The sequence below is a fragment of the Bubalus kerabau genome, chromosome 4 (genome assembly GCF_029407905.1).
Source record: "Bubalus kerabau isolate K-KA32 ecotype Philippines breed swamp buffalo chromosome 4, PCC_UOA_SB_1v2, whole genome shotgun sequence".
In the NCBI taxonomy this organism is placed as follows: domain Eukaryota; kingdom Metazoa; phylum Chordata; class Mammalia; order Artiodactyla; family Bovidae; genus Bubalus; species Bubalus kerabau.
The window spans coordinates 174,010,319-174,154,497 of NC_073627.1; the positions used below are offsets into that span (position 1 = coordinate 174,010,319).

Genomic DNA, 144,179 nt, shown 5'->3' on the forward strand with positions numbered 1-144,179 from the left:
GCAAAGAGAAGACCAAACACCCTGGAAATGTGTTTTTGATGGAGAGCTACAGAGTGCATCATGGGAGTGGAAGCGGGCTTGCACCTTGGGAGGGGAATAGGATTTCACAAGACCTTTCAAGATGGAGGTGGGTGCTTGAACAAAGCCACCAAGCCAGTCACTGAAAGATGTGTTTAAAAAATACTGAACTCACATTTCGGACCAGTACTTGTGGAATGCAGAGACCCACTGTGGAGGTTTTGAATGCCATGGTCTCAGGCCTTCTGCCCAGCTAGTCCCCGTGTGGACACAACTGCAATCTTCTGAAGGCCCTTTGAATAAGGACTTTTGTTTGATGTGGCCTTTTCACCAAGAGACTTTGACTCTTGTGTAGCTTCTGGGGAACACCTTACCAGCTCACTGTATCCGTCTTTCTTGGGAGGGGTAGGCTGAGGCTCAGGGGCTCCCGAGTCGGCAGTCAGTAGAGGGTTAAGCCCCCCACGTAAGGCCTGGTTGTTCCAGGGAGCCGGTTTATTTGGGTTTACACAGCAAGGCTAGTGTTGCTATGGCTGGCTTGCAGGCAACAAGTCTTATGATCTGGAAGAGCAAACTGTGTATATAACATGACGGCATTTATTAAAGCAAGATAAACTCAGCAGCAAAGGATCTGGCTGGAGCCATAAATTCCTCTGATTCTCCTTTCTGAGCCATCACATTCCATTTGAGTGAGGCCTATCAGCCCAAACATTTCCATTAAATAAAGTCGATTTGTTGAAAATCCCTAAGAGAATGAACTGAGAGTCGCCCCCTCCCTCCACCCCCAATCCCTGTTTGAAAAGACAAATGTGTAATGTGTGGTTCTGACTCACACTGTCTGAGTACAAACAGGTCTGCTGTTCTGGGCAGCGAGTCCCCTCCATCACTAGAGGTATTCAGACCAAGCAGGGCTCTCTTCCTTTTAGGGGGCGTCGAGTGGGGGAGAAGGGGACATTCCTAGGAGACATTGTCCCTAAGACGTCAGGTCACATGAGCCTAATGACGGATCCTGGTGACTTCCCAACACCCCTCATTCTGCACCGCGGCACATGTATCCCAGGGAAGGACGGAGTGTCATCAGGGACTTGGGGGAGAGCAAGGACATGGGGACCAGAAAACCTGAGTTTGAATCCTAGTTCTGCTATTACTGGGACGGTAGCCACTGAAATCAACCCTGAATATTCACAGGAAGGATTGATGCTGAAGCTGAAGCTCCAATACTTTAGCCACCTGATGCAAAGAGCTCACCTGACCCAAAGACTCATTGGAAAAGACCCTGATGTGCAAAAGATCATGATGCTGGAAAAGACTGAAGGCAGGAGGAGAAGGGGATGACAGAGGGTGAGATGGTTGGATGGCATCACTGACTCAATGGACATGAGTTTGAGCAAACTCTGGGAGATGGTGAGGGATAGGGAAGCCTGGCGTGCTGCCGTCCGTGGGGTCACAAAGAGTCTGACACAATTGAGAGTTGAACAGTAACAACAGAGTCGCCACGCACAGGTCATTCCATCCTATGACCCCCCCGCCCAGTCCACCATGTACTGAGTGATAGTAGCCATCACCCATACTTATGCTGGGCACCTTGCAAAGGGCCTCATGGGATGATGTCTTTTATTTTCCACAGAAATGCTATGAAATTAACAAGTCCGTGTATCCCCACTTTAATGATCAGAAAACTGAGGCCTGGAGAGGTTAAGGAACTAAGGAATGGTGGAGGCAAGGTCAGAGCTTAGGCCTCTGGGGACTTTCACCCTCGCTCGATCACAGTTCTTACCTCGTCTGTGGCATTTAGGAGATTACTTTAGAAAATGGGTATAAAGGTGTCTTTTAAAATAATAAACTGCTAGTCTTGGAAGTGTTGAGCATGAAGCTGAATCTTTTTTTTTTTTAGATATTAATTTATTTGGCTGCTCCAGGTCTTAGTTTCAGCTCATGGGGTTTTTAATTGAGGCATGGGGGTTCTGGTTCCCTGTGCAGAAACTGAACCCAGGTTCCCTGCACTGGACCACCAGGGAAGTCCCCGAATCTTAAGTTACAAGCATTTTCCAAACTTGTTCAAATTAAAAAATATTTTCCTCTCTCCCAGCCCTCAGTCTCCCTTTCCTTCTTCCACTCCCTCTTGGCCACCACCCCTCCTTACCTCTCCCTTCCCTCCTCTCCCACTTTGTTCAGATAGATTGTCTTTGGTAGAATTCAGGCTTGACAATCAATGAAAGGAAAACCAACAGTCAAATTTAAAAGTACTTGTGCTTTTATTAAAAAAAAAAAAAAATACAATCAGGCACTGTCCAGATGTGTTTTGGAGAGGAAGCTCTCTTTAAAAATCCTTAGTTTACATCACCATCATCATCATCATTATTATATTAATAATATTAATCGTATCCTTAAAATTGAAACAGCATTGCTTTTCTGAACGTAAAAAAAGGGACGGCTTCAAGACACACATTGAATCACTGCTAACAAAAATAATGATAATTAATTATACAGCTTTGTGTAAAATCCAGCTGGTTCTAAGACAAACTACCACTGTACAGGCCACCCCGCTCCCACCCCCAGAGCCACCCAAGAGAAGGAAAACCATCGTGATGCTGTCGCTGAAAGACTTTTGCCGAATCAAACAACAGAATGGAAACCTGCCGGACACTGTGGTCTTTGGTGTGAAGGAAGTCATCGCGGAGTGGCTGAGGCCAGCTGCCGCAGGCCCCGACGATCCATGATCAACTTTAGCTCCTGCCAGACGCCCAGGTGTGGCTTAATAGTCGGACTGCTCGCATTGATGCTTTGGTAAAATTATCTTCGATCTCTGGGCCCTTCTCCTCTCCCCCAGTTGTCCCCGGAAACTTATGCCCTTTTACGCCTGCCTTCGAGGTTTCGGAAGTTGCTGGGTCTCAGCTTCATCTCAGCAAACTGGATTGAATGCTCGTGGCCCTTCCAGTGGAACCAGTTAACACCCTGTGAAGGAGAGAAGCCCTTCAGATTGGTTTCCATCAGACAAAGTATTCACTGACCATTGCTATTTAGTTAGGGGGACAAAATGAGCCCTATTTCAAACATATGGATCCCAAGGGGGAAGGAGAGGATGAATTGGGAGACTGGGATTGTCATATATACACTATTGACAACTATGTATATATAGGTAACTATTTATCTAGTTAATAGTAGGTGCTATTAACTAGAACCTACTGTAGAGAACAGGGAACTCCTCTCAGTGTCCTGTGATGATGTCAATGGGGAGGAAATCCAAAAATGAGTGGAGATATATGTATATATGTATATGTATATATGTGTGTATATATATATGTATGTATATATATATATATATATATATACACATGTATATATATATATATGTGGGGCTTCCCTGGTGGCTCAACAGTGAAGAATCCACCTGCCAGTGCAGGAGATGTGGGTTTGATCCCTGGGTCAGAAAGATCCCCTGGAGAAAGATATGGCAACCCACTCCAGAATTCTTGCCTGGGAAATCCCATGGACAGAGGAGGCTGGCTGGCTACAGTTTGTGGGGTGGCAAAGAGTCAGATATGACTTATCAACTAAATAACAACAGCAACATATGTGTGTGTATGTGTGTGTGTGTGTGCATGTGTGTGTCTGTGCACATGTAGCTGATTCACTTTGTTGTACAGTAGAAACTAACACAACATTCTAAAACAACTATACTCCAATAAAAATCAATTTAAAGGAAGAAGAGCTCTGTTTCAGTTTGACCACTTGGAAGCTCACAGTTGTATCCTGCTGATCTGTTTATTGATTTGTATAATCGAAACTTTCAAGAGACCTGGCTGAATCAGTTGTTTTTGTTTTTAACTTTAGTCAGAAGTCACCTGAGTTTGCATTGGACTTTGATCTGCCACCTTGAGATAAAGTGGTGGCTGATGAAACTGGCCCTCATTAGGGTTACATGCTGCAGGCATGTGGGTCATGATCAGAGCTTACGGAATCGAGTGGCTATATGCGGTGGGCGGTGGAGGGGGTCTATACTTCACAGGATTCCTATGACATGTTTTACAAAGAAAATGGGTGGACACAAGTTTTGCAACCTGACACATAAAGTTGAATCTTTGTGTTCTTACTTGAGAGATAAACGTCTTGAACAAGTTATCAAAAGGTTCTGGGCCTCAGTTTTACTATTTTTCTTCTTTAGGGTTAATAATGCTAACCTTGGAAGAATACTGTGAAGATTAAATGAGTCTGTAAAGGACCTGCCACCATGCTGGGCCCATCATAGGCGCTCAGTAAATATTACCCCCCCCCATCTCAAGTATGGAGGCATAGCCTCAGAACTCTGGCCAAAGATGTTTCTCAAGAAAAGACTGTACTTGTCTCAGGGCCTCCTGGTTCTGGGTTTGGCTCTTCAGCAAAGTTGACAGGTGGTCGACTCTGCCTTCTGAGTCCCACAGACCCTTTGTCCTCTTAGGGTGGGGGTCAGCTTCAGAGAGTCCTCCTATGGGGTCTCCCCTACCCCCCTCCCACCCCGCTCCATGCACTGAGCCCTCTTCTTTTCAGGTTTCGTAGGGCTGGGATGCAACATGTCCACAGAGAAGACAGTGGCTGGTGAAATGGAGGAAAATACGGATGCTTTGTTTAATGTTAATTTTTGGCATTGATTGATATTGGACAGCCTTTGAACCTGACAGGCGGATGGGATCTGAGAATCTCCGACTCAATTTAGGGGCAGATGTGTTTGCAATGAACTCAGCTTGGTCCTGTGCTCCCTTCCTCTCTGCCCTCTCCTCCGACTGAGGTTCAGAGCTGGAAGTGAGTCCTCCTAATGCTGCGGTGGAGACTGAAGCCAGGGAGGGAAAGTGGCTTCACGGAGGCCACACAACAGCCAGGGCAGGGCCAGCGCTGGGACTGAGTTCCCGTGAACTCTGTGGCCTTCTATGTCAGCGCCTTCTTCCAGAGTTGGATGGAAGGATGGAAGAAGAAGTTTCCTTCTGGCATGTAGTTTTTTTTTCCCCCTCCCAAAGGACCTTGTGTTATACTGATGTTAGGGAACCAGGAGATAAAGGAGTGCAGTAGTTCTCAGAGTGGGTGTATTATTGAGGCCACATATAGGGTGGAGAAAATACAAGACTGGTGTTCACATGTGTCCTTCAAGTCTTTCCTCCTCTGTAAAATAGACACAAAAAGCCATGTCCTGGTCCCCTCACAGAGCAAAGGTGATGCACACGGGAGAGAGAAGATGATAATGCTTTGAAAAGTGTCAGAAATTGTCAAGATAAGGTGTACATTTAAGGTCACAGAAATCATTTCCAGGTAGTTAACTCAACATAAACACATCTATCAAAACTGTTAATAACAGAGCTGTTGTTCTTGTTTAGTCATTAAGTCATGTCCGACTCTTTTGCAACCCCATGGACTGTAGCCCGCCGGGCTCCTTTGTCCATGCAGCTGGTAAAAACAAAACAAAAAACCCCCCAAACCCAACAACCCAAAAGCTGCCAAAAAAAAGCCCAAGAACAAAAGTATAAGTAAGCAAGATGATGAGATGCTACATCTTGCCTAGGACCCCCGATCAGAATCCCTGGGGCCATTTGGTGTGATTCGGACCTTTGCCTTCTTACAAAGGGATCCCAGATTGCTGGGAGAAATATCAACAACCTCAGATATGCAGATGATTCGACTCTACTGGCAGAAAGTGAAGAGGAACTAAAGAGTCTCTTGATGAGAGTGAAAGAGGAGAGTGAAAAAACTGGCTTAAAACAACATTAAAAGCTAAGATCATAGCATCAGGTCCCATCACTTCATGGCAAATAGAAGGGGGAATAGTGGAAACAATGGCAGATTTTATCTTCTGGGTCTCTAAAATCACTGCTGACGGTGACTGCAGCCATGAAATTAAGACACTTGTTCCTTGGAAGGAAAGATATAACAAATCTAGACAGTGGATTAAAAAGCAGAGACATCACTTTGCCAACAAAGGTCAAAGCTATGGTTTTTCCAGTAGTCAGGACCATGTGAGAGCTGGACCATAAGAAGGCTGAGTGCTGAAGATTGATACTTTCAAACTGTGGTACTGGAGAAGACTCTTGAGAGTCCCTTGGACTGCAAGGAGATCAAACCAGTCAATCCTAAAGGAAATCAACCCTGCATCTACATTGGAAGGATTATTGCTACAGTTGAAACTCCTGTACTTTGGCCACCTGGTGCAAAGAGCTGACTCATTGGAAAAGACCCTAATGCTGGGAAAGATTGAAGATGAAAGAAGGGCACAGCAGGGGATGAGATGGTTAGTTAGCATCAGCAGTTCAGTGGACATGAACTTGAGCAAACTCCAGGAGAGAGTGGAGGACAGAGGACCCTGGCATGCTGCAGTCCAGGGAGTCAAAGAGTCGGACATGACTTAGTGACTGAACAACCACCACCACCCGGGTTGCAGGCTGGGTAAGGCTCCCTGAGACCCAGCCCAGGGATCAGTCTGGATGGCTCTGTGCGAATACTGTTCTCTCCTGTGTGGTGCAGATGGCTGCTGAGAAGCGGCCATCATGGTTAAGTAGCTGGGCCCACTTGACTTCATCTGCTTTTCAGGCACCTGCTCATGTAGGCAGGGCTCAGTGTGAGAAAATAGTTGAATTTGGTTTTGTTTACCCATTTCCACAGAAACTGTAAAAAATAAATCTGTTTCTATGATTGCAGAAATCGTGTCACAGCATCCTGTATGGTGCAGGGAAATTTGGGGGCAGGGTGTGGCCTGGAGGATTTCTGTCTGTCCCCAGCTTTGGTCCATGACCTCAGGAAAGTCACCTTTTTCTGGACCTCGGTCTTATGATTCATAAGAGGAAGGAACTTAACATCTGGGCTCTTCATTCTAAGATGTTCTTGGGGCTCTGGAGGTGCCTCCAGGCCAGGGCCTGCATCACCCCTGCTCTACCCAAACAGCCTCCACCGCCGTCTGTTTCCTTGTGGGGTTCAGACACAGATAATCCGGGGAAAGCTTTGTATGCCTGGCATCCCTTTGACCAGTGGTTCTCCTCGGGATCTTCATGGGCTAATACACGCTGTCTCTGTGGTTTACCTGGCCTGGGGTGCCATGGACTTCTCCCTGATGTGAAGACACCTGAGGTCCTGCCCCTGAGGTCCCTGCCTCCCCGTCTCAGCCCTGCTCGGGCCCTTGCAGGCACTCACCTGACTGTGGCTGTTGTCCCCGTATCTCCCCATCAGGTTGACACGGTGGCAGTTCTTGTACCAGAAAGCCCCCTTGTAGGACAGGGCACAGTTGGTGATGGCCGAGTCTGTGTCCTTGTCGAAGGTAGAGAAGGATCTGCCATTGTGGTAGGCCATGGAGTCACCTGGGAGAGAGAACGTACCGACTCAGGGCTGGAGCTCCTGGTGGGCTGTGGAAGCACCAGGGCGACAACCCAAGGGCCTTGGGATGGGCCGGTCTCGAACGATAGGCCCAGAGGTAGGATCCAACATGGGCCTGGATAGAACATGAGTGCTGCCAGGAGCCTCATTTCTGATAGAAGCAGCACAAGGTGGTAGAAAGAGGGCTGCAGGTATGTTTGGAGGGTCTCGCTCCAATCCCATCTTTTTCATACCCTGGTTGTGTCCTTGCACAAATCAAGACGCTTGTGGAACCTCAGTTTTCCCATCTGTGGAATGGAACTGGCATACCACATTGATTTGATTCACCTCGGGGCTGTTGGAACAACTGATATGGGAAGTGTATGCTGAACAGGTGGTATGGTGCGAAATCAGCTATGATGGTTGTTACTTTCATGACTGTTTCTACATTCACTTGATGCAAAGGAACTCAGAGAGTAAGGTGGGAAATCTGTATTTAATAATGATGTGCTTTTCCCCCAACTGCAAGTATTTAGACTTCAGTTTTTTTTTTCATGTATTTATTTATGCTTAGTTGCTCAGTCGTGTCCGACTCTTGGAGACCCCATGGACTGCAGCCCACCAGGCTCCTCTGTCCATGGGATTCTCCAGGCAAGAATACTGGAGTGGGTTGCCATGTCCTCCTCCAGGGATGTATTTATTTATTACCCATTTATTCCTAGGTAGCGCTAGTGGTAAAGGACTGGACTGCCAATGCAGGAGACATCGGAGATACAGGTTCAGTCCCTGGGTCGGGAAGATCTGCTGAAGGAGGAAATGGCAAGCCATGTGGAGAATCCCATGGACAGAGGAGGCTGGTGGGCTACAGTTGGACACGACTGAAGTGACTTAGCACACACACACTTATTCATTAACTCACACTCACTTGCTCATTCATTTACACATCTAATATTTAGCAAGTTCTAATGAGTTTAGTTTACCACTCTGCCATGCTGCTTTTCCAGAGCTATCCTGAGCCAGTCTGCCTTAGGTCTCAGCCTACAGAGCTATACTTACAATCAAACCTTTCAGGTTTTAGATGTCACCAAATAGCTAGTATATTGTACATTTATTTTTCAGTGTTGATGGGACCAATTTCCCCTGATTCTTAGACAAAAAGCCTGTTTACATGTAGTGCTACATGGGAATCTAGCTTGTAATTTAATATATTGAATTTTAGGAGTATTTACGCGCCATTTCTGTGTTCCCTCACTTCCAACCCTGGCCAATGCTGGGCAGAAAAGTTGCAAGACATTGAGGCATTCTATCTGATATATGGGAGCAAGTTATCATAGGGACTTGATAGGGGATGTTCCCAACCTAGGGATTGGACCCGGGTCTCCTGCATTGCAGGCAGATTCTTTATCCATCGGGACTTGAGTGCCTTGTTAACTGATGAAGCTCCCAAGAGCTAGAATATGATGAAAGCTAGATATGATGAAGTATATGAAGCTAGATATGATGAAACAAGATGCTCTCCTGGGGAGGGGCTGGCTGCCCTCAGAACACACAGGAGGAGGCAGTTCCAAGGTGAGCTTCTGAAATGAAGGGGTAGATTATGGCTCCTTTTCTGTTGGAAATACAGAGAGCGATGGGTGGAGGCCACATTCCTGCTGCCTTCTTGTCCAAAGTGCCTTTGCTTGCCCTGTAACAAGACCTTCCTTGCCTGAAGCCATCTCAACAAAAGAGGTATTTGTTGCTAGGTAAGAAAATGTGAGAATTCCTTGACGATGCAAGAATGAAAACAATGTTTGCTCCGGGTCGCTCTCTTCATTACCACCAGTCTGATCTCTAAAGAGCTCCGACTCTCCTTAGGTTCAGACCTGCTTCTGGCAAATCATGTCTGGAGACTTTTCCCATTATGGGTGTGTTCTTTCAGGGCCCAGAGGTTGGGAACGTGCTATAGCATCTGTCTCCTCTGTTCTCATAAATGTAATGGGGAGCCACCCCAAAGCAGGCAGGGCTTGGCATGGGGTGGTCACGCTCTATACCTGATCTCCCTTGTTACCAAACCACCTGTGAGCAGCCAGGCTTGTCCCCCGGGACCACCTTCCTCAAGCTGTTACATCTTGGGCAAATCGCCAAACTTCTCTGAGCCTCAGTTTCCTCACCTGTAGAATAGCAATATCTCCCTGGATATATATATATATATGATCTGTATCATATATGTATCATTTATTATATAACGTATAATGCAAATGAAATGAGGTTTCCCTAGTGGCTCAAATGGTAAAGAATCTGCCTGCAATGCAGGAGACCCAGGTTTCATCCCTGGGTTGGGAAGATCCCCTGAGAAGGAAATAGCACCCCATTCCAGTGTTCTTGCCTGGAGAATTCCATGGACAGAGGAGCCTGGCAGGCTACAGTCCATGGTGTCACAAAGGGTTGGACACGACTGAGCGATGAACACTTTCACTTTCACAATGCATATGAAACATCAGCAAAAAGAGGCTGCCACCTCATTTGCCTGAATGCATATGGTTTCCTTGTTTGTTTCTCTTGTAACGTGGCGCCAGAAAACCACACAAAGGTCATTTCAAGTCAAAGACATCTTCGAAACCTGAGCTAGGTTCTGTACTGGTCAAAGAGTGATGGACTGCCAGAGAGGTAGGGAGCTTCTCTGGTCATGGGGATGTGCCAGCTGAGGCTGGAGGGCCATGTGGCAGGAAGGCCTTAGAAAAGATTCATCCGGGTGGGTAATGGAGTGGACTGTCTGCTACTCAAAGTGCAGGCCGCGGACCAGCAGTGCCCCCAACACGGGTATCATGAGGGCCCTTGTCAGCAATGGCGTGTCTCCGTTTCACTCCAGACACACTGTGTCAGCTCACCAACAGGATCCCCCAGGGGTCATATGTGTGTAATAAACAGAGAGGCACGGGAGTGCATGAATATTAAGGCTCCCAAGACACTGCTTGCCTCTCTGTCTAAAACGGGTATCTAAACACGGAGTAGGGCTTCCCTGGTGGCTCAGAGGTTAAAGCGTCTCACTGCAATGCGGGAGACCTGGGTTTGATCCCTGGGTCGGGAAGATCCCCTGGAGAAGGAAATGGCAACCCACTCCAGTATTCTTGCCTGGAGAATCCCATGGATGGAGGAGCCTGGTGGGCTACAGTCCACGGGGTAGCAAAGAGTCGGAGACGACTGAGCGACTTCACTTTCACTTTCAGGTAGCTACAAATACATCTTAAATGTCCTATTTCCCAACCTACCCTAGGTTTTGGTGACCAAGTATCTACCTGCTGCTGTTGCTGCTGTTAAGTCGCTTCAGTTGTGTCTGACCCAGTGCGACCCCATAGATGGCAGCCCACCAGGCCCCCCCTCGTCCCTGGGAATCTCCAGGTAAGAACACTGGAGTGGGTTGCCATTTCCTTCTCCAATGCATGAGAGTGAAAAGTGAAAGTGAAGTCGCTTAGTCATATCCGACTCTTCCTGACCCCGTGGACTGTCGCCTACCAGGCTCCTCCGTCCATGGGAGTTTCCAGGCAAGAGTACTGGAGTGGGGTGCCATTTCCTTCTCCCAAGTATCTACCTAGCCTTGTTAAATTGTAGTTCTGCCAGATTAGCACCTATCAAATGTTTGTGGATAAGTGGATGGGCCGATGCAGGAAGGACTGCTGAGTGGGGGAACTAGCTGAAAGCCCGAGGCGTGTACGAGGTCCTGTGGGCTCCGCGAGTGGCTGTGCGTACCTGCCATGCCGCTGTACCCACCTGCCGTGCCGCTGTACCCCTCCACCTTCAGCCGGTAGCGCGTCCGGGCGTCTCCCACGCTGAACTTGTCGTAAACGGCGTAGGCCGACTGCCCGTGGTCCCGCAGGTCCACCCGGAGCTCGTACTGCCCCTGGGCTGTGATTTTGCTCAAAGTGTCCAGCCCTGTGGACGACAGGCGAGGGTTACCGAAGAAGCACAGTGACCGAGGCGTTCGTTCATTCCTCCTCACCGCGTGAGAGCAGCGGCTCCATGTGTACTAAAGAGCTTTGCGTGACGCACCTGCTCGGCTCCTTGCTGTTGCAACACCAGGTGGCACATATGCAGTGTCCGAGCCTCAGCTAAGATTGGGTTGACCTCTTTGCCCTGCCCATCTCCTAGTGTGTTGTGAATATCAAAGGAAATAAGGTGGAGAGTGTACCTTTTCCACTCTAAGCTCGTTACCTGTGAAAGGCAATGGGGCAGATATTCCCAGGCTCAGATGCTGGAATGTATGACGGTGCCCTGTGCCAGGGGCAGGTTATGGCGAAGTGTGAGTCACAGTGGGGGATGGGCGATGCCACTGTAGTGCTGGCTGAGAGAATTCGAGTGCCACTCACGTCTTTATTGGCTAGATCCCTATGGTCAGCAGTTTAACCTCTTTGGGGCTATTTTCCCAGGTGCAAGATGAGAGCTTTGTACACTGTGGGGCTGCTGGGAGGCTTGGAGGGTGTGGCTCTGAGGGACCCGGTCAGCATAGGTGAAGGACATCAGTGAGGATAATGCTCCAAGTGGCCCAGGGGTTGACTGAAGGCTAGGCTTATTCTTAGGGTCGGGCTATTGGCTCTCCTCCAATCAGATTTTTATTTTTAATGACCCAGAGAATCTCAAGTTTTTTCCATTGAGAATCTGATATTCTGTGTCGACCACCAGAGCTATCGTTTCCTCCTAATCCGTTTCTCTCCCACTTTTCGCTGTGGGTTAGGACAGACGACAGGGTTGCTGAATGGGCATTTGGGGCATGAACGCGCAGGTTGTATTACCAAGCCAGAACTCTTCTTTTAAGTCCCCAAATCCAGCAGCATAGGCCTTCCAGTTTCGATAGAAGTCCTCACGTCCATTTTTGCGTCTCAGGAACACCTATAAACACAAGCAATGAATCTGGGTGAGCTTAAGCCATTGAAGGAACGAGAAGGCGTCTTTCTGAGAGGAGGAAATGCTCACTGAGGGAAAGGCACCAGACCCCACCTCTGTCCTCACTAATCTGGCATGCAGGTCAGTGCACACACGCCACCTCCCCTCTCAGAGTCTCAGCGTTCTCCCCTGAGAAACAGGGATGAGTAAGACCACCACCCAGCTTTGGGTGATTGTGATGTGTCCGGGTAGGCCATACATGTGGGGACTCAGTGAACCTCCTGCTCAATTCTGCTGCCAATCTAAAACTGCTCTAAAAAATAAAATTTAATAATTAAATATTCATTGGAAGGACTGATGCTGAAGCTGAAGCTCCAATACTTTGGGCACATGATGTGAAGAGCCGACTCATTGGAAAAGAGCCTGCTGCTGGGAAAGACTAAAGGCAGGAGGGGAAATGGGCAACAGAGGATGAAATGGTTGGATGGCATCACTGACTCAGTGGACATGAGTTTATGCAAACTCTGGAAGATGGTGAAGGACAGGGAAGCCTGGCATGCTATGGTCCATGGGGTCGCGAAGAGAGCGACCGAATAACAGCAATAATTTTAAAAATTACTACTTAGCTCATATGGTAATGGCACTGAAATCATTCATGGAAAACTCTTAGCACGCTAGTGCCTGGTAGATGGCCAGTGTTAATCAGTAAACTTAATGGGCTCGAGGACCACTGCCATGTATACATCACAGAGCTGTTTGAGGATCAAATAAGATAAATGATGAGAAAATGAGGAACTGCTCTTTATCCTCAGCTTCTTTCCCATTGCTTTAAGAGAGAATTCCTGAGTGTTTCCATGTGACAGGCCCTGTCTTGCAAACCCTCAGGCACATTAGGGTCAGAAGGCATGGAGGGGACATCCCTGCCTCTCCTCTCCCCCACCCCTCCTGTCTGAGAGGCCTGGACATGATACTCACGATCCATCCACCCCCGTCAGAGGTCATGTCACAGAAGACTTCCTGCTTCTGGGTCTTGTCGTTGTTCAGATAAATGGTGTAGACGCCAGAGGTCGTGTCTCCATTCAGCATTGCCTGGGAGCAGTCCCTAGGGAATCGGTACAGGACTCCAACTGCAGGATGAGAAGGAGGAGTGATTCTTGGAGCAGGAGCTTTGAAGTCACAGGCTAAGTGCTTGTTGGCTAGGTGCCTAAGGACAAGCAGCTTCACCTCTCTGAGACTCTTTTCTCTTGTGTGCAAGGGGGAGGATTAAAACTATTTTGTGGGAGTACAGCGAGATGCATAGGTTATGGATAAAAGGGACCCATTTCAGCCTTTTGTACTGATGGGAGCCACCATGATATCAGTGGGAGGAGCGCTGATCTGCTTGAGGGCTGTGTCAGGTTGACTGTGATCAATCAGGAGCATGCAGGCAGCGCCCCACGAACACCTGATGGACACCCAGGTGTTGGCCAGGATGACTGGGTCTCTAGCACCCAGGGCATAGCTCACTGTGGGTCAGGACACTCTGGCAGGCTGCATGCATCTCAGACTCTTCAAAGGATTCTGAAGCCAAAGACAAGGAAGGGTTCTAGTCCTGAACTTGCTGCTTCCTTGCCTTCGGACACTGGAGAAGTCATATAACTGCTCTGAGCCTGGGAATCTTAGAAGGCTAACATAGGAATGTCTGGGGAATTTCTATTTGTGGTAACGTGGTGCAAAAAATTCAACACTGGATAGAAACGGATGATCTTGGGACTATGCTTATTAGCAGGTAGACTTGAGAAGTGATGGTCATAGCAGCTCTTTTTTGTTGTTGTTCTGACCTCCTCAATGTATGTTACCTTCCCCTGAGGTTGTCTCATTAGGTATTTTCTTGTCTGTTTCACAACCTGGTCTGAGAGCATCTTTAGGGCACATTCGCACCTGGCATTAGATCTGGAAGACAGGTGCTTTAGCATCCGCCCCTCCTTCAGCAGGTGTGTGCGGAGTGACCAGAGTGAAGTGTGAAGGGCAGGACGCAGTGCTGGGATACAGTCCGTATACCCAGTTCAAGGCTCTCCAAAGCCCCCCTCCTCCCTTCCTCTTCTCCATTGGCTGGGTTTGGGTGTGGTTCCCTGCTCCTGCAACACCGGAGCCCAGACCAGACTCTAACTCATGGTATAACCCTGAGCGGGTCATTTAGTTTCTGGGGGCCTCTGCTTCCCACCAGAAAACTGGGCAGGATAATCCTGGCCTACATGGGAGGCCTGTTTGTGATTTTAGAGGATAAGCAGGCTTTATAAATGCCCACATGCTGAAGGAGAACACTAAGCTTATAAGGAGCCCCAACAATGGCTACCCACTGGGCTAGGAGTTCAGTACAGAGATTCTCCCAAGATCCTTATGAAGAAGGGCTCATTATTAATCCCATCATATGGATAAAGAAACTGAGACTTGCAGAATGGCAGTAACTTTCCTCCATCACACAGAGCAGGTGGAGATGGGGAGTGAATCCAGCTGTTCCCACTGCTGGGCCTCCTTCCCTCCCACCAGGAGTCCTGTAACCTGCTACATCCACATTCCTCCAGCTTTTCAGGTAATTGCAGGTAATTGATTTTTATCAAAATGTGATAGAAGCATTTAAAGTAGCAGTCAGAAGAGAAGTGGAGGGTTGGTTCAGTCTCACAGAGTGTGATCTCAAGGCCTGGCTGGCCCCCGCCAGCCCCCCGCCCCCACCCAGAGCCCCTTACTCGTGGTGAAGATGGTCTTGACTGTCTTGCTCCTTAGGGTCCCGTTCAGTGCCTGAATCCTGGCTGTGTAGTAGGTGGATGGGCTCAGATCCGTCAGGCTGTAAGAGGTGGTGTCTGGATCCAGAACGACTTCCTAAGGGCAGAAGAAAGATAAAATAGCCTTTGGCCACATAAATCCTTAAGGTATAGATGATGTATTCCTTTATTCACCCATCCATTCATTTCTACATTCAGCAAGAATCCACTGAGCCCCACTCTGTGCCAGGCTCCATGCTCATGTCAGGGACTTAGACATGAGGAGAGTACCCTGTGAGCAAAGCTCCTGGGCCCAGAAGGGGCAGAGCAAATTCAAGTCATAGGAGGAGGCAATGAGCTGCCTCAACCATACTTCACTGAGGGGAGCAGCAGAAGAGGTGGGCAGACACCAGATTATAAAAGACCTTCAGTGTCAACCTATGGACTTTGAATTTTATCATGATAAGGAATGAAGGTTCCTAGAAAGTTCTTTGAAAAAGTGAATGCCATGATCTCAGCTTAATCTGGTAGGAAGATGAATCACACAAAGGGCAAAGGTTTAGACATGGAACAACAGACTGGTTCCAAATAGGAAAAGGAGTACGTCAAGGCTGTATATTGTCACCCTGCTTATTTAACTTATATGCAGAGTACATCATGAGAAACGCTGGGCTGGAAGAAGCACAACCTGGAATCAAGATTGCCAGAAGAAGTATCAATAACCTCAGATATGCAGATGACACCACCCTTATGGCAGAAAGTGAAGAGGAACTCAAAAGCCTCTTGATGAAAGTGAAAGTGGAGAGTGAAAAAGTTGGCTTAAAGCTCAACATTCAGAAAACGAAGATCATGGCATCTGGTCCCATCACTTCATGGGAAATAGATGGGGAAACAGTGGAAACAGTGTCAGACTTTATCTTTTTGGGGTCCAAAATCACTGCAGATGGTGACTGCAGCCATGAAATTAAAAGATGCTTACTCCTTGGGAGGAAAGTTATGACCAACCTAGATAGCATATTCAAAAGCAGAGACATTACTTTGCCAACAAAGATAGGTTTAGTCAAGGCTTTGGTTTTTCCAGTGGTCATGTATGGATGCGAGAGTTGGACTGCGAAGAAAGCTGAGTGCCGAAGAATTGATGCTTTTGAACTGTGGTGTTGGAGAAGACTCTTGAGAGTCCCTTGGACTGCAAGGAGATCCAACCAGTCCATTCTGAAGGAGATCAGCCCTGGGATTTCTTTGGAAGGAATGATGCTAAAGCTGAAACTCCAGTACTTTGGCCACATCATGCGAAGAGTTGACTCATTGGAATAGACTCTGATGCTGGGAGGGATTGGGGAACAGGAGAAGAAGGGGACGACAGAGGATGAGATGGCTAGATGGCATCACTGAGTCGATGGCCGTGAGTCTGAGCGAACTCCGGGAATTGGTGATGGACAGGGAGGCCTGGCGTGCTGCGATTCATGGGGTTGCAAAGAGTCGGACACAAGTGAGCGACTGAACTGAACTGAACTGAAGTCAGTCGTCCCTAACATGGCTCTTTTTCACAGCCCTCTGGGAAGCTTTAAAATAAAACAGTGCCTGCGCCCCGTCCTAGAGTGACCGAATCGTCAGAGCCTGATTGGGGCGTGATGATGGCGTGAGCTGCCCCAGCAGGTCTCTTGTCTAGAGTGGACGTATCCAGGAGGGGCAGAGGTGCACAGCTGCTGTAGGTCCATTCTAACTCCACTTGCAGTTTGTGACACATCACTGTGCGGATGTCCAGAGGAGGGGATCGCTTTCAGTTTTGCAGGAGATCCTTGTTCTTTTCAGATCCTCTTTCAAAACGTCTAGTGCCTGTGAAATCACCTTTTAGGAGACGACCCTGGTGTTAGGGATTGGAATTCCACCTGAATTCCTAGCAAACCAAATACAACAATGCTCTCTACAACCTGCAAACATAGCTGCTTGGATTTAGGCAGTAAGGAGTCAGTGCGGAGGCCCCTGGAAGGTTCACTGGCATCCTCACCACCAGTAATACGACATTATTCTGATTTTTTCCAATATGGGAGTGGGTGGATGGGTTTGGAGGGGTGAGTAGTTTCAGAGAAGCTAAGAGACCTGCACTCCATAATTTGTCAGTGACGGGGTGGTCTTGCATCTGTCTCCTAACTCCCTGTCCAGGACTCTTTCCTCCTCTACCAGGCTGATTTTCTTGAGTGAAACAGATAAAGTTGGGGATTGGACATGCAGGGAGATAGACCCAGGTGAGAGCCCGTATGATGCCAGTGACCCAGTAACTTTTGTGTAGCTCCAGGTCTGGTCCCTGCGGAAGGATAAGGTACCAAGCTGCCTTCCTTAAGTTACCTGGAGATGCAATTACCTATCAGCTTTCTAAACTGCTGCACAAAGTCTGTTTCTAAGCAATTAGGGTAGATCAAAATGAGACTCATGGCTTCAGGCAAACAGGATGCCTGACCAGGAAGGGCCCTCACAGGCTGGGGCGTCCAATGTGCTCGTTTTACAGATGTGAACACTGAGAGCCAGAGAAGGCAAGGGAATTGTCTCTGCTCACACACTGAGCTAGTTTACCGTTACGCTGATGCCTAGAAGGGCCATGACGATAACTAGAGATGTGCGTCCACTTCTGGCTAACCATAGCATATTGAACATGCCAGTTTATTTCTACTTGCTTCTGATACCCACTGAAATGAGAGGGAGAGATATAAAGTATAAACCCACAGGAAGAGGGGAGTGGCAGAGGAGACAGCAACAGGCATGCGATGTCACCAGAATCTTGATCGGTGAGAAGTGTGGGGTGGTGGAATGACAGCGGAGGTGACAGAACAGTGGAAGCCTCAGTGGATGGAGTCTCTCGGAGGCTGGTTGATGAATGCTGCAGAGCCCAGCAAGCTCAGAAATGGAATGCACGCAAAAGCAAAGATGCCTTTGAAGGCCAGTATGGGGTGTGGTTGAACAAAGATTTGTTTAAAACTTTGTACAATAAACAGATTCCCAGTTCTCTCCATCCCCCAGCAGTCTGGATGACTGTCCTTCCCAGCCCAGGTGAAAGGCTGAGGTTTCCTCTCTGGGCAGGCTGATCTAGAGAGGAGACTCTGGATTCAAATCTGTCATGCCCAGCTGCAGGGGAGCCTCAGGTGCTGCACTGGCTAGAGAACTGAAGGTGTGTACACAGTGGGAGCCCAGGCCTCTTCTCCAGCGAGGCTTCTGGCAGCCTGGTGTGAAGGAGTTTTGTGGAGGATCCTCCAAGGAGAGTGATGAGCTTGAGAAATAGAGCTTACAGTCCTGATGCTTGGGAATCCTCCTAAGAAAATTGCTGTGTATGTGCCGAAGAATTGATGTTTTTGCCCTGTGGTATTGGAGGAGACTCTTGAGAGTCCCTTGGACTGCAAGGAGATCCAACCAGTCAATCCTAAAGGAAATCAGTCCTGAATGTTTGTTGGAAGGACTGATGCTGAAGCTGAAACTCCAATACTTTGGCTACCTGATGCGAAGAGCCGACTCATTTGAAAAGACCCTGATGCTAGGACAGATTGAGGGCAGGAGGAGAAGGGGATGGCAGAGGATGAGATGGTTGAATGGCATCACCTATGCAATGGACATGAGTTTGAGTAGGCTCCAGGAGTTGGTGATGGACAGGGAGGCCTGGCGTGCTTCAGTCCAAGGGGTCACAAAGAGTCAGACACGACTGAACGACTGAACTGAACTGACTGTGCCCAATTGCTCTATAGCGAGCTCCAAAGTTGACAAGCCCTTTCTGTGCTCTTGGACCTCCCAATCAGCTATTTCATTCTTGGCTCCAGTACAAAAAGGTCAACTGACATCAGGGGCAAGTCTCCAACATGAAACATGGTGACCCAAATCAAACCAAACAGCAGCAAACCAGAAAAGAGACCTTGGAGGAAACACTCTGCAGGCGGAGGAAGAAAATCCCAAGAACATATATTCTTAGACGTAAAGAGAAGAAGATACAGGATATAGAAACAATATGCCAGAAAAAGGTCAACATGCAGAAAATAAGGAAAAGATCTTGGAAATTTAAAGGATGGTGACCAACATTAAGACATCAATAACATGTTTAGAAGGTAAAGGTTAGAAAACTTCTTTCACTTTCTAAAGTTATTTCAAGTTAAAAAGTAGAAGGAAAAAAATTCATGGGTAGAGAATAGAAATAAAAACTGCTGTAAACAGTTGATGTCATAGGCACATGGTGATATATATATCATTATATAACAGAATGATGCCATCTGGGAGATATATGGCAAAGATGCAGAAGAAGCTTTTGGACTTTGCTCAATACAACACTAAAGGACAGAGTCCAGCTCCTAAAATGTCCTCAAGTCTTGTGAGCAGTAGTTCTTGACCTTGGCTGGTTATCAAAACTGGAGTCTGGTTAAAATGAGACCGGAGGCTACAACTTATGATTCAGAAAGTCTGGCATGGTGTCCAGTTCCTACTAATTTCTTTCCAGCTCCCCAGTCACACTAGCGTAGGAGAAACAGACTTCAGATAATTCTTCCTGACTTTGAGACTCATGTAACTGTTTCATTCAGCCGTGGGGATTTGTTTATATACATCAAGATACCTTGATTGTACCATCCACGGATTCATACACCAATAGGTAACCAGTGACAGATGCCCGGGGAGGTCTCCAGGTGAGGAGGGCAGTTTCCGACTGAACCTCCGTAGCAGTGAAGTCTCTTGGAGAATCGAGGTCTGGAGAAGAGAAGACATTTAATATCAAATAAGTCAGCAGGTATGGGCTTCCCTGGTGGCTCAGACAGTAAAGAATCCGCCTGCAATGTGGGAGACCTGGGTTTGATCCCTGGGTTGGGAAGATTCCCTGGAGGAGAGCATGGCAACCCACTCCAGTATTCTTGCCTGGAGAATTCCCATGGACAAAGGAGCCTGGCAGGCTATAGTCCATCATGGGGTCACAAAGAATTGGACACGACTGAGTGACTGAGCACAGCACAGCACAGGTTATCAGGTGTAGGATAAAGTCCCTGGCTGGGTACCAGGAGGCCTGAGTTCAAGTCCTTTCCCTAGCATTGACCTATATGACCTTGGGTGAAACCTTCCCCATCTGTAAATGAAGAGGTTGAGCCACGTGACCTCTAAAGACACAAGTTCTCTGTGTTTCAGCTCATCCTAAGGGCCATGTTTTCCTGAGCCCAATAGGATCGCAACTGGCTTTGGTTGAATTAGGGGAGAAAGACACAGCCATGAACGTAATTAGAATGCCTCCCTTTGTTTCTAAAGAGGACAGATGAATGCTGGTATGGGCCCTCCCCCCTACTCAGTGGACACCGCTTCCATTCCTTTCCCCATTGCAATCTGAAAAAAAGATCTCAATGTATATAAAAAATCCAGCGGACATCTAGGAAAATCTGCCTTTAAAATCTTTCTCTTAAAAATATTTCCCTGCCTAGAACATGGATCATTAACTACTGGGTTTAGGGCCAGTGGGGACTGGTTTTCCACTTAAAAAGCCCTCCTCTTAAAATCATTTCCTAGTCTGTGGGGAGAGCAAGGTCATTTCAGTTCAAAAGGAAATGGTGTGTTTCTTAAGGTCTTGACTGAGGGGGCACTGGTGGATTGAGTTGCTGCTGATGCCATCACATTGCAGGGAGCTGACTTGAGAAATAAGAGATGGAGAGGGATACTGTTAAAGATAGAGGCAGTGGGTGGGCTTTTTCCAGCTCTTTAGTGTCTTTGTACCTGTGGTGAACTTGGTGGTGATGGTTGAGCTCTTCTGGGGCCCTTTCTCTGCAAAGATCCTCAGCGTGTATTCTGTGGCAGGCTCGAGATTGGTCAGTGCGTACTCCACCGTGTTCCCGGACACCATGCGGGTAATTTCTGGCACTATACAGGAAATATACACACCACAGCAGTTACCTCTCCCTGTCTGGGCCATCAGTGGGCTTGGCCAACAGTGCATGCACCTCCTAACACAGAAGCTTTCAGCAGTCCTACAGAAAAGCAGGTTTGATTTCTGAGATGACTTACACTCCTTTCTCTCTCTTGAGCACAGTGTTGCACAGGATCCAGCTAGAGGAGAGTTGCAGGTAACATCCCCATGCCTCAGGCTACCCAGATTTAATTTGTCCCATTGCTTGCTCTCCCATTTTTTCCCACTTACTCTCACATCCTTTTATAACTTGCTAAGTGTCATATCTTTAGGCTGGGGAAGCAGAAAAATCAGGTGGCATAGACAGACCAAAACCTGATTACTGGCTCTCAATCCCATTGGGTCAGGACCAAGGGCGGACCCCAAGCCATGGCATCCAGGTGTCACCTTCCTTGTCACAGGTGACCAGCTGGCCTGGCTGGCCAAGGCCTGAGAGGTTTCTCAGGGTATGGGATTCAAAAGGCTAAAACTGGGAAAGTTCGGGGCAAACTGGGCTGAGATGCTCACCCTCCTTGTCATCCATGATCCCCCTCCACACATACACATACACACACACACACACACACACACACACACACACACACACACAGGCTTCTGGATGAGGACATGTCTATGCCTGCAGCCACAGTTTCCACAATTCCCATGAACTATACTCTGGTTTATTTTAGGTGAGACAACATCATCTTCCCTGACTTGCAAGGGCTTGCTCACGGGGAATATTTAAAAATAAAAAAAGTAGAAAAAAAGAAACCCAAGAATTCCTCTAGCCCCACTCCCCTGATCCTCCAATCCTCACAAGGAACTCTCTCTTACAAGAGGTCGCCAGGGCTGAGTTAAGATTTTCAGAGACCCCCTGCACAGCTGATGGTGTGCTCTCACGTTGTTACTGAAAGTAAAACAACCATCAGATATGAAACTCACATATACTGTGACATTAAAATAACATATTTTTTCCTAATCTAGTTCCTGAAAAATAGGGACGTGTTCATTGAAAAGGAATCTTTCTTTTCTCTCTTATTTGTATTTAATTTTACGTGCAAGTGGTCGTAACTCACTGGTGCCCCAAACAAGTTATCAGTATTGAATCTGCCGGCTGAGTAAATGAGCACAGATGGTTGAAAAGGCAAGGAGAGATCATTTCTGATTTCTTAGTCAGATCAGCTCTAACTGGCCCCGTCTGCGGCATGCAGGAAGTGCAGTCTCCCCAAAGCTGCCTGAAGTAGTCTATTTAAGATTTCAGATTGTGGACTCCTTTGTAAGAGGTGAGAGCTGTGTCTGTAGAGCTCATGGTGACAGCAGAGACCAGCAGGAGAGGAGGAACAGGCTGCAGATGCACCATCTGCTTTTCTTTAAATGGCCTGTTGGCCTCCTTGATAGAATCGTGGTATTGATGCTCTTCCATTTGACCACAGCGGGAAGATACAGGTTGGGCTGCTCTTGCCACCACTTGCACGGGCCCCTTCACACCCATCCATTCGCCAGCCCCTGTCCCAGCCCACGAGTCTGTTCTCAGGTGGCAACTGAGAACCATAAGGACATTGCTGGACTCACCAACCTACCCTCGCATCTTTGTACATCAATCCTAAAGGAAATCAACACTGAATATTCATTCAAAGAACTGATGCTGAAGCTCCCGTACTTTGGCCACCTGATGCAAAGAGATGACTCCCTGGAAAAGACCCTGAGGCTAGGAAAGATTGAAGGCTGGAGGAGAAGGGGATGACAGAGGATGAGATGGTTAGTTGGCATCACTGACTCAGTGGTCATGAGTTTGAGCAAACTCCGGGAGATGATGAAGGAAGGGAAGCCTGGTGTGTGCAGTCCATGGGGTCGCAAAGAGTCGGCCATGACTGAGTGACTAAACAACAAAAGCAACCAAAAGTGGCACAAAGAAAGAACAGGAAATTTAGAGCTGGACAGACGCTCCTCAGAGAGAGGAGGGTCTTGGACATGACCTTACCTCTCTCCCCTGTGTAGGAGATGACATAATTATCCACAGGGGCGATGGCTGGCTGCCACATGGCCAAGGCTTCTGAGTCAGTGATGTTGGCTGTCACCAAGCTAGATGGGCCATCCAGAGCTGCAAGGAAAGATAGTGATGTGTTGGAGAGATAGTCAGCCATGGGGCAGTGCATCAGACCACAGCTACTCTGCTGTCTACCCTGCTCCTGGACTCCTGGTGTGGGACACAGTGTCAGAAGCATGGAAGAGTTCTGACCTTGGAGCCAGGATGACCTGAGTTTGAGACATGACTCCTTCCCTTGCTGTCTGGGTCATCTTGGGTCTCTGTTTCTCATCTGTAAAATGGGTATAGAAGCTCTGCTTGGCTTTGTCTTCAATTATACTTTGGTTTCCACATGATATAGGTGGAAAGGTGCTCTGTGAACTGCAAAGAGCTGAACACATGACAAGGATTTATATTTATAGTTCACGTTACTTTCTCCAGGGAAAGGCCTTACAAAACCAGGACAGGTACAGAGTGAGGGCTGCCTGTGACGTCTTTGGTTTTGAGTAATAGCCCTGGTTCGGTGGGCTATGGAGAACACAGAGGCGGGCTCCAGGGGCTGATGGTCCCAGGCTCTACCTTGGATTCCCTGTTGTGGGTCTGTGTGTCTTTGGGTCATTTGCCTTCTCCACACCTCACTCTCCTCAGTTGTCACAGAAGGCTGCTGTAAGGATGAGCTAGACGATGTGTGTGAAATGTGCTCGGGGCAGCACTCAATAATTGCAGTTGGTCTTAACATGACTGTTAAAGTTATTTGGAGTTTTCAGAATGATTCCTAAGTGACTTGTGCTGAGAAGGGATGGAGAGTCACAGTTCTTGGCCCTTTGAACTGACCACTGCTACAACCCAACACCCCCTTCTTAGAAACCAACCTACATGTGACTGGTTTCCGATTTCGTTCACATTTATGACTCAGTTACTCCGGGACCACAGCCCTGGGAAGATGGCGGGCAGGCAGCCATCGTCAGCTGACTTCACAGCTGAGGTGCCTGAGCCCCGGAGATGAGACGACTGGCCTGAGGGTCCCAGGAAGGGGTGGGGTAATTTGGGGGCACCCACCCCGTCCACCCGGAGGTCCTTCCTGTCTCATCTTACATGGACAGAATCTCTTTAACAATGAGGACAATGGGGCCTCCAGAGGAAAAAGATCCAGGCTTTGCAATCAGTTGCCATGGAGAAGCCACAAATGAAAGATTTCTAGGCGGGCGATGAGGATCTGTGTGGCAGGGTGGTCAGGACTCTGGGTTCAGACGGGAGGTTTTAATTGCATATTAGCAACCCTTTTAGACTATTAGGATATTTTTTAAATTTCCTGTGAGGCCCATTCTTCAGATCCCTTAATGGATTAGGCTGGATAATTGCTCATATATCAAAGGATAAATTGTTTAGAGACATGGGAGCCTGAAGAGAAATTTTCCACTTGATTCTCCTTCAATGCAATTCATTATTTTTTCCCTCCTTACAATGTGCTGTACAAATCAGGCTATAATAGGAAAATCCTCCTTTATCTAAGAGGGACGCACAGTTTGGAGGCAGCCTGACCTGAGTTCAGGTTTGCTTCCAGCATTTACTAGTTGTGTGGACTTGACCAAGGTGTGTAATTGTCCTGACTTGTTTTTCCCTCTGTAAAATGGGAAGGATATTAGCTATGAGAAGGATGTTAGCTATGTTAGTTTACATGGGAATGGTTGAGTAACAGCCCTGAAATACTGTAGCTGCCAAATCGAGAGTTGTTACTTTATAGCTATAACGATTCACGTGTCTGTGTGAAGCATCTGCTTGGAAGGGAAGGAGGTGGATTAATGCATGCAATGATCTATATTTACAGATGCTTTACATACACAGTTTCCTAAGGTCCTTATAGCATCCTGCAGAGCAAGAAGAACTGCACCCATTTTCCAGAGAAGGAAACTAGATCCTCAGGACATTGACTGACAGCTCTGTGTCTAGAAGGGGCAGAACCTGGGATTCACACCAGGTCAGTATGACTCCCCAGCTTGTGCCCTTTTCCTCACAATTCCCTGGGACATGGCGGCCCAGGGGGGCTGAGGATGAAGCTCAGAAGAGGCTATAACTGCGTCACAAAGGAGGCCTCTGGTGCTCCCGAGCCAGCCCACTTTCCACTAGACTTTCCTAAACAAAAACATTTTTCTTCTAACTGCTGAATCATGAGCAATGATGCTGAAGGTGGGAAAAACACCTGTGGTGAGCGTCCCTGAGACAGGCTCGCTTTCCTCAAAGCCCTTCAGGGCGATGACGCTGACCAGGTAATCTGCTCCAGGTAAGAGTCTCAGCAGCCTGGTCTGGGTCTTGGTCCCATCCACAGTCACCGCTGAGGGCGCACCTGGAACACAGGAAAAGCAGGAGGGAACGGTGAACCTCACTGGAACTTAAACACACCTGTCCCAAGAATGGGCGTAATCGGTTTGGCAGTGACACTGCATTTATCCAGCATTTTCTTCACTTCTTCTCATTGGCTCCTACCCTCTGGCATAAGAGAAGTTTTACTCTTTGTATAATGTTTTTTTCCATCCATGCAGAGGCCAAAAACTAAGCCAGGGGAGGAAAAATTATGAGGTCACAATGTGCTAAAAATGGCAAGTTTCCATTCAGTAGAGAGCTGGCATGCTGTATAAATTTTATTTATCTATTTCTTCCCACAAAGGATACGGGAAGCTCACTGTGTAATGTGTATCTGATATATTTAATCCATTGTATTCACTTAACTCTATATAGACTTATCTCTTCCTAGCAGATATTCTACGATTGAAGAAGATGATCATGGTCTAATTTGTACTCTTATATCTATTAAAAAGTCCAAAATTTTTGTTTTTTAGAATCTGGGGGCTGGTGAGGAGCTTGTGTATCAGTTGACCAAACTCCCTACAGAGATGCTGCAGCGTGTCTCTGAAGAGACAATCATCTTTGTATACACTTTGTATATACTTATCAACTGTCATCTTTGTATACACTTCCACTAACAGGGAGCTCACTACCTCCCAGAATGTCTTTAGATAGATTTGAGTATGTTTCCTCCCCCCACCCCCACTCCGTGGTCTTGTGGTCTCTATTATGGCCCACGTGACTGAACTAGAACTTTCGACTCTGCGAAGTCACAGCTTCCCATCCTTTGCTGAGACAGACAGATTTGGGGACCAAGAGGCAAAGATCAGTTTTGCCAAACAAAAAAGGTCAATGGGTTTAGAGTCTTCTGTCCTTGTGTGAAAACATTATTGGGGATCTATTGCTCATAGAATTTTAGAATTATGAGACTGGAAATGATCTTTTTAACATGATTCCTCATGGTATAGTTTCTTTCAAGGATCTCATAGCACTTTACAAATGAAGTCTATTCAGATGGTCTCAAATATGAAGAAGGAGGATGGAATTATCTGAGTCACAATTCCACCCAAACACTCCAGATCCCTTCCGTCTCCCCACCAAGCACCCTACCTCCTGCAATGGGCACGTAGGTGACCCGGAAGCTCTCCACCTGGGTAGTGGGTGCCATCCAGCTGACACTGGCTGCGTCTTCAGTGATGTCTGAGAAAATGATTTCCTTCGGGGAGCCCATGGCTGTTGAGGAGAAAGCACAGGAGAAACCCAGAAACAGTTAACTCTCTGGCTCATCAGTGATTCTTCCTGAATTCCTTATCCATGAAAGCTCAGTTTACATCTGAGCCAAGTCTTTAGGATGGAGGATGTGGTGCTCTGTGGTCAAGTTATGACTTGATGGAAACAATTGCTCTTTCATTCAGGTACAGGGCCCAGAGCTGCAGAGCTGCCATTTGGTTTCATCCAAAAAGAATGTTAGCATAGCTGACATCTAACAAGTGAGGGTAAGTGGGTAGTTTCATAGTTTGAAATAACCCTCCTTTCATTTTTGATGTTTATCATTTGTTTTCAAATCTTTGCCTTTTAATTCCTTTTATGATTAAAGAAAATTTGATATTAAATGATACCAAGTCTTAATGGGTCTTCCCTGGTGGCTCAGATGGTAGACAATCTGCCTGCAATGTGAGAGACCCGGGTTTGATCCCTGGGTCTGGAATATCCTCCGAAGGAGAGAATACTACCCACTCCAGTATTCTTGCCTGGAGAATTCCATGGTCAGAGGAGCCTGGTGGGCTACAGTCCATGGCATTACAAAGAGTTGGACATGACTGAGCGACTAACATTTTCACTTTCAAGACTTGGTAAGCACTCAGTTCTTTCACTTTATAAGGATTAACCCTCACTCAGAAACCACTGAGAAGAAGGTGTGGTTGTAGCCAATTTACAGGAGACCAAACTGAGGCTCCACTTTCACTTTTCACTTTCATGCATTGGAGAAGGAAATGGCAACCCACTACAATATTCTTGCCTAGAGAATCCCAGGGACGGGAGCCTGGTGGGGTCGCACAGAGTCAGACATGACTGAAGTGACTTAGCAGCAGCAGCAGCAAACTGAGGCTCAGTTCTCCAATGAATATTCTTGCGATGTGATCTAAGTCCCAGGACTGGGCGGCAGAGCTGGGCATAGCCCTGGGATTCTGGAAATAATGTTTACGTGGAAACTGACCTCGACAAACTCATTCTCAGATTGGATGGAGATTCAGAGCCAGAGGAGGGAGCTCAGAACCATCCCCAAGGCAAGCCCCCCTTGGATACTGGGTCTACCTGCGGGGAAAGCCATGCCCTGGGGGACAGTTTTTGCTACGTAAATACCTCCCCCGCAAACCCAGTTTCCTTTGGCTTTTCTCTGTGTATTTTTTGGCTTAGCTTTTTGCCCTCTTCAGCTGACCATGCTTAACCATACAGTCCAGGAAACAATTTTCGGGTCTCCAGGGAGCTCATTTCCTCATCTTTTTCCCTCTGCAGCCCACGTTGACCATTAAGTTCTGAAACCCACAGCCCACTTTGGGGAGTTTTTTTTCCCCTCTCCATTTCTGCTCTTTCTCCCTCCTCCGACGGCGTTCTCCTGTGATCTGCTAGCCACCCCCAGATTCTGTGGCTGCCTGGGGTTTTGTCTTCTCCTTGGAGGGCTTTGGAAGCCACATGGCTCTGGAGTGGGATGATCTTGATTGTCCAAATACCCTGGAGAGGCTGGGCAACTAGGGGCAGTTCCTGTGACTTATAGGAGCCTCCCTTGCTCCATCTCAGTGGGAAAAGTGGTGCCCACTTTCAGGAATGTTTTGAGGATTAGCAGAGATGATTGATGTAAAATCCTAGCACAGAACTTGGCACACAGTGAGAATTCAGTAACATGCTTGTTGTTTTTTTTTTCTTTCCCATGTGACTTTTTTTTCCCCCCCACCATGGGCAACCTGAATTTTGAAGTAGTCACCCAGGAAAGATCTAGATGAGGCAGAATGAGAAAAAAAAAACAAAAAACAAAAAAACAGTGAGGTGTGTAAACTCAGGCACAGGGGCTCTCTTGCGGCAAGCCTGGTCCACTCGGACCTCCACTCTGTGAAACTCATCGGGCCAGGTCCTGGCACACTTTAGAAGGTGCATCTGGCCACAGCTCCCCGATCTAGGTCCCAGTTTTCTCAACTGCACATGGCGATATTATCTGCCCTGTCTTTAAAACAAAACAAAACAAAAACCCATGAGAATTAGTAACCTCATCTGTCACGCACTCCTGAGGGATGCACTGGAAAGCCGCGTGTCGTCTGAAGAACGGCGCAGTGGTGGTGAAATTCCAGGCTCAGTGGTATTTTTAGAACACAGACCTTCCTAGGTGCGGAAGACACTTTGTTATTTTAGCATGCGTCCTGCTGCCGTAAACAGGGCCCACGAGTCTCCAGCACTGAAGTGGAAGAGGTGGCCAACGGGAACCTGAAGGCGGAGCCTCATAGAATAACTAAATTTTGCCTATTGAAAAGCTAAGGGGACCCAGGAAAGGCAATGCCTCTGACTCTCTTTCTGAGTAGACTCTTGGTTTTCAATAAAAGTTCCATTAGGGAAACATTGGAAATTGCTAGCAATTCTCAAGGAGGTTGAAGAGGACTTCTGTTTGTTCTCTGCGTAAAATGTTGCCTCCCCAAATCTGGAGCAAATGTATTTAATAATGTCTCCATTCACAATCATTTAAAAACCTTTTACCTTCAACATATTTTTATAAATACTTAATATATGTGACTCCTGTTAGAAGCTAAGGAGATGGTAGCCAGTATGGTTTAAGAGCAAGGACTTGGGGGTACACTGACCTGGTTTTGAATCCTGTTCTGGCTTTACTAGATAACAGCACCTTAGCCCCTTAGGCCTCTGTGAAACGGGGCTGAATGTGGTGCTCAGCTGGACTGTCTGTGTCACGTGAATCAGTGAGGATAAGTGTGTCAGTTGCACTGCTACGGGTGGCATGAAGTGCAAGCTCTATAATAGGTGGTTATCATCTTTACACTTAATGAGAGTCAGAACCAAAGGCACCAGGCACAGAGAGCTGGCTCCTGTAGAGGAAGGACTGCTGAGCACGTGTCTCTAGACCTGCTGACCCGGGTCCCCAGACACGATGCCGCTGCAGCTCTGTGGTTTGTGGTTTCAAGTGCATCCAAATTGGAACTAACTGGAGGGGCTGGGAGGCTGCCTGGCTGGGAAAAGTGAGATGGGGTGAGAGGGGGTACATTATGGGGCTTGGAGAGGGGTTGCCCCCTTGGCTTCAGGGTGCGGAAGGAGTGTACGATTAGGGTGGTGATGGGGCAGGTTAAGAAACATTTGAAGGTCCTCACTATCCCCAAGGTAGGCAATAGGAACCTCCAGAAGAGAATGACAGAGTCATCTTACTCTGGTTTCGGATTTTGAAGTATTTTCTTTTCTATTCTAGGGACCATCCAGATGGTATCTAGAAGCGTGTTGGCATTTAACTTCCCAGAGACAAGAGAAGCTCCTCTGGGTTTCCCAAAGGGGGACCAAGGCCATTGTGAAGAAGTGGCTCAATCCATGAAGAGGAAGAGCAGCCACTGTAGATGCAGAGATTGGCAGAGGAGAGAACAACCCATAACCTAAGTTCTGGCAGTAGGGGAATAGTTAAATAAACAAGATATGTGGGAATATATCTGAGATCTATTAATAAGCAAGGAACACACACACACACACACACACACCAATGTGTGGAAGAGTGGGTGTGTTAATCACTGTGCCAAAAAAAACCTGGAAAAAAGAGAGAACACAGACTTCGGTCTAATCTTGTCTGTTTGTAAGAGTATTGCTGCAGAGATTCAGAAGAAAGTAGTCATGCTGACTGCTTCTAGATAGAGGAACTTAGCAGAATAGAGACCTCATTGTATATTCTTTTTTTTAACCTTTATATTTTCAACCAAGTGGACCATTAAAAAATGTACATTAAATCACCCAAATATAGTATCAGCTAAAATTGTTACAATGGGCAAGGAAGAATACTCAACATTCCTGATCTGAGGGGAACCTCATAGCTGACCTTTGAGTTAGGGCCTATTGGCCAAGTGAGGGGACAGACACTCAGAGGGGAAAGGAGACTTGCTCAGGAGCAGGGGTCAGACGCCAAGAGATCTGCCCAGAGGCTGCAGGCTTAACCACTTGGCTACACTGCCTCTAGCCACTGTCTCTGTGCGGGGCACTCGGGGCTGCCAGCCTGTGCTCAGGGAGTGAGAGGAGATGCTGCAGCAGCTTTTATAAAGAAAAAGAGGAACAGAAAGAAGGGTTTACAAGGAGAAAGAGTGAAAAGACAAAAGGGAAACTTTCTGAAGCTGATGAGGTGACTGAGATGTCTACTGTGCTCCAGAGTCACCTCTCCCGTCATTCTAAGTACCAGAGCACATGTGTGTACACGCACACACACACACAGACACGTCTCTTCAGCTGTGAAATACAATGCCCCAGAGAAAGAAGTCAAAGAAAGGTCTATCTTACAGAGCCTTTTCCTTTGTTCTTAAAAAAAGAACTCATGATTATTCGTTCTCTTTTTTGCTTTAAAACTGCAGAGCCTTTGGGAAAAAAAAAAAGATCAGCAAAACAAAATCACCGATCAGAAGTAAACTTTGAAAAGCAGTGTTTATAAACCAGGGTCAAAACCAGCCTCTGCCTCTGATCTAGAGTTGTTTTGTGGGAAGCCACAGGGAGGAGGAGACAGGGACTCATGTCCCGGGAGATGGGGCCTCTGTGTTAAAAAGAAACAGGGTATTTCCTCTGGCTGAATTACTGCCTGGATCTCAGCATTTCCTCCACGTCTACAAATACCAGTTTTTATTTCTACAGGTGGCTTCTCAGAGCTCATTTGGTCCTGAAAGTTGGCATCGTAAGATACTCTGGACAAAGGGAAGGTGTTGCCTAGTGTTGTGCTCTTTGCATGTCAGAGGTGGCAAGTGTGTATAGTAATTGGTTATGTTATCTAGCCTGCCTCTATTTAATAGTAGTAAAATAGCTTGGTATTTAGGTTCTACTCCAAATCTGGCTGTGTGACCTTAGGCCAATCACTTCACCCTTCTGGGTTATAGATTCCTCATGCACAAACAGAAGGGTCTGGGATACATCATTCCTCAGGTCCCTTGTATTTCTGCTTGTGGTTTTATGATTGTTTCCTCTGGTTCCTCTGAAGCAGCTGTCTCTAGCAAATGCTCCATTTCTGTACCTCCCTTGGTTTCCTGAAGGAATTCATCCTACCTTACCATTGAAGGTCTGTCCTTTTGTCTTTAAAGAATCATGTTAATCTTAATATTATCATTTTAAACCATCTGGTAATGGCCATCTTTCTTTATTCTTCTGGAAAGAACTCATATTGAATAGAATTTTCATTTCTGCCTCTAGTGCTTTTTAGAGTTGCTGTGAGTATAAAATAAAATGTGTGAGCTGCCAAACCTGCTAACCTCTTCTTTTTTCCTTCTTGATCAAGGTACTGACTATTCACATGTAGAATTTTAGAAGTATTAATCTTTAGAGGTAGAGGTACCACTTCTCCATTATACCCTGCATAGCTTGAACATTTGACCAAAGAACACAGAAGTATATCTCTAGATAAAACATAACAGGCAGAAAGAAGTATCTTTGGAATTTGAAGAAAAAGCAATGATTGTAATGATTATCTTAGTGAAAATGACGAAAATGTTACTCGCTCTCATTAGCTCAGCCCTTGCTATGTGCCAGGCCCTCCCTATGGGCTTTCCATGAATCATCTCATTCAATCCTCACAACACTATTAGGTAAGTGGCATCATGCTCTTTTTGCATAAACACTTAGCCATGATCACAATCACAATCATCCAGTCTATAATCAAGATTCATGATTCAAACCCAAGCTTGTCTGCATGCAAATCTCTAATAATTTCCCAGCCCTGTGAGAAGAGGAACAGAGAACTTTTCTCTAGTCTCTCCCATTTATATATGGTACCTGTTGTTGCTATGGCAGTGACTGGCTGGGATCGCCTTCCACTGCTTATTCCATAGAGTTCAATTTCATATTCAGTGGCCTCTCTGAGACCTGTAATGTCCCTGGTTCGTTCGGGGGCAAGGAGGGTTATCTCCAGTGGCTCGGACTGCTTTTTGGTATCTCTGATTTTGAGAACAAAACTGTCGAAGACTCCTTCATCAGCTGTCCAGGACAGACGGAACCCATCTGGGGTGGCATCTGAAACCAGAAGGTTGTCAACTTCCGGCTCGGCTTCTAGAAGGGAAGAGAATGGTGGAAGGAGGAGAGAGAAGATCACTCAGCAGCCTGTGCCATAGTCTCTCTGGTGGGGGTATTGATATGCAGTCATGTCCCGGCTCTCAGAGTGAGAAGTGTCCTGAGATACCGAAAATAAAATGATTCAACATGGACATGTCCAGTAGGTCGAGGAGAGGAGAAAGAGAGTTGATACATTCAGTACAAGTCAAGTGGGTGCTTACATGTGTGAGTTTTGTCTAAAAGCAATTCTATAAATCCACATCTGGACTCAGCAAAGACCCCTTCCCTGAATTATTAAACAAGTTCAAAGCCAGTAACTTGTTTACATTTGCTCTCTGCCAGTGGCTGAACGCCCATGTCTGCGAGACCTTCTTCTTTTCTTTTTGCAAAGACAAATAAACCAGCATTAACGATCTGTAGAGCTGCCCATGATGATATGGCTGATTATATTTCCCTTGATCTTGAGCATTTGGCTTTTAAAACGTTATAAATGTTATGCTCTTTTTCTTGGAGCTGCTATACTAAAGGAGGCTCCTACTCTTGACTGGCTTGCTTTTTGTTAACCATTCAGTAAGTGTTCAGATGGTAGAACCAAGACTTGGAACCTCTTGTACTACATACTTTAGACCCAAAGTTGAGATCTTGGATTGCCTTAACTAGACAAAACTCAATGTCAAGGTAGATTTAGACCTGAGTTTCCCAAAGTACACTCAGAGCAAACTATGCCTGTTTGATCATCATTCATTGTCAAATAAATGTGGGAAATATTTCCTGGGTAAGCCGCTCTTGGAGAGAAGCATGCACTTTACAATGTTCTCTAGAGCCTTGTGGTCAAGGATCTTTAACTCAGTGTTTCAGAAATTTTTTGAACATGGAACTTCTTTATTAAGTAGGACCTCTGAATATGGAGTTAGTCCCCTCTAGAAAGACTTTGGGAAACACAGATTTTTGACTGTTAAAGTTGTTCATGCTATATTTCTCTAGGAATTATGAGTGTGCAGAAAATTATGGATTTAGTCTGTGTTGAAGAATCTCAATGATATTAGTGTTTAACAGTATAAGTTCACAGTTGGTTTTCCAATGACAAGCCCACCTGGCAAGTTTGGCAAGACCACAGTTGAGGCTTTGAGATGACAAATACAGTAAATAAGTTTTTGAAATATACTCCTTGGTATATTTCTTTTGAGAAGGCTAAAATGTAGCTGGGGACCAGCCGGATGAACACAGAGGAGGGTAACACACAAGAGCTACAGACAAGATGCGGTCAAAGGATTCGGGACACCTAGTGGAGACATTTTGACCTTCTCATTTCTGGAGTGGGAGGAAAGGAGCACTCGTTAGAGACGTGAGACGAGAGACAGTGCTGGGGGTGGGGGTGGGGACACAAAGCCTAGGCCACATCTATGGATTAAGTAGGAAACATGGACAAGAGTGTTAAAACCATGGTGGTCTCATAGATGGAGTACATGGAGGGAACTGGGAAGAGGAGAAAATGGCTCACTTGAGCCAAAATACCTGTAATAATCTCAGCCCTCAAGGGCTTGGTTTGGTGCCCTTGGGTGAAGCCAGAGACCATGACCTCATAGCCAATGCCAGTTATAAGGCCTCTGAGCTCCAGCTTCCTCTGGGTTCCTGAAAGGGTGAATTCCTGGGGGTCCAGCAGCTTCCCAGAATCCACCACCGTGACTAGGAAGCTGTCAAAGGCATTCTCCGATGCCATCCAGGAAACTGTGAACCCGTAGGGATTAATGTCGGAAATGGTTAGGTTTTCCAGAAGGGGCAGGGCCTCTGAAAGAAGGGAGGGGTGAAAAGAACTCAGGTTAGCGGCGCTGACTCTGCCGGGATAGCACAAGTCTCCACAAAAACTGAATGAGATGCACAATCAATCATCAAACGTGTTAATGTGCTCAGAAAATGCATTTTTGGTAAGAGCTTATCAGTTGCCAGGTGCCGTTGCCTTGTGTAGATCTCTTAACAAGTCTCTGAGATGGACGTCATTCCCACGATACAGGGAAGAAAGCCGAGCTTCAGAAGAAGTTGACTGACTTGGCCAAAGTCTCAGGGCTAGTATGTGACAGTGCAAGGCTCTAGCCGGGTCTGACTCCAAAGGCCATGGATTTTCCCAAGAAAACTGAATATCTTGTAATGGGTTTGGACTCCTTTGTCTATTTCCCACTAACTTATGGTCTTGAAGAAAATCAGCTTATTTATTTTTAAAACATACTCCCTTTTCAGTGTATTTTATATGTTTCTATTCCACTTCTAGATCTTATTTAGCATTAAGTTGACCAGGCCAGTTAGTGATGTATATCCTCACCAGCTGAGATAAAGGGATGAGGTAAGATTTTCTTGTGTGTCCAAATTTAACCAATTATGATTATGACGTATACTAAGATTTGCTAATTTTGTTTTCCTGGATAAAGGTAGGATCTTCAGTAAATTCTGTTATTATTTGTTCATTCAGTCACCAAACATGTGTCTCAGGTCCTCTTATTCCATAGGTACCAAAGGGTCTTTTTCCACATTGGAATTCCCCACAGGAGTGAGCTTGTATCAACTGGACTTCTGTTAATAATTCTCAACTGACAAGGCTTCACATCCATTATCCTATTGAACCCTCATAATGACACTGTAAGTAGATATTACTATCCTCTCTTCGCACCTATGACAACAAAGTAAGCAGAGAGGTCAGGGATTTCTCCATGACGCAGTAGTAAAGGGACTTCCCAGGTGGTGCAGTGGTAAAGAACCCGCCTGCCGATGCAGGAGACGTAAAAGTCATGAATTCAATCCCTGGGTCAGGAAGATCCCCTGGAGTAGGGCCTGGCAACACACTCCAGTACTCTTGCCTGGAGAATCCCATGGACAGAGAAGCCTGGAAGGGTACGGTTCATAGGGTCACAAAGAGTTGGACACGACTAGACGACTCAGTGAGTGACATATCCACTAGGTGGCTGAGCTGAGATCCAGCCTAGGTCATCTGACTCCAGGTTCAGTGTTTTTTCCATACCCTAAGCCAAAGTCTAATTAGTCAACTCCATTGGTGCTGGCAAGACCTGAGGCATAAGCATGGGCACTGGAGAAGGTCCAGGGCCTTCCCTCTAGTAAAACAAAACACAGCAAGAGCACATGTGTTTATTTTTATCAGAGCGGGTATGGGGGGTGGGAATTCCATGGCCAAGGCTGCTTTAGCCACATCTAGTTTAGAGCCTGCTATTTCACTGAAGCTAAATGGAAACATTCAAAGAGATAAATGACCTTATACTAATGCCCAGAGTTTAATACGTGGAATGTAAAGGAAAACGTTTAAAATGACATGTTTGGTGACTGAATGAACAAGTGAATGAATGCCCTCACCCCTTAAGCAAAGATTAAATTTTGTCACAGCTTGGATTTCCTGTACTTATTTTGAACTGCGTGGTGTTTGTCTTGAGGCTTTAAAAAAAAAAAACAAATGAAGATCTACTCTAAATCATAACTCTATCAAAGGCAAAGATGAAATCACATATACTGTGCTGACAGGCTCCTTTGTCTGCAAGACAAGGGTCTCAAATTCTGCTGCAGAACTTTGTTTGGATATGTGGCGCCTTTCTCTGATAACTGGCCTCTGCGAACTTCCAGGCCATCAAAGCAGAGAATTCCAATGAACAGGAGGGCATTCAGGCTAATTAGTCCATCAAGGGCTTGCTATTTATAGTCCCTTGTGTTCAGGTTTTTTTTTTTTTTATCTCTTTTAAAAATATGCTTCTTTTAAACTGCAGAGTGTTTTCACATCCAGGATTAGCTGAGACAATACTGTAGCTGGATCCAGGATTCCCTAAACCAGCTCTCCCAGCCCCCTTTTCTTCTCTCTGTTCTGTGGGAGACCCTGCAAGAAGCTACAAGTAAGGGCCTGAGGATCTGCATCCGGGCATACTTTCCCTCCTGGGCAGTGAAGTTCTCAGTCATCTGTCTGTCTGTTCCTTGCCCTGCCCCACTAAGGAATGACCATGTTCTGCATTTTAAGACAGGACAGTTGAATTCACATTAGACAACTGTACAGAAAACATTACCTCTCTTTGATCTTACAGTAAAAAAAAATGTAGTGTTCTCTTAAAAATAATAGGAAAAGTCATGACTACCAGATCTATTGTTTCTATCTAGGCTGTTGCTTTTATTTATTTATTGTATTGTTGTTGCTGCTTATCTTTAAGAACCCTACTTTTCTCATACTGTTGGGAGACAGAGGAAAGGACTCAGCATCTGTAAAATGCCTTCTGGATGCCAGGCAGTTACATTTCACCATATCCATTAAATCCTGAAACTGTCAGAGGTGCCTGTTAGTATTCTGTTTTCATACATGTGAGAGTGGGGTTTCAGAGAAGTTAAGAGCTGGTCAAGGTCATGTAGTTAAAAAGATGTGGGAGAGAATTAGAAACCACATAGGCCTGATCTCAAGATTCTCACTCTTTTAGGAAACCTATGCTGCCTCCAATTAAATACTTAGCTGATCGTATTGATATATCTTATTTATGTCAATAAACAGCAATTTATAGCAATTTGGACCTCAAGAGACGCCTAGTTTCATGTGAAAATCAGCCAGCAAAGTTGGTCTCCTAAAAATGATCATTAGTGGAAAGCAAGAGACTTCTAAATATTTTCTGAGGCTTTGCAGGTTAGAGATTTGGTAAACTGATACCACTTTCAGCCTTTGCCATTGATTTAGGATAATTTCAGGAAAGGGAATAGAAAACCATTTCTTTATGTAATTCAAAGAGAAGAAGTCGAGTTCAATAAATAGATCGGGTTTAATTAAAATTGGGATTTGTCGGCTCTAAGGTTGAAACTTCCTTAATCTGTTGTAGATGTCAATTTTAAAAAGTAACCCCTTTGTGGAAGAAAAAGTAAATCATTTTATTTCTGGGGCAGGTAGTTTATGGGCTGCTTTACCTAGCATGATTTATGGGCAAAATTCCTGCCTTGGGCCATTACCAACTTAAAACTCACTCTTCAGCCAGAATCTCCAAACTGTGAATCAGACAGCCTATAAAACTGGGCACAGAATTCCTTGGAAGCTTTATACGACTGTTGAGTCTACCGTCTTCATTTCCTAAGAGTGGCTGTGAAGGGTCTCTCTTGGAAATAGCACTTGCTCTCTTTTCACGTAGAAGTTCACATATGGAATCAAGACTATACTGGGGCTTGAATTTCCCTTTAGAACGCCTATCCCCTTTCCTCCCTTCCCCAGTTTAGAATTCTGAACAAAACCAGAGCCTTTGAAAGAGTACCTGTCACGACAAAGGCAGTGAGGGGCCTGGTGGAGCCCCCAGCCCAGGTGGTCCCTGCCACACTAACGTCATAGCCAGTGTTCACCACCAAGCCCGTGACGTGGGCGTGCTGTGTGTCTCCTGAGACTGTGAGCTGCTGGGGCTCGTGCAGCGAGTGAGAATCACTGACATTGATAACAATCTTTGCAAAAGGCCCAGCTTGAGTGGTCCATGACATGTTGAAGCTGTCAGGAGTGATATTGCTAAGGACTAGCGTGCCCAACTGTGGCTCGGGCTCTAGGCGGAAAGGAATAGGGGCAGAGAGAAAGAGAGACACATTATTAGAGGGAGCAGACGATTTCTCCAGCATGTAGCCATGGAACATGAAAGTATCAATCGCTCCAAATATTTGCTGAAAGGTAGTGTATCAAGCTTTGTCCACACCCGCATCGGTCATAAAGCTAGGAAATATACCACTTTCTCTACAGGTGTGGATTTGCTTTGTTTTTTTTAAGTAGAGACGTGACCATTTGCTGGTCATGTATAAAGAAAAGTGAAGAAGCCATTATAGCAGTAGATAGAATTATTGTAAAGATGTATTAAGAGTACATTTTCTAAGGTTTGTGATGGGGCACTAGCTCTGTGAGATGTTCCAAGACAAGATAGCTTCACATTATATTGAATAATATATCTCACCCTAGAGATTCTTGAAGTGTACTAGCATTTTAAAGGAATGCCGGTTCTGTAAAGAAACCTACTTAATTTCATTTAGCCCAGCATTTCATAGCGCTACCCTGGTGGCTCAGATGGTAAAGAATCCACCTGAAATGCGAGAGACCTGAGTTTGATCCCTGGGTGGGGAAGATCCCCTGGAGGAGGGCATGGCAGTCCACTCCAGTATTCTTGCCTGGAGAATCCTCATGGACAGAGCCTGGCGGGCTACAGTCCATGGGGTTGCAAAGAGTCAGACACGACTGAGTGACTAAGCATAGCACTTCATGAACTTACTGATGAATGGATACCCTATCTGAGGAATAGTCTCTGAACATCTCAAGTTGCTGGTGTGCCAATGAGCATGCCTTAGAAAACGCTATTTTGGAATTTCCTGATTTAGTCTTTGATCTGTTTGGATTGTAGAAATTAAAGGTTAGTATCCACACAAGAGAAATCCTTTGTAGTATTCAGAAACCCAAATGTATGCACCATGTAGAAAATCTACATCTCCCTCTGAATACTATAAAGGTGAAGCTGTCTTCCACTCAAAAATCCCTGGTATATGTAAAAGTTAAAGGAAAACTTGAAGTTGGAGTTTGTGTTTTCTGATATGAAATTGACTTATTGGTTAATTTGGAAAGATGGATGGTTCCACTGAGGTTAAGTTTCTCTTGTTGCTTAAAATCTAGATGATCTGTGATGAGAGCAGCTTGTCTTTAATGGAGGGGTCTACAGTACTAGTTTCAGCCGAGACGCATGTGGTCTGGCCACCTAAGTGCACATTTATTAAATAACACTAACGTTAAAATAAGGTCAACCCAGACGTATTTTAGAGAGAAGCAACAGTCCAGGATAATTGTGATACTAGGATTAGCATTTAGTGTTGGGAAGAAGCAAACTCTTTCTTCCAAGGACTCAGATATTGTTTTGCTGCAGCTCCAGGATTTGGAGGAAAGAAGGGGCTCATTTGGATAAACTTTAAGTGGACAACTGCAGAGCGTAACTCGAAGCCATGAAGTCTCGAAGGACAAATGGATCTGGCTCAGAGGCAGAGTGTAGCCAGAAGTAATGTCATGGGATTTCCTACTTAGCAATTACATTGAGAAGTTAACGATGCTATAGCTTTCAGCTACAGCATTGGCAAATTACCTCAACCACAGAAAAAGTGAAATCCTCCGATGAATCTCTGTCTGCTTTTTCCTTATATGTTGCTGTGGAAGGAATCTCCTGAATTAAGGATGAATGTTAGGACTCTTCCTATGCTACCAGACGGAAACTGGCAATGCCAACACATTAACAATCATGCAGAATAAGACTTGGGTTTTCAAGGTCAGCTGAACCTCTAACTGTCTCCCAAAGGATGCAACCAAGCTGAAAAGTGAGATGCAAGAAGAAACTCAGAGAATGGTAGTGAGGGTCCAGTCAGCGTTCCATGCAAGCTAGGGATGTTTTTCTGTTACCACGTCTAACCCTTTGAAACAACTTCTTGGCATGCTGTCCCCTTCTGGGAAAAACAAACATTTCCAAAAACCTCATACTCCGAATGTTTACCGCATGCACCAAGATTTGGATAAGATGACAGATGAAAGGAAGACTCTGCCACTCTGTTATAGGTATCAGTGGATGACAAAGCATGCTTGACAGAGTCAGTGTCAAAAAAGAGCAGTCTCTAGGGAACACAAGCAAATAAAAGTTCTCAAGAAGAAGATGAGACCACTGGGTCCTCTCATGTGAGTCTCGGGGTGTGCTTTGGGGTGTTTTTCTCCGCATGCTAGTAACACCACTTTTAAAAGCTTGGTGGAGAGAAAGAGAATGTGGATCTCTGTGACCAAGGAATCAACAAGGGCATGCACACACTCCTTTAAACAAGACATGGGAAAACTGATTAGAAAGACCACAAGCAGACAATCATGTTCAAGAGCAGATCAGAGGATGGGTTAGAAATTCAACCAAGGCACGTCAGGTTAACTCTCTACAGACAATGCCAGATGTGAGCATATATTTAGGAAAAAGAGGTTGACACCAAAGTTCCTTAAATTGGGGTGAGAGATTTTCTTTTAAAGCTCTAGTTGGGGTGGTTCTCTCAAATTTGAGAAGGATTTGGAGGACTAGAAGGGTGAAAAGTGGGTCGAAGGTGATTTCGGGGGGAATCCTCTTCAGAGGAAGTTCACCGGACAGTGAAGAGCCCATCATGGGAAATACCTGTGGTTGCTTGGACCATCAGGGTCTGAGCATGCTGCCTGCCAATCAGCCCGTGGAGGTGGGCGGTATAATCAGAGGCAGCTTTGAGGTTGGTGATGGCAAAGCTGCGAGACGCCGCAGGCAGAGAGTGGACCACCGTCTCCTGGACGGGGTCAGAGTTCCTAACTTCTACAAGGAAGCTATCAAAGGCAGACTCCTGAGCTTTCCATGAGATGGCCACACTGCCCGAAGTCACATGTGAGACAGTGAGGTGGCTAAGGAGAGGCTCAGCTACTGAAGTGAGAAGAAAAAAAAGAAAATACAAACAGCATGTCAATGTAAAACTCTATTAGGTCAAAATCAAAACATGTAAGACTAAATCCATCAAGTTTTAACCTTTACCCTCTGATAAAGGAACTTGTCCTCTTTTGAAAACCAACTTGAGCCATGAGAAAGAAATACATGTGTTTGATTTCTGTGGGTTTTGGTGAACTTTCATCTGGTTGGGATGAGAATGAGGTACTGCTGGCTAGCTCACTGTTTTTCCTTTGGTCCATGCTGATAACAATTTGTAGTCTCATGCAGAATGAGGACAGACCCTCCCTCAGCCTTGGGCAACTTAAAATGAGGGAGTTTGGATACTGCAATGTTAATCCTTTTCTTGAATTCTCCTAGAATATGGGAACATTTTTGTGAGAAGAAGAGAATCTCCTGTTTACTCCACAAATGACTTTTAATTTCAGTCTGTGATGTCTAATTTTATCTGTCAGGAGAAGGCATTGTCCAAAAATGTGCTAAGTATGCTATTTTGAAATGGACAAGGCTCTCCTTGTTGAATTCACGTAAAATTGTCTTTTGCTGCATGCCAGAGAGCGTCTCTGATAATGTGCATGTCACAGATAACACAGACTTGCTGAGGGCAGGTCACTCTTCAGTTAACCAAGTTCCATATATAAACACACCTACTCTGTTTCTGCCATCTGCCATTCACTGTTCTGGGAGCAAGCCAGCATGTTCTGGTCTTTTCTTCTAGAGGTGGCCTTGGAATTGGGGTGGTCTGAATAGCGTGACTTCCTCCTACACTCCTGTGATGAATAACCTTTGCTGACTGTCCTCACTTTCCCAATTCAATTCCCAAGTCCTCATTCAATCATTGGAATATTGGGGTTTGGGGAACTCAAAGGCACTGGGAAGACAAAAGCCATCATATAACACACAATATACTTTTTAAGACCTCTTTGACCAATATAGACATCTTCCCAAGTCAAGAACAGCTCTCATCAGAGGTTTTTAGTTACTGAGGAAGAGAATTCTTTTTTCCAGATTCAGCTTGGCAATCTGGGCCAGACTATATATTATGCTGGAAATGGCTTGGTCAGTGATAAAGTAGGAAAGTCACCATGTGGGCTGCTGCTGGAAGAGAGGCATGGTCAATAGTGCTCCAGGCTAGTGTCAGGGAACAGTTGCTGCCCTGTGACCTGGGCTTCCGTGGGAGTCAAGGAGTGGCTTCATCCTGCAAAAAAGACTCTGGAGAGAGGGCGTTAGGAATGGGCGAGTGTGTGTGTACCTGTGGTGGCCGTGGTACTGATGGTTTTGGTCTTCATGCTGGGAGCGAGTCCAGAGAGGTAGATAATAAAGTCATTACCAGGGCGAAGCCCTGAGATGTGGGCTGTTCGTTCAGCACCAGAGACGTTATATTCCATGGTCTCCAGGAACCTATTGGAATCAATAATTTCAACGGTAAAGGTCTCGAAGGCACCATGAGTAGCGGTCCAGGAGAGATTGAAACTCTCAGAAGTGATGTCGGAAACACTTAAGTTTCCAAGTTCAGGTTCTCCGGCTGAAAAAGGAGGGGTAGGAGAGAAGAAACAAATAAATCTGAATCAGTCACGGGGCTTGGGTTTTAAGACTGCAGTTGTTAATAGCTGAGTAGAAAGATCTGCCAGTGCAGGGTCAGGGCAAAACGAAGCAACGGAGCAATGTTACCAGTCAGTGCCAATAGGAGAGGGAAGGGGGATTTGTTAAAAGGAAAAATGTAAAAAGGAAGGTATAGCAAGTAGATTTGCCTGCTCTGAGCTGCCACCCCTGATCAGGGCCTGCCTGAGATCTGGCCTGAGTGAGGAGACAGGCTCAGTGTCGGCGGCAGGAACTGCTCTGCCGAGGCCCCGGTGCTTCTGGGAGCCATACCTCAGGGATGCTGGCCGTCGGTCAAAAGATACGAGTGCTGGCAGCTTTCAGTCTCTTAACTTGCACTCAGGAGACGACCTGCACTTGCTTCCAGCCAGCAGGCAGATATCCTCTGCTTTGAGGGAGTTCCCATCTATTCAGATGATGACTAAATAATTCTGATGCCATTCCCCTCCCACGGTGGTACCTTGAGGCTTCTGATTTTGTGACTTAAAGGGAATTGGCAATTTGTCAGTGTGATTCTTCGTACTTCTGACAAGGGCCAGCTGTTCTCAGATTCTGTTAAAATAGCTTGTCCTTTCTTAACTGCTTCTCCGGGGGCCAAGAAGGCTAGTATCGCCTTGCCAACGGAGAGAGCTGAGCCAGGATGAGGCCATCAGGCAGCCCTGTCTGGCCAAGAAGTAACATTTTGTCTCAATGCTTTTCTGAGCAACAGGAATAAAACATGCAGAGGGCAGGCAGGAGCAAGGTTTGCAAAGCTAGTATTGTCTCTCTAGCAGGGCAGGAGAAAGCTCTCCCTTCCCAAGAGATCTGATGAAATGCAGACCAGATGGAATTATGGCTCTTCCTCCCCACAGACCGACTCATCAGAAGCAAGCATGTTGTTATCATTATAAAGAAATAAAAAAACAAAAAACAAAACATAAAAATACTAAGAACACCCAAACCACAAGATCTACAGGAAAGATGAAAAGTGGTGGGTGATGTCTCTGCCTTCTGAGAGGGAATGGTTTATGCATGTTAGATAAAAGGGCCCCGGATCCATCCAGGGCAGCCTCAGCCCCAATTCTTAGGCATTTCAGGGTCACCGTTCTTGCATCAGTTGTCTGTGCTGTATGTTTGTATCAGCAAGAGTTACTGAAATGGTGCAGGCTGAAAAGGAGAGCCATGTTTTTAGTAGAATCAACTAGGACATAAAAGTTCACACAAAATTTAAGTTGCAATAATTATCGGAAAATGGGAAAGGCATATTCAAAATCAAACCAACCAGCCTCTGCTCAACTTCAGACCAATGGAGGCACAAACCAGGGCCAGGGAGGGCTGTGCTCTTGAGCAAGGTCCAGGGAAACACTGAATGCTCTGTCGTTGGCACAGACTGATGAGTACACCAAAATGCACCCTCCTGGGTCTGGGCTGAGAGTGCGCCATCCAAAGGCCAATAATCCAGGGAGCAACTCTTCATTAAAAGAACAAAAAGGGCATCGGATCTTTGACATTCATAGCCTGGGACATTCATCACTTCAAATGCTGCTGTGTGTACTTCTGCTAATGAATGGCTTTTTCTTTGGTACAGTCTCCAGTCATAATTATGTGATTTTTTTTTTCTTTTCTGGTCTAGCTATTTGCTAATTTGATGTTCTAACAATGACTCAGTATCTGAGAGAACTGCTTGGAGGAGGGTAATTCAGTTCTCTTATTATACTCAGTTCATTTTAGAGAAACATTTAAATTAAAACATTTCTTTTTAAATGCAAGAACCACGGTGCCCATATCCTTGAGGGATTAGGAATAGTAAAGCACCATTTTCAACTTCCAACAAAAAGACTCTAAAGTAAATAACATGTGCTCCATCAGAACTCACATGTGGGAAGGTTGGCTTCTGGTTTCATCCAACCACGAGGGAAGAGAATGGAGACCATCAAGCTGGCTCATGAAATGGAAAGCTGTCATTCAAAACAGGTGCAGTTACAGGACTAGACAGGTAAGGTCTGGGAGAGGTTAGAGGTCAGAAAAGGCCACATCTGCACGTACATTCCTGAGATGTCAAAGGCATCTGGACCAAGGCACAGCCCACGGGCAGGTCTCTGAGCATGCAAGTTCAGCAGCTAATGGGCACATGGGAAGGATTTAGGTATGGATGCAAGCTGACTCCTCACACGATCTCTTGGAGAGAAATCACCCTGGACAGGAAGAACAAGGTACCTGTGGAGGCCTCAGCAGAGAGCACTGGGGTCCTATAGCCCCGCATCACCCCGTGGATGGTGACTCTGTAAGGGGTGACAGCCTTCAGGCCCGGGATGTCCACAGCCTGCATGTTCCCAGGCACCGTGAGGTTCTGAGCCGCCTCCACCCCGTTGGCCTCCTGCACCTGAATGACAAAGTGCTCAAAGGCCTGGTCAGCGGCGGTCCAGTTGAGTCTGAGGCCATCCCAGCCAGCCTCGGTCACGACTAAGTCTCCCAGCTGGGGGAGCTCCGCTGAAGAAGGACAGAGAGGAATTGGTCAGTCCTGCCAACCAAACACGAGGAAGGAACGTCCCACAGCCCAGCTCTAGGGAAGACAAAAAGGTGCAAAAGGTTTTCTTGTGTGTGTGCTCATTCCTGATCTCAGGAAATTTCAGTTTGAACTGCAGTAACTGGCCACAGCTTTCTTAGGGAGATGAAGGCAGTCACAAAGGGGATCATCTGTGTTGCTTATCCTTGACCTGGTGATGACAATATTTTCCCAAATATTTTCAACCATTGACAACCCACAGGGAGGTCTCTGAGGATCATGCATGAATAGCACCTAAAAGGCCATGGAAAAGGTGGCATTGTGGGTCAGGGTAAGAGAAGTAAGAATTGGTTAAAAGTATAGGGATTTCCCTAATGGCTCAGATGGTAAAGAATCCGCTTGTAATGCAGGAGACCTGGGCTCCATCTCTGGGTCAGAAAGATCCCCTGGAGGAGGAAATGGCAACCCACTCTGGTATTCTTGCCTGGAGAATCCCAGGGACGGGGGAGCCTGGTGGGCTGCTGTCTATGGGGTTGCACAGAGTTGGACACGACTGACGCGACTTAGCAGGGGCAGCAGCACGTGCATCCTCCTGTATACTTTAAAAATCATCTCTAGATTACTTACAATACCTAATGCAATGTAAATGCTATGTATGTAGTTACCAGCACATGGCAAATTCAAGTTTGGCTTTTTGAAGCTCCCCAGAATTCTTTCCCCTAATATTTTTGATATTGGTTAGTTGAATTTGAGAATGTGGAACCCACGGATACACAGATGTTTTGATGTTCCTCCTTGGAACTTCTTGGTCACGTGGGAGAGAATTCCCTGCTTCATCTCATTACTGAGCTCTGGAGAGGCCCGCTCTTCGCTGGCCACAGGCGAGCTGACTGGGTGCACAAACCATGTGCTGAATCAGGTTTGGACAAGTCTGATGTTTTATCTCCAGACTTTCCTCATCTGTCAGGGATCAAAGTTTCCATACTGAGTTCTTGGCTTGGCACGTTCCCTCCTGGCTTCTCCTGACAGCACTTTGTGTCTGAATGAAGAACGCTTGCTTCACAAAGCAAGGCCCTGTGTGTGAAATGAGTGTCCACTCTTAATTAAAAGTGATTATGTTTTACTCTGCAGATGGTGCAGAGCAGCGCCCACCATTCATTTTTCTACAGTGTAGGACAGGAGGCCTGGCGTGCTGCAGTTCATGGGGTCGCAAAGAGTCAGACACGACTGAGCGACTGAACTGAACAATGTGGGAAGGAAATTTAATGTAGTCATTACTGATATAGAAAGTTTGCGTTCCAGATAAGGAAAAACTCACTGCTGCTCAGGATTAAATGTAATCTCCCAGCCTTTTTTTTTTTTTTTTGAGGCTGAAGTGACCATGGATTCAAAGTCAGAAAAGACAATATCTGCAAGATTTCCATCAGAAAAAGTATGAGGTACCGGTTCTCAGGTATTCCAGGATTCAGTGCTCATGGGGCATCTGGGCAAACTGGACCTTTTGGAGGGGCTGCATTTAGACTGTAGAACTGGTCCTTTTATGGAAGAACTGGGTTGGAAACATGGGTGTGGAAGGCCCTCTCCTCCTTCCCAGCTCACCAGGAAGGGCTGTTCTTGGTGGGTCTGCTTGTAAGACTGCCCACGCAAAAGGAATTCTGCTAAAAACACAAAGTTTATAAACTACAGATGTAGATCGCTATACTTTGCTCTGAGATCTCATGTGTCCCAAAGGCCCCTTTTGCTCCTGTTTGGTTTGATAATATTTCAGGAAACACAGGCCATTGATAATCTGGCCAGGTAAGGTGTACTGCCACATAACTTTTCTTATACAGCTTCTAGCAAGGACCAGGTTTATTCAGTATATCTCAGCAAGAAAGACAATTCATTTGATTAGGTTATTTGGGTGGGATTAAAACACAGGGTGTGTAGAGAAGGGCATGGGCTTAGAGCCCAGCATAAAAACACTCCAGGCCAGAATACTGGAGTTGGTAGCCTTTCCCTTCTCCAGGGGATCTTCCCAACCCAGGGATCAAACCCAGGTATCCCTCATTGCAGGCAGATTCTTTACCAGCTGAGCCACAAGGGAAGCCCATAAAAACCCTAATCCCCCAAATCAGACCCATTTCTCCATGATCCTTTTAAAGCTGTTTCTAGCAACCTCATGACCAGCACAGTTTTCTGTAACAGATGGAGTTGCATATTTTCAGGGGACAAATTGAGATGAATTGTTTTTCCTCTCCAAACTGAATCTAAAACACTGAAGTCCAACATGACTGTCCTTTCTTGGAAATAGCCCTGCTTCAAGGATCTGCTAAGGAGAGAGAGACAGACTTGGCTAACTTCTGCAGATGATGATAGATCATTTCAGAGTTTATTCTGCAGTTGTCTGACTACCAGATGGATGGCCATCAGTGACTCTGAGGCCACTAATGCTAAGATTTCTCTAGAAACTTCTGACTGTATTCTGTGTCATAACCCTGCTGTGTATGTTAATTATACTATGATGTGTTGCTATTGGATAAATTTAGCTATTTGCCATTCAAAATTTACTACAGAATGGGTGCCTTGCTAAGAACTCTCATCCATTACTTCATTTACTGCTCATGACAGTCTTCTGAGGTCAGAGTATTATCTCTGATTCAAAGGTGAGAAATGAAGGCTCAGAGGTATAAAATGAGATACCCAAGATTATTCAGCCAGTAAGGTGGAATTCCAACTCAGACCCTCTGGAGTTAGAGCTTGTGTTCATGCTGACTGCAAACAGCTTTGAGAGCAGTCCCTGACTCCTGGGGAATTTTCTCTATTCCAATGACAGGCTGGGGTCCCTGAGGTGGGGAAGAGGGTTGTATACCTGTGATGACCTCCACAGCAAGGGGTTGAGTGCTGTGGTCCCTGACCTCGCCACGCAGGGTGATTGTGTAAGAGGTACCAGCCTTGAGGCCTGGAATCTCCACGGAGTGCTGGCTGCCAGGAACCGTGAGACTGTGAACTTCTTGGGGCTGGTCAGTCTCCCGGATCTTAATGACAAACTGTTCATAGATCCCATCGGGGCTGGTCCAGTGCAGTCTGAGGGCATCCCAGCTAACCTTGGTCACTGTGAGGTTCCCCAGACCTGGAACCTCCTCTGCATAAGGAGACAGAGTTGCCAAGTTACTAAAAAAAGGCAATGGCATTCTGGGATTCAGGTGAGATGGCATTGTGGCTGAGGTCAGGAGAGTTGTCTGGTTGGTGTTGATCACAGATGTGTGATTTACAGCAGGTGTCGAGCACACTCTAGCTATTGGCACTGAAGCCAGGGCGTTTCTAGTCAGCCTTTGTCTTTCATAGACAGTTCTCAGAATTGTTCACAACTTCCATTCTTGACATACAGATGGGGCTTCAGGGAGTCCTTTGGTGCGTTCTTAAAATGAGCTAAGATCATTTTTTTTTTTCCCCACTCGCCAAGTGTGCTTTCCAACTTCTTAGATAATATGGCTGAAACTTGCTTTGAAAGAAAAGTCACCTCTTAATTTATGCAAGAGAAGAGAACATGGAGCTTTCCACGGAATTGGCTCCCATGCGAGGACTAGGACCTGGCCAAGCAAGGGACAGGACCTCTGGGTGAATCATGGCACTCCCTGCTGGGGTAGGAGCAGAGCCCAGTTTAGATGAGGGAAGAGCATGGATCCCTCTTAAGTGGGAGGAAGCAAGTTAGTGAAGCAGCCTAGAGTACCTGTTAAGACTTCAACAGAGTGAGGGGCTGTGCTGAAGTCCCGAGTGACCCCACGGATGGTGATGCTATAGTGAGTGGCTGCCTTGAGCCCAGGCAGGTCCACGGACCTCAGCCCTCCCGGGACAGTGAGGTTCTGGGCTGCTTCCTCCATGCCAGGCTCCTGCACCTGAATGAGAAACTGCTCGTAGACCCCTTCTGGAGCCGTCCAGTTGAGTTTGAGGGCCTCCCAGCCCACCTTGGACACCGTGACCTCTCCCAAGTGGGGAGTGTCTCCTGGAGAAGGACAAAGAACTCGTTTAATGATCAAATCACACACACCTATCCAGGGACTCTGTAATGGAAGAGCAGGCCTGACATTATTTTTTTAAAGGAATGTGACTTTCTTTAGAGAGCCATGCATCACGCAGATTCCTAAATTTGAGAAATAGAGCCGTCGGGGTGAGGTGTAGGAAAACATTCGTGATCTTATTTTATTAAGGAATTGCCCTCTCCTCCAGAAGACAAGAAGATTCTTATGATTATTTTTCCTTTTAGATATAATGCCTTAGCCTCCCTACCCAGGAGGAAGCCTGTGAAGCCAAAGGGCCCTGCCATAGGGGCTCAGCGCATAGTCCCCAGGCTGGGCATTGCAGAGCCCGAAAGGCTGTGGTTCACATGACGGGCACTGTGAAGGGTGCCCCAGGAGCTGTGCAGCCTTATTTCTTCCCATTATCAAGCACCACAGTGCTATATCTTGGGGTATTCAAGTCTGTTCAAAAACGAGCTGCGTCTGATTATCCTTGGGCAGTTTCCTGTTGGGAAAAACAGAAGCTAGAGACAGAAAGGTAAGAGGTACCTGTGGAGGCCTCAGCAGAGAGCACTGGGGTCCTATAGTCCCGCATCACCCCGTGGATGGTGACTCTGTAAGGGGTGGCGGCCTTCAGGCCCGGGATGTCCACAGTCCGCAGGTTCCCAGGCACCGTGAGGTTCTGAGCCGCCTCCACCCCGTTGGCCTCCTGCACCTGAATGACAAAGTGCTCAAAGGCCTGGTCAGCGGCGGTCCAGTTGAGTCTGAGGCCATCCCAGCCAGCCTCGGTCACGGTGAGGTTTCCCAGTTCAGGGGCATAGTCTGAATAATGACAGAGATGGGGTCCGTTAAACCGTGCCTAAAACGCTTTCCATTTGGGAACTTGGAAATGCAAACCCACTTTGGGTGCGGAGGGGCCGTGGGGCCCAGTCTCGTGCTTTACTCACTGCACCCCTGAGCCATGCTGTTGCCATCAAAACACTAGCAGGAAAGTCAATATAATACTTATTTTGCCTTGTTGCGTATTGGGGTTTGTCTTTTGAAAATATTTTTCCATTGATCAGCGTCCTGTGGATTTAGAAAGTGTTACACGTCTGTGTTAGCACTGCTCTAGGCTGCAGTTTCCATTTTAAGAAGCGTCTCTCATCCTAGGGATGAGATCATAAAGAAGAGCCTTCAGCTGCTCCTCTTGGGATCCTTAGTCTGAGCTGGCCAGCCTGCTGTATTTTGAGAAAATTGGCTCCTCTTAGATTCCCTTCCTTTCTGTGCTTCCTCCATCTCCCTGGGAAGGCATGTTTCACAGTCTCTTTATGCTGGGATTTTTGTCAGTTTGTGGGGCTCAAATCAGTTTACATAAACCACTGTGGACAGATCAGAGATAAATTAACATGGGACAAGTAAGGCTGTCCTGAACAAAGAGCTGAGTCTCTGCAAAGCTCTCCCTCATTGGACAGAAAGAAATGCCCTGGGAGAACAGTTATTAAGCTCAATTAAAGCTGAATTTGCTGTCTTTATTCATCTCTGGAATGAGCACAGCACAGAACACTCACATGTCTCACTTCAAGGTGATAATTTTCCCAGGACTGAGCCTAAGTGGTCTTTGCATCACCTGGGAAGAGAGGATTTTTATCTGGAAACATCCTCTAAACAACAGAGTAAGAACTGACTTGAGCTTATATAAGTGAATACATTGTTTCTCTCCATATATACTTTATATTGCTGCTTATTTCAAATCAGCCTCCTGTGTCCATTAAAGCTGACTTCTCATTTGAAAATCTTAGCCTGCTGTTAGATTGAAGATATCAGTTCAGAAGGGAAAACGTTTCTCCTGCAGAATCTATTTGATTCAGACTTTTCTACTTTCTGGGGAATGTTCTTCCTGATTGTTCTAGTTTGGCAAAACCTGACACTACTTCAAATCCTGTTTGATCTACAACAGGGGACTGCTAGCTAGGATCTGAGGGTCAGATCCAGCCTGCTGCCAATTTGGTAATCAGTGAGCTAACAACACTTTTAAATTTTTCAAATGGTTAGAAAAATCTAAAGAAGAACACTTCATGAAGATGAAATGTATGAGATTCAAATTTTGATGTCATAAGTAAAATGTCACTGGGACTCAGCCATGCCTCTGCATCCACGTTCTGCTGATGGCTGCTTATGTGCTGCAGTGTGGTACAACAGAGGAGCTGAGACCCTATGGCCTGAAAAGCCTAAAATACTGACTGTCCTTGCAGAAAGTATATGCCGTACCTGACCTTGACTGTCATTCTTACGGACACTTCCTTTAACCCAAATCTGTGTCCTGGAGCCTTTGTCCGAGACCACATAGCAGTTCTTAACCACACAAATGTGGTCCAGGTGAGGAAGAGAGGGCTCCAAGCTCAAAGGGATGTATCTATCCATACTTCTGGGGAAAGAAAGGAAAAATGGTCAGCCATCTTTTAGCCCGTGGCCTCTGCGCAGCCGGGTGCAGTGCTCCAGGAGCAGTAATTATTCCCTTGAATTTGGACTTTCAGCACAACTAGACTCAGGAGTGTGACCTTTTCAAATATGCCAAGAGCCCTCATCCATAAAGAGACATGGGACAAAAACCAATCTAAGTCAGACTGCAAAGTTAAGGGAATCAATTCTGTGGCTCATAAACTCTCCTTTTTTATCCCACTTTCTTCTTTTTTTTCCTCTGCTGCTGTCAAAACTGCTTGTCAGGGACTTAGCTGACATTGACAGTTGATCCCCTTCAACTGTGTTTCCTCTCAGGTAACTGCTTTTTAAGCTCTCTCTCTAAATTATGACATAAAATATATATATTTTTTCCCCATGGAAGAACTTTCAGATACCAGGTTGCAAGAGATGTGGGGAGAACTACCTAATCGGGGAAGGGAGGGTTACAGATTGTCTATTAAGCTGTTGCAGTAAAGATGATTGGAAAGAGGAGATCCACCTTAGAAAATGTCTCTTTCTCATGAGAACCATCTTTTCTCTTTGCATCAGCTTTTGTACATGCCTCAGATACTATCATACAATGTCCCTCATACTCTGCTTCATCGCTTGGTACAGCTGATAGAGTAATTTTCATATAATGTCATGTTGCTCAGCAAATGATAATAGTCATTTACTATTATAATAGTCCACCAAAATTTTTGGCTATTGGTACCCTACCCAAAACACTTCACTAAACAAGTGCCTGACACATAAGTAAAAGTGTAATTCCAATAAATAATATCAGTAGTTAAAATAAAGGGAGGTGGGAAAGAATTATGAAAAGAGAGGGAATGCTATGAATAAAAATACAGCAAGCAACACTCAAGATGGAGACCAAGAGGCTTCATGTAAATGCGGACTCTGCATTTCAACAGCAAATGACACACTTGTGGGCTTACTGTCCCAGAAGCCCAGTGTTTCCGTTGTATATTCCACACCGAATTTCTTGGCCTTTCTTTATGAAAAGGCTGTTGTCTTTTTCCTTACAGCTGTGCACTGGCATCTACCCTCTGAACAATGTCAGTGGGCCTGGGAAATCAGAATTTCAAAATCCCATTTCTGGGCTCACGGTGAGTTGACCAGCTGGCCTGGAGGAATTTCTGGCTGTGCCAACTTTAAATCTTTAGATTTCCACCATCATGTAGATGGTCATTACCAAGTGCTGACTGATGAGGCTTCCACTTTTAACGCTCACTCATGGGAAACAGTGATTCTCCTACAGCAGCAGAATGGCCAAATTCAAGCCTGAGGACCACCCAAGGGGAGATTAAATTGTTTTGATGTCCTCTTGTAAAGTTAATGGAAATTCAAAGCTTTGCCTGCTCTAACAGTTTTGGGGGACTTAACACTGTCAAAAATGAAACCCAAGCCCCTTAGCATGATCTTCACTGCCCTTTGTAGAAGATACTGATGATGTCTGTGACCTTGAACCCTGTTTTCCAGCTCCATCATACAGCAGACTGTATGGCTGGTGTTGCACTAACAAAGTTTCTCATGTGTTTGAACTTGCCACATGCTATTCCTCTAGCTAGAAATGTCAGCACTCCACTTGCCCAATTCTTGTTTCTTTTTGAGGACTCGGTAAAGTACCAGCTCTCCCAAGAAGCCTTCTCTGATACCCTGCCTTCACTTTGCTCAAGTCTTGGATGGGTATTTGTCTCTGTGCTCCTGTAGCTTCCCACATTTGCCTCTAAACAAACTAGTCACAGTCTTTTAATTTTGGTTTCCATTCTCTCATTCTCATTGCAGTATGCATCATTTCCTGAGGGGAGGGGTTGTGTCCTTCTGTTCTTTATGCCAGTGCTGCCTGACCCATGGCAGGTAAGACATAAATATTTGTTGGATGGATAAATATTTGACTAAATTTCAGTTTGCTCCATGAGAAAAATCAAAGAGGCCAATTAGAGCAGAGTGTTCTCTGTTACTTGCAGATGTTGCTAAAAACAAAATTCCACCTCTCTGCTTCCCCAGACCCTTGAGAATTATGGGGGTATCGCTGTTGAGTCTTACATGGTGTGGAAAGATGCTTTATTGGCCTCGTGTATCTGCATATTCTCCCGGCTTTATGTCCCTTACTGCTCACAGCAAATCATGGCCTCCACTTCAAGCAGGGTTTTGCTAAGTTTACTAGACTACAGATGCTGGGTGTGGGACGGACACTTGGCACACACTAATTTGTGCTAACAGGGATGTGTGCATGCTGAGATGCTCCAGTCACGTCTGACTCTTTGTGACGCTATGGACTGTAGCCCGCCAGGTTCCTCTTTCCACGGGATTCTCCAGGCAAGAATCCTGGAGTGGGTTGCCATGCCCTTCTCCAGGGGATCCTCCCAACCCAGGGATTGGATCTGCATCTCTTAGGTCTCCTTCGTTGGCAGGCAGGTTCTTTACCACTAGTGCCTTTTTTCTTTCCTTCCTTTATTCCCTCTTTCTTTCTCCCTCCCTCCTATCTTTCCTTCTTTCTTTCCTCCCAGTTTTATCCAGAGTAAGATTAATTATGGAGCGGGAAATGGTAGCCCATTCCAGTATTCTTGCCTGGAATATCCTGTAAACAGAGGAGCCTGGTGGGCTGCAGTTCATGGGGTTGCGAAGAGTTGGACACGACTGAGCACAAGCTTAATTAAAGACTCCAGGAGAATGGCTTGCCCTCCCTTAACTCTTAAGGGAGAGAATTTTGGCTGTTGCTGCAGGGGTGAAAGCAAAAGACCAGAAGATTCAGTGGAAATACTGCCTCTGGAGGAGCTGGGGTCCCCAAAGGCTCCTGAAGCCTGTGCCACGTATTCAAGGCGCTGGGGTTGCAGCGCTGACTAAGACATAGAGTCCTTACATTCTGGTCGGAAGAGGAGGCAGGCCATGCAGCAAGCGTGGCAACCCACTCCAGGATTCTTGCCTGGAGAATCCCGTGGACAGAGGAGCCTGGCGGGCTACAGTCCACCATAGGGTCTCAAAGAGCCGGAGATGACTGAAGCGGCTTAGCACACGTGCACACAGGAGGCAGGCCACAGAAAAGTAAACCACATAGCGAGTGCTGTCAGGCCAGGCAAGTGTCCTGAGGAACTCTGGAGCAGTCTGAAGGGGTGAATGAGGACAGGGCACCCTTTTAGACTGGCAGACAGAGATGTATTTTGAGATGACACTTGAGCTGAATGAAATGAGGGAGGTGCTGGGTGAAGACCTGGGAGAGGAGGGGTATATAGGCAGCAGCAGAAGCATGTGCAAAGGCCCTCAGGTAGGAGCCAGCTTGGCATATGTAAGGAACAGCAAAAGGGCCAGGGTGCCCACAGTGAAATGTGCAAGTGGACAAGTGGTGGGAGCGAGCCAAGTCAGGGCGACGGGAGGGACCAAATTATTTAGGGCTGTGTAGCCTGTGGTAGGGTCCCTGCATTATATTTCAGGTATGATGGGCAGTCAGGTAATGCATACTTTTAACTTGATGCTGCATCCAGGAAAAGGCTTGTGCTTTGGCTCAGTGCTATGACTAGAGTCCTGGAATTCTCTGGGGAAGATGCTTTGGGGCAGCCGATTTCTCTGTAAGCTCACAGATAGTGAGCAGTGTTTTTCAGACTTCTGCTATTAAGAATCTAGATGCAGAGCTGGGAAGCCCTTTCTTCTGAGTTTGAACCTACAGCCCTTTGACATTTCAAGGCTCATAGCCACATGGTACATTCCCCTGAGGGCTTCCACTTTTCCTGTTTCATTTTTCTCCCTGTATTTAGCAAGGCCAGGTACCTGGACTTCTACTTCCTTATGTATTCCACAACACAGTCCTGCCTGCCTCCTCTGTGTCTATCCAAAGGCTTTGTCCCGTATTAAGCCTGTCTTGATACTTAGAAGGTATCCTTTGCTCCCACTGCACCCCCACACCCCCAGTTACAGCAATGAAAGTGTCTGTTTACTAGTGAGCTCCCTGGAAACACAGACCTGTCTTCATTGCCCGAGTATCCCCAGAACTTAGCATGGAACATGGCTGTAGTGCATTACCGACTGAGTAAATGTAGGAGATAATTACTGGGAAGATATTGTACGAGATGCTTATTGGGAAGATAGACTTCAGGAGACAGACAGAAACGTCCACCTCACTTTTAATGAAATAAAATAGTTCTATGGAGAAAGTCATAGAGAAAGCCATAGAGAGAAATATTCCAGAGACAGTGGAGGAAGAACCCACACAAGGAACTTTGCACATTTTTTCCTGTAATGAGTGAGGAATGTCTTTAAATATACAACTTGATTTCTTTAAATGGTGTTAAAAAGGCACGGCTGGGAAAATGAAACCACTGAGCCTCTGGGATGCCAAACTGGGCTCTTAGTCAGAGGCAAAGTAATTCCAGCCTGTGATTCACTTGAAAGCTTTCATCTCCCTGAGCTGCTGAAGCCTGGGGATTCCCTGCTGGAGATAAGAGATAAAGTGGTCATGGCCAGAGGGTGAGATGACTGAGAGGAGCCAGGAAATCCTCTATAACTTAGCATTTGTGAAACTGAGGGAAAAGGAAAGAGAGAGGGAGACAGAGAGGGAGGAAGGAAGGAGGAAGAGGAAGAATAGGAAGAAGAGGAGGGAGAAGAAGAGGAGGAGGGAAAGAAGAAGAAATTATTCTCTTGTTTCTCTGATTCATTTGTGGCCCCTTCACATCTTACAACAAGCTCATGTTTTACAAGCTGAACCATTCAAATCTCTACCATTGATTTATTTCTTTCCAATTTATTCTCCCCACCTCATCTATGATTAAGCTACCCCTGCCCCATCCAAGGATCCTTGATGCTCATCTCATAGCTGGCTGGAAGCAGTCCATGCATAGAGTCAATAGAAGTGACCACCTAAGTTCACTTTAGCAAATGGATCTATAGCTCAGCTGGTAAAAAACAGAAACAAAAACAAACAAACAAACAAAAACAACTCTCCTGCCAGTGCAGCAGACACTGAAGACACAGGTTCAGTCCCTGGGTCAGGGAGATCTGCTGGAGGAAGAAACGACAACCTACTCCAATATTCTTGCCTGGGAAATTCGTGAGCAGAGGAGCCTGGCAGGCTGAAGTCCTTTCTGAAGAGGCTATTCTTTGTCTACCAAATACCCACCCCCTCTTCCTTACAAACTATGTGGGCAGCAATGCACACAGCTCAAAGACTACCTTTCCTAGACTGACTGATAGCTAGAAGTGGCCAGTAAAATGTAAGAAGTCATTGGGGAGGATTCCAGACAGACTCGTCTGGGAGGCACTGTCTTTTGTTCCTGTTTCTTCCTCCTTCATGCCGCCTATAACACAGATGCGAAGGCTGCACTGAAGCAGCCCTATTGTGACATGGAGGTGGCTTTGAGAATGCAGGCCAAGGACTAAGACTAGTGGAAGAGAAGGATAGAAGGAGCCCAAATCCCTGATAATCTGGACTTGCTGGGCCAGCACCGAACCACCTAACCTCCGACCTACTTTATCAGAGAGGAAACCACCCTGTGTCTTGCTAGAGTTCTGTAACTTGAGATTTCCGTTATGTGTAGGTGAAAGTATTTATAAATGACTAAGACTTTTCAAGGCATTTTCAAATATGCCCATCACGGTAACCCCTTTTCTGCTTATGGAGATTCAGCCGGAATAGTGTCTCTGTCAAGACACTTTCTCTGGCTTATCCTGATTACCCCAGTTACTTCCTTTCTTTGGGTGAGTTTCATCTAACACTCAGACTATCTGGTCTTCCCCACAGACTAAGAGCAGGAGCACATGAGCCAAAATAACAGTGCTAAGTAAGTACACGATCAATTTGTCTTCAAATATCAGCATGATACCATGTATTCAATGGGTTCTCAATAAATACTAATTAAACTGAAACTAAGCTTTTATCACTTTCTGAAGAATTAACATTTTCCACCTATACCTCTTGACTATTTGGGAGCCAAAATTAAATATGCATATTCATAAAAGAAGAACCGATGTTTTTTTTTTTTTTCCAATTTAGCCATTGAAGAAACATGGGGGCAGGTACAAAGAACAGGATACTTGGGCTAGAAGGGATACTGGAGGTCAGGATTAAGCTGTCATGGATAAACAAAATTCATCACTTAATGAGTAAGAGAAAAAGGAGAAGGGCTCTATGACAGGCTCACAGGACTGTGTGCAGCATTTCAGGTAACCTGAGAGGAGGGCAAAAGACCTGGAATAAAAATATTTAATAGGTCATAACCAAAGAATTACTCTGAACCTCTTGGTCATCTTGAAAAGAAATAAAATGAAAAGTTAATGGACTGTGCTAAAGAGGGGGAAAACAAGAAAAAAAAATATAACATTCATTTCTATGAAAACATGAAATTAAAACAAAAAGAACCAAAGACAAGCACAAACTCTCATGCTTTAAGTTCTCCTAGGAAGAAATATTTAAAAGCCATTATTGATTGCCCAGCGAGGGAACTTCGCTATGGACATGTCAGTGGACAAGAGGAAAAGATCTGTAAGTGACTCAAATGGCATTTAGAGGATTCATGAGTAGAGAAAGTCCCTGTCTTCCCATCTGTTCTTCTCATTTGAAGACAACCTGGCTGATGGGTCTGCCGGCCTCAGGGTCATCAGAGGGTCTGGAGAGAGCTCAGAGCGCATCTACCTCACCTGTGGTCGCCTGCACCCGTGCCGGCTTGCTCTTGTGTCTGCCTTTCTCTGCTGTGAGCAGGATGCTGTATTCCTGCCCAGGTTCCAGGCCTTTCAGGACGTAGGAGGTGGTGTCTCTGGTGAGCTGCACCTCCTTTGGCTGGCCCGAAGGAAGACTGTAGTTGAGGCGGTAACGGTCAAACTTGGCCACCGGCGTCCGCCAGATGAGGGTCAGGCTGGTCTCCGTAGGGTCAGAAACCCGAAGGTCCTTGGGTGTGTCCAGCTCTGGGAGGAAAACAGAGAGTTGAACACCCTTCAGGCTTCAGGGCAGGGCTGATTCTAGGACTGAAGGGTGGCTGTGGGCCACAGTCTGAGGTCTGCTGTAGAGATGTGTGGCTTCAGGCATCTCACCTGAGTCTCAGTTTTCACCTGTGTGAAATGCCATTGTACAGTACCTCATTGTGTTTGGGAAGATTAAAAATATTATAGTGATATATCCATACTGAGATGATACGCAAAAGCATTTAGAAGGAGCTGATTACTGATACAAGGCACGATTTGGATGGATCTCAAGAGAGTTAGTGGGGCTTCCCTGGTGGCTCAGATGATAAAGCATCTGCCTACAATGCGGGAGACCCAGGCTCAATTCCTGGGTTGGGAAGATCTCCTGGAGAAGGAAATGGAAACCCATTCCAGTACTCGTGCCTGGAAAATCCCAAGGACCAATGAGCCTGGTAGGCTACAGTCCATGGGGTTGCAAAGAGTCAGACATGACTGAGTGACTTCACTTTCCTTTCCTCTCTTTCCCTGGTTGCTCAGATGGTAAAGAATCTGCCTCTAATGCAGGAGATCCAGGTTCAATCACTGGGTCGGAAAGATCCCCTAGAGAAGGAAATGGAAACCCACCCCAGTATTCTTGCCTGGAGAATTCCATGGACAGAGGAGGCTAGCCAGTTACAGTTCATGGGATCACAAAGAGTCAGACACAACTGAGGGACCTTCATACTCTCTCACACTCATGCTGAGAATCATGGGGCTTCCCTGGTGGCTAAAGAGAATTATTCTGAGTGAACAAGCCAGTCTCTAAAGTTCGTGTGCTGCATGATTCCTTTTATGTAGCATTCTTGAGACGGGACAAAGACCAGATCAACCCTTGACTGCCAAGGGTTAGGGTGAAGTGGAAGGAGGGTGGTGACCATGGGGATGGGAAAGTGTAGCACGGAGGACTCAGTGTGATGCCACTACTCATTCTTGACTGAAGTGGTGGATTCCAAATCTACAGGTGATAAATCACATCGAACTAAATGTCGTTCAGTCACTAAGTCACATCCGGCCCTTTGAGACCCCATGGACTGCAGCACGCCAAGCCTCCCTGTCCCTTACCATCTCCCGGAATTCACCCAAGTTCATGCTCCAAGTTCATAGAACTAAATATACACATACAAACACACACACAGTGGAGTGAAATCTGAATAAACTTGATAGATTATATCAGTGTCATTTTCATGGTTGTGATAGTGTTCTTAAGATACACAAATGTTACACTGGGAGGAACTAGTCAAAGGGCACAGATCTCTCTGTATTCTTTCTTAGAGTGCATGTGAATCTACAATTACCTCCAAATAAAAAGATAAAAAAAGGATATGTGTAAGTGGTCTGCATTGGATCCTGGGTCCTTATGCTCCTTTTGAATGTGAACATCTGGGCTGGGTGATCCTTGAAGCCTTGTTTTTCTCTGGGCATCTACACTTCTTTCTAGGCAGGTTTCCTGCCTCCTGGCCCCGTCGTGTCTGTTAGTGCCTGTCCCATGGTGGTGGGAAGCCAGGCCGTCTCACCTGTGGCCGCATTGATGGTGGCTGGGTCACTCTCCTTGTCCCCCTTCACAGCAGACACCCCAATTCCATATTCAGTTCCTGGCCTCAGCCCTAGGAGAGAACGAACAGGTTGAGATTCAATCCAAAACTGGACAAACTTTCAGAGGACCATAAAAAGGCCCCTGAGCTAGGCCCTGAAGGCTACAATTTCTCAACGGCTGGCCTGTTCCACGGCCTGACTCACTGACGCCCGAGGGAGAGGGACAATGGGGAACGGGCTATTTTTCTCTCTCTGGAGGGCTGCAAGGTGGGGATGTGCCCCCGGGTCCGGTCGGGTAGGGGTGTGGAGCTCACCTGTGAGCGTGGTTCTGGTTGTGGTGTGTTGGCTCCTGGGGACTTCTACCTCCGCATGGTCGCCTCCAGAGATGGGTGCATACTTAATTCTGTAACTGTCGGCGGCCGCCTTGACGTTCCTCCACTCCAAGGTGATGCTGTTGTCTGTCTGGGAGATGCGGCGGAGATTCCTGGGCGCATCCAGGCCTGTTTGGGAGAGGAAAGGGCACTGGTACTGAGAGCGCCAGGCACAGGAGACTGGGAGTCCTTGATAGTTCATGGTGAGATGCGAAAGGTGTCTGCCATTGGAGAGAAAAGATCCACTCACCCCTCTGGCTCAATAGCTGAAGCACACATCTGGACAAATACTATGCACTGGACACTTCATTATTAAATCACCGTGATACCTCAATCGTTCATGTTTGCCAATGATTTTGTACTTAATAAAAACTATATGAAAGCTTGAAAATTGGCTCTGTGACTGGAAGAATGGGTGTGCTGTCTTCATCACTGGATTTTTAATGATTTACAGAGAGCTTACTGAGCTCTGAAAAAATATTTAGTGAATGAATGATTGACACTCTGGTACCTTGAAAATAGCACCCTAGTCTAAGAGGTTAGAAGGCATCTTTGCCATTCATGCTTTCCGTATACTACATTTTACTCTTATAATATGTATTTGAATTTTATTTTAACCAAAATGTCTGAGAATCTCAGACCAGCATCTTCTGTGCAGGCAGAAAACTTTCTTTATCCTTAGAAGGTTATTGGGGGTAAGTTTTTTCTTTGAAAAATCAATCATTTGCTACAATATTCTAAAATAAAAATCCTCTTTCCATTTTTTTTTCTATTGTAAAAGGCGCCTGGGATACACACTGCCATGGAATGGGGAGGAGTCTGGCGATCCTTCCTTTTCTGGGGCGGTTAGCAGCCGGGAGTGGGCGTATTACCTGTTGTGAAGGTCTCTTTGGCGGGGTTGCTGGACATGTCGGCCCTGCGGGAGATGAGGGCCACCTCGTACTCGGTGTCCGGCTTCAAGTTCCCAATGGAGTACTGGTTCTCCTCGTGTGTGAGATCGATGCTGGTGCGATCTCCTGGCACGTCTTTGATCCCGTACGTGAGCTCGATGCTATCGATCTCGGCCAGGGGCTTGGACCAAGTGATCAGAGTGGTGGTGTCTGTGACATCTTTCACTTCAATCTGGCTGGGGGCGTCCAAGCCTGTGACAGGCAGAGGAGACAGCAGTTTTAGAGACCAGGGCCAGTGCCAAGGGCTGAGCAGAGAGGGGGCTTGCAGTCTTACAAGTGCATGAGTGTACATTTAGCTGTATACTGTCCAGTTGACTTATTTTGTCTTTTGGAATCTCAGTTTCCCATCTGATAAGCTATAAGTATCATTGGAGTCTCGGTGGTGCTAAGTACAGAGGATGACTGCTAACTTGTAGGGTTTTTTTTGTTTGGTTTTTCAAATGTTAATGGAAATAATGCATGCCAAGCATCTAGCACAGAGCCTGCTACATAGTAGTTATACGATAAATAGTCATGATTATTATTATTATTATGACTATCATCATTATCATAAGTTTAAGAAACACACAGTGGGTGTTTCACTTGAAAAACATCAACTCAGTCTCTCTGGTTTTCCAGTGAGACAAAACTCCCTAATTGGTGACTTCTCCATCAGAATAATGGAGCAGAAAACTGAGGCAATGACTATCTTGATAATGTATGGGAAGTTAGCTTTGATGGAAATAGCTCAAGCAAGAAGGTCATGGCTATCTCAAGCCTTGTCAGTTTCCAAGTCCTCATCTCGGTCTTCCTCCTGCCCCAAAGGCCTTGTGCTTCCTGCCCCGACAGCGCACCTCTCCTCCAAGAGTGAGCTGATGCCTCTGAACCTTCAGTTCCCCTGTTTCTTCTTCCTGAGAGTGCTCCTCTCCCTAGAAATCTCCTCTTCATCCTTCAAAATCCCTCTTATCAGTCACTTTCTAACAAAACCCTTCTCTGACCCTGTTGCAAACAGATAAACACACACTTCCTCCCCTATGGGTAAAAGTTTCAGTCTGCAGGATGACTGAGCTCTAGAGATGTGTTGTACACCATTGTACCTCTAGTCGACAATACTGTATTACTCTCTTGAAAGTGTGTTTCCATTGAGTCGGTGATGCCATCTGACCATCTCATCCTCTGTCATCCCCTTCTACTCTTGCCCTCAATTTTTCCCAGCATCAGGATTAAGAGGATAGAGCTCAGGATAAGTGTTCTTACCAAAATAAAAAAGAAGAGCTTTTGAATATTGTACTTTTCTAACTATTCCAAAACAGATTTCTCTACGGTTTATTCAAACTGACTATATAGATAAGTTTATTTAAACTTATCTATATAGTCATTCATTCATTTAGAGAGTGGGTCTTTGACCTTTCTGAATCCACAGCATACCATCAGGCTTTGTCATCTATGTTTTAACTTTTTTCTAATTATGTAAAAATTTTAATGCATTAAAACATACCAAGCATAAAATTAAGACATTAAGGCATCCAGTCAATGTTTCTTTCTTCATTTTTTTAAACATAGTTAGGTTTGTGTTTTCAGCATTCATGAGAAAACAATATTGAATGAAGGGGGACTCGGTTTTATAAAAGGAATGAGAAGGAATAATTCAGAGTCGATTGTGAGAAACCTGCAATGTCTATTTTTTGAACCCTAGACGTTGATGCGTAAGTCTCAGCTCACAGACACGAAAGTATAAAGTGCATAGTGAAACCGATGCCGCAATTCAACAGTGAAGCGCATGTTCTGTGTTCTTTGAGGTGCTGGGAAACACCCAAGCCATACCTACTGTCTTTCTTAACAGCCCTTTCATTAAAGAAATAGAGATTGAATTAAGGACACTGATCTTCTCCTAGCTTGCGATCCCTTCCATCCAGGAGATTAACACGGTCTTGAGTTACTGTGTGCCAATCACAGTGCTTTGTCACTTTAAGTCTTAACTCTCATGACTATGCCATAGGAAGATACTGTGAGCCCAGTTTCCAGATGGTGAGTCTGAGGCTTAAAGAAGTGAATCTGCCTAAAGTGGTGGTGAGTGGTGAAGCTAGAATTCAAACTCAGGACTGTTTGGATCCAAAACCCATGTTCCTTCTCCTTAAATGTCAGTGCCTCTCAAAAACAATTATGCATCAGAAATGGTTGTTATACAATCTCTGTATAGAGCCGAGAGGGAAGGAGCTGAAAATGAAAACATTAAGATCCTTTCTTTAAATTTGGAAAAAGACCAGGTATCAGCAAAATAAACAGGTAAGAATCTGCCTTTCAGTGTTAGTATTAATGTGATTATGAAACTTCAGATGTTGGGGTGTTTGTCCTGCAAAAAGAAGAAAGTAAAGCAACCAGTCCCCAAATTCAGATTAAAAAGAAAAGGGCAGATGAAAGAAACGCCTTTTGTGTTTTCAGTGTACTGTCTCTGTGTTTGATCTTTTCTGTGCCTTTCTGGTGATCTAATGATTTTTTTTCTTGTTGGTACCCGTCTTCTACCTACCACAGTGGGATGTTGTCAAGATGATGGAAAACACTTGCTTATAAAAAAAGACAGTCTTATGAATTGAATTGTTGGATCTGAGTTAAGCAAAATGTGCAAATATTTAAATGCAAGATGTTCTTTCTTGTCATTAGTCAACAGATGTAAATTTTCCAATCACTCCCTGCCAAGAAGAGTCAATTCCTTAAGCAGTTGGCATACGTGTTATCTTGAAGAAGATAAAGAGATTTTCCCAAATGTCAGCACAGAATAATTTTATTTATTTATTTATAAAAATTTGCTTCTCTGTAGAACAATTCCAAATTCAGGATTTTTAGTCCGCCCACCAAATGATATAACAGTGCCACGTCGACCCCCAAGAAGTTCTGACATCTTTAGTACTGAGCTACATTTTATTTAGGTTCCTGTTGCAGAATTAACACTACATAACCCAGAGCCTAGTCAATGTTATTGTTAATGGGGTTAAAGTCATAAAACTAAACCCAGGCTTAAAAATTCTTGCCCTGATAGGATTAACCACATGGTGTTAGTTAAACTGATTCCGCTTCTCTAAGCCTCAGTTTCTACTCTTGAAAAAGAACAGCATTAATATTTGCCCTACCTCTTTCATTAAGACTGGTTACTAATATTGAATCGGATGGTGTGGTGGCTCATTTGCTAGAATCTCAGGTATTTTCCTGTATCAGCGCCCCCTTTGAAATGTCACACTGAAACGTCTCTCATAAAGAGATGGGTCTGTTTCCCCACCCTTTCCATCTGGACTGGCCCTGAGATTTGCTTTGGTAGAAGTGACCCAGTGCTGGTTGTGAACTTGCTCAGCTGCTGTGAGGCCAGGTCCAGGCTAGCCTGTGGGAGGCTGGGGGACTGTGTGGGGCAGAAGGACACCATCCTGGCTGAGGCCATCCCAGGTCAACCAGACCACACAGATGCTTTAAGTGAGTCCAGTGGAGAAGAGGAAGATTGTCCAACCCCTGATCACAAACGTGCAATCATTTTAAGCTACTAAGTTTGGAGTTTGTTTTTTAGGTAGCAAAAGTGAATTGACACTGCTGCTTTGTAAGAGCGGAGAAGGCGATGGCACCCCACTCCAGTACTCTTGCCTGGAAAATCGCATGGATGGAGAAGCCTTGGTGGGCTGCAGTCCATGGGGTCGCTAAGAGTCGGACACGACTGAGCGACTTCACTTTCACTTTTCACTTTCATGCACTGGAGCAGGAAATGGCAACCCACTCCAGTGTTCTTGCCTGGAGAATCCCAGGGACGGGGGAGCCTGGTGGGCTGCTGTCTGTGGGGTCGCACAGAGTCGGACACGACTGAAGTGACTTAGCAGCAGCTCTGTAAGAGAGCATGCTATCAACTAGAGGTGCTTTGCAGTCAACAAGCTTTACAGTGGTATTAAAGGTAATACTCACGGGTAGTTGTCACTCTCTTCAGGCCAGGGCCCCGGGTATTGTTTTTCACGATGTGCAAGGATATCTCATACTCCTGCCCGGGAGCCAGGCCAGTTTGCCGGTACGTGGTCTCTGGCCTCCGCAGGCTCTTGGTGATCTCTTCCTCATCGTCTTTATTCTGAAACATAGAGGCCTCTTTGTAAGACCTAAGGCAATGCCAGACCCTTCGTTTATGTGATTCATTCATTTTGTGTTCCTTCTTTCCTCTTTCACTCTTCCATCTGTTCACTAGGCACTTACTAAGCATCTGATCAGTATGGTGGGTGCTGAGGATAGAGAGACGATAAAGACGCCCTCCCATAGACCTCTCTACTCACCCCTTTGACACCCAAGAAAACTGAGAGGTGTGAGAAGCACAGGCACTCTGGAGCCACAAAATCAGTCCTTCCTTTCACAGATGAAGAAACTGGCATCCTAAAAGTCGGGTGATTGTCCCATCGTCACATAGTTGTAAGTGGCAGAGCCTGGCTTTGAACTCAGGGACCCACTTTCCTGTCTCATGTGTGCTTTTAGGCACAGAGAGAAAGGATAGTCAATCTCAGATGTGCCTGGAGGCATTTGAGACAGAGACCATTTAATTTTCTTTGTCTAAAACATTATTGGAGTATAGTTGATTTATGATGTTGCGTTAGTTTCTGCTGTATAGAATCAGTTACTACATATACCATTATTATATACACATTATTGCCTCTGAGTGGAGATTTGCAAGACTGTAACAGGCAATCAGAACCTAGAGAGGACTTGCCATCTGTTTGTCTAGGCACTCAGTCCTAAATGCCATGCTTTTTGATTTCTTAAAATCAAGTGACATATATGCAGATATGCAGGGTCTAATTAGAGCCTTGAGTGCGTGTGTGCTTGGTCATGTCTAACTCTTTGCAACCCCGTGGACTGTAGCCCACCTGGCTCCTCTGTCTATGGTATATCCCAGGCAAGAAGACTGGAATGGGTTGCCATTTCCTTCTCCAGGGAACCTTCCAGGCCCAGGGATAGAACCCACATCTCTTGTGTCTCTTGCATTCGCAGGAAGATTCTTTACCACTGTGCCACCAGGGAAGCCCTTTTAGTTAGCCTTGTCCCCCACCCAAAGCCAGGGAAGCGGACTTGACGGAAAAGTTTGCAAAACCCCATTAGCATCTTTCTGGTTCTCGTGGACAAACATGCCCGCTCCTCTTCTGTGCTCCTCACCATATTCCGGAAGATGACCTCCCATGTTTCAAAAGCGATGTCCAGAGGATCCCACTCCACTTCCACAGATGTCTCCTTGATGGACTTGAATTTTAGACCTTCAGGTGTAGGCAGGTCTGTCAGGAAGAGCACAGAGAGGAGGTAAGAATGAGTCCATGTGTAATGGTGAGGGACAGACATCATTCCACCAAACCCCACGGGGCTGATCGTCAGAGCTGGAGTCTTTTTAAGGGTTCTTCTGGGATGCTGTTGACTTTGAGGCATCATGAAAATTAATATAAGGGCCATCCATATGATTGAATATTTGTAATTTCATATGCTTAAACTTAATATGAGCATAGACGTTAGAATCAGACATATGGGCTGATCATATGTCATGATCATAAGCTCGATCATTACAACTTTTGTGTGCTTGGTTGAGTGGAACACAATGCCCTGAACCTTAGTTTCTTCACCCAAGAGAAGGAGGGTAAGTATGCCTGCCCCTGGGGACTGTTTTGAGACTAAATGATGTATTCCACAATGACTGCTGGCCATGGTTCCTGGCCTGAAGCACAAGTTTAATAAAAAGCTGCCAAGGTTATTCTTAGGAAGCAAAAAAGGCCAATTTCTAACCACAACTTGCTTTTTAAGGGTGGAGGTAATTTTTCTGATGTTGAACTCTTAAAGGAAGAATAACTTGAAACTTAATGTTTCCACTTTTGTATATTTTAAATATTTGTACAGTGAGTTCCACAGAGTATTTAAGACTGCCAGGGTTCAAATTCCATCTCGGCCACTTATTAACTGTTTGGTTTGGAACAAGAGGCTTAGCCATTTGGGGGTCTCAGTTTCCTCATCTGTAAAATGGGTTAACAATAGCTCCTGTCTCACAGGGTTGTTGTGAGTTATATGAGTTAGCATGTGATGAGTGTCTTTAAAGATATTCAGTAAGCTGTAGAAAAATGTATATATATATGTGTGTATGTGTGTATAGCTGAATCACTTTGCCATATGGCAGAAATTAACATTGTAAATCAACTATATTTCAACTTTTTTTTTTTTTTTAATTCAGTGGACGTCACTGGATTCCAGAGTTTTAGCTGGTGTAACTGTATGAAGTCAGCCACTGGCCTGTGGGGCAAAGGTGAGGCAGTAACACATGCCAGTGGGGGTGGGTTATGCACTGGGCAGGCAGGGGGCAGTTGAGACTGCCAAGAAGGGTTCTGTGCACTCACATGTGGCCACCCTGGCGCTGACTGGAATGCTCTTCTTGTTCTCCAGGATGGCGAACACACGGATAAAGTACTCCACGCCAGGCTCCAGCTCCCGGATGGTGGCGGATGTCTGGTCTCCAGGGACCCGGAACTGCATTTCCAGGCCATCCTCATGGGTGGGCGTGTACACGATGAGGTACTCTGTGACCCGCATCTCATTGTCCCAGGCCAGGTTTACGGTCTCTTCTGTCACTTCTGTCACGATGAGGTCTTTGGGAGGGGACACTGGCAGGAAAAAGGAAGGACAGCTTGGGTAGATGGTGTCAGTAACACACTCTATGGGTCACAGCAGGGGGGTACTTGATGAGTCTGCATTTTAGGAGATTTGGGGCCTCTGTGATTGGCAGGGGAAGAGACAGGTCCAGTCTACTGTGCTCATCTTCAAAACTTTTGGGGGCCACCCCTTGCCTTTAGGGTCAAGTTCCAGGTCTGCAGTGTGGCTTTCAACTTGTTTCTATTCCTTGGACCTTAGTTTAGATTCAGGCCATCTGCAGGAGAAAGTGCAGCCTGAGCTTGGCTTTCTGCTCTGAACTTCAAGTCTATATCCTTAGCCCTTGAAGGGTGTTTTAGGCTCATCTAGTCCAACTCTTTGCTTTGCTTAGAGGTGAGTGGGACTTGCTCTACTTCACTGACTCATCAGATTGGGAACTTACTTCTCCCTGCCAGACTGGTGTTCCTTCCATACAGGCCTCCGTGGCTTGGCCATGTCACACACAGAGCCACATGTTTATTCTTATGTGCTGATGGCTTTAATCAAGCTGATATTCTCCATTACAAGTATATATGGTGGATAAGGGAAGTACAAAGACTCTCATTAAACACGAACATTATTGGTCTTTGTGTGTTTCTCTTGATTTGAATACATGCCCTGTGCTAACTGCTGGGCTAATGCTCCTCTAAGGCACTCAGAGTCCTTGGGATCAAGGACAGCAACAAAAAGATGATTGAAGAGACAAGTCTGCTTCATAGGTGATCAACATTGGTCTTTAGCTGAGCATGCATTTAAAATAGTTTGTTTTATGTAATCTCACTGTCCATTCAATTGAGTTGAATTTTAACTCCATCCAAATAGAGGGATTTAGTTTATGTCATATCAGTTTTACATGTCAGTGTGTAGAGTAGGAAAGAAGGTTGATGTTTAGCAAAAGGGAGGTAATCATTTCATCTACCTTATCTTGGGCACCGGTTGTGAAACTCAGCATAGAGGAGTTACCCAGATTCAGGTACCAGCTGTGTGAGCTATAAGCTGTGTGTCCTTGGGACAATTCCAGAACCTCTCTGAGCCTCTGACCCCCAAATGGAAGCTCTGAAACAGGTGAGAGACCAGGGCTCCTTCAAAGAGCGTGTGCTTTTGTGTGTGCATGTGTGTGTTTAGGGTAACACAGAGATTTCCAGCACATGCCAGCACCTGACGCCAGTTCGCTGGAGGCTGCTACTCACCCTGGGAGCAGTCTTCCCCGGTGTATCCCTCATTGCAAATGCAGCGGCCAGAGACGCACTGCCCCCAGTTGCTGCAGTCGTTGGGACAGGAGCGCTGTGCACAGTCGGGTCCGGTGAAGCCCTCGTGGCACACGCACTGGCCGTCCACGCAGCGGCCCTGGCCGTGACAGTCGCCGGGACACCTGCGCTGCGCGCAGTCGGGCCCGGTGAAGCCCTCGAGGCACACGCACTGGCCGTCCACGCAGCGCCCGCGGCCGTGGCAGTTGCCAGGACAGGCGAGGTCCGCGCAGTCGGGGCCAGCGAAGCCGTCCTCGCACACGCAGCGCCCGTCCACGCAGCGGCCGCGCTGGCTGCAGTCCCCGGGGCAGCGGAGCTCGCGGCAGTCCTCGCCCGTGTAGGCGTCGTCACACACACACATGCCGTTCACGCAGCGCCCGTGCTGGTGGCAGTCGTGCGGGCAGCTCATCTCGCCGCAGTCATCACCCTGGAAGCCGGGCTGGCACTCACAGCGCCCGTCCACGCAGCGCCCACGGCCGTGGCAGTCGGAGGGGCACCGCCGCTGCCCGCAGTCCTCGCCGGTGTAGCCCTCATCGCACACGCACTGCCCGTTCATGCAGCGTCCATGGCCGCTGCAGTCGCGGGGACACTGCAGCTCTCCGCAGTCTGCGCCGGTGAAGCCATCGTTGCACTCGCAACGCCCGTCCACACAGCGGCCGCGCTCATGGCAGTCGGAGGGGCAGCGCCGCTCGCTGCAGTCTGGGCCCGCAAAGCCCTCGTGGCACACGCACTGGCCTTCATCACAGCGGCCGTGGCCATGGCAGGCGTGGGGACAGGCGAGCTGGCCGCAGTCCTCGCCGGTGAAGCCCTCGTCGCAGGAGCAGGTGCCGTTGAGGCAGCGGCCGCGGTCAAAGCAGTCGTTGGGGCAGACGAGTTCCCCGCAGTCGTCGCCCGTGAAGCCCTCGTTGCACACACACTCATTCTCCACACAGCGCCCGCGGCCGTGGCAGTTGTGCAGACACAGGGGCTCCCTGCAGTCCTCTCCCGCAAAGCCCTCCTGGCACACGCAGCGGCCGTTCACGCAGCGGCCATGCTCCTTGCTGCAGGGCACTGGGCATGTCTCCTGGCTGCAGTCGAGCCCCGAGTAGCCTTCAAAGCAGACGCAGGCCCCATCCACGCACTTGCCCTGGTCGTTGCAGTCGCTGGGACAGGCCAGCTGGCTGCAGTCCTCGCCGGTGAAGCCCTCATCGCACACGCACTGGCCATCCAGACACTGGCCGTGCAGGTGACAGTTGCCTGGGCACTCGGGCTCAGAGCAGTTGGGGCCTTTCCAGCCGGGTTCACACACGCAACCGCAGCCTTCTGTGCTGAAGTTGCCCCGGCCGCTGCAGAAGGGCCTGGTGTCCACGCGGCCTGCAGGGAAGAGAACAGAGTCTCTCTCTGAGCAGGGGCAGCTTGCTTTCTTGGCTTCTACCCACAAAACCCAGATTCAAATTCCATTAGAGCAAGGTGGCCTCTTAGGCCCCGTCTGGCTTGAAAATCAATTGGTTATTGTGTGGAATCAGGTGAGGCTGCCTGGCTAGCTCAGTCTGTTAAGAGCATGAGACTCTTAATCTCATGGTCATGGGTTGGAGCCCCACATTGGGCTGGTCTTCTATTTTGGGTTTCCCTGGTGGCTCAGATAGTAAAGGATCTGCCTGCAATGCAGGAGACCTGGGTTCGGTACCTGGGTCAGGAAGATCCCCTGGAGAAAGGGAATGGCAAGCCACTCCAGTATTCTGGCCTGGAGAATTCCATGGACAGAGGAGCCTGGTAGGCTACAGTCCATAGAGTTGCAAAGAGTTGGACATGACTGAGTGACTAACACTTTCACAACCAATGACACTAGGCAGGCATTCTTAAGCTATACTCTCTGAAATTGTGTGTGTACGTGTGTGTGTGTGTGTGTGTGTGTGTGTGTGTGTGTGTGTGTTTCCATCCCTGGGGAGAAGACTCATTTTCATCAGATTTTCAGGTATTCCTGTGACTCCAAGGGTTAAACCACTGCCTGTGGAATGCATCTTGCTGGGCTGTGTTTTTACTTCTCCCATAGTTAGCCAAGGTTAGCCATGTAAGAAAATACGTGTTTCACCAAGAAATAATTGTTGAACTGAACTCACTTCTGATGCCTTGACTCAATAACTGTGCTGCATTTGCAAAATGACTTAGACACTCTGGAGCTCAGATTCTCCATCGGTCAGGTGGGACCCATGGCCCACTCACCTGGGGTTGATTGGGTTAAATGAGGACATTAAGGACCCACCGTTGTGCTGATTCTGATTTCCTCTTGCAGAGGGTCTTGGTTGACTTAAGTCGGTATATGTGCTTAGGTGACCAAAGTTTTCTAAATTTTCAGTAACTGAAATGAGGCAGCTAAGGAGTGGCTTTCTGATTCAGCTAGGACAGCTTTCTGTTAGACTCAGCCCCCACAGAGCTCATGTGCATCCATCTTTTTCCACAATGTCTTGGCTGAAGTTGCAGCAGTGGCAGGTATGGCCTCCATGCAATCAAGGGAAAGAAACAAACAAAACTTGCTCCATTTTATCTGCATCTATATACAGTTGCATTAATACATTGTATCTCCTTCCTGACAGCAGGAAGGAAGTCAATTTTAAGAAAAAATTTGTCTTGAAAAGTGAGAATCTAAAACTATGTCATCTTGTATGGTAGCTGTTAGACACATTTGGCCTCTAAACCATTAAACTGTGGCTAGCCTGAGCTGAAACTCCAGTACTTTGGCCACCTCATTGGAAAAGACTGATGCTGGGAGGGGTTGGGGGCAGGAGGAGAAGGGGATGACAGAGGATGAGATGGCTGGATGGCATCACTGACTTGATGGACGTGAGTCTGGGTGAACTCCGGGAGTTGGTGATGGACAGGGAGGCCTGGCGTGCTGCAATTCATGGGGTCGCAAAGAGTCAGACACAACTGAGCGAGTGAACTGAACTGAACTGAGCCTGAATTTTGATGTGCTCTAAATGTGAACTACAAACACTCTGGATTTCAAAGAAAGCATACAAGAAAAGAATGTAAAATATCCGTTAATAATTTTTGTATAGTTTCCAAGCTGAAAGATTATTTACTTATATTGGATGAATGATTAAAATCATTTTACCTGTTCCTTTTTCATTTAATTAGTATGACTACTGGAAAAGTTATGATTAATTACATAAGTGGCTCATAGTTCTAATGGATAGCACTGCATTAATGAGTTTTTTAAGCCATTCCTTTGGGTTCTATTAGTCCTATTCTATAAATTCCCTCTGCATTTTACTAGGGGTTGAAAGAAGTGGAAGATGAACTAATTTGTACATAAACTTTTTTTTTGCCTTGGAAACCTAAAGGATGTCCTACAGTACTCTCAATTTATGATGATTAGGGCTTATTATTATGATGAGTAGCCTTTCCAGCTGGGTCCCCACACGCAGCCACAGCCTTCAGTGCTGAAGTTGCCCTGGCCGCTGCAGAAGGGCCTGGTGTCCACGCAGTTACAGTAGAGCCTCAATTTATGATGATTCGGGTTGCTCTTGATTGGAGCTGCTCTTGGAATAATCTGTCAAAATACTTTCTAGTATTTTGTTTGTTTGTTTTATGAGTGGCAGAAATAGATATTTTCACCTCTGATTTGGCATTGTTGAAACCCATGTATTTTTATCAACTTTAGGGAATGGAAATGAAGACAGAATTCCAAAGTGGCAAAATTCCTTAAAAAAAAGATGCACCTGGAGACAGGCAGAGTTCTGGGAAACACAGGCACCGCCAAAGCTCCTGTTTCTTATCACTCTTTGTGTCTTCTTGTGCCAGTTGCTTAACTTTTTTTGAGTCTCATTTCTTAGATCTATAGAATGGGGGTATTAAACTTTATCTCAAAGGGTTGTTGGGAGGATTAAATGAGACAGTGAATTATAGTGCCTGGTATTGAATTGGCCAAAAAGTTCATTTGAGTTTTCTGTAGGCTACAAGCCAACCCAATATATAAAGGACTTAGTTCACATGTGATCATCATCATTGTTGCCTTTAAACTGGAATGTTTTTTCCTATTTCCCCCAAATTTTACATCACTGTAGGCTGTAACTTTGTGAGAACACCAGGGTATGGAATACTGTCATTTAAGTCCTAACTTGGCCACTTAGGTCAGGACCTTGGGGAATCCCAACTTCCTTTTTGACCTCAGTTTCCTTATTTATACAACAGGGTGATGGGGGTACATTACTACTTTCCAGAGAACGATCTTTGGGTGAGGGATTTCAAAATACACTATTAGGGTTTCAGGGTATGGAATGAGCGGATGTCATTGTCAAAGAAGTTTTAGAAGTGAAGTGAAAGTCGCTCAGTCGTGTCTGACTCTTTGTGACCCCATGGACTATACAGTCCATGGAATTCTCCAGGCCAGAATACAGGAGTGGATAGCCTTTCCCTTCTCCAGTGGATCTTCCCAACCCAGGATCAAACCCAGGTCTCTGGCCTTGCAGGCGGATTCTTTACCAGCTGAGCCACCAGGGAAGCCCTAGTTTTAGAAACTAGTACTTAAAAGTAAGAAAGGGTTTTTCAAAGCAAGATTTCTCAGAGGCCTGAAAATTCCTCTGAAACATTTGTCACCATGACTCTCCCAGAGCCTATTAGATATGGTTACATTCTCCACAGTCGTTTGTCCATTAAATCTCTTTTGAATGAACACCTTCTGAGGCTGGTTCCCCAGGGAACCAACTCTGGAAACAACTGACGGATCCTGCCTGGCTCACCGTTCCTCCCATCCATACAGTGAGGGGCTGGACCCGTCACCAGCTCCTACCTTCGGCAGACTGCAGGCAGCATCCCGCTCCCGAGGTGCACTGTTCCCGCAGGGAAGACACCAGGTTCTCCAGCTCCTCCAGTCTGCTCAGAAGCTCCTTGACATCAGGAGCAGCTGCACAACCACAGGCCCGGCGGGGGATGTTGATGCGGTGAGTGAAGACGATCTGGTTTTCCCCGTCCACCGTGTGCTCCTGGAAGCTTTCCCGGGGCTCTGACGGTGGGGCCAAGTCTTTCTCCCCGCTGGCAGATTCCAGATCTACCGAACACTGGGACCCCACGGGCAGCTTGATATTGTAGACGTGATTAAACACCACCGGCTGGTTTTCCTCTGGCAGGGTGACATTCATCCCACTCTGCCGCTTGTGCCGGATGACTTTCTTGAGGACACCACCTTCGGCTGGAAGGGCAAGCAGAGCTAGGAAGAGGCCTGCCCATAGCCGAATCATGACCCCCATGGTGGAGGTGAGTTTGGCTGAATGTCTCAGGGTGTTTGTGGTCCTAGGGTATCTTACTCTTAGGTAGAATCCGGGATTCAGAAGCAGAGAGCAGAATCCAAATCAGTTGCTCCTGATCTTCTTGAAGGAGTCCTTTCCTACGAGTAAACAAAGGAAAGCCAAAGCTTGTTAGTATCTGTTGCTAATTGAGTCTGTTGAATATCTGCAGTTCTTAGTTAATTTTGATGTTTTGTTTCCTGTGTTTGAAGATCTCCTTTTATTCCTTCAGTATGTGCTGAAGTGTGGTCATAAAATGGTCTCTAAAAGAATTTTGCAATCATGAAGGAATGATTTCACTCACAATTCAGTATTTGGAAATATAAGGAGAAAGGAGAAAGGACAAAACTTTGGAATAAGACAGATCAGATGTGGTTTGGATCTAAGCCCTAACTCTGGGCCTTTGGGTGAGTTATATAACTTTCATTTGTCATATTTTACTTCTGTACAGTGAAGATCATAATATCAGAGTCAAAGTAATGATGTAAGTGAAAACATTGAGGAAATCACTCATATATTCCTGAATCCCTTCAATATTTGCTGAGTGAGCACACTGAGTGATATGAGGGTCACAGTCCCATAGATGTTGAGGAATTTCTCCCTTCATTATTGACTCTCCAATCTGAAATTAACTCCATCTGATGGTTTGCCTCTCCTGTGGGAAGCAAAGGTTAAAATCCAAGACTTTAGAAGGCAAACTGAGTTTTTATTCCAGCTTAACATCTTGTAATATGACGGTTGAAACAATATTCTATATCTTTGAACTTTAGTTTCTCTTCCTTTTTATTTCTAAAACTTTAAAATATCAGGGTTTTAGAAGAACTTGACAGAGTGTTCCAGGACCAGTTATCCAAGCTATGACCAAGGGCAAGAGATGACTCAGAAATGGTATCCATGAGCCCTTGCTGTCTTCTGCAATCAACAAGTACTTAAACTATTCTTACTGAGTGTTTTTTCTTCCCCTCCCCTCAAACTCATAATTGAAGCCTTAACCCTCAGTGTGACTATATTTGGAGATAAGGCTCTTAGGGAGGTAATCAAGGTTAACTGAAGGTCATGAGGGCTGCATCCTAATCTGATGAAGATTAGGATGTCCTTTAGAAGAGGAAGAGACTCCATATTTCTCTCTGACTTGGCTTTTCTGTCTTGTGTACAGAGGAAAGGCCATATGAGGACACGGAGAGAAGGTGGCTGTCAGTATGCTTTGTTATTCTAATTAGGTTCCTAAGAAGAATTTGTGGATCTTTGATGTAGGCAAGCCCACTGGATGAAAATTATTATGAAGAGGAGAACTTGGCAAGTTGTCTTCTCTCAAGCTACCATAGCCCATCTTAGTTGTTTACTGGACAAATATTTATTGATTGGGTATTCTATTGCAATTGTTTGAACTCTCTTAGCCTTCCACAGAGTCGTTCTTTCTCACCCTCTTTCCATCAATTCTTTGCCTTTTTTTTTTTTAGGAGGAAGGGCCACGGGCCAAGTTTGAAATGCTTTTGGACTTTTACCCAAGACTTTTGTGTGTGTTGCTAAATGACTTAAATTTCCATCTAAAAGGCTGTTAGAATCATTGGTTGAGACTTAAAGGCAACAAGTCTAGGGAAATACTGACCAGAGTATGGGTTGATTGAGGATTTCTCACTCTGTATGTAAGAGACGTGCACTGGCACAGCCAAATGCTCTGTTGTTTGGAGGAAGGAAATGTGATTCTTGAGGGTTGTGTATTTCCCATATTGGCTCCTGGTGGTCTGAGGGCAGGGGGATATTTTTGCACTTCAGGAAAGACTCATTATACCTTCAACATGGAGGAAAATGTCTAGACTTTGGAACTAGACATACCAGAGTACAAATGCCAGTCACTAACTCTATGACTTGGGCAAACTACTTGTCCATCCATCCTAAGTCACTTCAGTTGTGTCCTACTCTTTGAGACCCTATGGATCATAGCCCACCAGGCTCCTCTGTCCATGGAGTTCTCCAGGCAGGAATACTGTAGTGGGTTGCCATTTCCTTCTCCAGGGGATCTTCCCAACTCAGGGATTGAACCTGCATCTCTCAGGTCTCCTGCACTGGTAGGCAGGTTCTTTACCACTAGCGCCACCTGGGAAGCCCGGGCAAGCTATTAATCCTCTCTAAACCATGACCTCACTTGTACAATGAGGGATCAAAACCCTTCCAGAGGGAATTATGAATTAAAGATCTGCACAGAAAACACCCAAGATGGTATCGAGGCCATAGTAGGCACACATTAAAAAATAGCTGCTATTTTTTTGTACTGTAAGGAACAAAACGTAGCACGAGTCCAAGCTAATAGCCTATTTTTGCTTCAGTTTAACCTCCTCATTGAATCCAGTCCTAAGCCCAGCAGCAACTTGGATCTAGATCAAAGAGGAGCTGCAAAATCACTGATGTGTAAGGGGGTAAACCTTATGAAGATAAATTTACTAGAACTGGAAATATTTACACCAGAGAAGCAAACATACAAAGCAAATAACAACCTTTAAAAATGTAAAATATTCTCATACAGATAGCTGACTGATTCCTGTCTCCTCTGAGGACAGACCTGGGGAAAATTATTTTAGGTTGCAGTTTGTTACATATAGACATGAAGGATCATGTTCTGATAGTACGGCTTTTAAAATCAGAGCATGAGTCTTTAGAAAGCGCAAGCAGAAGCACTTCTTATCTTCCTAGGAAGGGATCAGGTGATGGAAGGTCTGGAAAAGATCTCGCAGGAGGAAAGAATGCAGACCTGTGCATATTTATTCGGTAGTTGAGAAAGCCAAGGTGGAGAGGAACAGGATCACTCTATATAAACCCTGGGGAACCAGGAGCTGGCTTGTCCCCTGTGGCCTCAAAGGACAGAACAAGCCAGTATGTGTGTGCATTGCAGGAGGAGAGGAGGATTGGTTATAAGAAGGCAAACTTCAGCACAATAGGAGAAATACATTTCTTTTGCTAAATTTTTAAAATTGGAGGATAACTGTTTTACAATGTTGCGTTGGTTTCTGCATACACAACACAAATCAGTAATAATCATAACTATATGTGTGTGTGTGTGTCCACTCCCTCTTGAGCCTGACTCCCACCACTCTAGGTCGTCGTAGAGCACCAGGCTGGGCTCCCTGTGTTATACAACAGCTTCCCATTAGCTCTCTGTTTTATACATGATAGTGTATATACGTCAATGCTACTTTTTCAGTTCATCCCATCCTTTCCTTCTCCTGCTGTGTCCACAAGTCCAGCAGGAATAGAGATGCAGATGTAGAGAAAGGACTTGAGAGATACATTTCTAATTGGAATTACCCAATAGAAGGGCTTTGGATAATATAGCAAACTCCAAGTCACCGGTATATAAAATGAAGAGTGTTGAAGAGCACAGATATATAGACAAACTGTCTTGAGATTGAGTCATTCTTCAACCACTTCCTTGGACAAACTATTAGCTATAATGCAAGTCAGAGTCATGTCATCAATAAAACATGCTATGAGTGTTCTTGTAGGACTGCTGTGAAGTCTGTGTGAGATGCTGTGTGTAGAAGGAACAGGACAGTCTTTGGCAGCAGTGAGAGCTTTTGTAGTGAACAATATGGACTTCAGTGAGCATTTTTTTCCAGGATTTTCTTTTTCCAACTCTTGAAAATCCTATCTTGGCATAAGTAAGTCTGTCTTTGTGTTGTTTTTGTTTTTTAAGCAAGGATGGATTCTGCAGTGAAGTGAAGCTCTCTCTTTCTCAGAACTCCCAGGCGAATATGTCCTGGGAGATTGTCTCTCTACCTTTATATCCATACATCTACCTCTTCATCTTTATGTCTACATCTATACCCACACCTACACCTATACCGAAGTCTATATCTCTATGCCTATACCTAAAACTCTTATCTATCTCCCATCTATCAAGTCATCTATGTTCTGTCTTCTATGGCCTAAAGACTAAAGGAGCTGTTTGTCAATGTTTGCCAAGGAGGGCTGCAGGAAGACACACAGCCTTTGTATTGGCTCAATACATAGATTCTTGGGGTCACACATCCAGGACAAAGTGCTCTATCCAAGCCATGCAGGTTGCCATGCTCTGTAACCTGTCTTGGCATATATGCTAAATGCAGAAAAACACACACGTGGATCATACTCTGCTTTCTATTTTTATCAAAAGAAAATGTTAGAGCCAGATTAACTCTTGTGATTGTGCTGGTGATTCTTTAGGTGCCTTCTTTCCTGTTAACTTCTGAAGCATGATTCATCTGGAGAATAATGACAACAACAACAAAAGTACCCTAAAGATTTCCTCATGAGAGAAAAGGGTTACGAGGAAGAAGACTCTTTGAATTCATTGGTCTAGAGCTGCACTGTGCAGTATGGAGGTCACTAGCCACAAGGGTTATTAAAATCAAATACAACTGAAGATTCCATCCTCAGTGGTTCTACTCACATTTCAAGTGCTTAATAGCAATGTGATGAGTGGCCATGATATCAGACAATGTGGCTAAGGAACAATTCCATCATTGTAGAAAGTTCTTTTCACCAGTACTAGTTTAGAAGTCTGCTTGGTAATATCAAGCCCATAGTACAAATGAGGAAACTGGAGCTTAGAGAGGTCAAAGAAAGTCTAAAAAGAAAGTTAGGAGAGCTGTTAAGTCTCCTATATTATTATAATACAGTTGTGTGTACCTCGCATGCAGGTGCCAGGAGACTAGAGAAGATGACTCCTTTTCAGCAACATAAACAAGTACGTATGTGCACTAATTTCATACCTTCTATATTCAAACATATCCAGGTACAAGTATATGTACCTGGATACATATGTGGTCTTTATGGCTATTGTCCTCCTTAAATCTGAAAGGACATAGACCTTGCCCCAGGTTATCATCCTATCCCCCTCCTACACTTGCAATACAAGCTGTTTTTTTCTTTTTCTTTCTGCATACATTACAGCCCCAAGTGCTCCATGAGATTCTTCTAAAATCAAACCAAAGATAACTTGCCCAGGAACCACTCTGACTATGTCTAACATCTTGTCCTGCCCAGCCTCACCCTTCTCTTGGGAGCTGGTAGAGCTGGTTAAGATCAACTCATGGCTCTCCTGCTTCTGTTGACTCTGCAATGCCTTGCTCCAGACTTTTTGAGGGGACTCAGTCCATTTCCTTCAGCCGTCTGGAGAGTTCTATCAATGAAGCAGCTAGTATGGGAGAAAGAGTCTGGTCTTTGCAGAGAAATAGGCCTATGTTAGAATCCAAGTCTTCCACTTAGTAGCTGATACCTGTGGCCATTCACTTCCCCCTCTAAGTATCACTTGCCTCATCTTCTACAAGGCCATGGATTTTCCAGGCAAGGGTACTGGAGTGGGTTGCCATTTCCTTCTCCAGGGGATCTTCCTGACACAGGAATCGAACCTGGGTCTCCTGCATTGCAGGCAGATGCTTTCCCCTCTGAGCCACCAGGGAAGCCCCCAGATATGTGCCTATTTCATAGAGTTATGAGAAGATGGGGTAAGATGAGAAGGTGTACTTAAAGCTACTAGCATGTGCCTGGCACATAGTAGGTACTTAATATGGTACCTAATGGTAACAGAAACAACAGTAATGACACTGGTCAAGTAGATAGTAGATTAGAAAGCTTGGATTCAGAAGGCGGGGGGGAATCAGGGAGTTACAGCATGGCTATGATTACGATATAATGGTAATAAAGGAGATTGCTAACCTAAGTCTGTTAAATTTCAAAGTGGAGGGTGACTACATTTTTTTGAGGGGCTGAAAAAAGACACCTTAAAAGGGGTAGCACCTGAGATGAGCCTGAAGGTTGGGTGGGATTCTAAAACGTGGTTGGATGCAATGGAGTAGGTGGATTGAATTTGCTCCTCACCCAGCTACCTTTCTTGCTTAGGTGTCTAGAAAGCAGGAGAAGCATGAGAGAAGGCAAGGAACGTGTGGGTGAGGAGGAGACCAAGGGAGATGGCAGCGGTAGCAGCAGCTTCCCTTCGTGACCCCCTGATGTGGGCCTACGTGCGATCTCACGTACGGAATCCCGACATTCTGGTTCCATGGGCGTGTGTAAGATGCGCGCAGGAGTGGAAAGGCGAGGGCACGTGGAGTTGACAGAACCAGTACGGAGAGCAGTAATGGTCAATGTGAAGGGCTGGTACTGAGCTGGATGAGCACTGCCGTACCTTTTTAAGGCCAGGTGCCTAACTGCTCAGTGTCATCTATGTGGATTAGGCAAAACATAGGCTTCTGTATTTGGTCCCTTGGTCTGCAAATTCCTGGCACACATATGGTGCCTGCTATTAAAGAAAAAAAGAAAAAAAAGATGAAAACAATGGTCTTGAAGGCTCTTTTTTTTTTTTGAGGGGATGAGTGTTAATATGTCAGGATTTTATCATTGATGGAAGATAAAAATTAGTTCTTGTTTCAGTCTCTTCATTATTAGATGTTGCCAGTATAGGATGATATTTCCAAGTTTTGGCATTATAGGTTTTTATTTGGAGCATTACTCTGAGGTACCACTTCATCCAGTAGATGCGGAAACCACGGTGTGGTCATGGCAGCCACGTCCCAAGAGCTTTTTGGTTTATAATCGTATATTCTGAGGTGCCTCAGCAGAGCTGTTTGATAGCTAACCTTTTGGAAGCAGCATGAAATAAACTAATGGTTATTTTTAGGCACTTCACCACAGGACAAAGACCACTGCTTAGATGAAGGAGTCAACAATCTCTGAATTTTTTCCGGGTCACAGCTGGAGAATAAACAGTTTCATTTCTAGATAAAGATAAAACTTCCAACTGGCTAGAATCATATTTCAGAATACTTATGACTTCACTCTTAGTAACTCACAGAATATATTTATCTTGTTGACTTAGGCATTTACGTCAAATAGTCTGGGCTTGGGGGAACCAGGAAGATTCCTGATGGTTTAAAAATCCAGATGAATTTCTTTCCACATCATTTTGGCAACACCTGAGGCAGATCACATTTTTCTTCCTGCTTACAGGAAAGAGAATTTTATTGTGCACAGCCAGTAAAGCATGGAGCTGCTTACATGGGTGTTCTTAAAGGTTCTAGAAATTCCTCACCCCTTGTCCTTCCCAACATCCATAAATTCCTTATTGGACTGTGTCAGGAAGAGAGAAGAGCCAAGAAACAGCCTGAAGTGTGGATTTTTTCCGAGGATATCTGATCCTTCCACTTGAGGGAGTCCAGTACAACCTGTGTCTTAAAGGAATTGAGCAGACACTGCCTGCCAAAACCAAAAGCCCTCCAAGCCCTAGGTGTAGGAGTTCCAGCACTGAGAAGCACTTATCCATTTGGGTAGTACAGTGGCACGTAGCTGGTACCCAGTTAGGAGGCTTGTGGAGCTAGCCGTCATTTCACAGCCCTGGGAATTAAATTGCTCTTAAAATCATTCATTCTTGCATTCAACAGAGAGGAGTTGAATGATGATTAAGACCAGGCTGTGGGACAGCTCAAGAGGTAGTCAGGTGTTTCAGAGGCTAGTGATGGATAGTTCCTGTTCTCAGAGAGCTCACAGCTCAGGAAAGGAAACAGGCAGGAAAACAGATACTCACAGGGAAGAATGATAGATGCTAAAACTGACAAATCTCCAAGGAGAGCCTGTGCAGCTTTCCAGAGTATCTGCTCTAGAATCAGCCAAGTACTATGGATTCTGGTCCTGCCACTGGCTATTAATTTGAATCTAATGGAACTGTCAGTTTCAAGGTCAAATATGGTTGGATAGAGGCAACCGCATATGACTCCATCTAGTGGCTTTGACCTTAGATGTGTAGCACTGCCTCTGTGAGCCTCAACTTGGGGCTTCCCAAGTGGCGCAGTGGTAGAGAATGCCAATGGAGGAGAGGCAAGAGACACAGGTTCGATCCCTGGGTCAGGAAGATCCCCTGAAGTAGGAAACAGCAAACCACTCCAGTATTCTTGCCTGGAGAATTCCATAGACAGAGGCACCTGGTGGGATGCCAGTCCATGGGATGGCAAAGAGTTGGACATGACTGAACACACACACACACGAGCCTCAACTTTCTTTCCTGTAAGATGGCAATACTCATAAGAACCCCACAATAAAGTTCTTTCAACTGAAAGTGAGAAAAAAGTGAGATCAAATGGGATCACACTTGGAAATATTTAGGACAGTGGGTGACAGGAAGAAGGTCTTAGTAGCTGGTGTATTGTTATTGTGTGGTGACTTGCGTCTTTTGTTTGGAGAAGGCAGTTTGTGGAAGGCTAGTTTCTGAAGGATGAGGGATTCCTGAGAGAATTTTGGGGATCCACCTCATGGCCACTGTTTGCTTTTTCCATGGAGATGCATAATTTGTAATATTTCAGTTGTCAAGTGATAGAGACACGCTGAAATCCTTAGGAGAAGAGGAGGCTGGGTCTATAGTTCTGGTTTTCCTCCTCACCTACGTATTATCATTCAGTAGCAAGAAAAGCAAGCCCATGACCCTAGGGTGGGGCTCTTTTCTGGCAGGTCTTGGCCAAGAGGCGGTGCTGCTACTGGGATGGCTGTCCATGCTGCTCAGCCAGGGCTTTCTCCCCAACAGACTGCCTGTGGTTTAGTTTTTCAAGACACTGCTTCTGACGGGAAACGTTTGGCTCAGATTTTCAGTACTTTCCATAGACACAAACAGACATTGGATTAGAGAATCTAAATCAGACTTCAGAAGGCTTAGAGGCAACTGAGAAGATCACCGCGTCCTTGGTGGCAAATCTGAGGCACCCACATGCATCCTTAGCGTGTACGTGGCAGACATTGCTAATCGGTGCCTGCACAATTCCTTGGGGCTCCACTTCACAGTTAGGGGACTAGACACTTCAGGCAGCCAGAAGGAATTGAGTAAAAGTAACACATGCCATGAAAGAGAATGCCTGGACCTAAACACCCAAAGAGGATCACTGGCTCTTCAGTTCAGTTCAGTTCAGTTCAGTTACTCAGTCCTGTCCAACTCTTTTTGACCCCATAAATTGCAGCATGCCAGGCCTCCCTGTCCATCACCAACTCCCGGAGTTCACCCAAACTCATGTCCATAGAGTCGGTGATGCCATCCAGCTATCTCATCTTCTGTCGTCCCCTTCTACTCCTGCCCCCAATCCCTCCCAGCATCAGAGTCTTTTCCAATGAGTCAGCTCTTCGCATGAGGTGGCCAAAGTATTGGGAATTTCACTGGCTATTAGTATAAGGCAAACACTAAATCATGGATATCCTACCTATTTTTTCAATGAATTTGATTAAGGTTTACCTATTTCCTGAGACCCTTGGGAGGGCATCAACAAAGACTTCTAGTAATTCTTAGTCTGAGGTCACTATAATGGTCCCAGAAAGAAAGATCTGCAATGGGATCTTAGAGAGCATCTGTGTTGAGATGTTTAGATTTCTTGGTCCTATAGGATTTCTTTAATTGCCATCCATCCATTCATCCATCCAATTATATATCTTTTTAGTATGCCTTTTTTAAGTGCCTACCATATGCCAAGCCCTGAGTTAAGGATGAGGGATATAAAAGTGCAGAAGATAAGCATAGTCTCTATTATCAAAGAGCTTATAGTTTCCTCTGGAAAGGTCATGAAATAGAATCAACTTTATTTTTTATGCATTTACAATGATTATTTATCGATAGTCACATTTCATTGGAAGAATTGACTTTAAATTCTTGTACTGTGGATTGAATATATGTGATATTCTTAAGTGTTCCAGCACCCTCTAAGCCAGGAGCAGGAGTAGAAATGTTAAGCCTCTTTCAGGAGCTACCTGCAGTTTACTTATAATGTGCCTCCTGATGTTGGGTGCTGGGAAAACTAAGCAGTGTAAGGACCTCTTCTGTTTCCAGAAATCTCAGAAGTTAGAACACACACAAGGTCCAGGAGCAGCGATAGTGTGGATGCAGGCATTGAGAGAAAAGGTGTCACTCTGAGCTTGGAAGTTCACAGAGGACTTCCTGGAGGAGGAAGTGCTTAGGATCCCCAAATACCAATTGAAGAGGCCTTGTATGATCAAGACAAAATTGAAATGATTACAATGATAATAAAATGTAATAAACTATCATTCACTGAGTGCTTAATTGCCAGAGCTTGTGCCAAGCATTTTAAATCTCCAGTTTAAACTCTTACAAAGTGATATGAGGTGGTATCTTTGTCCTCACTTTGCAGGTGAGGAAACTGAGTCAGAGGACAAGTAAGCGGCTCTGCCAGTTCAGATATTCATTAAGTAGTGGAGTTAGGACTTGAACATGGGTCCATCCAAGTCCAAAGTAAGTGCTCTGAGCCACCGTCTTATCAAGTCTTTTGTGCTGGGCCAAGGAAAGGAGTTATGATTCAAGACCAAACCCAAGCTCTGTCTATATAACTGCCAAACGCCTGGCTCAAGGGGGGAATACTATCAGTATCCTGGGATTGGGGCCTTAAGATGCCACATGACCTGCCAGTTCTGTAGAAACTAAGCATGCTGACAGACACGTTGGAGACGCTGTTGAGCTCAGTTGTCACCGAGGAAGGAATTCAGATGCCTTGAAGTCTCCTTAGTAGTCCTGTTCCCATCTGAGCAGGCACATTTCTCTATCCTTCAACATCCAGCTCCAAAAAAAATCATCTATTATTAGAAGCTTTCTCAGGTAACTTTTTTTCCTCTTCTGAATTCTCTGAGTATTGATCTGATATTATTTTCGTCACATGTCATTCTAAAAATGATTTGGGTAGCTTTATCATATATATGTATATCTTCCTCTCTTAGAGCAATAAGCAAATTCTGTCTTGTACTTACATTCAACCAAGCAGTTCATCTCCATACAGCTAGACTGTATGTATACTGCAAGCCCCACGAGGGCAGGAACCACATCTGTGTCATTCATCTCTTAATACCCAACACCAAGTATTGTGTTCTGAATATCATAAATGCACACAGTATATTTGAATAAAATGTAGCTAAATATATTTCTTGATTTGAGCTTACCTACAGTTAGCTGATGCTTATTTTCGTGGAACTGATGAACAAATAATATTTGTTTCATAATGGCCTTAATGTAATTGGCTCTCCTGTGATCTCTTTTAAGGCATGACGTATCGAGGAATTCATCATAGCTCCACTCCTTGAATTAGTTCATTTTGCTCATTTGGCTATTCACTGAGTTTGTATCCGTTCTATGGGCCAGAGGCCATAAGCACAAGTGTTACAAAACATATCCAAGACAGACCTGACTCCTTCCTATGAGATTCTAATCAATACCTCGAGTTCTGGAGGCCCCAGTACTGCCTGCTTTCTGTCTGACTGAAGTATACTCAGCTGGACCTTTGAGCAGGAGGTGGACTTCACCAGGCACGTAAGATAGCATAAAACTCGGATTTCAATGCAAAGGCAGCATCCTGGGTTACTAGGAATCCTTCCAGTTTCATTGTAGTGTTATTTGTTAAATTTAGGTCACACTCTCTCTCCTTTTGTATTTTGAATTTTCATTATTTATTTTTAAGCTCCTGGAGATCGGAGGCTCTCATGGGGCCACATAGTAGCACATGCCATAGACTGAAAAGCTACACAATGAGCTGAGAGCCATGCTTCTGCCAATCACTGTAGGCAAGTCACAGCCACTCTTGGGGCTGCAGACTCTCCTGGGAAATAAGGAGTCGTGTATGGTTTCAATTCTAGAGTCTCTTTTGTTCTAGTGACGTGTGGTCCGCTGCTGATTCGGCAATATTTCTGCTGAACCTAATTTTGGATTTCATTTTTTTAGACCCAAGTCACATGGCCAATATTAAGAATACCTCCCACCCCCTATCCCTGCCCAATCCTGAGTGTTTCTTTTTTTAGAGTTTGGCCTAAGCACTGGAAGTGCTTCGTGGCTTCCTCCCTCCTATCCCTTGAACATACGTTTCATTACCAACCAAGTTAAGCCCACAAATCTTAATCCATAAAGTAGTTCCACCCAGACACAATAATGAGATTCATACTTGTGGTTTAGTATACCTAAGAAAAGCTCAGATGAAATATGACTAGATCCATTGATACATTCAGACCACAAACTGCCCTGGTATGGTCTGGTTTCAATTTTTGAAATAAAAATTCTGCAGAGCACTTGCTTTCTCTGTCTTATTTCTTTACCTAGACAGAAAAGAAAATAAAAAAAAAAAAAGTGGGTCTGACCACGTGGCAACAATATAGGTTCCTATAAAATTCTGGAAAACTGTTTCAAAAATAGATTTGAATTCATTTCCCAGTGGAACAATGACCTCCTCTGTTTCAGCTCTCATCCAGAATTTTAAGAAATCTCGTTGACTCTTGCACAAGTATTGGAAAGTGGGTTCCTGAACTCTTGAGCAAGGTACAAAAATAAAGAGATTTATTTAGGAAGGGCAGGTTATAGATGGACTCATAACTCAACCCTAAAAAAAAGAGACTTTTCTAAAAAGAGCTGCATAACACGGTGGCCTTTGTCAACTCATTATCAGCCACCCAAGGCCAGAGATGGAGTCTTGGGAGGGGATATGGAAACTCTTAAGGGGAATTATGTTGGGAGAGAGAAGGAAATTGTCTTCTCAGTTAGGAAGATCTGAAATCAAATTGTTTACCTGCTGGGAGCCCTTGACAAAGTCCTATAACTTTTCTGAATTGTGGCTTATTCAGTGTAACATAAAGATTTTCCCAGGGTTTTTGGAGACAGAGTGTGATAAGGAGTTATAAATGCCTGGTGTATTAATAATAAGTGCTACCTAGATGTTAGTATTTATTCTCCTTGTCTCTCCTTTTCCTTCTTGTCCTCCCCTATTAGGAAGCTCTACAACACTGAACATATATATATTTTTAAATAAATAATAATATTGTAGAGGTCACTCAAGTATTGGTTAAGAGGCTGAATCCGGTTTGAGGTGACAAGTTTCAGTTTATGTGTCAATTTCAATCAGCTGATGATGGCTGCCTGGAGCCACTTTGAGAAAGATTCTATGGCCATGTTTGAACTCAAGGGAAAAAGGTATTGTGATGGATTAGCAATGTCTTCCATGGTGGGAGTATGTGTGCAAATACTTCCATGGTGTTAGTATGTGTGCAAATACTTCCATGGTGTTAGTATGTGTGCAAATATTTGGCATAGCTAGACTACCTAGCTTTGGCAATCTTTTCTGATTCTATGTGCTGATATTTAAATGGATGGAATGCAGCTTGACTGATGCCTGTGTCAGAAGGAGCCAGATGGAGTCACTGACGATTATAAAAGCCTGTATGAATCAACTTCAATAATGTTTGATACATTTTGATGAAAGTTGACTCCTAAAATGGAAATATGCCTCTAAGACTAGAAGCAGGAAACTAGATTCTCAGAAAAAAACTCAAACTACTGTAGTAATTAATGAGTATGATCCCAGGCAAGGCAGACATACCTTCATTGTCTACTTTTTCTTTCTCAAAAAAGGGGTGATTTAAATGCTGCAATAATAACTAAGATTGATTGAACACATTTGAGCCAGGAACTGCATAAGGTGTCTTATGTGGATTATCTTATTGAATCTTATTGAATCTTATTGAATCCAAGACCTTTGAGGTGACTGACTTTATTTTCCTCAGTTTATAGATGAGGAAACATAGGCTTGCACAGCTCAAGGTCACAAAGCAAAAAAAGGGAAACAGGAGTTTAATTTGGGTAGACTGACTCATGAGTCCGAGGCTCCATTCCTAACCCTTGGCTCTGCAGCCTTCCTTTAATGATGTCCAGGAGTGGTTTGCATGACTGAGTTAAAAGGACGAATTGCAAAAGGACTCAGTGATAAAAGGTCCAGAATAATTACTGGCAATGAAAGAGCTTTATGACTTACACAGAGAATAGGAGAGGCTTCACATAGCCTGAAAAATAGAGATTATTTCCAACCCTTGCCTTGAGTTCAGTCTAGCTGGGCAACTTTAAGCAGCCTTTTCTAGAGTGCTGTTTACAACATGTTGACAGTTATTAACGCAAAGAGAAGAGATTCCTAATTCAACCTACTTGGAAAATGTTATTTTAAACCAAACAAATTACCCCCGGCTTCTTTACTTCAGGATCTTCTAGGGTCTTTCATATGTTCGTGTTTATCTGAAATCTCCAAGAAAGGGAACATCCATATGTTGCCCAAACTTACTTGATTATTCTGTTTGAAGTGTGTCGTAAGTTTGATGGCACAGAGTGGGGAAAGTGCAGATTTGGAAGCAATCCTAAACCTTCTCCTCTTTCATTTCCTTGCATGTTAGATGAGAGTAGTGACATACCCAATAATGGCTTGTCCAGGATAAGTGTGTAGCTCCAGGATGGAGCCTCTCTAGCAACTGAACATTTGTCCTGTGCCAGGAACATTAGTGAGGCCATTTAACTTTCACACCAACCTTATGACTTAGGAAGCACTGTTTGTATTTTACTGTGAAGAGAATTGAAGGTTTAAGGACTTCCCTGGTGATCCAGTGGTTAAGAACTGGCTTTCCAATGCAGGGTATACATGTTTGATTCCTGGTCAGAGAACTAAGATCCCACATGCTGTAGAGCATCTAAGCCCGTGCACCACATAATGAGCCCACACACTCTGGAGCCTGCACACCACACCTAGAGAGAAGCCCACATGCGACACTGAAGCCATGAATAAATATTAAATCAACTTTAAAAAACAAGAGAGAGAACTGAATATTTGAGAAGGTTAAATAAGTTGCCCGGTCAGTAATCAGTTGACTCGGAATAAAGAGCTGAATCTTACAATTCCAAAGCCTAGGCTTTTTCTGCCATACTGTGTTATCTTTCACAACAAGATTCATTGTTCAGTTTAATGATTTAGTATTCTTGCAATAAATATCAGCAGGATATCCACCATCGTTGATACAGAGTTACTGAAATTCTAAAATGGGACCGCTTGCGAAGGTGATACTGGGGCTGTGGGGCGCACATAACCCTTACACAGTTTTGAACTTGAAGGGGAGGCACAAAGCCAAATGCGCTGTAGTATCTATATCTCAGGCAAATCTCTAAAGTCCCTGGAAACAGCCTATTCTCCATGTGTCTGGCCTGGAGAGAAAGTGAGTAAGTGAGAGGGAGATAAAGTGAGAAGTAGCAGACAGGGGAGCTTAAAAATCTCTCCTGGATGGAAGCTTGGGCCTCATGCTATGAGCTTTCCAAAAAAAAAAAAAAAAAAGTATGACTTCTAAAATATTAGTTAAGACACGAGAGCATTTTAGAGGGTCTAGAAATTGCAGCTTTCATTTTTGAAAGAATGGACTTATATGAACAAACGGACCGATAGATAAATAAGGAAACAGATGGGGTGGGGACCTTTCCATACAGGATCATTTAGGTCAGCATATACTTTGGCCACTTGATGTGAAGAGCCAGCTCATTGGAAAAAGACCCTGATGCTGGAGACATTGAGGGGAGAAGGAGAAGGGGGCGACAGAGGATGAGATGGTGGGATGGCATCACCAACTCAATGAACATGAGTTTGAACAAACTCCAGGCAACAGTGAAGGACAGGGAAGCCTGGCGTGCTGCAGTCCATGGGGTTGCAAAGAGTCGGAGACGACTTAGCAGCTGAGCAACAACAGTAGCCAAAAGGTCAAGAAATTTAGCCTGAGAGACATAAAAGTCAGAGGTAGTCAGGAGAAAATCAAGGCTGGATCATACAAATGAATAACTTTTCTATCATTTTTCTAAGTGTCCTTTAGGTATAGAATTTGGGTTCATGTTCTTGGAGGAAGACTTACTAGATGAACCTTTATTTGTGCTTCAATTTCTTCATTCATATAAATATAATATATCCAATTTTCAGCATTGTAGTGATTGGAAATTCCATGTATAAATTTAACACACTGACTAGTCAATAAACTTTTTCTTAAGTAAATATGTTTGAGTAGACAGTAAATATGTTTGGCTTTGCAGGCAGATGGTCTGTTACAATTATTCAACTCTACAGGAGTAAAGTAGCCCTAATCATGACATAAATGAGTGAGCGTGGATGTGTTCGAGTAAAACTTTATTTACAAAATAGGCTGTCACCCCATACTTTCCTGATGCTTGCTGGAATATAGTAATTAGTTAATAAGTGATGACCTTATTATAAAAGCAAATACAGATTGGAATGGGCAGGAAGGAAACTAACATTTTGTTGAAAGCTTGCATGCGTGCATGTTCAATAGCTTCAGCTGTGTCCAACTCTTTGTGACACGATGGACTGTAACCTAACCTGCCAGGCTCCTCTGTCCATGGGATTTTCCCAGCAAGAATACTGGAGTGGTTGCCATGCTCGCCTCCAGGGGGTCTTCCCGACCTAGGGATCAAACCTGCATCTCCTGCATTAGCAGGCGGATTCTTTACCTCTGAGCCATTGGGGAAGCCTGCTGCTGCTGTTGCTTAGCCACTTCAGTCGTGTCCGACTCTGTGCGACCCCATGGACTGCTTCCCTCCAGGCTCCTCCGTCCATGGGACTCTCCAGGCAAGAATACCTGAGTGGGTTGCCATTTCCTTGGCAGATTCTTTACCACTGAGCCACTGGGGAAGCCAACTATATACCTATTTTGTTCCAAGCCTTATCCCAGCTGCTTTTTAAAAACATGTAATCATTTATCTTGTCATTTTTCATGACAACCTGGTGAGACAGGTATTAATAGACCTATTTAGAAATTAAATCTAGACTCAGGGAGGCTCAGCGACTGACAAAAGAGGCAAAGGCACTTTTGGACCCTGGTTTGCAAGTCTGAAATACGTGTTTCCAACCACTACACTGGGGTGACGCACTAAGAAACGTCCTGCAGTTCATATAAGGTGAAAACTGAAATTAGCACTTCTTGATAAGGGGAGCAGACACCGTCAGCTTCCATTTCCCAGAGCTTCAACAGCAAGCTGGTGGCTGTCCATGTGTAAGCGCAGAAATATTTGACCTGTCTTTCTTTCAGAGCGTCTGGCTGGACCTCAAGTTTCATAACCCCCCTCCCCACCCGCCTTGGAGAATGCTTAAGCCAAGGTGTATTGTTTGCAAATGCTTATTAGATGCTAGACAGATGTTGGCAAGTTTTATTTGGCCTGAGATGGAGTTCCAGAGTCTGCTGAAGCCTGGCTGTGCTCACTGACCATCTTAGCCAAGAAGAGCTGCTAATTAGAGTGACGCTCTGCTTGTCTCTCTCTACCTCTGGAGCTAGGTTTTCCCACTCTGAGCTTGCCTGTTTCAGCCTGAGTTTGTTTGGCTTTTTACTATAGATCTAAATTTACAGTCCTTTTAAAACCTATGAAGCCTGGTACGCCAATGCAGTGTTTACCAGACTATGTTCCAAGACATTTTTAGGTAGCTGGGCTAAGGTTTAAGGGCTCGGTAAGGGTTAAGAGTATGGCTTTGGCATCAGAAAGTTCCAGGTCTGAGAGTGGGAAAGGGTGTTTGTGTTCATATATGTCTGAAGGTACTGGGTTAAATGAAGCTGAACATTAACTGCTACAAAATGTCTCACCTCATGCACTCTTCTACCTCTAATCTCCCACTGGCTTCCTGTCACAATGAAGAAAATCCTAACTCGTCACCACTGCCTACAGAGCTCATTTCCTCAGTGCATTCAGATCTCTGCTCAAAGATTACCTCCATGTCTCATCCTAGTTAAAAGAACAAGCCCCTCACCACCAGCTGTTGTCTGATCCCTTGCACTGTTTTAGACTTCTTAGCAAGTATCTCAGAGAAGGCAATGGCACCCCACTCCAGTACTCTTGCCTGGAAAATCCCATGGACGGAGGAGCCTGGTAGGCTGCAGTCCATGGGGTCGCTAAGAGTCAGACACTACTGTCTTCACTTTCACTTTTCACTTTCATGTATTGGAGAAGGAAATGGCAACCCACTCCAGTGTTCTTGCCTGGAGAATCCCAGGGACAGGGGAGCCTGGTGGGCTGCCGTCTATGGGGTCGCACAGAGTCGGACACGACTGAAGCGACTTAGCAGCAGCAGCAAGTATCTTCTGGAGACCATCCTGTAAGTTTGATTTCCTTTTTTTCGCCTACCTCTTTCACCATAAGTTCCACGAATAAAAGCACCTCTGTGTCTTGTCTTCTGTTGTATTTCTAGCCCTTGGAATTACGTATTGAATGAATACATGAGCTATGAGTTTCCAAGAACAGGACAGTGTCAAGTGTTCTCCACTCTTAGCCACAGACACTTTTTAAACTTATTTTTTTAACTTTTTTTTTTTAAATCCTGGAGTATAGACTATTAACAGTGTTGTGATAGTTTCAGTTGGAGAGCAAACGGACTCAGCCATACCTATACATGTATCCTTTCTCCCCCAGATTCCCCTTCCATCCAGGCTACCGCATAATATTGAGCTGAGTTCCCTGTGAGTAGGTCCTTGCTGGTTATCCATCTTAAATGTAGCAGTGTATAACGTCCACCCCAAACTCCCTAACTACCCCTTTCCCACCCCTGCCTTCCCCCTGGCATAAGTTCATTCTCTCAGCCTGAGTCTGTATGGAACACTTTTTTGAGGTGCACCTCATAGGGAGACTGTCCCACAGGACGCACTTTGGGGAACTGCTCCTCTAGTGCAGTTTTATTGCCAAGAACTACTTCAGTGATAGATAACAGGAGCAGCAATAACAATAGGGTGTTGATACTGAGTGCATTTCTGGGCTAAGCAATGCAGTTGTACTATATCATTTAATCATCACAATAACTTTATGGAGTAGGTGTTACTAATGTTTTGCCTTTAATACAGATGAAAAAAAATGAGGCTTAGAGCAAATAGCAAACTCTCAGACCTGGAGCTTTCTGATGTCAGAACCTTACTCTTCACCCTAACCCAGCCCTTTCCCTGGGCTGTGAATTGCTCCATGCCCTAAGACAGAGAAACTCCTTATCTTCATTCTCTGCCCTCTCCTTCCTCCCACTAGCTGTGGACAGGTCCTTGCTACAGCTGCCAGATTTTCTGCTGTCTCTAGTGACTCAGCCTCAGATCCCTAGACGGGCCTCCTCTGTCCTTGGTACTGGTTTTTCAAAATCCCAGGCAATGCAAACTTTGATCCTGGAGGCCACCTCTTAAAGCAAGGACATTCCCTAAAGTCTGCATCCTGAGATGGTTTCCTGTCTCAGGGCTGGGCTGACTTCCCCCTGTCCTGTATTATGACATCACTTTGCACAGTTGAGAGCCTAGAGGGCTAACCATGAAAACAAGTTCAGGTTGTAGGCTTTCTGAACACGCTCTGGTGAGGAAGGAAAATCCAAATCTGGAACACAATGGATTTTATTCCAGTTGTATTTGATTTTAGAAAAACTAGATAGACAGATCCTTATTTTTAAAACTTTAAAGGAAGAGCTGACCTATGAGCAGACGAGAATTCCATAATGATAAAGTGATGATAGAAAGATGCCATGGAATGGGATGACAGCAAAGAGACATTCACTCTGCCTAGAGGAGGTGGGTCCTGAACTGAATTTTGACAAAAGAATATGAGTAGGTGACAAACAGAGGGAAGGACATCCTGGGAAAGAAGGAATGGCTTTTGGAAAAACATAAAAAGCACAAAATGGTTGGTGTGGAAAGCACAGATCACAGTTGAAGTTACAAGGTTCATTTGGAGACCTGGGCCAGATCATGGGGAAAACTGATGCCTTCCTAGGGATTCTTTTGTGGCCAAAAGAGAATCATTTGGCAAAAGCCTTATGCCTGGGAATCTTGATTTCTATAATCCAATACTGAGGGACAGATTGAAGGGAAGGCTGGGAAGTAATAGGGAAACGCTGCAGTCATCCATCTGTGAGACATCACAGTCTGAGCTAGCATGATGATAGGGAGGGTGGGAGGCAGTGAACTGATTTACAGGTCAAGGCAGTAGAGTTCACAGAATTGGTGTATGATGGGATAGTAACAAAAATGTGGAAAAGAGAAGGAGTTAATCCTAGAGTTAAGTTTTCATTATAATATCTGCTAAGAGAGAAACAGGTCAGGGAAGGGCGACGAGGGGTGAGTTTCAATTTGGGTCACTTTGAATTGTCTTGCCCTTTAGTAAAATGCATTTTGAAGTCATTCCTTGGAAGATCCTACCCTGGGGTTATATTCAAGAGGACTCATGGCTCTCCTATGACATCTGATGCAACATACCAGGCTCTATCTGGTACTGAATGGATAAGAAGTTTAAATAAGACAAAGTCCACACTACTGACTGCTCATCCATATGACAGCAAGTGGGTTGGATGAACTTACTGATTAGAAGTCGTTAGACATTGGTGACATTGGCGTGATGGAGGCAGTAGCAGGTGAATAGCAGGTAAAGGATTGGCTCCAGTTTCTACCTCCTGCTGTTTACATTCTTGTGTAATTCCTTGCTGCGTGTGGGGTGGCTAGAGGCTTCCTTTGAACCAATAGAACATGGCTAAGATAAAGTGATATCACATCCACCATTAGGCTACTCAAGATTGTGATATTTATCTTGTTTGCAAGTTCTCTCTCTCTCTTGCTGGCTTTGATGAAGCAGCTATGCTGGAGGCTATGCTGGAGGCTATGCTGGAGAGGCCCACGTGGCAATAAAGTCAGGGTGGCCTCAGACCAACAGCTAGAAAGGAACTGAATCTAGCCAACAACCACAAAAGTGAGCTTTAATCATTCCCCAGTTGACCCTTCAGACGAGACCCCGATCCTGGCCAACCCTGTGATTGCAGCCTCATGAGAGACCATGATGCAGGACGTCCATCTAAGCTGTTCTTGAAATCCTGACCTACAACAACTTGCAGGATAATTAATGTGTGTTGTTCTAAATGATCAAATTTTGTGGGAATTTGTTATGTAACGATAGATCTCTAATACAGAGGACTCCTTGGCTCAGCCCATGTGCGCTAAAGCTGTTCAGGAAATAAAACCCTGCTGATTTTTCCTTTCTAAAGAATGTATTAGCTCTGACACTTTTTATATTGCCCCCGTCTTCCAAGAGCATGAGTTAGAAGACCTCAGATTCAGTGCTGACCCTGTTGCCAACTGGCATGAGGTCTTAGAAGGACTTTTTCCTTTTCCATGTCTCCGTTTCAGCATCTTTAAAATGAGGGAAGATAAATTATGCCAGCAATTTCCAAAACCTTTTGCTTTTCCTTGGCCATGGAACTATTTCATCAAATGACATTTCATGAGGAAGCTAGTGCCCCAAAGAGATAAGTGGAAGGGTTTTAGAATGAAATAATGCCATTTGCAGCAACATGGATGAACCTAGAGATTGTCTTACTGAGGGAAGGTAAGTCAGACAGAGAATGAGAAATATCATGTGATATCCTTATATGCGGAATATAAAAGGAAATGTTACAAATGAACTTATTTACAAGACAGAAACAGACTCACAGACTTAGAGAAAAACTTATGGTTGCCAGGGAGACGAATTGGGGAAAGAGATAGGGAGTTTGGGAGGGACATGTACACACTGCTTATTTAAAATGGATAACCAACAAAGACCTACTGTATAGCACAGGGCACTCTATTCAACGTTATGTGCCAGCCTGGATGGGAGGGGTGTTTAGAGGAGAATGGATACATGTGTATGTATGGCTGAATCCCTTTGCTGTTCACCTGAACCTATCACAACACTGTTAATCAGCTACACTCTAATATAAAATAATTTTTTTAAAAAAAGAGTGGAAAGGCTTTGGTTGAAACAAGGCTGAGTGCTTGGCCTTTCCACCTCTACCCAGCAGCCCCCAGAACACCTCGGAGGAGCCTCTCAAGTCTATTGTCCAGGACCCTGGCTTGGAGGCTACCAACAAGCCCTTTGAGTTTCAACATTCTATGGGCTCAAGGGAAATTCTTTTTACCCCCAGCCCCCGCCCCCACCTATCAATTGGAACATCCTTCTGTGACATCTCTGCATAGAGCTACCTCTGTGCATCCACCATAGGACCCAGGACATAAGGACCTCAGAGAGTAGACCACTTCCTTGGGGGCGGCATTGCAGGTATCTCTGCCTACTGCGAGCCACCTCCCCCGCAGGTGCATTTCTCCTGTTCCATCAGAGCTCATTATGTATGTGCTCCCTGCAGCTGTCTCTTCCCCTGGTGGACAGTCATGGCGTCCTTGGCTAGAAGTCCTCACAAGCTTTATTGCTATTGTTGTTGTTGTTGGTTGGTTGGTTTCTTGGTGCCAGCCTACCCTGGATGCAATATTCCTGAGGGCTTCTGGTCCTCTTCCTGAGGGTCTCTGCTGAGGGTCTCTGGCTGGCAGGGAGTCCAGTGTTGCTCTAAGGTCTCTTGTGCTGGCTGTTGTGTGTCGCTTTCTGCAGCAAGGTTATGCATATGCTTATTGCATGGCAGGCTTAGCAGAATTCCCCAGGGCACTGCTATTAGCCAGGCTTTCCGTACGTGAATCCATAGGCATAGAGCTAGATCCAAAATATACTGACTTGCACTCAATATTCAATCTGCTTTGAACCAGAATATACTGACTTGCACTCAATATTCAATGTTCCATCTCTTTTTTTCCTTGTGTGTGTGGCATGCTCAGTCGTGACCGACTCTTTGCAACCCCATGGACTGCAGCCTGCTTCAGCCTTGGGGGACTGAATGTTTCTCCATCCATGGGATTTCCTAGGCAAGAATACTGGAGGGGTTGCCATTTCCTCCTCCAGGGGATCTTCCCGATCCAGGGATCAATCCCACATCTCCTGCATTGGCCAGCATGAGAAGCCTCATTTTTTCCTGCCTACCTCCAAGTGCGGTTTTATCCTGAACACACCCCTGGGAGATTAAATTTAAGTTGTTTGATATATCTCTTTATCTAAAGCCTACCATTGGAAATTCTTGTATTTGTATTAAGCATTACTCTCTCTATTGAATACTCTTGTAAAATGTGACTGTTTCTCTAGCAAGTATCCTGTTACCTCTAGCCTCTTTTCTCATCTGGAAAATGGAAATAATACCTGAATGTCCAACAACACAGTGAGAGAAGCGCAGTTTTGGGAGTTCCTGGAGGAGAATCCCAATGCCACCACTTTCTACTCTGTGCAGGTGATAACCTTTTGTGGCCTCAGTTTACCTAACTATGAAATAATATTTGGTTGCTGGGAAAATCTGAGAGTGACACAGAGAAAACTTATTTTATACCTTTGTAAACGTTTGAGAATTCTGTTTTATTGAAACTGTGTCTGGCATGTGAAAATGCTTCTGTCACCGTAGGACCCAGTTTGGAAGCCAAGCGCTGTTGTGCTTTTTGTTCATTTCCATTAGGACAGCAGAGTTTCTTCAGCAATACTTTACTGAGGGCCTGCCACCTGCCAGCATGTGGCTAAGCTCTGGGGAGAATGAGCTTCCAGTAGACAGGGTTCCCGCCTCTGATGATTTTGTACTCAATGCTGTGCAGTCAGGTGGTGGGGGGAGGAGATCATCAGGGCAGTTATGATGCACAGAGGTGTGTGGGGAAAGTGCAGAGCTCTGCGGGAACTGTCAGAGTGGTGTGTGAGCCCGCCAGCAGGGTGAGCATTTGCTTACCTGTGCGTGACCCTGTGTCATGTCTCAGACTGGCATCAGGGGCGAGGCCTGGGTCAGGCTTCACCTCCTGCAGTTTCCAGCCTGGTAGGGGAAACATGCGTGTGCATGCTTACCAAGTCACTCCAGTTGTGTCCGACTCTTTGAGACCTGGTGGACTGTAGCCCGCCAGGCTCCTCTATCCATGGGATTCTCCAGGCCAGAAATACTGGGGTGGGTTGCCATGCCCTCCTCCAGGGAATCTTTCCAACCCATGGATCAAACCCGTGTCTCCTGAGGCTCCTGCATTGGCAGGTGTATTCTTTACCACTGAGCCACCGGGAAAGCCCCAAGCCACTAGTAATAGGCCCTAAGAAATGACTGTAGACTACAAGGAAGGTGGTGGTGGTGTAGTTGTTCCGTCGTATCTGACTCCTGTGACCCCATGCACTGTAGCCCACCAGGCTCCCCTGTCCATGGAATTCTCCAGGCAAGAATACTGGAGTGGGTTGCCATTTCCCTCTCCAGGGGATCTTCCTGACCCAGGGATCAAACCCAAGTCTCTTGTTTCCTGCATTGGCAGGCTGGTTCTTTACCACTAGCGCCACCTGGGAAGCCCCTAGGGTTTACATATTATGCTAGAAATCACACACTACTTATTTCATTACAGTTTCTGCAGGGAGTGGGCCCTGAAGGAATAAGCTGGAGAGAGCAGCCGCAGCCACCTGCTGAAGAGAACACTAAGGTCTGAAAGACACATCTCTGACTCTTTCTGGGCCCTGCTCCCTGTCCAGCCCCGTCTGTTGTCAGAGATGAATAGAATTTCAGTGTGGAGTGTGACGGTTATAACCACGTGCTCAGGACTTGGAACTGCCTTCGAGTTCTGACTTCGGCAATCACTATCTGCGTGGCCTTGGGGAAGCCACTTAAACTTTTCCAGCCTCGGGTCCCCTATGTTTGAACTGAGAGGCATTTCTACTTGCTGGAAGCAATTGTTGCAGATTAAATGGCACAGTGCCTGTAGCGTCCTCAGTAAATATTAGTTATTGCCATTGTCAGTCCCTCCTAGAAGAACTTTTTGGACACGTTCATGTAGAAATTCATAGCTGCCAACTCACCTTCTCCAGGGTAACAGTTGATCAATGGTTAATTCTGAAACAAGCCGTCTACTCTCAGAGCTTATGAAATATTTCTGGCTCTTGACAGAGGGGAGGTTAAAGGACCATCCAAAGCTATTCGAGTTACCATGGCTGCATAATTAAGGGCCTGTGAATTTCAGGATATTTAAAAAATCTGAAACAACTTGGCATGAAATGATATATTTTTTTTCATTTTCACTCACAAATAGACTAAAAATACACATGAAAGGGATTTTCCATTCCCAATCTGCTTTCAGTGTGGGCATCTGACTTTTTTTCCGTGATGGAGGGTCAAAGGGAGTGATGAGGTGTTGAACTTATGTGGCTGCTAAAGTTAAGGAGATACCAGAAAAATGAGACAACAGAGGAGGGAACACAAAAAGGATTTCTAGGCTTCAGGGCATAACTAAAATAAGCAGTCTGGTCACCAGGGTGAGAATCAGGTAGGCATAGTCCCTTTTGATAGTAAGGCCATCGCTCTTTGTTTTGGATGGAATTGTTGCCTAGAATTTATGGGAGTTTAGAGGGGCTTTCCTTCTTGGAAACGAACCTTCATCTAATGTTTCCCACATGTCAAAGGTGTGTATACTAGCCTGGGATTAGATTCAAGGGGATTCCCTGTGATCTTCTCAAAGTGAGATGTGATTGAACCATGCTGTTTTTTAGTCCCTAAATTGCATTCTATTCTTTTTTGACCCCATGGACTATAGCCTGCCAGGCTCCTCTGTCCATGGGATTTCTTAGACAAGAAAACTGAAGTGGGTTGCCATTTCCTTTTCCAGGGGATCTTCCCAACCTGGGGATCAAACCTGCGTGTCCTGCATTGCAGGTGGATCCCTTACCACTGAGCAACCAGGGAAGCCTGGAGGGCTTTTAGAGGGGTTCTAAAAGTCAGGAAGAAACAGAGAAGGCTTGGTGCAGCTGAGGAGAACCTGAGGACATAGACCAACATAGGTAGTGATGGAAATGCCCGGGGAAGAGAGGTCGGGCAGGAGCACACCTGAGGGGTTATGGTCCAGGACATCATCACACACACTGGTCTTCTGGATGAAGGCTTGGAGCAGCTGCTCCACGTGAGACAGCAGGGAGTCTGAGCTGAACCATAACCCAGGGGAATGTGTGGCTTAGAGCTTACAACTATCTCCTGATCTCCCGGGATTCACTGCCCCAAGGCTGGCCACACTGACTTCACTTCATTTTCCAATCAGCCCTTTTAAAAACATGCTCTCAAATACCTGGCTCTCGGAGAGGATCCAGGCACAGGTACAGCCCTGCTTTCCCCGTCAGAGCTCCCACCTGTCCAACAAGGCAAAGGGCGTGCCTACTTTTCTAGAATGAAACTCAGCAATAATGACCTGACCGCTGCCTCTAGGGTCATCCTTCTCTCTCCCAGGCATGAAATTTGAACGTTTCTGTCTCTAGGCAGAGCATTTCAACACCAGGAGCTGACCTTTTCTGAGCACCATGAAAAATGATATACCTAGGGCTATTCTGCAAAATCAATAGACACCAAAGCCAGCTGAGGGCTTCTCTGCCACCTTGGCCAACCACTAAGAGACATCCTTCAGGGTTTCATGGAAGTCTGCCCAGCCTGACTGCTGGAGGTGATACAGCCTAGTGGAAAGAATAGTAGGGTGTTGGTCCAAAAGTTTGGGTTCAAAGCCAGCTCTGCCCTCACTTATGGAAACCCTCAGATGCATCATTTCAACTTCCTTAGGTCTCAATTTCTCTGGCCATGAAATGGGGCCAGTAATTCACAACGTGCAGTGTTGGAGTGAAATATTGATGAGGAACACCAGAGGCAAACCATCCTATCACATATGTAATATGTAGTTCTGCATTAACTCTTTTGAATGTGTGTGTGTGTGTGTATGTTATCATCACAGAGGGCTTGTATATGGAGTTAACTTAAACGTCTGTTTCCTACTCTGCATTCCAAACCACCGTGACTTCAGCGTGACTTGTGTATTAAGCCAGCTGGATACTTTTTCCTCTAAGAAAGCACGGCTGTTTGTAGAAATCCAGGGGGAGGTGAGAATAGGTGTTCGCAGTCCATTGTGAGCATTAGAAAGGGTAGGATTAAGGGGGATATGTTTTTCATTCTGTCAGCTTGAATTCCCTTTCCAAATTCCATTCTGGTTATATGATCAGGCTACCGCTGTATTTATGGGTGGCCACAGTCTGGCTGGAGGGGCAGATTTAGTCAGAAAGAATTTTTTTTTTTTTCCTTCTAAAGGCAGTTCAAGAAGCAGCAGCATTCCGCAGGAATGTGGCAGAACGGGTCCTGATTTGAGGGTCGTGGGGACCTGGGTCTGAAACAAGGCTCCATCCCTCTGAGCTCTGTTACTCATTCTCTCTGCTTTTCGAGCTTTGTCCAGTAGGGATGGTCCCTTTCTGACACATGCGGCTCTTCAGTGAGATGAGGTATACAAAGATTTAGAGAGTGGGCTTTCCTTGTGTTTTGGCTGTTGCTGTCATGACTGTTAATTAAACACTCGTACTTTACTAAACATTTAACACGCTCCCCCTGCCCCCACCCCCGCCCTGCCCGGCATGTATGTCTACCTACTGTGTTACCTGGGAAACTTCCTGGAATTCCACTGGATTAGGGTTAGGGTTAGGGTTAGGGGTTAGGGTTAGGGGCACACACCCTTGTCAAAGTGCAAAACTGCAGCCTCAACACACACTACCCAGCTTCCTAATTTTCAACTATATTCTGCATGTTCACGATTTTGTGGATATGTCCCAGAGGCCGAGGGCCCTGGGGTGAGTTTTGGAACCTCCAACCCTACTGCAATCAAATTGGCCCACATTTACCTGCCATATAGCAGGATTTTGCCTGGTTCATTTCCGTTTCACTTGATGAATATTTCCACTGCCTTTTGATAACTACTGTCTCAGAACACTAATCTTGGCCAAGTCCTTGCAAACTCATAAACAGGAAAACCAAGGAAAACCTCCATTTATTGAGCTCTTACTACATGTCAGGTTCTGTGCCAAGTTAGATATATATGATCTCACCTAGGGTCACAAGAGCCCTGTGCGATACAGATGGTCCTTCTCTCTATGGATGATAAAGCCAGTGTTTGCAAGGCTGGTTCCTTTGGGTGAGGGAGGGAGTTGGTGAAAGGAGAAGGGGAGCTAGGTTTTTCAAAGCATAGAAAAAAAAATGTTAACACCTGAAGAGCTTGGCAACACCCTTCTCAATCCTTATCCAGTTCACACTGCTTGTGCAAATCAGAGAATAGGCATATTCGTTTTCTTCCCCCAAACGCCATCACCTCCCAGAGACACAGTTTCAACGCGCACTCACTTGTGTCTGCTGCAAAGGGCTGGATGCCCACAATGCCAAAAGACTTCCCACAGGTTTCAACAGCACCCAGCAAAGCTTTCCCCCACTCCTAAGTTAGCCTCACTACATCTCAGGGCAAGGCAGGAAGCCAGCCGGGGGAGGCAGCAGGTTTTATTTCTAAAGCACAGATGGGAAAACACCATCAAAAGGGGGGAAGTTCACAAAAACATGAAAAAGAGGCATTCATTCTTCAAGGGAGGCTCCCTGTCCTGCTCTCCCTCTGGACGGAACACATTCCAAGGACTCCCTTGGCGGCAGCATGGTACTTCATAACCGACAGCTTCAGAATCCACAAAGGCCCAAGCTCAAAACCTGTGCCTTCTGGCATCAGTGCTCGACATTTTACATCCAACCTAGGCTGCTCCCTTTTCTCCCAAGCTGTGCCAACATAACCTCCAGCTTGTAAAATACAGCCAAGAGTCTGACCTGCCAGCTAGAGAGGTGCCTTCAGACCTGGTGGGACAGAAAGTCAGGGAGTAGAAGTCAGGGTGGGGTGAGGAATGCACAAGAAACACTCCAAGATTGACTTAGTGCCTCTCTCTACCCGCAAGGTGGTAGCAGTTGGGGGCAATGACAGTGATTACCCAGACTTCCAGTTCTGGAGCCCTTGCTCCTCCAATCTCTTTATATTTCATTTCCTCATAATGACAACAGAAGGTATTGTTCCCATTTTAAAGAAGTGAAAACTGAGGCTTGGAGAGGTTACATATTTTTACCAGGGTCCTGTGTGTGGTGTGGTGGTTATGGGGATACTAAAGGGATCCTTGGCTTCAAAACCCAAGTTCCTAATCCCCTTACAATGCTACTGGGACCAAGAAATCCCCCTATGTTCTTTGCAGTCTGCCAGTGCAGCTGTGCTTCCCATCCCCAGGGGCAGTTGTTTCTCAGGGCTTTCTGCAATGAGAGGTGAGAAGGGAGAGGTGATTTTAGAAAGATATGGGATGCTGCTGATTCTGAGCACCTCAAATATACCCAGGTGCCCAGCCCAAGGATCAGTGAATCAGGAGGCATCCTTGGGGAGTACCCCCTGCCCCACCGCCCTTCAGAACAGAAGCCCGTGTCTACCACTCCCATCCTGTAGTCTGTACTTGTCCACCTGACCCTAGGAATTACCTTCTCTGTTCACCCAGCCCGCATCCCTTGCCAAGTCTGACCACAGGGTGGATGTCATAGGGACAAGCGGATAGTACACAACTCTTTGTAAACTGTAAAGTAAGGGTTGCTGAGATGTAAAATCTTATTGTTCTTCTACCATCTTCTACGAATCTCCTCCTAACCTACTCCATGGAAAGGCCACGAGGAAACTCCACTGTAAAACTCTGCTACCTTAACCCTTAAACAGAAATATTCACAGGTGAGTCAGCCAGGTGGTAAGTTAAGAGTGAATTCTCACTCTCCCTCTGAAGAATGGCAGCGATAACAACTTCCTAAAAAGTTTCCTGCACGTGGAACTCTTCATAGAACTAAAACAAGCAGACAGAAATCTCCAAGACTGGAAGGGGGCAAGTAGAAAACAAGTCAAGGTGCATCCGATCATAGCAAATACTTCTGCCAGCAACCAAAATAAAGCCAAAGTTTTATCTTTTAGGAAACCACAACCCACTTTGTATCGGAAATGCAAGCAGTCTATCATAGTGATCTTTGGTAATGGGGTGAAACAGACTTACCTTTCTGGAGTTGGGAAAGCCCTAGATTCTTGAGTGAACCAGTTCCATGGAACAAGTACCTGGATGTGAGCAGCGGGGCTCCCTGTGCGCGGCCCCCCAGTGTCACCGAGAGCCCGCTGTCTTTGTGCAGAGGACCGGCGGCGCAGACCGGCGGCGCGGAGTGTGTGCCTGCGCGCGGGAGAGCTTGTGACAGTAGGCAGACTGTGGCCGGTGCAGCCAGCTTTGGCTGGCTTATATAGCGAGCTCCTTCCTCTGAAATGGGACGCCTCGCCTCCAGACATCCTTTCCCACTTTTTCAGTTGGTGAATTAAAGGAACAGCCCTCCCAGCGGAACAGCGTTAGCTCATGAAAGACACGCTCGCTCCCTGCTCTCTGCCAGGGAAAGAACCTATTTGCATACAATTTATTGCAAAAGTAGGAATTCCCTCTTCCCTCTTCTCCTGCCCCCGACCGGGAGCAGCTGTTAGTAAAGTGTGACTTTTGCTTTGCTCCCCAAAAGGATTTTCTAATTGTGAGACAGCAGCGCAGGGAGCGAGGGGAACTCTGGCTCTCTCCCTAGGCAGGCTGGAAACGAGACCCGAGACCCGGGCTAGCCAGCCCCGGGTGCTCACTGGGCAGCAGCTGCTCAGTGGCACCTTGGAGAGAGCGGAAGGCCTGAGCCGAATTCCTGGAAAGAGGAGATAAATAAAGCCTTTCAAAAGCCTGGGGTGTTCGGGGTTTCTGGGGCCAGCAGAGAGATAAGGGATTAGTTGTCAGCAGGTGGGAACAGCGCTGGGCGCACGGATCAGTTCCCAGTGTCTTTTGTGGGGGGAGGCAGCCTTGCCCAGCGGCTTACAGGCAGTATTGTCCCAGCCCTGGTATCCTACAGGGGAGTAGCTTGACACCATTCATGCCCTGTGCAGTGATCCTGTCTTCTAAGCTGCGTCTTCTAAGAGAGTTCCCTGAGGTTTCTTCTCAATTGCTGAAAGGTATCCATCATAAGGAAAAAAAAAAAAAAAAAAAAGCTAGTTAATCTTTGAAACATAAGCTGTGCCTTTGCTCTCCAGCCTGCTGTGGATTCTTTCCAAGCTCTGAGTCATCGGTGAGTTTGGTGGTTAGCATGCAGTGGGAATCCTCAGGGCACACACAGGCATGGGAGGGAGCGGGGAAGCGGGCCAGGGCACCTAGGCTTGAGCTTGTCACAGCTCTTAGTACTTTGGGGGATCCTTGAGGGAAATGAAGCATCACTTAACCTGCAGCTACTGCCAGACCCTCCTTTATGAAGTCCCTATTAGGTGTCACGCAAAGTGCTTTATGGACATTGTTTCATTACATCCTCTAACCAGAAAGTGTAATAGGCATAACTGCTGTCCCCTTTTTACAGACAAAGAAACTGAGGTTCAGAGAAGTACTGGAATACACCCTGGGAGCATTTAAATGACAGCCCTGGGATCCACAGTTCTAGTGCACGTCACAGCCCAGAACATTGTTCAGACGACATGTAGACAATGCTTTATGCCCTGTTAGATCGTAACACTGCTTGTGTAAAAATCATGCTGTATTTGTATATGGAAGCTATGTGTCTTTGTTGCACAGGGCTAATACAGAGATCCTTAATTTTTTTAGAATTAAGCACTAATAACAGAGATTTCAATAATTCAGCTGTTTTCAGTACTGAAGATATCACCCTACACCTATCATTATTGCTGTGGGCCTCAGTTTCCCCATCTGAACAAAGTGGGACAAGATTAAGGTCATTCCTATGGTCTCTCTGGCCCTGGTATTCTAGGATTTTTTGCTTTAGTGACCTTCCCAGACGGCAAGAAAGCCCATAAATAGTCATGTCATTAAACAGTTCATTTGAACTTTTGAACCATTTTGGCTGATTCAAATGTTGGTTTTTTTGGAAGTTTTTAATTCTGCGTTTTAGCCAAAGCATATTGTTGTAGCATGAGGCCATGTCTTCTTACCATTAGTGAGTGCTTCCGTTTCTCTTAGCTTTCCAATGTCTGCTCACTTTATCTCCTGGGGTAAGGAATACAATATTAGAATAGAATATTATACACTTTATATGGCATAAAGACTGTATTTACATGTAATACATAATCAATACATATTTGTCACCGTGTGTATATTTAAATGGGATAAGAGTGTGTGCTGTAAAGCTGGGTGATACCTATGGCTTCTTCTGGGAAACTCCCAAGCCTGGCCCCCATCCTTGTAATCACTTTCCCGGTGGCTCAGCAGTAAAGAATCCCACCTGCCAATACAGGAGATGTGCATTTGATCCCTGGGTTGGGAAGATCCCCTGGAGAAGGAAGTGGCAACCCGCTTCAGTATTCTTGCCTGGAGAATTCCATGGAGCCTGGCAGGCTCCATGGGGTCGCAAAGAGTCTGACTCAACTGAAGCGACTTGGCATGCATTACAAGTGGCTCCTGCAATTGCAGGGAGAAAACAAAACAAAGCCAAATGTAATCAGGCTGGTCCTCAAGGCAGGAAACAGGCCGGTGGAAACACAAATAAGAACATTATAAAGCATAGCTTTATAAAATAATATAATATAATAGTTAGCTGTCATAGAAGTATATTCCGTAACATAAAAATGAGATGTTTAGCTTTATTTGTGTATTTTTAGAAGAGGCTACTTATGAAAGGAGTTTTCTCCAAAGCCTTTGTGGTATCTTAAGCCATACCTTGGCTTTTAAGTAAGAGAAACCCAGATAAGACACTTGTTTTCATCTTTCTCTGGGGCTTTTGCAGCCTCCCTTCCAGGGAAACGGGTCTGCATACACCATATGCTCTCCGATACCTGGAGATGGTATACTACTGGTACCGTTGCTAATGGTCTCTGCCTGGAGTCTTCACCTCTACCTTCGCACATCCACTTGGCATCCAGTTTGGATCTAACTTCACCATGAAAGTGTAAGAAAGTGTTTATTGCTAGGTCATGTTTGACTTTGTGACCCCTTGGACTCTAGCCCTCCAGGCTCCTCTGTCCATGGAATTCTCCAGGCAAGAATACTGGAGTGGGTTGCCATTTCCTTCTCCAGGGGATCTTCCTGACCCAGGGATGAAACCCAGGTCTTCCACATTCCAGGCAGATTCTTTACCATCTGAGCCAACGGAGAAGCCCAACTTCACCAGCTTTCTAGATGTCTTCCACAAGAAATGCTTCCATGCACCATAGCCTGTTACAACTCTGTTAGGGCATTCATTGCCTGTACGTGGTATAACTATATGTGTATACATCTAGTTTCTTCTCCTACTCACTAGGCTTCCAGAGGACAGTACTGACACCTGCTCTTCCTTGCCTAGCAGAGAACCTTGGGGATTGTGGAAGCTCGGTAAATGCTTATTGAATGAAAGAAGCAATGGAGGAACAAGTGAACGTTTGACACGCTGTGTCTTATAATTGAATTCTTCTTGTTTCACTTTTAGAACAGAAGAGGGAAACTAGATTGCCCAACACGTCCATTTCACAGATGAGGAGAGGGGACCTAGGGAGGCTAAATGACTTACCCATCTGGGCTGCGTTCCATGTAGATGGTCATCAAGGTCAGAATTGAGCAACCAAACCGTGTTAGACCTTACAGCAGAAGATGTTAATGGAATTCATAACCATTCAGCCTCCTGTTTGGCAGAGGCAGCACCTCTTGGCATCCCACCTCTTATAGCTGCATTCTTCTCCCTACACTAAGCGCTTTTTCCCACGTGAGAGGGTAGGGTGAATGTGTGTACACATCACCTCTGCACGGAGTCCTCAGCCCAAGCCTGGTTTTGTTGTTGTTTGTCTGCTGCGTTCTTTCACAGGTTACCAGTGGAGGATGTGGTTTGGAGGCTGAGGGTTGTAGGGGTTCACCTCAGGTGAAATCATTCTCACTTATTTGAAGGTCTGTTAGATGCAATACATTTTTTCCCCCCGAGATAAAACATCCAGTGAGTGGAATATAGGCCAGGACCAGTACTGTCTGAGGAAGCTGAGTGTCCATTTCTTTGAGAAGTCTAGCATTCACTTCCCATAGGACCCCTTGACTCCTCTACTGCTCCCAACCTCCTCCTCCTCCTTCTGGGGATTCATCTAATGCGTTAACTCCTTCCAAAAGTCCCACATGACTCTGTATCTGCCAGAAATCTCTCCCGAAGCAGTGAAGGAGCTCGGGTCCCGCACAGTGGGCTAGTCATTCAGTTAGATGCGCCTGTTCAGGGTCAGGGTTCCCTGACTTGCTGTCTGCGAGGTTTTGTTCAGTGTTCTTCCTCTGCATCTCTTCTCACTTCTTAGACAACTAAAGAAGAAGAGCTCAAAGACATCATTGATCAGTGAGTGAGCACACGGACAGAGGAGAGCTTCCCTGCCTGCTGGAATATGGTGAATCAACAAAAAGTAGGTTGTCTGGTCAGCAGAGCAAAGTGGAAAGAGCTTTGGTGTAGAGTAAGTTTGAGTCCTGAAGCTGCAGACCTTAATGTGTGACTCTGAGCAAATCTCCTCTCTTTTATAGCTCTCAGGGTATGGGTTACCAAATGAGAGATCCCTGAGGATATTAGCAACTTAAAAATGTTAAGTAAAAAATTCAAAAAATAATTTAGAGGCCTCTAAGCCTTTGTACATTCCCAGTCCCTTAAATAACCTGCCCTGGACTTTAGCTTCATGGCAAGTTCCTATATTATTTTTCAAGATTTACTTGTAAGACAGTTTCCATGACCTTACCTTCAGAGAGAAGGATGCCTCATCCATGCTCATCTAGGCTTATATTTTTTTATTTTTAGCACATTGTATACTGGCCTTTTTTAGCTCATTAGGTCATAAACACTTTGAGGGTAGGCACCATACCTTTTCACATGCTTAGTAACAGATCTGTCTGTAGCCAGCATCTGTTTATTGTTGGCACCTATGCCATGCTGCTAAGTCACTTCAGTCGTGTCCGACTCTGTGCAACCACATAGACCGCAGCCCACCAGGCTCCGCCATCCCTGGGATTCTCCAGGCAAGAACACTGGAGTGGGTTGCCATTTCCTTCTCCAGTGTAGGAAAGTGAAAAGTGAAAGTGAAGTTGCTCAGTCGTGTCCGACTCTTCGTGACCCCATGGACTGCAGCCCCCCAGGCTCCTCCGTCCATGGGATTTTCTAGACAAGAGTACTGGAGTGGGGTGCCATCCGACCTATGCCATACCACTAGTTAATTATTTTGAATATTGCTCCTGCATATCATGGTTTTCAGAATGGCTTCTGATCTGTGGCAGAATTTTTAGGTAAACCATAAAGCTTTCTTGAAATGATTTCCTAGGTGATGAGAGCCTTTGCCTTTATTGTTATCACTGACTTACTCGTCCATTTCCTCAAAGGCACTGAGTGTTCCCCGTGGTCAAGAATTGTGCCTTCCATCTTGAAGCACTGAGAAGTCAATTAATGTTCCTGTGAAAAGACTGAATGATGAGTTGAACGATGGAAAAGGTGGAAAAGGCATAGGACTGGCACAGCAGTTTTGGATTCCAGCCATCTTAACCATTTTCAAGGTGAATTATCTTGAGAAAATCATGTCTCTTCCCTGAAACTCAGAATCCTCATTAGTGAGACCAAGTGCTGTCTTGTCTGCCAATTCTCCCTTCCTTCCTTTTTTCATGTATTTTTTTTTAAACTGAATTTTCTTTTATTTGTTTATTTTAAAACATTTTATTGGAGTTGACTTCCTCCAATAGTTGATTTACAACACTGTGTTAGTTTCAAGTGTCCAACAAAGTGAATCAGCTGTACATATGCATACAGCCACTCTGTTTCAGATTCTTTCCCTGTATCGGCTATTGCAGAGTATTGGGCTTGGGCTTCCCTGGTGGCTCAGACGGTAAAGCGTCTGCCTGTAATGCCGGAGACCCGGGTTCGATTCCTGGGTTGGGAAGATCTCCTGGAGAAGGAAATGGCAATCCACTCCAGCTCTCTTGCCTAGAAAATCCCATGGACGGAGGAGCCTGATAGGCTACAGTCCATGGGGTCCAAAGAGTCGGACAGGACTGAGCGACTTTACTTTCACTTTCACTTCACTTTCCTTGTGCTATACAGTAGGTCTTTATTAGTTATCTGTTTTGTACATGGTTGTATGTATGTGTCAATCCAAATCTTCCATTTTATCCCCCCACTCTGCCTTACCCCTTGGGAACCATAAGCTTGTGTTCTACATCTGTAACTCTGTTTCTCACAGATAAGTTCACTTGTAGTCTTTTGTAAGATGCTACATATAAGCCATATCATGTAATATTTGTCTTTCTCTGTCTGACCTGCTTCACTTAGTATAACTGTTACTACTTTCTGAGGATGACCTCTTGGCTGGAACTGAAGAAGAGGGGAGAGGGGAGGAGTTAAAGACCAGCATTGGCCAGTGCTAAGTTGGAGGGTCTGGCGTTTTGGAAGGGCTGGGGGACTGGTTTGGGTCATGTTTACTGGTGTGTGTGCAGGCAACTGTGATGAATACAAGTGAGTCAGACCATCTCAAGACTTAATGCAAATTTCAGAGGGAATGCACAGCTCTGAGTCAACGAAGATTGATTTTTTTTTTTTGACTGATTTGTCACAACTGAGTTAGATACTAGCAAGGACGTTTAATTTGTCCCTTTCCTTTTTCTGTTCTTGGCTTCTCTTAGATTTCTTTTGTGGACAACGATGGATAGCAAAGGCTTATGTTGACTGAGTGGTTCCCACTAGGCACGTAAGAAGTACAGTGACCTTTACAGTGAGTACACTGAGTAGATATTATCATTATTCCTGTTTTACAGATGGAGGGAGGTGTGAGGAATAGAGAGCTTAAGTAAATTGTCCAAGGCACATGGGGAATAAATGGCAGCAGGAAGATCTAAATCCAAGCAGTGGACTCGATCCCCAACCTCCTGTGATTGGGGGTGCTTCCTTACGTATTTAACAGTTACCTAAAGGCAAAGATGTCACTCTTGGACTCAGTTGGACCACCCTGAATGATTACAGAGTTTGTGCATAACAGTCTGATGAGGCAAGAAGAGCTTTGCTTGTATTTCTTCAGGCCCTGTGGCCGCAGGAAACAGTGAGAAGTCTGCATTTTCAGTGCTAATGCAGGAATTGTGGAAGTTTCTGGCATGGATCTGGTTCCATTGTAGTTAACCACTAACTGGTTAGAAAAAGGCTTAGAGTCTTAGACAAATTATTTAACTTCTTTGTTATTGGTCCCTCGTTTGTAAGATGGGTACATTAATAACCAGTACTTCTGAAAGTTATTCTCAACATTAAATAAGATACACTTAATCAATTGTTTATGCTTGCCTCACTCTTAAGTAATCTCAAAATGATGGCTATTGGCTATTCTAGGCCTTTATTTTCTCATTTTTTAAATGATGGAAAAGTTACCCTCAAGCTATGTTCCAGAAATGTGCTCACTAAAATGAAAACGGTTAAGGAAAAAAATATGTAAGCATATAAAAAATACTAGCACCTTTTGTTACAGGCCTTGGGATTCTAGGCTGACCAAACTGAGGGTACTTGTTACTCTGTTTAATCAAATATCTTTCATTGATTTGCCTCCATCTTGCTGTGCACCTGGAATCAATAGCAGGCTTTCTGGGTCCTGTTCTTCTGTTGTTTTCCCAGTCACCATGCATTCTATGTCTTCGGGTGATGCTGGAAAATTCTCACCATTCAGAATCAGATGGATGGTATTGCTTGCCTCACAGCTAGAGGCTTTCCCAGCAGGGCCTGGAGGCTGGTGTGCAGCTATCATAGAGGTGTGGGAATCACTTTCCTCCCTGGGGAGTTCCCCTGGGCTGGCCTCGGTCCTGAGAAGCAGTCTCACCTCTACTCCTTTCCTACCCCACACAGCAGCTGCAGTTTTCCAGGCACCAATTATTGACAAGACTGTCTTTTCTCCATTGTATATTCTTGCCTCCTTTGTCACAGATTAATTGAACATAGGTGCATGGGTTTACCTCTGGATTTTGTATCCTGTTCCATTGACCTATATTTCCATTTGTGTGCCAGTGCCAGTATGATATAGTCTTGCTTACTGTAGCTTTGTAGTGTCCTTTGAAGTCAAGCAGCCTGATACATCCAGCTCTGTTTTTCTTTCTCAGAATAGCTTTGACTATTCAGAGTCTGTTGTATTTCTCTATAAATAAAAAAAAAAACTTTTTTGTTACAGTTCCTGAAAAATGCCATTGGTAACTTAATAGGGATTGCATTGAAACTGAGGGATTCAGTGGTGAAGAATCCGCCTGCCAATGCAGGAGACTTGGGAGGCGCAGGATATGTGGGTTTGATCCCTGGGTCTGGAAGATCCCTTGAAGTAGGAAATGGTAACCCACTCCAGTATTCTTGCCTGGAAAAATTCCATAGAGTGACTGGGGTCACAAAGAGCCAGACACGACTGAGCACGTACACACTAAACCTATAGATTGCTTTGAGTAGCACAGTCATTTTGACAATATTGATACTTCTAGTCCAAGAGCACGGCATATCTTTCCATCTGTCTCTGTCATCTTTGGTGCTTTTCATCAGCATCTTATAGTTTTCAGAGCACAGGTCTTTTGCCTCCTTCAGTAGGTTTATTCTTAGGTATTTCATTCTTTTTGATGCAATGATAAATGGTATTATTTCCTTAATTTCTCTTTCTGATCTTGTGTTGTTAGTGTATAGAAATGCAAGAGATTTCTGTATATTAATGTTGTATTGTGAAACTTTACCAAATTCATTGAAAAGCTCTAGTAGCTTTTGGTCAGAGAAGGCAATGGCACCCCACTCCAGTACTCTTGCCTGGAAAATCCCATGGACAGAGGAGCCTGGTGGGCTGCAGTCCACGGGGTCGCTAAGAGTCAGACATGACTGAGCGACTTCACTTTGACTTTTCACTTTCATGCATTGGAGAAGGAAATGGCAACCCACTCCAGTGTTCTTGCCTGGAGAACCCCAGGGATGGGGGAGCCTGGTGGGCTGCCATCCATGGGGTCGCACAGAGTCAAACATGACTGAAGCGACTTAGCAGCAGCAGCAGCAGTAGCTTTTGGTAGCATCTTTAAGAAATTCTATGTATAGTATCATGTTATCTGCAAACAGTCACTGTTTTACTTGTTTTCCTATTTGGATTCCTTTTATTTCTTTTTCTTCTCTGAATGCCATGGTTAGACTTCCAAAACTGTGTTGAATAAAAGTGGTGAGAGTAGACATCCTTGTCTTGTTCCTGATCTTAGAGGAAATGCTTTCAGCATCTCACCATTGAGCATGTTAGCTACCGGTTTGTCACCTATGGTCTATTTTATGTTGAGGTAGCTTCCCTCTATGCCCACTTTCTGAAAAGTTTTTTTTATCATAAATGGGTGTTGAATTTTTTCAAAAACTTTTTCAGCATCTATTGAGATTATCATATGGTTTTTAGTTTGTTAATATGGTGCATCATAATGTTTAATTTGCAGATATTAAAAAATTTGCATCCCTGTGATAAATCCCACTTGATTGTGGTGTATGATGATTTAAAATGCATTGTTGGATTCAGTTAGCTAGCATTTTGTTGAGGATTTTTGCACCCATGTTAATCAGAGCTGTTGATCTGTAATTTCTTATAAGTAGAAGAAACAAAAAAGCTATAAAAAACACAAAACTCTTGGAGGCTAAACAATATGCCACTAAACAACCAATGGACCACCAAAAAAATCAAAGAGGAAATTTAAAAAATCCTAGCAACAAATGGAAATGAAAGTACAATGATCCAAAACCTATGGGATGCAGTAAAAGCAGTGCTAAGAGGAAACATATTAGTGATCAGTGCAAAGAAATAGAAGAAAAGAACAGAATGGGAAAGACTAGCGATCTCTTCAAGAAAACTGGAGATACCAAGGGAACATTTCATGCAAAGATGGGCTCAATAAAGGACAGAAATGGTATGGACTTAACAAAAGCAGATATTAAGAAGAGGTGGTAAGAATACACAGAAGAACTATACAGAAAAGATCTTCATGGCCTGATAACCACCATGGTGTGTTCACTCATCTAGAGCCAGACATCCTGGAATGAGAAGTCTAGTGGGCCTTAGGAAGCATCACTATGAACAAAGCTAGTAGAGGTGATGGAATTCCAGTTGAGCTATTTCAAATCTTAAAAGATAATGCTGTGAAAGTGCTGCACTCATTATGCCAGCAAATTTGGAAAACTCAGTGGTGGCCACAGGACTGGAAAAAGTCAGTTTTCAATCCAATCCCAAAGAAAGGCAATGCCAAAGAATGCTCATACTACCGCACAATTGCACTCATCTCACACGCTAGCAAAGTAATGCTCAAAATTCTCCAAGCCAGGCTTCAGCAACATGTGAACCATGAACTTCCAGATGTTCAAGCTGGTTTTAGAAAAGGCAGAGGAACCAGAGATCAAATTGCCAACATCTGTTGGATCATCAAAAAAGTAAGAGAGTTCCAGAAAAACATCTACTTCTGCTTTATTGACTATGCCAAAGCCTTTGACTGTGTGGATCACAACAAACTGTGGAAAATTCTTCAAGAGGTGGGAATACCAGACCACCTTACCTGCCTCCTGAGAAGTCTGTATGCGGGTCAGGAAGCAACAGTTAGAACTGGACATGGAATAACAGACTGGCTCCAAAGTGGGAAAGGAGTACATAAAGGCTGTATATTGTCACCCTGCTTATTTAACTTCTATGCAGAGTACATCATGTGAAATGCTGGACTGGATGAAACACAAGCTGGAATCAAGATTGCTGGGAGAAATATAAATGACCTCAAATATGCAGATGACACCACCCTTATGGCAGAAAGTGAAGAGGAACTGAAGAGCCTCTTCATGAAAGTGAAAGAGGAGAGTAAAAAAGTTGGCTTAAAACTCAACATTCAGAAACGAAGATTGTGGCATCTGGTCCCATCACTTTATGGCAAATAGATGGGGAAACACTGGAAACAGTGAGAGACTTTATTTTTTGGGGCTCCCAAATCATTGCAGATGTTGACTTCAGCCATGAAATTAAAAGATGCTTGCTCCTTGGAAGAAAGTTGTGACCCAACTAGACAGCATATTAAAAAGCAGAGGCATTACTTTGCCAACAAATGTCCATCTAGTCAAAGCAATGGTTTTTCCAGTAGTCATGTATAGATATGAGAGTTGGAATATAAACAAAGCTGAGTGCTGAAGAATTGATGCTTTCGAACTGTGGTGTTGGAGAAGACTCTTGATAAACCTTTAGCCAGATACACCAGAAAAAAAAAGAAGAGGGCCCAAATCAATAAAATCAGAAACGAAAAGGGGAAGTTACAAGAGATACCACAGAAATACAAAGAGTCATAAGAAATTATTACAAGCAATTCTTTGCTTATAAAATGGAGAACCTAGAAGAAATGGATTAGTTCTTAGAAAAGTACCGTCTTCTAAGACTGAACAAAAAGAAATAGAAAATATCAACAGACCAATCACTTAAGTAATGAAATTGAAACTGTTATTAATAAACTAAAAGTCCAGGACCTGATGGTTTCACAGGTGAATCCTATCAAACATTTAGAGAGGAGTTAACACCTATCCTTCTGAAACTATTCCAAAACACTGCAGAGGAAGGAACACTCCCAGTCACATTCCATGAGGCCACCATCACCTGATACCAAAGCCAGACAAAGATATCAAAAATGCCTTCTGGTTTTATCTCCTTTAATATGACTTTTAGGTGTTCGCTGGAAGATAGGCAGGGAAAGGGAAGTCAGAGGGAGCTGCAACCTCCACCATCAGCCTGACAGTTTTGAAGTGGCCTCTTGATATGGAAGCTCTGCAGTGTTGAGTGATTTAGCCCAGGGAGAAGAGTGAAACTGGACTTAAAACACTGCATCCTTATCATTCCACAGTCAGCCTGACTCTAATAAATGTCAAGCTTATCTGAGTAACTGCTCGTCTATAACTCAGGATTCATCCACAGCACACTTTGTCAAGTTGACAAGAGCTAAGAGATCATCCTGCTCAAATCAGAGATAAGAAACGGAGGCCCAGAGTGCTGCCTTCTCTGCCCACACACTATGAATTGTGGTTAGCTGAGGCTAAATTCCAGGTCTGCTCATTCTGTACTGTGTCTCATAGTGGTAGCAACTTGTTGAGATTTCTGTAAGAGCCACAAACATCAAAGAAGTTTATAGCTTAAAAAATTCTTCACATAGATCGAGAGTTTTCTCCTTAGGAAAGACTCAGAAAGGTGCTTGGGAGGGGCAAGCAGACACATGATCTACAAGTTCTGTATCTCTCTCTGTCCTGTTTCCCTCTGGTTTTCATTTGGCTCAGTGATCTCATCCAAGGGAGTTTTGGTGTGTTGGGACCAGAGGCTCCCTGTAGTGAGATGTCAAGCAAGTCTTTCCAACACTGCCTCAAAGAGTGGCCTCTGTAGGGGAAGTTCAAAGGCTTTCTAAAGGACTTGGAACACCTGCCCAGGCTAGGATTGACTTGGCTTGCAGATGAGTGGTATACAGGAGTGTTCTTCTGAGAGTATAGATACATGACTCATAGCTTGAGGCAGATGATAGACGATTTCCTCCATGAAAATACTTTATAAGGAAATTACTGTGAAGACTTGATAATCCCCATGGACAGGAGGGAACGGGGACTGGGATGAATCAGTGAGACAGCTGCATTGTAGCAGACCAGCTGAGGGGTGCTTACCCTGAAGTCTGTTCTGCCAGTAGCTCCTCTAATGTAGTATAGTACTGCCAGTGCAGATTCTTCTGGGAGCCTGGTGTAGTGAGCAGAAATTAGTAGTACACGATTGTTTTCCAAAGAAGTAGAAGTGCTTTGGCTCTCTGGCAAGTTGCAATCTTGTCTGCACACTTCATCAGTAGGTGATTCATATAAAATTACTGGTATTTGATGACGTTTTACCTACAAAAATGGCCCTTACATATTCGTTCAACTAATGAGCTCAGACCTTGCTAAGATCTCTGCACCATGATGGGGTATGGAAAGAGCGGAGCCACTCACTTCTAGGGCTGTGGGCTTGCACAGTAAGGATACCTGTCATGGCCAGAGAGGAACGAGGCATGTAACTGGTTCCCAGATGTTCTGGGCCATGTAAGAGCCCCTTAACTCTTGAATAAGCCAGGAGGTAAGAGAAGCGATGTCCAACACAGCTGAAATTAAGTTTTGCCAGTTATTTGGGTTTTATATTTTGTCAGTTACTTTGGTGAGAACTTAGCACAGAAAGGCATGCTTGAGAGACGTGAAGACAAATAGAGAAAAGTTTATCATGCTCCAGTACTATATCACACCTGCTACTGGGTTATATACGTAAACCTATCAACTTATAGCCAGCCACAGAAATGCTAGTTTTCTAGTTTCTTCCCATGGAGAATAATCACAGATGATGTAATAGACTCTTCCAGTTTTCAGGGAGGTCGCATGATAATTAGAGAGAGAAAACCTACAGGTAAGCCATCCTTTCCAATGCCTGAAAATTCTGCTTTGAAGGATCTTTCTCTTTGGCTAGCAAGTATTTGTTGCTTAATTAACTATTTCCTTTAAGCACCAGTTTCCTTCTTCACAGGTGCTGAGACCAGAGGATGAAGAGTTTATCTCCAAGATTTCTGAACCCCTCTTTTTTGTCTCTCTAACCCAAAGAATCCAATAGGAACATCTGGCTTCCTTTGGGAAACTGAGAAGAATGCCCAGTGTCAAAATCATTCTCTCAGTCTTAAATGACCCAACAGGATTTAACCATCGTGTTTAACCAGAAAGGAAATTGGTCCTGAATATTTACTGGAAGGACTGATGTTGAAGCTCAGACTCCAATACTTTGGCCATCTGATGTGAAGAGCTGACTCATCTGAAAAGACCCTGATGTTGGGAAAGATTGAGGGCAGGAGGAGAAGGGGATGACAGAGGATGAGATGGTTGGATGGCATCACCGACTCAATGGACATGAGTTTGAGTAAACTCTGGAAGCTGGTGATGGACAGAGAGGCTTAGCATGCTGTAGTCCATGGGGTCACAAGGAGTTGGACACGATTGAGGGACTGAACTGAACTGAACTTGAACAGTGGCTGGAACTCCATAGATATTTATTTTATGAAAGGTTGGATTTAATTATCTTTGAAGTGCAAAGTTAGAAATGGAAAATCTGGCTCACAATTTTTCTTTGTAAATGCGGCCAATTTAATTTAATACAGTTATTGATTGCCTGCCTTTGTCTGAAACAGCAGAAGTAACAACTTGAATCTTCTGTTTCTGATGGTTGGATGTTGTGAGCAGAGTTGGCAACCACTAGGGTTTCTGAGGCTTAGAACTTGTGACATGGAAGATAACTGAGTGGCGACTTTGTCTGAGTTCTAATTTGGCTGATGGATGCCCTCTAGGGCCTCGATATCTTTATTTTACACATTTTATTTATCAGACTTGGGCATGTATCCCACTTTGGGACCATTCATGGGGATTAAAAGGTGATCCATTCAGCTCTGAAATAATTTATAGACTCACAGGGAAGACAGGTACAGAAATGGGTAGCTGCAAAACATTGTGATGTATGGTTAGGGTGAAAGGCCCCCTAAGAGACGATGATAGGGACACAGAATAGAGAATCTAATCGTTCCATTGCCTGAATATCTCCAGTGTCAGGAAACTCATTATCTTAGAAGAAAGTAGAAAGAATGCATTGATGTCTATGATTCACTCAACATTTTTACAATGAGTGTCTACTGTGTGCTGGGCTTCCCAGGTAGTGCTAGTGGTAAAGAAGCGGCTTGCCAGTACAAGAGGTGTAAGAGACATGGGTGCAATCCTTGGGTCAGGAAGATCCCTGGAGCAGGGCATGGCAACCGGCATCAGTATTCTTGCCTGGAGAATCCCCTGGACAGAGGAGCATGGTGGACTACAGTCCATGGGGTCACTAAGAGCAGGGCATGACTGAAGTGACTTAGCACACACGTACTACTATGTGCCAAGTACTATGTCAAGTGCTGGCGAGGCGGTGAATAAGAGAGATACAGCTCCCACTCTTACAGGGCTTTCAAAATCGTGGGTAAGAGCTCCATTAAACACGTAAATATACAAATAAGCACAAACTTCCAGCAGTTGTGACTGTGATGAAAGAAAAGTCAGGTGGCTGGAGGACACTCTAAGTTGGTTCCCATTACCTGGTCTCAGCTCACTGTTGAGAGGTGAGTGTCTTAACCTCTGTCCTGCTGAAGAGTTAGCTGAGGATCCCAGCTGTAAATTGCCTTGCCCCAAACCACACAACTGGCAAGTGTCAGAGCAGGGATTAGAACCCACGACTGTCCAATGTCAAGTACATGCTTTTAACTCCAAGTCTTCACTGAGGAGCCTCATGGTATATGGGCCACCTCACTCGGGGACAGATAATTGGAAACAGAGTCATTAAAGTGTATTCTTTTTCTTCAGCATGCTGTTATATGCCTTTAACATGTGCCACCAATTAAGGGGTTAATTATGTACTTTTCTCATGTTGATTTATAAGTGGGACTTGTTTAAGTAAGAGCATGGAAACTCTGATTCTTTCACTCAAATCCACCCACCTTCTGTCTAGGCTGATGTTGAATGTAGACAGTCTCATTAAATACTCATCAGTTTAAATCACAGGCTTTGGAGTTTTTATAAGGTTGCATTACAGACTCTACCATAATGGACTGAGATAACACAATGGCTCTGAGTTTGGACTTTAAATCATGCAGACCTGGGTTCAAATCCCAGCTCAGTTACTTGTAAGCTGTATGCTCCTGGGAAAGACTTTTCACCTCCCCAGGTCCCAGCGTCTTCATGTATAAAGCAGAGATAAGAACACCCATGCTCAGGTCTGTCATTAGGAGTCCATGAGGTGCACTGCTTGGACACGTTAGGATATAGAACTGCTGAAGAGTTGGCGATGATTATTACGCTTGTATTTGCCTATTTATTGAACAAGTATCATCTGAACGAACAAACAAAGCTAACTCCCAGCTTTTTACTTCACTTCTAAAACTAGATAAAGAGTTGGAGACTTACTGTATTTCACTTTGTCCCTGAATTCTTACCCCTGCCTTTAATAAGAAGAGGTCCGATTTGTTTCATTCTTTAGCTTATGCCAGTGGTTTTCTGTAGGGGGGTGATCTTGCACCCAGGCGGCATTTGGAAATGACTGGAGACACATTTCGCTGTCACACCTTGGGGGGGTAAGTGCTACTGGAAACAATGGGCAGAAACCAGAGATGCTAGTGAATATCTTGCAAGGTAGAGGACAGACCCCATGGACTGCAGCCTACCAGGCTCCTCCGTCCATGGGATTTTCCAGGCAAGAGCACTGGAGTAGGTTGCCATTGCCTTCTCCAGCAAAGGATTACCCAACACAAATTATCCAATGCAAATATGTCAGTACTGGCGAGACTAAGAAATCCTGGTTTATGCTCTCCAGCAGCATACACACACATACACATGCCCCACCATACGCATGCTTACACACACCCACGTCCCTGCTTGGGAGCTCCAGGATGATGTCATGCCGGGGAGACCCACGAGAGCCTGTGGTGAGACACAGTGCACATGGGGATCCTCACCATTTCCGTGCAGACCCCTCACCTCGCCGTTGCCGCCGCCTCATATCCTGCTCTGTTCCCGTGTGGGACCAGAGGGAAACCTCACAGCAGATGGGGTTTCGCTTAGTCACATTCTCTGTGGCCAGATCCAATTACATCAACAGCAGCTCTGGCTCAGACACCCACAGTTGCCTGATGCTCTCCAGGCTGGCCTTTCACCTTCCAAGGTCCGAACTCATCCCAAGACAGGCTAGGAGACGAGTTCCTTTGCAACTCCATCTATTGAAAGGAAGAAAGCTGAGAAATAGAAGCAAGTCAAAAGGTATCGTTATACTCTTTTGAAGGGCAGGATATTTCTGTCTGTGTATTTTTTTGTGTTTGTCATGACAGGGAAGTATTCAGTAACATTTAAAAAAGAAGTATATAAAAGATAGAAATCTTGAAGGTATTTGTATTTCGTAGGAAAGAGTATGAATGGGTACTAGTTATGAGCATTTATAATATTCCAAGAGCTGTGTTATGTGTTTAAAAAATATCATCTCCTGTAATTCTAATACAGTGATGTGTAGATTAGCATTTGCACTTGAGAGCTGATAAAATAGGCAGAAATCCAGGAGCTACCAAGAGGCAAAGCCTGGATTCCAATCTCACTTCCTTCGAGGCCTGGGTCTTAACCACTTAGCTAGATGCTGCTGTTTAATGAGGGGAGAGCTGATCTCTGGAAGAAAACACATGGCTAATCCAGGGGCTTCCCAAGTGGCACCAGTGGTAAGGAACCTGCCTACTAATGCAGGAGAAGCATGAGACGTGGGCTCGATCCCTGGGTTGGGGAGATCCCCTAAAGAAGGAAATGGCAACCTGCTCCAGTATCCTTGCCTGAAAAACCCCATGGACAGAAGAGCCTGACCCTGGATAGAGGAGCCTGGCGGGCTACAGTCAATGGGGCCTCCAAAGAGTCGGACAAGACCCAGCAACTACACAACAGTGACAACTGTGTGCTCATCTATGGAGCCTGCATTTATTCAGAGCTTCTGACCTTCCAAAAATGGCATTGTCCACTTGGGAGCTGGGAGTTTCATGGCACGTCATGGCACCACCCATGACTGGCCTTGGTGAGAACATGCTGTTTGTCCATGGTGACTGGAGCGCCACCGGCACCCCCGTGTGCGTGTCACTAGGCACTTCCCCTAATCACGTGCCCTCCTGGCTGCAGTCTGCATATGATCTCTGCCACCTGTTCTCACAGAAAAATGGGAGCCACAGAGGGCTCTGAGCTCTAGCCTCGTGAGGACCACTCTCTGTTTCCCACAGGCTCTCTGATACAAGGATGTCCTTCTTGCCTCCCTCCATCCGAGGAGAACCTATCGATGGGCTGTTTCCACTCTTCACAGAAGGAGACTGAGTCCCCATAGCGGCCCTTCCTGACTTACCTCCCTCTAGCTTTCCGCATTCACGGAAGAGACTGAATATGAAGATGCGTTGGGAACTAGAATCTCAGGTTCTCGTTTGTAGTCTATTTTTGGACAGGAAGCAGAGCCACATGGAAAAGATTTGATAATGTTAACAAATGACACAATAGCAACTAGATGAGCCAGCAAGTGTTTCTTTCCACGCTCAAGTGATGTGCTTCAGTTACACAGACTTCAGGGAAAACGGCTTACTCACCGTATCTAAAACGTCATTTCATCTTCTGATGCTCAGGGCAAAGGCCACCTGCTCTGTAAATTATTCCTCAGTATTCAGTTCAGAACATCTCTCCCTATTTAACTTGTCTATATTCCTTGATGAGGTTTCTTCAAGCAAGGACACTGGAGTAAGTTGCCATGCCCTCCTCCAGGGGATCTTTCCAATCCAGGGATTGAACCCAGCTCTCCTGCATTGCAGGCAGATTCTTTACTGTCTGAGCCACCAGAGAAGCCCAAGAATACACCTGGATCCTCAGTGATTATTTCCAGATGTGTGTCTCTCATGAGATTATAAAATAAGATAACATTTATTATGAGCCCACAGGTGTCAGGCACTGAGATAATTGTTCTACACATTCTGTTTCATGGAATCTTCTCAAATTGATTGTGGATAAACAGTAGAAGCTTCCATGGTGGCTCCGCGGTAAAGAATCTGCCTGTAACACAGGAGACTTGGGTTCGATCCCTGGTTGGGGAAGATCCCCTGGAGAAGGAAATGGCAACCCACTCCAGTATTTTTGCCCATGGAAATCCCATGGACAGAGGAGCCTGGTGGTCTACAGTCCATGGGGTTGCAAGAGTCAGACACGACTTAGAGACTAAACCACCACCACAGACGTTACTAGATCCATATTAAAAATAAGTAAATGGAAGTTCCTAGGTGTTAAACTCCACAAAGACTTAAAAAAGTATGTCTTCATCTAGATCTGCATACTCTATCAGTATGGCATAACTTAGGTCCTCAAAATGGTAGGAACAAAATATGTTTTCCTGAAATCCTTGGAGTTCTTCCTTTCTTTACTCCCTAGTCTTACAACATCCATCAAGGCTCATTTTATATTTAGAAAATGGTACTAGGGAAGCTCAACAGTGGGGTAATCAAGGAGTCAGAACACTCAGCATCTTGGACCTCTGCCAGGGCCTTTCCCACAGGAGGTGCATTGTTCTGTGCTTCATCATGATAGAAAGAACCTTCAGTGACATCATGATGTATTTTAGAATCAGATTTGCAAAACTTCTTCCAAACAGCTGTGTGTCACAGTGTAGGAAGGGCCTGGACATCTGGACCACCTTGTGCTCTGCCCCTTTTCATCTTTCCTGACCTTTAGCGAGCCCAGTGTGTCTTTCTCTTGATGAAATGGCTCATGAAACACAAGGCCTCCCAATTTCGGAAAATCCTCAAACATCTGCTTCTAAGTGCGTGAGTGTCTGCGTGCGTATGTGTATTTTCGGGAAAGGGAGGGAAGAGTGAGGAAATGATTTCCACTCAGTAGTATGGGGTCCAATGTATTGGAAAACTTACCCCTACCGCCAAAAAAAAAAAAAAAAGATTGCAAGAACTCTTCTTTTGCGGAGTTTGGAGTAGATTCCTATCGGGATTTGGAAAAGCGGGTGTGAAAAATCCATCATGTTGTCATTCACAGTCAGAAGGCCTGTTCAGACCTTTAAAACTGCAGAGGGAGTGTTTGTTAGCCCCTGTTTTCAATTAGATGAGCTAGTTCCCCTGCTAAGGGAATGTGTTCCCATAGAGGAGATGAAGCTGCTTTTACCATCCCTGGGAGAGGGAGGCTGGGGTGGCCCTAATGAGTTGAAAGTGAAAGTGTAATTCACTCAATCATATCCATCTCTTTGCGGCTCCGTGGACTATACAGTCCATGGAATTCTCCAGGCCAGAATGCTGGAGTAGGTAGCCGTTCCCTTCTCCAGGGGTTGATGACAGGCCATTCCAGGGTGTCAACAGGACAAGGACAAGGGGAGCGGGAGCGTCAGGCTTTAGAAACATCATCCTGGCTACAGAGTAAAGGGAGACCAGTGAGGGACAGTCATAGTCAAGTAAGAAGAGCTGATGGCTGTCTGGACCAGAGTGGGAGCTGTGGAGATGGAGGACATTGGGAAGATTTTGTTTATGCTCTCTCTCTTTAGTCGCTCAGTTGTGTCTGACACTTGAGACCGCATGGACTGTAGCCTGCCAGGCTCCTCTGTCCGTGGGATTCTCCAGGCAAGAATACTGGAGTGGGTTGCCATTTCCTTCTCCAGGGGATCCTTCTGACCCAGGGATTGAACCCGGGTCTCCTGCACTGCAGGCAGATTCTTTACCAAGTCAGCCATTATTTATGCTAAAGACATGCTTATCAGGACTTGGTGACTGAACGGATGGGGGATGGAGTAGAGAGAAGCAGCATCCTGGATTGGGGTCCCAGCGGATGGTGATGCCATTCACCAAGATGGGATCAGGGGAAGAGCAAGGATGACCTCTGTGTGGGTCTGGTCATTTCAGGTCAGTGGTGGCAAAGGGCTTCTCGGTGAGCCAGACACGTGCCCACGCTCCATTCTTCTCCAGAAGAGGCCTGTGAGAACAGACGCATAGGACTGCTTCACTTGACCTGGAGCCAACGATAAACCACATTGATCTCTAGAGACACTCACTCTCCCCCCTGGTTTGGTGTGTTTTTCTTCTCACAGTGTGTAACAGGCATCCTGATAGTCACAGAGAGACACTTCGGTGGTTAAGTGCATGTAAGCCAGACTGCTTGGGTTTGTAAACAGTCTAATTCTTATCTAGTTCTTATTGCTATGTGACCTCAGGCAAGTTACTCAACCCATCTGTAACTCAGGGTCCACATCATTAATGTGGGGATCTAGTTTCTACTTGGCAGATTAATTGTAGAGGAAAAAAAAAATATTTAGAAGCACATATAAGGGAGTAGGTACCTAATAAACATTGATGAAACAGATAAATAGTTCTAAACTATTCTTGGCTCATTTTCTCTTCTTCTCAGTATAAAACATGAATATTTTATTTTATACTGGATGCATGGCATTTCATGTATTCAGAGTTCTGCTTTTTTTTAAGAGAAGGAAAGGAGTTGAGAGGTCAACTAAGGTTTTTTTTTTTTTTCCGGAAAATCTGCTTGTATGCAGTGCTGGGTTAGGCCATTGTTCACATCTTCCAACCCATGGTCACCTAGAATTATCACACAGAAATTCTGAGCTAGTCATGCTTCCTGCCCGGGCTCGAAAGATCAAATCCAAACTCCAGATGCCTTAGCAGGGCTTTCAGCGCCATTGGTGACCTATTGTCAGTGTGATTCTCGTTCTTCATCTCCTGTTCTTGCCTCCTACATGTGTATTCTACTCTCTACTTTAGCCATGATATAATCTCCATTCTTCAAATGTCACGACCCTACAGGCTTTCATGTGTTCTGCGCTGTATGCCAGGACCGCCCTTACTTCTCACTTCTTAATTACGATCCTGCTCAGATATCAACCACCTCTTGTTGAATTAATCACCCCATCTCCTCTGATCCCCAGCATTTTGATGATTCTTCTAATATAATGTTTACTAAGAATATCTTGGGGCTTCCCTGGTGGCTCAGATGGTAAAGAACCTGCCTGCAATGAAGGAGACTTGGCTGCAATTCCTAGGTCATGAAGATCCCCTTGGAGGAGGGTATGGCAACCCACTCCAGTATTCTTGCCTGGACAATCCCATGGAGAGAGGAGCCTGGCGGGCTACAGTCCACCGGGTCGCAAAGAGTCAGACATGACTTAGCAACTAAGCATGCACATACAGAATATCTTAATTTGTTAATGGGTTTGTCTTCCCCTAAGTAAACATTAGCACTTCAAGGGCAGAGCCTAAGTCTGCTTGGCCTTGAAGTCCCATATCCTAACCTAAAACTCGGTACAAAGTGACTGTCGGGGTAAACTTACTGAATATGAGCAAAGGATAAATAAACCCCATTTTAAAATAGAAGCAACTTACTTTGCCTTTACCCCAGCTCTACAATCTGCCAAGAAAAGGAGAGTATCTAGAATTGACCTAAGAAGGAAAGGAGATCCTAAGATATAGTACAGATATTTACTGCTTTACTTGTGTTTCCAGATAAGGCATTGAATCTAAGACACCGACATTATTTACTGTAACTGAAGAGATACTTTTTAACCTCTCAACAAAGACCCAGGGCTTAAAAATCCTAATTTTTCTAATGCGACTTGTTGTTGTTATTCAGTCGCTCAGTCATGTATGACTCTGCGACCCCATGGACTGCAGCACGCCAGGCTTCCCTGTCCATCATCAACTCCTGGAGCCTACTCAAGTTCGTGTCCATTGAGTCGGTGATGCCATCCAGCCATCTCGTCCTCTGTCGTCCCCTTCTCCTCCCGCCTTCAATATTTCCCAGCATCAGCATCTTTTCTAATTAGTCAGTTCTTCGCATCAGGTGGCCAAAGTTTTTGGCTTTGGAGCTTCAGCTTCAGCATCAACCATTCTAATGAATATTCAGGACTGATTTTCTTTAGAATGGACTGGTTGGATCTCCTTACAGTCCAAGGGACTCTCAAGAGTCTTCTCCAACACCACAGTTCAAAAGCATCAATTCTTCTGTGTTCAGCCTTCTTAATGGTTCAACTCTCACATCCATACATGACTGCTGGGAAAACCATAGTTTTGACTATACAGACCTTTGTTGGCAAAGTAATGTCTCTGCTTTTTAATACACTGTCTGAGTTTGTTATAGCTTTTCTTCCAAGGAGCAATCATCTTTTAATTTCAGGGCTGCAATCACTAACTACAGTGATTTTGGAGCCCAAGAAAATACTGTTTCCATTGTTTCCCCATCTATTTGCCATGAAGTGATGGGACCAGATGCCATGATCTTAGTTTTCTGAATGTTGAGTTTTAAGCCAGCTTTTTCACGCTCCTCTTTCACTTTCATCAAGAGGCTCTTTAGTTTTTCTTAGCTTTCTGCCATAAGGGTGGTGTCATCTGTGTATCTGAGGTAATTGATATTTCTCCCAGCAATCTTGATTCCAGCTTGTGCTTCATCCAGCCCGGCATTTTGCATGATATACTCTGAGTATAAGTTAAATAAGCAGGGTGACAGTATAAGGCCTTGACATACTCCTTTCCCAATTTGGAACCAGTCCATTGTTCCATGTCCAGTTCTAACTGTTGCTTCTTGACCTGCATGTAGGTTTCTCAGGAAGCAGGTAAGGTGGTCTGGTATTCCCATCTCTTGAAGAATTTTCCAGTTTGTTTTGATCCACACAGTCAAAGGCTTTCACTTAGTCAATGAAGCAGAAGTAGATGTGTTTCTGGAATTCTCTTGCTTTTTCTATTATCCAGTGGATGTTGGCAATTTGATCACTGATTTGTCTGCCGTTTCTAAATTCATCTTGAACATCTGGAATTTCTCAGTTCATGTACTGTTGAGTCCTGGCTTGGAGAATTTTAAGCGTTAGTTTGCTAGCATGTAAAATGAATGCAATTTTGCAGTAGTTTGAACATTCTTTGGCATTGCCCTTCTTTGGGGTTGGAATGAAAACTGACCTTTTCCAGTGCACCCAGTTACAAAGGGTGACGTACGTCCAGAGTTAGGAGCACTGCACTGGGATGGACAAATAGGCTCAGACTGAGTCCAATCTCAGCCCAACTTGACAAATAACAATTATACTTAGAAAATGTGACATCCTCACCCTCTTTACACAGGCTAGTTCACTAGCAAATCATATCCCCTTGAACACCTAACATTTGATTTGACCCTATTATAATTAATGAAGAGAATTCACTCTGGTAAAATACAATGGTCTTTAGGAGTTTGTGAAAACTATGTACCTTTTAAAGTTGACAGATGTTTTTATTGTACATTTAAATAGTTGCAAAGGATAGAGCTTCAAATATATTAAAAATATGGTCATTTAAAAATAAAACTGTCATATCACTGTTTTAAATAGACTTAATGAAATCTAAATTCCATGGTGATTTGATGCTATCATTTACCCGTTAAAAATATATGAGTAAGATCTTCTTTAACAATTAAACATTTATGTATTTCCTTTTTCTCCGTAAATATGTATTTCAATTCCATTTCCTCCACAGGAATTGATCCTAATGTAGTATATTTTTATACTTGAAAGTCTTTTGCTGACCATTTTATTATATTTCTCTGAAATAAAATGCATATAGATCAATATTAAAATTTCTTTAATGTTCTATAAAAGGTCCTAGCAAAAAATTATTTCTCTTGGATTGAATTGTCTTAACAATTATTAGAAGTACTTAGTTGATCAATTTGCTATATTTATTGAAATTTTGATAAATGCTTAGACATGAAACAAAATTTTATTGGATATGCTTTTCCAAGAGATAAATTTTTTCAATTAGATCATTTATCTGTTAAATACTTTTGCTAGCACGAGATGGTATTATACAAATTCTACTCCTAGTTTTCATTTTTTGGTGGTAACCACTAAGAAACCTATTCACCAAAATAAATAAAAGAGAAAGGAGGATTTTTGTTAGAGCAGAGTTATAACCACCAAGCAGGTTATGTGCCCAAACTGAATAAGGATAATCATCAAAAAAGCATTTTTAAATGATTTCTCAACTGATATTTTAATTAGATTTTCATTCAGTTTCATTTTAACCAAAGCATTGGAAGTCATCTGATTTGCAAAATATTACTGGATCATGAGTCATTCACTTTCAATAGTTACAACAGGATTTTGAATTGTACCTTTGTTTGGTCCCCTGGGTTTTTGAAACCCCAAGACAACTCAAGATGAGTGAAACTTATGACTTCCTTTTGTATAGTGGGAAAAAGGCATTTATGAGAAGGAAAATCCTTATCCTCAGATTCTTGACAGGGAGTGAAAATGGAAGTTGATAATCTGAAAATGTCCTTAAACCCAACTAGAGCCCTTGGAAAATCCTTGGGTACCTCTGACAGTATAGTGCATAGCAGTTTGAAAATTTCTATGTAAGATATGTTTTCTATAATTATATTCAGTCTCCCCAGAGAAGCAGCATGGTTGTAGAGATGTCAACAATAAGACAGGAGTGCAGAGCAGCCAGAGGTCAAGTTCACATTGACTAATATGAACTAGTTTCTTTAACTCAGAAGTGGGGAAAACTAAACTGAGTTTTAACAATCTAGGTTGATGTCACGAATGAGCTAGGATTCAAATAAATCTGTGAATTATGGAAACAGAATATCAAATCTGGAATAAACTTCAGAGATCGTCTAGTCTGGAGAAGGTGATTAAGCCTTGCCTTTTATATCAACTTGTATTAATTGTGAGTGAACTGATCATATAACCCTTCTGTATCAGGAAGGATTCAGAGCATCTGTAGGAAAGAATGGCATGAGTGATTGGTTGTATCTGTTGGAGGAAGCAAGAAGAGAAATGTACTGATGCTCGGTATCTGCCATCCTTGAGCTGATCTGAGTACACATGGTCCCTATCATATAGACCTCAGGGAGAGCTGAAGCCGAGTAAGAGCAGGAAGGTTGATCAAAATTCTACAGCTAACTAGTGGCAGAAAAATCTTCATGACCCAGATCATTACGATGATGTAATCACTAACCTAGAGCCAGACATCCTGGAGTGCAAAGTCGAGTGGGCCTTAAGAAGCATCACTACAAATAAAGCTAGTGGAGGTGATGGAATTCCAGTTGAGCTCTTTCAAATCCTAAAAAATGATGCTGTGAAAGTGCTGCACTCAATATGCCAGCAAATTTGGAAAACTCAGCAGTGGCCACAGGGCTGGAAAAGCTCAGTTTTCATTCTAATCCCTAAGAAAGGCAATGCCAAAGAATGCTCAAACTACCACACAATTGCACTCATCTCACATGCTAGCAAAGTAATGCTCAAAATTCTCCAAGCCAGGCTTCAACAGTATGTGAACTGTGAACTTCCAGATGTTCAAGATGGATTTAGAAAAGACAGAGGAACCAGAGATCAAATTGCCAACATCTGTTGGATCATCAAAAAAGTAAGAGAGTTCCAGAAAAACATCTACTTCTGCTTTATTGACTATGCCAAAGCCTTTGACTGTGTGGATCACAACAAACTGTGGAAAATTCTTCAAGAGGTGGGAATACCAGACCACCTTACCTGCCTCCTGAGAAATCTGTATGCAGGTCAGGAAGCAACAGTTAGAACTGGACATGGAATAACAGACTGGCTCCAAATTGGGAAAGAAGTACGTCAAGGCTGTATATTGTCACCCTGCTTATTTAACTTCTATGCAGAGTACATCATGAGAAATGCTGGGCTGGATGAAGCACAAGCTGGAATCATGGTTTCTGGGAGAAATATCAGTAACATCAGATATGCAGATGACACCACACTTACGGCAAAAGGAAAGAACTAAAGAGCCTCTTGATGAAAGTTAAAGAGAAGAGTGAAAAGGTTGGCTTAAAGCTTAACATTCAGAAAAGTAAGATCATGGCATCTGGTCCCATCACTTCATGGGAAATAGATGGGGAAACATTGGAAACAGTGACGGACTTATTTTTGGGGGCTCCAAAATCACAGCAGATGGTGACTGAAGCCATGAAATTAAAAGACACTTGCCCCTTGGAAGAAAAGCTATGACCAACCTAGACAGCATGTTAAAAAGCAGAGACATTTCCTTACCAACAAAGGTCTGTCTAGTCAAAGCTATGGTTTTTCTAGTAGTCATGTATGGATGTGGGAGTTGGACTATAAAGAGAGCTGAGTGTTGAAGAATTGATGCTTTTGAACTGTGGTCTTGGAGAAGACTCTTGAGAGTCCCTTGGATACCAAGGAAATCCAACCAGTCCATCCTAAAGGAGATCAGTCCTGAATATTCATTGGAAGGACTGATGCTGAAGCTGAAACTCCAACACTTTGGCCACCTGATGCAAAGAACTGACTCATTTGAAAAGACCCTGATGCTGGGAAAGATTGAAGGCAGGAGGAGAAGGGGATGACAGAGGATGAGATGGTTGGATGGCATCATCGACTCAATGGACATGAGTTTGAGTAAACTCCAGCAGTTGGTGATGGACAGGGATGCCTGGCGTGCTCCAGTCCATGGGGTCACAAAGAGTCTTACATGACTGAGTGACTGGACTGAACTGATCTAGTGGCAGGATGAACAGAATTACATATTTTTTCTTTAATATTTGGTGCTCACCATGAACTTGGTAACATTGGTGACTAGAAAAAATCTGAATGTTTTAGGGCTCAAAGGGAGAAAATTCTGATTTTGCCAGTGGGAACTGGTGTTTTCATTTAGGGAGTTATTAGGCTCCTTTATGTTTGTTCTCTGTGCTGTTTGTTGAAAGAAGGAAATAGGTCATCCATTATGAAGAGACTGAAAATCTGAAAATACTGAGAGTTGAGTTTTAGTCATCCATTCAAATGAAGCTCAGAAAAAGTCATCAACTGTCTAAGCAAATTACCACCTATCTGGCTGCTGAGTCTTAATCATCCTGGTGCAAAAAAACAGGTCTATATGCAGAGCGGACTGAACAGAGGCTTGCAGGACCTTTTATTCTGCCATATACCTATGATACGTGTTAATCCCTAGCATTTTGCACCCCTGTGGGACCCTATGTCGAAGAAGGCAATGGCACCCCACTCCAGTGTTCATGCCTGGAGAATCCCTGGGATGGGGGAGCCTGGTGGGCTGCAATCTATGGGGTCGCACAGAGTTGGACACGACTGAAGCGACTTAGCAGCAGCAGCAGCAACAGGACCCTGCATGGGTCCTTTTGCCATTTGAGATGATCACATCTTGGGATCTAGATAGAACTATAAACAAAAGTATGGCAGGATGTCTACACTGATAGAGGAGTTAACTTTATAACAGATTGACTTTCCCATACATAGAAAGTTACATTGTGCTTGACTCCTTTTTCTTTTGGATCTCCTTCCACTTAAATCTATATGTGCGTGTGTGTGTGCTAGGTCACTTCAGTCGTGTCCGACTCTTTGTGACCCTGTGGTCTGTAGCCCGCCAGGCTCCTCTGTCCATAGGCTTCTCCAGGCCAGAATACTGGAGTGGGTTGCCATACCCTCCCCCAGGAGATCTCCCCAACCCAGGGATTGAACCTATGTCTTTGAGGTCTTCTTGCATTGGCAGGTGAGTTCTTTACCACTAGCACTATCTGGGAATCCCAAATCTACAAGTACCTCATTTTTTTTTTTTTATCTACAACATAATATTCAGTTGATTCCAGATGTTGGCTAGTTCAAATGATGCTGCAATAAAGATCTCCCCTGCATTTATCTTGGTGCACTTCTGAGAATTTATCTGAAGGATAAATTCCTAGAAACAGATTGCTGTAACAAACTTTCAGTTTCCATGAATACTGTCACATGGGTCTCTGAAGAGGCTGCATCAGTTTAGAGGTTACTCCTAATCATAGTATATGGGAGCACTAGCTCTCCCACATCCAGCTAACACGTATTTTCTCATGAGAAGAGGAGGAGGATTTGAATAGTTACGGTTTTGAATCAGAAAGGAGACATCCCTCTTGGCTATTCCAACCTGTGTCTCACCAATACAGCTGGCTGGTGGCTGATGCCACAGACTCTGCTCAGAAGGCTGAATGCTCCTGCTTCAGTGGGAACAGGGGGTGTTTCTTCAGTCTGTGCCCTACTTGGCGTCTGTCCCTGACAGAGCCAGCCAGTGTTGGGGAGCCAGCCTCTCTGACGGTAAGAGAAAGTGGATTGGAAACAAATTGAACTTTTCACAGCTGGCCGTTCCCTTCTTTCCCTTCGACTCAGACCCAGCTCAGAACAAGGTCGCTGATGTTCTCCAGCAACAAAGATGGCATTATTGAGGACTGCCTTCTTTGTGGGGAAGTCTCATGCCCCAAGAGTTGTCTCTGTCATGTCAGCTATGACAAGTCCGGAGACAGCATAGCTGCAAGTCTCCAAGGGTCTCCAAAGAGACACCCGGGCTGTCCAGCCTGTTGACCATGGACTTGTCTATTGGTGTCTACCACTTTATTTCAAAGATGTCAGATGACTCAGTTCAGCAGACGATAACTTTTTACTCATGCTTCTTGGAGGCTGAGAACAGAGGGTGGGAGAGTTTGGAATTCTAAAGGAGAAGAAATGTGTGAACAAAGGGGAAAAAAATCTCGTGTTTATTTTTGGCACCATTGCTCTTACCACTGTACATCCTGCTTCTGTTCCTTTTTTACGGCTGGGAGAAATCAATTTGTTTATCTTTTAATTGCCTGTCTTCTCTACGGTTCCTGAGGACAAAGGCAGGGCTTAGCTCACGACTGCATCACAGGTCCCTAGGGTAAACTCTGGTCACTCTGGAAGTGCTTGATGCCCATTTGTCGCATGAATGAGTGAATGGTGGAAGGAAGTTGAATGAGCGAATGAAAGATTGAAGTTGATGAGCACCTCCTGGGCAATTTCATATATTTGATAACTTCAATGTTTAAACTTTAGGAGGTATAGATATTATTTTCATTTATGGCAAAGGACATGGGGTTTCAGAGATTAACACTTTCAGAACTACACACGGGTAATTGGTAGAACTGAGATTTTTGTCCTAGGCATGACTGACCCCAAAACTGTCATCTAGACTTAATTCTGAATTTTCAAATTTTAAACTATGAAGTATTAATGATTTTGTAAGCAGTGTGGGGCACAGCCGTCAAGACACTTCCAGGTGGGCATGACGCATTCACCATGAGCAGATGTTCCTCCTTGCCTTCAAGAACATGGGCTATTCCTGAAGGCTGTGCTTATTAAATCCTTGTTCCCTTGAGGACAATAGTAGAGCTCATTTATATTCATTTGCTCAAATTTTGGAACATCTGAACTGAGAAACAGTTCAGTTCAGTTGCTCAGTCATGTCCAACTCTTTGTTACCCCATGGACTGCAGCATGCCAGGCTTCCCTGTCCATCACCAACTCTTGGAGCTTGTTTAAACTCATGTCCGTTGAGTCAGTGATGCCATCCAACCATTTCATCCTCTCTCTTCCTCTTCTCCTCCTGCTTTCAATCTTTCCCAGTATCAGGGTCTTTTCCAATGAGTCTGAGTTACAAGGGGACTTTAAAAGGTCCTTCTGTTGACAGTGAGCAAATGTAAGGAAGGACACTGGCCATGTTGTGGGCAAGGAATTCCGCTTTCAATATGTGATTTCATTTCATTCTCACAGCCCCATAGTTCTGTTTGATGTTCTTTTCTTTCTCTTCCTTCCTTCTCTCCTTCATTCTCTCCTTTATAACTTTCTTTCTTTTTTTTTAATTTCCAGACGAAATTTGGAAGATTTAGCTTGGGTAAGCAATGAATAATGGTAGGACTAGGAATTGAAGGTACATCTTAATGTCTATAAGGACTCTTCTCTTTCTACCCACCATGCCATGAGTGTTGGGCAAGGACTGTTGTCTCGGTACAGTCATAGACACAGAGGGTGTTGTGTAAATAATTGATTGGCAGACCCCTGTTGGCCTGATTCTTAGCCAGTGACCCTTAGGGCTACTTGATGTTTGGCACCATGCCTGGTATGACTCTATCCTTTAACTGTTTCTTTCTTCTGCCAGCCAACCCCCAAAGGGAGCCTTATCTCCTTGAAACCCTGGTCTGGAATGAGCGGTCTCCATAGGATACCAGAAGCCCACACTCAGCACTGTAGTTTTTTTCTGAGAACTGGCTGCAAGGTAGTGCTCTGAGGTCAGTCCTTCCAGCTCCCAACTTAATGATCTACAAGCTCCAGGCCATCTCAACTGCCAGCTGTGATGAAATAATAGCACAAAAGAAAATCACTATTTTCTATTTTGGGATTCTAATCAGGACAACATGATTCTGGATGATTTATGTACTTCTGCGTATTTTCAAAAAGTTTCTTTTAATGTTGTTCCTTCTCTACTCAACTCTCTTATCACTTGGGCTCAGAGTGATGCTTACTCAGAATCTTCCCTTTTTTTCTCCCATTTGTAAAATGACAAACACATGTCCCCATTCTGGCTCCCTGAAACTGGAAATCTTTGGGGATTTCTTTAGAAAAAGTCTTATCAATTGTGTTCTGGACACAGTGAGCCCTGGATAGTCTGTACCTGGAGAGTTTGGGGATAGAATTGTTCCTCTCAAATATTAGAAATCCTTAAAAATAAACAAGAGGAGTTTCTACAAAGTCCTAAGAGCATTCTGCTCTGTATCCATAGCTTGTTCATTCAAGTAATCATTTGAAGAATACTCATGGGGCTTTTCTAGTAGCTGAGATGATAAAGAACCTGCCTGCGATACAGGAGACCCCAGTTCGATCCCTAAGATGGGAAGATCCCCTGGAGAAAGGAATGACAACCCACTCCAGTATTCTTGCCTGGAGAATTCCATGGACAGACTATGGGGTCTCAAAGAGTCAGACATGACTGAGTGACTCACACACACACACGCACACACATTAAGTACTTAGTCTGTGCTAGATGTTGTGCTGGGTGATGAGGAATGGAAGTAAATGAGACGACAGCATCCCTTTCTCAGGAGTCCTGAGTCACCTGAGTGATGAGGCCAGTGGAGCCCTCCCTCCTGACTGTCCCTCTTTGGCAGCCCTTCCTTCCCGACTCTACTGTCCTCCTCATCTCATTCCCCAACTTTTCCGGCCTACAGTCTCATTCTGTCTTTTGATCACGCACTTCTCTCCACTCTAGAAGATTTTTACAACTTTTCTCCATCCAAATAACCCATTCTTCAAGTCCAAACCTAGATGCCACATCCCCCAAGAAGGCTTCTCTTCGCCCCCTCCCAGGTTGGGTTTGTGCCCCTTCCATTTGCTCTCAGGGCCTCTCCTATTATGAAACTTGGTCTATTGTATTGAAATCAGCTGCTTCCTTGCCTGTCTCTCCCGTTAGATTGTACGCCTCTTGAGGACAGCGGCAACACTGAGCTCAACACTGGGAGCATTTCTTGTTCACAGAAATGACAGAAATGGGCCTAACGCATGGCCATAAGTAGGTGCTCCACAGCTGTTTCTGAACAAACAAGTGGCCTAGAAAACAGATAAAGAAAATACATGTAAAGAACTTCATAGGGATTCTTATGAGGATTAAATGAATTAATATTTGTAAACTTCAATAATGTCTGTTCTTACAAAATGGAATTTCAACTCTGTACAATAAATGCTAGGATAAACCATGTTAGAAGAAACAAAAAAAACAAAGCAAAAAAAGCTGCTCTAATGCAGCCCATGAATCAGGATGGAGAGAAGACTTAAGAAACAATTTAAAAAGGAGATGAGGGGATGACCCTGAGGGATGGGATGGGGAGGGAGGGGGGAGGGGGATTCAGGATGGGGAACACATGTCCACCCATGGCTGATTCATGTCAGTGTATGGTAAAAACCACTGCTGCTGCTAAGTTGCTTCAGTCGTTTCTGACTCTGTGCGACCCCATAGACGGCCGCCCACCAGGCTCCGCCATCCCTGGGATTCTCCAGGCAAGAACACTGGAGTGGGTTGCCATTTCCTTCTCCAATGCATGAAAGTGAAAAGTGAAAGTGAAGTTGCTCAGTCGTGTCTGACTCTTCATGACCCCATGGACTGAAGCCTACCAGTCTCCTCCGTCCATGGGATTTTCCAGGCAAGAGTGCTGGTGTGGGTTGCCATTGCCTTCTCCATAAGAAGACACTAGAATTTATTTTCACCAAAATGATCAACTTGGAACTATTTATAAATATTTCTATGTATGTTATCTGACTGAACTCAAGTCCTAAAGGAATTTTCTTTACATTTACTTGGCACCTACTATGTTCCCTGTCATTGTCTACATGCATTTTAATGTTATAAAAGTCTCAAAATACTACTACAATATTGTAATTAGTCTCCAATTAAAATAAATTGATTAATTAAAAAATAAGGAGATGAATGTCAAAGGATGAGTAGGCCTTACTGAGATGGGCAGAGAGGTAGGGTCTCTAAGGTAGAAGAAACGGCATATGTAAAACCACAGAGGTAGCAGGGAGCCTGACTTGCTTGGGGAGATGTAGCTTTTTTGGTGGGAGGAAAGTGGATTTGGGTAGGTGTGAGTAGGTAGATGGTAAGAGGAGATTAGTAAATGACTGACTGTGGTTCAGTGGCTAAAGTACTGGAGAGAGAATGAGGGGACTAGAGTTTGAGCCCATACTGTGACATTGACTTCAGGAGACCTCACGTGGGCCACTTTGCTTTCTTGACCTTAGTATTCTCACGGCTATAATGTGGGCCATGCACTAGATGATCCCCAAAGCCCCCTTTCATCTTGGACGTTCAGAGAATCTGGGTGGGGTGGGGTGGGTAGGAGCTCCTTGAGTTCAAAGGCGCATGTTCTGGTGCCTGTCAATTACTACTACTAATACTGCCATGCTTCAATACTATTACTTCTGCTAGTACTACTTTAAAATTGCATTTCTAATGTTTTACTAGCTTGATACTGCTACCTCTACTGCTATATAACTATACCTACCTTTCCTACTACTATGAAAACGACACCACTCTAGTATAGTGCTATTAATATACTACTGCTAAGTCGTTTCAGTCGTGTCCGACTCCGTGCGACCCCATAGATGAAAGCCCACCAGGCTGCCCCGTCCCTGGGATTCTCCAGGCAAGAGTACTGGAGTGGGTTGCCATTTCCTTCTCTAATGCATGAAAGTGAAAAGTGAAAGGGAAGTCGCTCAGTCGTGTCCGACTCTTAGTGACCCCATGGACTGCAGCCTTCCAGGCTCCGCCATCCGTGGGATTTTCCAGTCAAGAGCACTGGAGTGGGGTGCCATTGTAATGGTGTAGTATATATATATATTAATATACTACTACACCATTACTATGACGTGACTCCTACTGCTATTATGTCATGCTACTATGAATATTATACTACTAGTGCTGTTAGGCTCCTCTGTTACTGCACTGGGCTTCCCAGGTAATTCAGTGGTAAAAGAACCTGCCTGCAATGCAGGAGACACCGAAGATAAGAGTTTGATTCCCGGGTCAGGAAAATCTCCTGGAGAAGGACATGGCAAGCCACTCCAGTATTTTGCCTGGAGAATCCCATGGACAGAGGAACCTGGCGGGCTTCAGTCCATAGGTCACAAAGAATCACACACGACTGAAGTGACTGAGCGCAGCACATCACTGTACTATTATAACTACGAGTACTATCATTCCTGTTGCATAGCCTCTATTTCTATACTGCTACCGCTAGTCTCAGAAATAGCGGCTAACATCTATTGAGAGCCTACTCGATGTCCAGCAGTACTTTCCACGTGTTGACCCTTACTCCCCCAATAAGCCTAGGAGACAGATTCTTTCATTATTGCCATTTTATGACTTTTCTAAGAGAAAAGTCTCTCTAGGTTCAGAGACATTAGGAAACTTGCTCAGAAGGCTGGGGCTGAAGTTCAGCTTCAGGATCCAAGAAGCTCCAGGAGGATCCCCTGGAGTAAGGAGTGGCAACCCACTCTAGTATTCTTGCCTGGGAAATCCTATGGACACAGGAGCCTGGCAGGTTATAGTCACAAAGTGTCAGACAGGACTGAAGCAACTGAGCACATGCATTGAAAGAGAAAGAAATAGCCATTTCCTAAGTCAGGTTGGCCAAGAGTCTTTAATAATCTATTCCGCACTCACCTCTGCATTCATCATGAATCAAGCATTAGCTAGCTATGTGAAATGGAGGATGAAGTGATTTATCAAATTTATTCTTGATTCAGCAATATGAGAACATGTGCATGCCTGACATTCCCTGAGAGTTTGTGGTCCCCTTGAAGAAAGAAGAGGGGGAGATTTACACGAAAGCCCTCATGCCTGTGTGGAGGGGACTGCTGGCAGGCTGTCAAGGAAGGAGTTATATGCACTCTGCAGTGTGCTTAGCTGTAGTCCTTTTAAGGGTCCCCAACATTTGGGAAGTCTAGTGGGAAGGAACATCATTCGTGGCGTCAGGGGGCTGCTGATGAATGAAAGTGTCTATGAGAGGACAGGTGTTAATACTTTCACATTTGACCCATTTCCAAATCCTCTAGAAGTGTATCTAGGATCTTCTCATTTTTTTATTAAATTTTTTTTTTTTTTAGTTGGAAGATACTTGCTTTACGATACTGCGTCAGTTTCTGCCATACATCAACATGAATCAGTCACAGGTATACATATGTCCCTTCCCTCCTGAACGTCCCTCCCAGAACTTCTCATTAACTGTACTTCAAGGCTATGCCATCTGCTGACTTGGAATTTCCCCTAATGGACTTGGAGCTTGTGCATTATCTCCCTGGATCCCCTCGGCTCTGTCTTAGGCTGCTGGAACGTTTTGCTGCCACAGCTGTTGGAAACAACCCCTTGATGTAGCCAGAGACAGTTGCTCAGCATCTTAACAGCAAGACCAAAAGGGGTGAAAAAAATGGGAGTCTCGGATGGTAAGCGACTGACCTCATTCTGTAGGAATCCTTTCTGGAAAGGGAGCTGCGGACTGTTGTGACAGGCGGTAAGTCATCTGTAAGAATGTTTACTGTGGAATTCTAGCAAAGAAACGGCTCCAGAAACTTCCCGGGTAACACAGATGGAGTCTGCTCAGGGGCCCCAAGGGGGAGATCTGGAAAACTTTAGTCTTGTGAGGGGGGCTGTCTTTTCCTGTTTTGGGGTCGGCTGACTCAGAAGCAGCATTTGAGATCTTCATACTGCTGAATGGTGTTTATAGAAGAATTTTCTAGTTCTTAAGGCAACTTGACCTTAAAGGCTCATCATGGGATATATGAGGAAGGGCAAAACATGGTACCCTTTATTGAGCTGTGCTCTGCTTAGTTGCTCAGTCGAGTCTGACTCTGTGACACCATGGACTATAGCCCACCATGGTGCTCATCCATGAAATTTTCCAGGCAAGAAGACTGAAGCGGGCTGCCATTTCCTTCTCCAGGGGATCTTCCTGACCCAGGGACTGAACTAGTGCCTCCTGCATTAGCAGATGAATTCTCTACCACTGTGCCACACAGGGAAGCCCCTAGACTAATTAATGCATTTTCCTAAATTCACAGAGTTTGTAAATTCCAGCATTTGGGTTCAAATCCAGTTGGCTTTGGCTTTAAATCCTTGCATGGTTGCCTTTTCTGAGGGCAGGATGTATGGATTCTATATATATATATTTTTTACTCCATTTCAGTGCTCACTGTCCTAGGTATATCGAATCCTGAAAGAACACGGGCACTTTTAGACATCGCACGGCCTAATCTCCTCACTGTTTGGATGGGAATGGCCCATGACATAAAGGCCATGGCTAGAATAGAGACTGACTGTCCCTCAATTCAAAATGCTGCTTTCTGACCAAGGATATCACTCTGAATAGTTATTTAATATATTTCGTTGATTGATTTAAATGTCACTTATGGCAGCACCATTTCTCCTTCTTCTAGGTGAATCATTGCTAAATCCCACAAGTCCACCTTTTGTCCACTGCTTGATTATTGGTATTTAGTGTGTAAAACCTTTCCCCTTCAGTCCAGTGAACAATGACACCATGTGAGATGCCAGAGAGACAAAGATAAATCGTCCATGATTCCTGAGCTTCAGGAATTTACTAACACCTGGGAGAGCCAGACATGAGAACATTTTATTCTAATACATCATATAATCATGAGACATAGACACCTGGAAGGTGTGGAAGCAGAGATGAGAGGCACCTACCCAAGCCTGGGAGAACAGAAATGCCTTCCTGGAGGATTAATGGATTAAATCAATTCACAATTTCACCCATTCACCAAATATTTATTGGGCACCTCTTCTGTGCCAGATACTCATATTAGGGGATACAGTACTAAGGCAAAATACTTCTCTATCTAGTGGGAGAGATGAAACACATAAATAGTTATTCAAGTAGCAGTACTGTAAAGAATATAACAAGGCAAAGGTCTAAAGAATGATATGGGGTGAGGATTGATTTTTTATGTATATATGCCTTTTATTGGAGTAGAGTTACTTTACAACGTTGAGTTAGTTTCTGCTGTACGACAATGTGAATTATGTTCTGAATTTTATGCATGCATATGTGAATTATATGTATACAGACATCCCCTCCCTCTTAGACCTCCCTCCCACCCCTTCATCCCACTCATCTAGGTCATCACAGAGCATTGAGCTGAGCTCCCTGTGCTATCCAGTAGGTTCCCAGTAGGGTTTATTTTAAAAAGAGTAGTCAGAGAAGGCCTTTTCAGGGGCATATCTTTCTATCAAAGAAGAGATGGAGAAAAGTCTTGAAAATACCTTCTAGACAGAGGAAAAACAAGACTGATGTTTTGAGCCCGGTCCAGTTTGACTTATTTAAACAACAGTGAAAGCCAGTGTGGGTAGAGCTGGGTTAGTGAGGGTTACTGTTGAAAGTGATGGAGATGGAGATGTAGGCCAGAACCAGGTCACGGGCTGTGTGGGTCAGAGCTAAGTGAATGGCAGTCAGATGGAGAAGGGCTTTTCCATCTTTTCCTTCCCAGGGGTCATCACTGACAATATCTCAACATTAACACACAGAAAGACAGAGCTAACAGCAAATAAATCATTCTGATGGCCCATCTTGAGATGTTCCTACGGGGATTAATGTGTCCCTGCCCATAAGGTCAAATTCCATCCAAACATCTCTCTGGAAAATGCAGCGCTCAGAAACCCCTGCCCCGGGCACTCCCACCCACCTCACCATGCATCCTGCATTCATCATCTCACTCTTGTTCTTTGTCATGTGGCTAAGATTCCTTGAAGGAGATGGTCCAACTCCAAGTAAAGCTCTCTCCATAAATATTTAGACTGAATAGAAGATGTGCCAGAGATGCAAAGAATCTGTCTGGAGGGAGAAGAGACCTTTCTCTTTGTTGTCTCTTCAGTCTTGTAATTTAATCCATGGATACGTGTCTTTGAATAATACATAAGCATCAATTTACCATGAAGAGTTCCACAGAAACCTTAGCTTCTCATCCTTCTGCTGTGTACTGCATAGCAGTTTCTTCTCATCCTGGAATATACATTCCTCTGGTTTACCTTTATCACTTTCTTCTCTACTCCCATGTTTCTGATCACATAGTGTGTTGGGCTCTGTTAAACGTATGGTTGCAGAGTCTATATTCAGTTCAGTTCAGTCACTCAGTTGTGTCCGACCCTGCAACCCCATGAACCGCAGCACACCAGGCCTCCCTGTCCGTCACCAACTCCCGGAGTCCACCCAAACCCATGTCCATTGAGTCAGTGATGCCATCCAACCATCTTATCTTATTCAGCCCCTCCCCTCTTCTCAGAGTCACTTGTCAGTTCATTTTGTTCAGGCTTCTCCCTCTGCCCCCACTTCCCTGTCTGTTCCCACTGAGGTCAGTTCAGTCTCCATGTTACTAAACCCAGCGGCCTTCTTTCTTGTTCTTATTTTGCTAGAACTCATCACTTACATGGTGATGAACATAGTGTTAACTGGTCCTTGCTGAGGCTCACATCTCTTTTTGTGTCTGTTTGTGCCATTCTTTTGCTTGGACCCCTCTGACTGGTCCTTCTCTGTCTCTCAAATTTTTGGCTCCTGGTGGTTGTGTCTTTGGCAGACTTCTTTCTCTCACTCCATCCATCTTTGCCACCAGGCTCTCAACCATGGCTTCAGCTCTAAGGGCTTCCAACCCTCTATGCACCCCTGCCCAGACTTGAGAGCTGGTTACCATCTGTGGGCTTGGAATGCTGAGCCTAGCCGACCAACACTCGCAGCTGGTAAATGGGCTGTAACGTGACCCCTGATGAATCTGCCTTGTTCTGTTCCAGGGCTGGGACTCTTCCAGCTCCAGCTAGTTTCCTGAATGAACTTGAGTAAGTGCCTTCCCCTCTCTAGGCTTCAGTGGCCTTAAGTGTAGAATGAGTGAGCTGAACCCCTTCAAATCTCCTTCAGCTCTACATGGGCATGGCATCTGGCCATAAGGAAACAGAAATAACTGTTGTGGTTATAAGGGACCCAATAAATGATACTCCACCCTTCTCCCCAAATTCAGGACCAACAGCATAACAGAAATTAAAGCCATATTTAAACAAGAGAATTCAAATGTCAGCTTCATGAGATACAAGGAGACCCATCTACTGGGTCTTCTTTCAGTTCAGTTCAGTTGCTCAGTCATGTCCGACTTTTTGCGACCACATGAATTGCAGCATGCCGGGCCTTCCTGTCCATCACCAACTCCCAGAGTTCAGTCAAACTCATGTCCATTGAGTCGGTGATGCCATCTAGCCATCTTGTCCTCTGTTGTCCCCTTTTCCTCCTGCCTCCAATCCCTCCCAGCATCAGAGTCTTTTCCAATGATTCAACTCTTCGCATGAGGTGGCCAAAGTATTGGAGTTTCAGCTTTAGCATCAGTCCTTCCAAAGAACACCCAGGACTGATCTCCTTTAGAATGGACTGGTAGGATCTCCTTGAAGTCCAAGGGACTCTCAAGAGTCTTCTCCAACACCACAGTTCAAAAGCATCAATTCTTCAGTGCTCAGCTTTCTTCACAGTCCAACTTTCACATCCATACATGACCACTGGAAAAACCATAGCCTTGACTAGATGGACCTTTGTTAGCAAAGTAATATCTCTGCTTTTGAATATGCTATCTAGGTTGGTCATAACTTTCCTTTCAAGGAGTAAGTGTCCTTTAATTTCATGGCTGCAATCACCATCTGCAGTGATTTTACCTGTCTCCAAATCCTCCTAGCAGATATTTCCGCAAGTAGGCAGAGAAACCATACTCTCCTAGCATGATGAAAATTATTCCTCTCGAATGCTTGATGATGACTCATTTTGATTTGATTTAGCTTTGTCAAGCTTGGGAGATATTCTAAGGCTGGAGGAATGTTTAAACTCCTTCTGGCTGCTTGTTTAGCATAAAGATCTCTTCTCTAGACCCAGGGGTGGGAGTCACTCTTATCTTCTCCTTTAATCAAATCAGTTCAGGCTGAAAAGAAGGCCAAGTTGACAGTCAGCATTTCTCCAGCCTTATACCTCCCTAGTAGCCACTTTTTTTTTTGTTGTTTGTTTTTCTGCTTTACTGAATTAGATGAGTTACTTGATTTCAAGGGCTCTCAATCAGCAAGAACCAGATGAACTTGTATCCTGCAGAAAAAGAAAGTACTCAAGGCTGAACAGAGGAAGATAAGAGGGTAAAGACCTTTCTGTTGTGTTTTACAGATAAGGAAAGTGGGTCAGAAAGAGGATGTGACATCCCCAAGGTCAATGAACTTAAAAAACTGCCAAGGTGTACAACAATCCTGATCCCGTAAGCTCCTAGTATGACTTTTGCCAGCACACAGTGTAGCAGAAGATACTAATCCCCTCAATGTTTCCTTTAATGAAGGTTGCC

The 144,179-nt window shown here is 44.9% G+C and overlaps 1 protein-coding gene and 1 non-coding gene across 6 annotated transcripts; one reads left to right on the forward strand and one right to left on the reverse strand.

Annotated features, from left to right (window-relative positions):
* Positions 1-2,269: 2,269 nt before the first annotated feature.
* On the reverse strand, positions 2,270-104,157 carry TNC (tenascin C). Of its 5 annotated transcripts, none has more exons than XM_055579460.1 (27): positions 103,936-104,157; positions 73,889-74,482; positions 69,061-70,470; positions 67,582-67,845; positions 66,365-66,480; positions 65,138-65,294; positions 61,142-61,411; positions 60,213-60,398; positions 59,880-59,969; positions 58,066-58,329; positions 49,543-49,815; positions 48,708-48,980; positions 47,847-48,119; positions 44,707-44,979; positions 42,164-42,436; positions 32,180-32,452; positions 26,291-26,413; positions 25,038-25,181; positions 22,793-22,912; positions 20,643-20,786; positions 19,507-19,637; positions 14,907-15,039; positions 13,156-13,307; positions 12,090-12,186; positions 11,071-11,232; positions 7,165-7,328; positions 2,270-2,970 (listed from the first exon to the last, which is right to left on the reverse strand). In XM_055579460.1, exons 2-27 carry the CDS (start codon positions 74,343-74,345, stop codon positions 2,860-2,862), a joined length of 6,333 nt encoding a protein of 2,110 aa, XP_055435435.1. In that variant the 5' UTR covers positions 74,346-74,482; positions 103,936-104,157; the 3' UTR covers positions 2,270-2,859. The 5 variants fall into 5 exon arrangements, with proteins under 5 accessions (XP_055435435.1, XP_055435439.1, XP_055435436.1 ...); XM_055579464.1 differs by lacking the exon at positions 103,936-104,157 and adding an exon at positions 33,971-34,243 and having other exon boundaries at positions 73,889-74,438; XM_055579461.1 differs by lacking the exon at positions 47,847-48,119.
* Positions 70,631-70,705, forward strand: TRNAK-CUU (transfer RNA lysine (anticodon CUU)). The gene has a single exon. It is a non-coding gene; the product is annotated as a tRNA-Lys (tRNA).
* Positions 104,158-144,179: the final 40,022 nt, after the last annotated feature.

Bases quoted from the DNA above. Each gene is read 5' to 3' on its own strand.
- TNC (XM_055579464.1), bottom strand. From the start codon at position 74,345: ATGGGGGTCATGATTCGGCTATGGGCAGGCCTCTTCCTAGCTCTGCTT. The intron at 61,412-65,137 runs GTGAGTATTACC...TGCCTGTCACAG, and splicing joins GAAGAGAGTGACAACTACCC to GCTTGGACGCCCCCAGCCAG. The intron at 44,980-47,846 runs GTATACAACCCT...GTCCTTCTTCAG, and splicing joins TGCTGTGGAGGTCATCACAG to CGGAGCTCCCCCAGCTGGGA.